Genomic DNA, 140400 nt, shown 5'->3' on the forward strand with positions numbered 1-140400 from the left:
AAAAAGAGTCGTCAGGTGCTAAAAAATAAACTTAAGAACAGGCTTTTCCTCGCAGCACGCCATGTAATAAATACTCACAAAGGAAAATTGCGGCCATTTGAACTTGCATAACACTCGACTCCAGGCACATGACGCCCAGCTGAAAGCACTTCACACAAGTTGAGTTGACTGAGATTCACAGAATTTACTGAAAATGTAATTTTTGTGTAATATATATCGTTGTCGGACGATAAATGTCTTCTATTGGGATATCAGATTTTGGTCATATCGCACAGCCCTATTGCAGAGTAAAAACATGTAATTTTTGATTGTTAAATGTCTTTGTGGTGCACAAATAAACAATTGCTCATATATGCATATTATATACTGCCCAAGCATCCATCTGGGAAACAATGTACACACGTTAGAAAGATTTATGTTTTTAAATTGATTGCTGTGCTTCTGATTGGCAGGTTGTCCGTACCAATCAGTGTGCTGGGGAGTTTGTCATTACCTTCCCCAGAGCCTACCATAGTGGCTTCAATCAGGGATATAACTTTGCAGAAGCTGTCAATTTCTGCACTGCAGATTGGGTATGTGTGTTTACGCTGTCCCAACTTATCATTTCACATTGCTCCTTCAATATTGCACGATCAGTATCACTTTTCTCTGTCTCTTTCAGCTGCCTGCTGGTCGTTCCTGTATTGAGCACTACAGACGTCTTAGGAGATATTGTGTATTCTCCCATGAGGAGCTCACCTGTAAAATGGCTGCTAGCCCAGAGAAGCTAGACCTTAATCTGGCTGCAGCTACACATCGGGAAATGTTTATCATTGTTCAGGAGGAGCGGAAGCTCCGAAAGAGTCTGATGGAAAGGGTGAGACACAGAAGCAAACTTTATTTTACTCACATATAAGTAAATAATGCCTCAGTTGAATAATATTTATGTATTGATGATTATTTATTGTTCATTTAAGAATATGGGAAACTTCGTTTCTTGCAGGGCATTACCGAAGCAGAGCGTGAGGCTTTTGAGCTGCTGCCTGATGATGAGAGACAGTGTGATAAATGTAAGACCACATGCTTCCTTTCTGCCCTGGCCTGCTCAAACTGTCCCGAGCGCCTGGTCTGTCTCTATCACACTCAGGATCTGTGCAACTGCCCCACTGAAAAACTCTACCTCAGGTATTTGTCAGTTGTTGTTGTTGTTGTTGTTTTTTGCTTGCACGTGTAAATACAATTGCCATAAAATAAATACAGTGGTATTTTTCTTTTCTAATACATCTACCATCTGTGTTATTTTCTGTTATCTCTTCACTCTGCAGGTACAGGTACACCCTGGATGAGTTATTAGCCATGTTACATCGATTAAAAGTTCGGTCGGAGTCCTTTGATTCTTGGGCCAACAGAGTAAAAGAGGCACTTGAACAGGAAGAAGGAAACAAAATAGGTGAGGAATCAGCATTAATTACATAAAGCCTTGAAATTTCAGTAAAACATAATCATTTCAAAAGACGATACTAACACCAAAGGCCTGTTGAACTGCAGAAATTGACTACTTGGAGATGCTGAAGATGGAAGCAGCAGAGAAAAAGTTTCCTGACAATGAGCTCCTCAGAAAACTCAACACTGTTCTTAAAGATATAGCACACTGCCAAGAGAAAAGTACAGAGCTCCTTAGCAATTCAACAACTAGGTAAGATAGAATCCAAGCTTAAGTTTTGCACAAAGCGTTAGGTTGTATGCACTGACATAGTTCTGTTTTTTTTTTAGTGAAAACAGGATGACTCTGGACGAGCTGAAGTCCTTGGTTGAGACGATACAAAACCTGCCCTGTGTAATAAACCAGTTGGAGGGGGTCACGGTGAGAATTCAGAATTATTAAGAAGTTAACGTAACATTTCACACAAAACAAATAATCTTCTGGGGTTTTTTTTCTTTTTCATATTTATGTAATTTACAATTAAAACCTCATTCACAAAGGCTTCAGCCCTTGTGATTGTGAATAACTATCTGACAACCGCCATTCATAAGGGAAAAACCTGTATTCCCGGAACAGTTGCAAGTGGTTGCTAGCTAGCTGTCACTATGTGAAAGTGGTATACTACTCCCCAAGCAGTATTGAAACTTAAAGTGTGAGTCAAACTAGAAATTGATAATGATCGCTGTTAAAATAAAAGTTGCAAATTACTACTTGGAAAGTAAATGCCTAGTGTCTTCATGCAAACTACAGGCGACCTCTATTGACTAAAGCAGTTAGCAGTAACGACGTTTGGGCAGCACCCTCTTTGTGACCAGTTTGATCCAGCAACTTGCCAGTCTGGTGGGGAATACACATTTTTTTCTAGTTATCTGTGCTTTTTCAGGGGCTCACAGACTGGTTTTTGTAGCTGTGTGACTGAGATCTAAAGAAAAAAATCTTGTGATGAGTCTCTGTTTAAAAGTGTGAGTGATGTTAGCCTGACCTCGGTACTCTCTCATTCTTCAGACGGTTCTACGGGCAATGGAGGATTTCCAAAGCCGAGCTCAAGTATTGATCAATGACAAAGATTGGAGGAAGGACTCGCCACCCCCTGAGCAGTTGCAAACCTTGTTGGAGGAAGGGGCCAAGCTGCCTGTTTTGGTTCCAGAGTGTAATTTACTCCAGGGGCTAAAGGAACAGGGCCATTGGTTGGCCAAGGTGAGGTGCACCCTTGGGACAGAAGAAGGTGAGAGGCAGGAAGTGACGCTGGATGTGTTGAGGACCCTGATGGAAGCAGGCTGCAATGTGCCCCAAAGTGTGTCTGTGGAGACCGCCATGGCAGAGCTTCAGGAGCTACTCACGATTGCAGAACGTTGGGAAGAGAAGGCACAGATCTGCCTCGAACAAAGGTGAGACGGGCGAATCAGGCCAGAGAATTTACATTCCCTGCCATAGTGAGTGTTATTGTTTTACAAGTGTTTCTGTCTATTCTATCAATGAATTTTTTGGGTTCTGATCTTCCAGGCAAAAGCACCCTCTCTCCACCCTGGAGGCAATAGTAAATGAGGCCCAACTTATCCCAGTCACGTTGCCCAACATTTTGGCTCTACAGGGGTGCCTTACTCGAGCTCGGGCATGGGTAACAGATTTGGAGGAAATTCAGGTGAGGAAAAAAAATATCTATGTTCTTTTAGCTTACCTCCCACTTTAATGGTTTGACTTATACTTGAAATACCTGCAATTATTAAATAATGTTTGTGTTGTTGTAGAATGGGGAGCATTACCCATGTATGGATGATTTGGAGGGCCTGGTAGCTATTGGCAGAGACCTACCAGTCTTCATGGAAGAGCTGAGGCAGCTGGAACTCCAGGTGACCAGCGCACACTCGTGGAGGGACAAGGCCAGCAAGACTTTCCTGAAGAAGAGCAGTCAGCACAGTCTACTAGAGGTCATTTAGAGCTGTCCTATACTGTTTTGTTTTTGTTTTTTTGTTTTTTTGGCATTTATTGTTGAATCGATAAAATAGATGTCTGAATCCCAAAATTGAAAGCAGAATACTTACTAAACAAATAATTATCTGAATAAATTCTTGTGTGTTGAGGTTGTACTAGTTAATTTAATTTTGGTTTGTACAGCGCTGTGACCTCCATGAAATCATTAATTAAACTTGGCGTTCGCCCCCTGCAGGTATTATGTCCATGTGCAAAAAGGAGAGAGAGGCGGGATCAGGCAGGGCCGCCGGATGATCCTTTGGATGACTCTGATACCAACACTCTGGGACTCTCTGCTCAGGACTTGAGGGACCCTGCAGCTATTGTGAGTATTCAGAATATGATTTTGTTTTAGTTTTTTTTTTTTTTTTTTTTTTTTTTTTTTTTTTTTTTTGGGGGGGGGGGGGGGGTTTCAGTGTTTAAGTTCCATCATTATTAATGCTTTTTTATGCTAAACTGGTAAATCTATTTCCATGCCCTGTTTGTAGGTGATGGCTTTCAAAGAAGGGGAACACCAGGAAAAGGATGCGCTATTAAGGTTACAGAAGGTGAACATGCGTAAATCTGGACTTAGCATTGCAGGTTGTAAGGAGGACAAGGAGAATGGGAGCTGGGATGATCCCATGGAGACGGACACATGCGGTCTCTCCAAGAACTCTGTAAAAGAGAATGGTAACAGAAACCACACCCCTTCCCAGTCAGTCTGCGTGTGCTCTGGGCAGCCTCGTGCGCCTCAGTTACGCTGCCATCTCTGTAAGGACTGGTTTCATGGTGGCTGTGTTCCTTTCCCCTCCCTACTACCCTCTTCTGGACCACCAATAAACCCCCTTTGCTGGTGGGACTGGGACTCGCGCTTCTTGTGTCCTCGGTGCCAACGGTCACGGCGCCCGCGCCTAGAAACTATCCTGGCATTACTTGTAGCCCTGCAGAGGCTGCCCGTGCGTCTGCCTGAAGGTGAAGCACTGCAGTGTCTCACGGAGAGGGCCATCACTTGGCAGGGCCGAGCTAAGGAAGCACTGGAGACACCTGAGGTGCAGCAGGTACTTCACAGGCTGCAAGAACTCAAAGAAACTCTTCATCGTGAACCAGAAAAGGAGAAGAGCGTGGAGAAGGAGACAGAAGGGAGTTCGGTTATTGTTTTATCCGACTCGGAGGGAGGTGAAGGAGACGACGGTGTCATTGATTTAACCGAGGAGAATTCACCTAAAAAGAACACAAAGGAAAGCAATGGCACACAGGTAAATTCCTCATATCAACTTCTTGTGTATTTTTATATTAAACCAAATCTGAGCTGTCCAGTAGGGCAAAATCTTTAATATGTTTATGTGCCCGTTTGACAGGGTGGATGTGAAAATGGCATCAAAAAGAAGTCAAATGTTACAGGTGAGGTGGCATGTTAATTTTAATTTAACCAAAAGTCAAGTTGTGCACTGTACTGACTGTGTATCTGCCTTCCTTTCAGGTGTAGGGTCTCTGCTGGCCCTGCTGCCCTTGCTAAAAGGTCAGGTAGTGGAACTTTCCCCTGACACCAGGGTCCGGCTGGAGGAGCTGCAGCTAGAAGGAGATCTGCTGGAGGTTTCCCTAGATCAGATGCATACCATCCACAGAGTCCTGCTAGCTGCCTCTGATCCACCCAGAGAAACACTACACACACTCATACAGGTACTGGAAAATAAAGTGACTGTATAGTTCAATTTTAATCTTCCAAAACTCATTTGGTTTCGATGTGCAACTAGAACCAGGACCAAAGCACAAAAAGACTAACATCATGTATCTCTGGCCCCAAAGAATGTGTGGTGTTGGTCTTCTTTGTGCAATTCCTTATTTGAAATGCATTAAGAAAAGAGTCAAATCTTAGAGTTTGAAACCCTGTAAATTGTCAGGTGTTAAAGTTAATACAGTTTTACAGGCAAAGGTTCAGTTCTGGCTAATCCAAAATATTACATCACTGTATTTACTTGAACTTGTGCTTCCATGTACTTCAAGGGCTTTTGGGATAGACGGGAAAGGCAGGAACATTCAGTCCAGGTCTCTGCATTAGCCTTAGTACATCTAGGTCAAATGCTTAACCCGTCATCAATATTTTTATATTTTACTAAAACGCTTACTTTAATTTTACTACAAAATGTTGCAGTTGAAGCCTCTGTTATCGTCTCTGTTCAGTGACACAATGTTGTGTGTCTGGCATCTACTTACCTGTAGATATGTGGAATAGCGGAAATCTACGCATCTAGAGTGCGACCAAATTGGTCGCACTCTAGATGCGACCACATTTTTCAGTGGTGCGACTATTAAAAAATAAATAAATAAAAAAATAAATAAAAAAATTGGTCGTGTGTGACCAACTGTTCGGGTAACAAAAAAAATAAATAAATCTCTGCAACTCTCCGTGTGGTCAACAACAGACACACATTATGCCCCTATTGTGGACTAAACCAATCAGAGATAGTCAGGGGCGGGACCTCTCTGATTGGCCGTGGTCCAGTTGAAAGTGCAGGTGGAAGAGAGAGGTGAGTAGCTTGAATAAAGCGATATCAATTCATTAACGGATTCCACTCAAAGACGTAAACACAGAGCGGACCCGACACATCAGAATCAGCTTTGTCTTTCTCGGCTTTCTCACCCGACGGCCCGTAGACGGATACGCTGTCGGAGCTTAGCGATTCTGATGCGTCAGGTCCACTCTGTGTTTACGTCTTTTTTGCACTGATTTTGAGCTGCAGGTTTTGTCTCTCTCCAACCAAAATTCGCAGAGCCAGCAGCAAAAGAAGCAGCAAACTGCGCTTCACATTTGATCAATGTCGTCATAAATTCCCTCTGACTTTTGTGGTTTTGCTTCCACCACGATAAAAATTACACTTCATACACAGCTCTCTGTGTACTTCAGGAACAGTTTCCCGTCTCAAATCTGTTTTCTGCATTATTCATTCGCTTATTACCCACCAGTCTAACGTTGTTGTCTTTTTCTTTTTTCACTTAAATGACCTTGGACAAGAAAGCCTAATTTTTGCTGTTCAATACTGAAGAAATGTAAACTTCTTAAAATTATGCAAAATTGCAGAATATTGTAGAATATTTTTAAGGTTATCTGCTATAAAAAGCCAGACCAGGAAAATCTCCTTCATGTTTTTCTGTGTTTTATTCTCAGTTACTTTCACACAAAGGCATGTGCTGTGATGTTCACAATTCTGATGAAGTCTCACATGTATCAGTACTGATAAATGATCAGAATTATATTTCTGACTGTCTGAGGCTAAATTGAATTGAATCAGGACTTTGAGAACCGGAATCGAATGGATTATAGAAATCAGTGATGATACCCAGCCCTAGTGAGCAGCCTACGCCCGACAGAAGTGGATGTACTGTAGCTGTGGGTAATGAGAAAAGATGAAAAGAACGATTGATAACTTTTTTGTTAAGTTAAGGCCTGATCCATCTGAAATTCATAGCCAGTGCTCTGACACAGTGCCATCAATCTTTGAACGCTGAAAAAGCACAGTGTATCCAGAAAACGCATTATATGCTGCAATAAATGCAGTGCCCAAGTGTCCCCTCTCCCCAGTGCCTTTCAGCAACAGACAGCAGCAAACAGATTGTCAGAGGAGGCCAAGATGATGATTAAGCTTAAAATTTTCTACAATATTGACAAAGCACGTTAAGCACAAGTTTGTTAGTTAATCATTTAGAAATGAATATTATCTGTATATTATCTCCCCCCCCCCCAAAAAAGAAAGTGCACATGTAAAACTGCAGTGATAAGCGATGCGGTTGAAAAATTTGAGTGCGCCTAACTTTTGTGCCGGTACGCCTACATTTTTAAAGTTAGGCGTACCGGTGCACCCGTGTCAAAAGGTTAGTCTAGAGCCCTGATGATTATTATTATTATTATTTTTTTACATTTCTTTCATCATCTCTCAGATTGAGCTTGAAGAGCAGAGACGAGCAGGCCGTGGGCGAACCAAGGACTCCAAAAGGAAGAGGAAGAGCCACAGAGGGGGCAGTGGGGACGGAGGACAAAGGTCACTGGATGCCTCGGAGACAAAGAAAACCTGCCCCTTCAGACACACCCCCTCCCCTGTCCAGACCCATCCTGAGGTATCCCCTTTCTAGATTTTTCTTTTTACCTTGAAATGCATAAAGTATCTTAGTGTTAACCTTTATTTATTTTTTTGATAGATTTTGTGATGCAGTCATCGTTGGAGCTTCGTTACAGTCAGTTAGCCTGAAAAACTGAAGGGACAGGGGCTTTCTGTGCCAGAAGACTGTATCAAGTTACAGAGAGATACAGGACCTCCCCTGTGCTCTGCTTTCCTTCTCACCCCTCATTTATGCATTCAGACACTAAGAGTGGTGACTCTTCTACACTCCAGTATCATCCATAACACTGCAGTATCTCATTTGTCCGGATTTTTTATTATTATTATTTTTTTCTTTTTTGTTGTTGTTGTTGTTCAGACTCTGTCTTACCCAAACTTTATTCTCCACCTTCCCTGGACGAATTCTTCCTGTGAACATAATAAGACTGTGCTTGACAGATGTGAGACTTGCCGTAATAGGAGTGTCTTTGGTCTAGAGTTGTCTCTGAGGTCTTTCAGTATGCTATGTTATCCCAACTGTGTTAAAAGCTAGTTTAAGCGAAGCCTGTCACGAGGACCGGCATTTGCAGTTTCTCTTCACTTGAGTCACTTGTTGAAGTTGGATAAGCTATGGGTTTATTTTAGACTGTTGTTTGGGCATGACTCCTGAAGCTGTGCTGCAGTAGAGGATTTTGACTACTGATCTGAGACAACGGCGCCATGGATACACTTTTTTTTTTCTTTTCTTTTTTTTTTTGTAGTTGTTTCAAATCTCGTGTTTGATGCTGTTTTGAGGGGACATGCATTCTAAATAAGTAAATTTTGGGAAGTGTTAAAAACAGGCATTAATGTTTTTGGTGCTACTTTCCCAAAATGTACCTCCACACCTCCTGGCTTCCTCCCTCTCTTCTTCCCTTCTATGCTCTATGCTTTTTTTTTTTTTTCCTCCCATCCTTTTGACTCCCGGTTTTATTCCTCCCTCTGTCATTCTCTCCCTCTTTGCAAGTTAAGGTTAACTTCACTGTAACTCACTTTATCCCAATATATTTTGTTTCCTTTTGTTCAGATTATTATTATATTATTATTATTATTATTATTGATATTGCAGACACACAGATGTCGTGAGTTTGTGTATAAACTTTTCATTTTACTGTTGCCTTTTGTTTCTTTTCACTCTTGTTAGAAAAATAAAAGGTTTAGAATTGTTTAGGAAACATGGACTGATTTTTCACCTTGTCCTTCTATAGTCATAAAAGCGCTATATATAGAGATGGTATTTTGTTTTTGGGAAAAGATTTGCACATAAGTGCCGACCAACAACATTTTCAGTTCTATCTGGAGAGAATTAAGCCTGTTTATTATTATTATTATTATTATTATTATTTTGTAGCTGTAACATATAGATTTCCTATAAATGTAGTTAAACACACTGATTAAGTTATTATTATGGAAGAACTGCTGTAAGGATTCACATTCACTACATGTGTTTTTGTGCTTGTTCAGAAATGTCTGCGAATGAACAAATTATTAGGAGATTGAACCCAGCAGTCATGGGAAGAGAGGCAGGTAACAGAGGAGAAAGACAGATGCTCACATGCACATCTATTGCTAATTAACCATTAACACTAACTGGAGTATCTGGAGAGAGCCTGTGCAGATCTGGGTAGACCATGCAAGTGCCCCGTTTTCAGAAAGGACCCAGGTGGCTGGATTTGAACCTAGAATCTTCTTGCTGTGTGGCAGAGCTGACTACTGCACCACAGTCAGTATATAACACTGACTATTTCTAACTTTCCTTTTGTGAAAACCAATTTGAGTCGAAGACCTTCAGAATGAGCGATGGCTCTGATGGTTTTTCCACTCATACTGTGTTACAGCAGCAGGATAAAGAATAAAAATAGTACATATGCAGTACTGCCACCACTGCATAGTGAGTGCATTATAGTATGAGAAATTTAATATTCAAATTGAAACTTTTCTTTGAAGTGGATCTTCATTGTTATTGCCATTACTAATTGGATCTCCTGAAGGGAGCCCGTCCCCTCCCCTGGTCCTGTCTGATGTTTCTTACTCTTCAAAGTGAGTTTATTCATCCCACTATCACCAGGTGCTTGCTCATGGGAGGTTATGTGACGGGGTTTTTCTAATTCAGCAACAACAGTTTCCTCAAGCCACTTTATGTAAATGCCATAGAATCATCATGTAATATCATTAACCAAAGCACAAACTTGTTTGGTTGAACTGAATGTTATTGAATGTCTTCATATCATATTTGCTCCATATAAGTCTTGTTTCTTCCATAAGAAACAAAGCAAAAATCAAACCTTTAATGGCACCAAATAATTTTGAAATCTCACTCCTCTTCGTGCGTCCCTTTATTGGCTTCCAGTGAAATTTTGAATGCATTTTCAAATGTTATAAATTAACCTCCTAGGACCTGGCATCCACATATGTGGACATCACATTTTGCATTAATAAGACCAAAATACTCAATTTTGCTCTACAAGGGCCTGATATCCACTTACGAGGACATTTTACTGTTACTGTTCTATCGAAATTTTAAACAAATATCCTCATATGTGGCTGAGTTTTCTTACAAACAAAAATTGTGTAGAAAACAAAAAAATCTATCGATCATCCGAATCAGCCCAAATATCAAAGGGAAATTAAAAATGCATGCCGTGGAAGACTTCGGGTCTTAGGAGGCTAAATATAAAACTCTACTTGGCCACACTCCTGTGTGTAGCAGAGCAACTGAGACCTTATTATAGCTTATTCCTTCTCTCCGATCATCTGGTCCGGGTCTATTAACCATGCTTTTCAGGCTTTGTCACCTGAACTTTGGAGCAGGCTTCCTCACTTCATCATTAGTTCATTTAAACAACTGCTAAATACAAATTTTTATAGGTTAGCGTGTCATTATTCATTTACCCTTTATTTTTGCCTATAGTTCAAACATGTGAACTACATACTGCCATATATGTGTGGAAGGGTCCATACTTGAGATGAGTAATATAAGAAAAGGGTCCAGTTTTGAACTACTGAATTAAAACATGAACAGTATGCTGACTATGCTAAAACACATGAGAAAGTTTCGCCTTAATGCTCTAGTTCCATTAACACAATGCTTTGTATTATTATTATTATTATTATAATATTCATTTTAATTTATTTATTGGATGAAAGGTTGTTTAGATGAGGATAAGGATGGACAGACTTCTCAAATGATTAGTAAGATGATCACAGCATTTATTTAGAAAAGCTTTCACTGTAAAATGACAGACACTGGATTTCACAATATTGAACAGACGAGTACACCATGTTTTCTTTTTTCTATGCTAGGATTTTGAGCAAAGTCATAGAAAGACACATCCACAATTACATTATGTTAAAGGCCTTCAATTTTAAAGAACATGAAAAAAAGAACATTTCTGTCTTAATATCAAACATGCATATAAGCCAGATGAAAAATTAGCTTTAGTTTACATAAGTTAGGAAATTAGTCGTCCCATCCTTGGCTATGATTGCAATTCAAGTAGACCAAATTAACAGGAATTTTTTTCAACTTTATTTTGCATTGCAATAGCCTTGATCACAGTCAGCATTAAGATAAACTATACTGCATACTAACCAAAATGTATTGGTCTAGTTTTGCATGAAACGCTATCAAATGATTAATGTGCTTGTATGATACAGTGTTTCTTTTTGGAAAAACGGTAATTAGGCTGCTTTGTGCATCACCGTTTATTTTTTTCCTCTAGATTATTATTTTTTTTTTTTGTATCATTGAAAAATGTGCTATATACAGTCAAGTCTGCCCGAAAGGAAGGCACCGCTCAGCTCCTCATGACCAAGAAGCATCTGTGATCAGCTGAAGATGTTGGCTTTCTTATGACAAAAACAAAGAGGCATTTGTACATGAACACTTCAAGAATGTAGGAAATTGTAACGACATAAACTGGCACAAAATGTTCTTTTGAAGGTGTGCTTAATGAGAAGTCCTCTGTGGACACTAAATGTTCAGTTTTATGGCACAGAAGTGACTTTAACTCATCTTATTTCACAGCTGCATGGCTCTTGGCTTCACTTTTGATTTTTCTGCATTCTTTCGATCATAAAATAGTTTCTAGTTGTTAAACAGCAGGTGGTTCAATCCCTGACAGCAGACATCGTTTTGTTTACTTAATTCTGTGTCTTTTAGGTCTATAGGTCTGCTACAGTGTATTTAAAATGCATTGCATTTGTGGTCTTCGAGTTCATTTCTTCAATGAATGATCATTTCGACAACATTTTTACTGCGTGTTTTTCTAGACACAGAACGTGACAGTTTTCCTTTTGGATTTTGAACTCAGGTGTAAGGTTTTGTAATCATTACAGTCATTTACCATCATGAATTTGTGTTGCTGCATCTCTGCAGATTAACATTTGTGCCATGGTTTACTGAAGCTGCTCATCCTGAAAGTAAAACACTTTGGCACTTTCTTATATTCCTAACTCTCTGCCCTCACTCTCTGATCATTTCTTTCCTCAGACTGTGGTGACAGACAGCAGGGGGTTATAGACTTTCTTCCCATCCGCAGACCTGGTTCCATGAGCCAGTAGCTCCTGTATAGTGATCCAATTGTCCAGGATTTTGCGACTCCGCTTCTTCATGCTCCTGCGGTGACACAACTCCAGGATTGAAGTTGGTTCTTGCTGTTGTTCGGTTCCCTGCTGTCCTCCTCCGCTGCTTCCCTGCTCCCTCTCACGCTCTCTCAGACAGTCGAGGCGGCTCTGCATCATGAACTCTCTGCGCCGCCGCTGCTCTCGGGCCTTCAGCAGCTGCTGCTTGCGTTCTTCTTTGCTCCAATAACGTCCCATTTTCATTTCGCTTACAGCGTCGTCGTCTGTTGTCATGCCGCTGCGCTCTTCTCTGATCTTCATGGCGCGTGCCTTCAGGAGGCGATCCCTCACAGGCCGCTTGGCCACGTAGCGCGTGCCATCGCTGCGAATCTTCACCTTCCACTCCATTCGAGGGGAGGCAGGCAGCAGTGGAGGAGACAGGGGTAAGGATGCAGCACCTGGGGCCTGGGTAACATCTTTGCATGTGCTACCCAAGCTCATTGGGCTTGCATCGCCTCCATTATCTATGATGCCCTCTTTGGGAGCATTTCTTAGTCCACCCAGCTGCTCAGAGGTGGAGGGGGACCTCAGCTGCATGCAGCTCAGGTAGCGTTGAGGCGGCTGTGTTTCAGTCTGACGGCGAGACAAATAAGGGCTGTTTTCTGCACTGCGTCCACCACCCCTGTCAGCCATTCCGTTAGCTTTGGGATTACGTCTCACTCCTCCATCTGAGCCCCTCCTGGTTCCCCCATCTCTGGACAGGGACCTAACCTTTGCACCAGGGCTGGAAGTCTTTGCTTCAGCCCCTCGCCTGTGAGCGTGGGGAGAATAGGGTTGGTTTAAGTTTTCTTGTATTCCGTCCCCTCTGGTTCCTCTCTCTCTCTGCCGAGTGGACGCTGGAGTCTGCATACCTGCTGAGTGAAGACACTCTCCTCCCTCCAGACTCTGTGTGGAATGTGAAGGGTACTGTTCATTGGCAAGAGGGGTACTCCTGCAACTTTCCCCTCCAGTGTTGTAGGCACTCGTGCTATCTTTGTCTGAGCGCTCCCTCTCGGGAAGCTCGTTGATATCTGAAAGAGCATGGTGACAGGATTCCTCGCTGACCAAAGTACCATTAATGTCCAAGCGTCCAGCTCCTGCTCCAGCCCCTACACTTGCCCCATTCTTTTCCTCTAGAGGCCAAGCCTTCAGGCATCGCTCCCTCAGCTGCTGCATTTTCTGTGCCCTCAGGATGTTGCGACACTTGAATTCCAAGTGGCGCAGTTCCTCTTCTAGGAGAGCCATCTCATGCTGTGTCAGACTTTCATTCCTGTTCACATCCAGTGAGACACCCCCTTCCTCTTGTGCTGGCCCCTGACCTCCCAGTAACATTAGAGCATTACTGTTCTTTTCATAGTAACACTTGATTTCCAGCAGCTCTTTGTACCTCTCACACTCCTCCTCAGTCAGCCCAGGCATCATCATCCTCACAGGATCTGCCTTGTAGGGCCTTTCCAAACGTTCCCCCTGTTCCAAGCCGCCTCCATTAACAGATTCCAGACCTAAAAGGGAGTCCGTGCTAAACTGGAGGTCCTGGGAATGTAGCAAGGGTGGAGTTTCCCCTCGGCTGGAGAAAAATTTGCGCATGCTGCCTGGTGTGTTGGTTGCATTCGTATTGGAGGCACTAGTGTGGTCGTCTCCCAGAAGGTCATGCTCTGAAGACTCCTCATAGCGTGTGCTTTCATCTGTACGACCCACCCCACTGTCTAGCTCCTGGCTATTGCTCAGCACTGTCTGAAGCAAACTGGGGGAATCCCTGTTCAGTGAATGACTGTGGCTGGGTAGAACACCTGCAAAACCTCCAGGTCCTGCACCCAGAACAGAAGGGCTGTTCTTCACACTATGACAGCTGGCCAGGTGGACAGCATTGTCTAATGGCTCCAGCTCCAGCTCATCTGGATCCAGCTGGTTGTCATTCTAACAGGTAAAAGGTGTATCCAGCACCAGTTGATGATGGCAGTTGTTCGTTGTTGAAGAGACAAAAAACACAGGAAAATTATTCATTTGGAAGTTGGTCAAATCAAAGAATGGGTATCGTAAAAGTCAATGGTAAGTTTTTACATACAATATGAAATTCAGCAGGTATACGGTCATAATATGTTCATATTTCTTGATGGCAGTTAAAATCTGGGCAATGCCGTTCTGAATCACCTGGTGACTCGGTGACATGAGATCTGACTAAAGAGTATTCCACTAATCAAGTCAGGAAAAAAATGCAGCCTTGTGGAAATCATTAATGGACAAAAATGATATAATGACTGTATAATGGTTTTTACTTGAGCATCAACACAGACCTGTCAAAAATCCCTCCCAGGTTACAAGTAGACAGCTTTACATTTTTGAGACAGAACTGTGGAAATGTTTAGATCAATCACTAATAAATCAAATGTATCATTATTTAACTTCAGAGGGTTTTGAGACAAGCCAGCATTTAACGTTTAATATTAACTATGTCAACTGTATAGTTGAGGTGGGTGATGGTATGGTTATGAACGATCTGACTAAGACAAAGCATGTGTAAAGGAAAGGAATGTCACAATTAAAATGGCATCGATGTAATACAGTAAAAAACAAAGAAAGAAACCCGACTCATGTCTACAAAAGAAAAATAATTTCCCTTTCGGCTGAGACATGTTTTCAGTATTTAAATAACCCAAAAGTCTGATAATAACAGTCTGATCAATGATTTAAGTTTAAATACTGGCCTAAATAAAGCTTACATAACGTCCTGACCAGTTTAGTTTCAGTCCCTTGATCTTAGAAAGAATAACCTTTTGAGAATAGCAAGGGTGTCGATTTGTGTGTATTTTACACAGACAGTGTAAGGTGAGTTTAAAGCAGCTTAACAACATCAAAGGTAGTAGACTGTGAAGGAGGCAGTTGCTTATTTATACGGGTAACAGACACAGGAAAACAAGATCCGTGACTCCAGTTCAGACTTACTCTCCTTTTAATCTGGCCTCCAACCAAAGGTGTACTTCAGCGGCTAAACTTTACTGCCTTTATGAACTTGCTGTTGAATTATTAGCCTTAAAATAGTGTTTTAGAGTTGAAAATACATGAAAAAAAAAAAAGAACCTTGAAAATTTGTGGAATTTTTGTGGAAATTTGGACCAATTTTTATCTTAGCAGTACTGATAAAAGCAGCTTTAATTTCGACTACAGTGGATGTCTGAACTGAGTCCTTTTGTGTCACTAGATGGAGCCAGTGGTCTGTAAGATTTTTACACTCAAAAATACATTTGATTTCCATTTACCAATATGTCTCTACAGAAAACAACAAACAAAAAATCTGAGAGGATTAGGTGCCAAAAAGAAAATAAAAGTGATTTGATGATATGTAAGTATCAGCATTAGTGGATGAGAGTGATCCAGTCTTTAGAAATTAATGAGAATTTAAATTCATAAAGAGGTGTTGTCTTTTCTAATCTGTTTAATTTGCAGACTTGATTGGCACCCCCTCAAAAGCTAATTAGTTATATTTCAAATACTTGGTCTCAAATTAGTAAACAATTCACTCCTCCTCCTCTTTGCCTAATTGGTTTGATTTGAATGTGAACTGCATGCAGACCGTGAGGCGAGCTATTGATTAGGTTCGTCTTCATTCTCATTCTTTGGCAAACCCCTTCAGTTCTCCTTCTTTCTCCCACAGGGCAACAGATCTCTTTAATCTCTGCTTGTGCATTTCCCTCTGATGATTCTCCCTCTCTCACTTGAATCCTAATGTGGGACAATGCCTTAGCAATATAAATCTTGTCAGCCTTTCACAGCCAGTGCTTGTGCTCTAAGACAAGGACGCATTTAAACAGAGGACAGGCTGTTTGTGTGTGTGTTTGGCTTAAACCATTTTAATGAGTGCCTTTTAAATCTGCACTAAAACTCAGACCGCATACAAATTTTTTGCTTTCTCACATATTTTGCCTGCCTCCATATGAAGCGCGTTCTTGTGAAGCTTTGCAATGAAAAATCCATTTGAGCGGGTCGACACGTGTTGTGGTTTTACAAGTAATTTGGCAGAGGTATGTTATTCAGGGCCGTCTGATGTGTGTTACAGTGCCCCCATATCTGCTGGAAGAGTGACCTTGAGTGAAACAAAGTGGTGCCACATTAGCACTGCGAGTACAAGCACTCTCCCTTCATGTTATCTGTGTTCTCATCGTGTTTTTGCACCCCTTTGCTTTTCTGCCTCCTGAAACACTAAAGCACAACGCCAAGTTATTCCTTTTGTTTTCTATCTCTTCTTTTATTTGTTCTTGTGTCTAAATTACCTTTCATTTTTGTAACTAAATGTTAATGTAATGTCTGTAGTATCACCTATATCCAAGCAAACAAATTTGCTGCTGCTCAAAAAGGGAGATAAAGGGAGAACAGTGCATTTTTCCGCTGGGTATTTTGACTGAATTTTGTAGCATTTTCCCCTAAAAACTGCATCTCCAATTTCCTCACCTCTATCTCGGGTCGTGCGAGAAGCAGGGATACATTAGTGCTGTCCTCTCTGGTGAGAATAGCTACCGCCTCCTCTCTGTTCTGGATGTCCACTCCATTTATCTGACAGTGAAAGGAGAGAATAATGTCAGATAATGTAAGGGCCTTAATACCAATGTTAGATTGAATTAAAGTGCACAGTTCAGGAAAATGGGTTTCTTTATTAAGCTACTGAAAAAACCTCTCTGTAGTTTAATAGCATAGGAAATAATATTCAAGAAGAATTCATCTTAAATGTGGCGCTATTAGCAAATTCTTTTGAAATGAGGCACACAGGATGTGGTCCAGGGGGTTATCTAAGACTTCAGATTTAGGCATTAATATTACATAAAGTAATGGCATAGAAAAGGAACCTTAGCTTAGAAAACCTCTACCTGTAGTATTCGATCCCCTTTGCGGATACGACCATCCATTGCAGCTATACTGTTGGGGTTCACCTAAAACGATAACGGCTGGAATTATGAACAAATGGGAACTACTTTTTTGAACTACTGATAAAGTTTTAACATTCATGATACTGTCTTCACCTCGCCTACATAGATCCCAAGGTCCTCCTCCTCATCAGTTCTGTAACACACTGTCAGACCCAGTTTATCCTGCTGTCGAGACTTGTACAACTCCACCTCCTGATGTAGTTAGAAGAAAGTTAACGAATGTCAGACAGGAAGTGGGGATCAGCTTTCTGTACTAGAGTTTTGAGGTAGCTAATAGGCTCTCACCTCATATTCCAGCTCATCCTGCCTGTCCACTTCATGCTGGTTGATGTCGAAGTAGTCTGTGGGGTCATAGTATACAGGCTCTATAAAGCTGAGGATGAGAAAATTCATGAAATATTTGAGTAATTGGGGCAGCTACCGACTTCAAATGTGTGAACAGAATGGCATGGGATAGCACAGCAGGTGAGTTCTGGTCTGATGGTTGGACATGCTGCAGAATCCAATTAAACTGCTCCCACTCACAGTTCATTGAGTAGATATGGTTCCAGGAGTGGAGGCAGAGGAGGGGATGGTGGCGGGTCGGGTGGGGGTGGAGCTCCACAGGGATGCTGGCTGCTCTTGCCCAGAGTCAACATATGCTGGAAGCTGATGTCTGTTTGGGTGCAGCTGTCCACACAGTCGGCCATGCCCATGGTCACTGGCACTTGGCCTCCAGGAGCTCCTGCTAAGCCCGCCCGTCTGCGGGCCCCCCTCCTCAGTATGCTGGATAGCACAGGGTCCCGTATGTCCAGGGTGGGATCCCCCGACAGACGTGTCAACTCCTTCCCATTCACCTGAAAAAAAACAACAACAACAAACATCACAATTCAATAGTGGAAGAGCAAAATGAGAGGAGGAAGAGGAATAAAATAAAATAATTCCAGGAAGAAGAAATAAGCTGTAGATTTTCCACAGCTGCAAAAAATAAACAGCAAGCAGAAATGACCAGAGACGGAATTTTAGTAAAAACCAAACCATAAAGATGCTGATATGAATGACAAGAAGTGGAGGAGAGGAAGATAGCAACTCATATCAGCAGTTAGATTAAATGGGCAAGGTTAGTTCACAGACGGAAATGAAGGAGGGGAAACTACAGCTACAGATACCTAAAATAAAGCAAAACTGACACTAAGTTAGTGAACAGAAAACTCAAAACATACACTTGAGTGTCACAAAGCTAGTAGACTTCATACAGGGACATAGAAGCGTAAAAACAAGTTATATAAAAGGCTTCGACACATCACACCAAGCAACAGAGCAAAAAGCCGAATACTGAGACCTTCAATCGACCATCAGCGTCAAAAGAGCACAGCATGTTGCTTATGTGACCCTTCTGTGGAGAGAAAGAAAGCCATCAGGAAAATGGTGAAGTTAGAAAGTAATTACAACTGTGAATAGATGGAAAATGGAAAGGGGTCACTGAGAACTTTTTTTTTCTTATAATGGAGCGGACCAAAGGTAATGGCAGAGAAAAATCGCATATTAAGCTTCAACACTGACAAATATCAAATGGAGTTTCCTCAGTACGTTAGTCATTCTGGTCTGCAAAACACTTTTATCTTTCGCCTGTGCAAAATAAAGGTGATTCCTCTCTGCATAAATCTTTCAATCTGGAAAACATAGTTTCATTTTCCTTCTTTTTACAGAAGAGTGGGAAATGAAACTGAAAACCTTCGTAACATAATTTTTTGCCAGCAAATTACACTTTCAGAATTTTGATCGGGAAAACATTTATATCTATGTTTCATAGGTATTTCAGATATTTTATTAAGCATACTTTTATGTTCTTAAACAGACCCAAATATACGCCACAGTATACTGCTCCTGCTTGTGTATGTTTTGATTCACTTGTGCTGTTTTAATATCCTTTGGCTTTTGAAACTTCTCCTTTCTGTCCATGTACTGTTCGAACAGCAAAGCGGAGAGAGGGCATTAAAAATGTAAGATTATTGAAAATACAACTGGAGAAAAAATGAAACAGTACAAGGATTTTGCCTTCAAGGTGACTTAAAGCAAAACAATCCTTATCATACCAAGCAGTGCTTTGCACAAACCTAAGGGAGAAAGATTCATTCAGTATTCAGGCTAAACTGGCTTGACTACCACCACAGAATGAAATGTTATGTATTTTATACATTCAGCTTTCCCACAACATGTGATTTCAGTACTCTTTTATTATAACAATAGCCCTAATTTCTTCAATATTTTAGTTGACGAACAACTAATTATAGGTAACATTATACTCAGTGGTTTATTTCTAATTTGCAATTATAGTACTGTGCAAAATTCTTGAGTCACTCCTCATTTCTTTGTTTGGTAGGAAAATTGAAATAGCTGCAGGATTTATTGGAAGATGCTTGTATTAAAATACAGTATATGAGGAAAAACATAATTTGCACAATTCTAATGAGACTGAAAGCCACCATTTAGTCTGACCACTTTTATTCTTCAACACAGACTTAACTCTCTTAAGCAATATTTCATGTATATCTGAGTAAATGTAAGTAGTCTTCAGCAATAGTTCTCCATGCTTCTTCAAAGAGATTCGTTGGATGGAATGCCGTAGTCGTACTCCTTCAGTAATTTTGAGATCCAAGGATAGTGTCCCATTGTGTTTTTCTATCTAAGTGTGCTTTTATTGGTTGGCATTGTGTTTGGGATCATTATCATGATGAAATGATCAATTTAACAAAAATAAACTACAAGAAACTCTGGATCTTTACAAGATAAATATAAATAAAGGTGGCATGGCTCTAGACGTTTGCATGGTATTGCATGCTAGCATGGAAGCTAACAATAGCTTTAAGCTAACTAGCTATTGAAAATTATGTATAAAATATATATTGTATATAAAAGATGGATATAGCTTCAGACTATACTACCGTGAAGTGCATTTCTGCAAGTACTTTAGCTTTACTGTATACTTCTAATATCTAGTAATCTTTTGAAAATGATTAAAAAAACAACAAGGGAGTGTGTCATGTTACCAATTAGCAGAATGCTAGCAATTTATAATGAAAAACCATTTTCCCTGTGAGAAAAACTAAAAGACATAAGTGTATTTCAGTTCTGGCATATTATTACTAGTGCATTTGTGAAAACTAAAAACTACAGGCCCTTTGGTCCAGAAGCAGGACTGAATAATTGTTTTAGGTGTTTAGCTTCATTTTCAGTTTGTGGTCATGATTGCTATTTTTAAGTCTGAATACAGTGATTTTGGTTTTATATATTATGGCCTCAATTAGAGTCAAATGGGAGACTAAAGCTGGGTTTCTGATGAACCTATACTAATTAAGCTAAACAGCAAGCCTCCGCTGGCACTAATAGATTGCTGGTTTATCAGTCAGATCACCCCCTTGCTCATTATGTCGCATTTCAAGACACTCCAAGATGACAAACACAGGATGCTGTAACAGTGGATTTGTTCATCTTTTTTATGCAGTCCGTTAAGGATAAGGATCAGAATATTATCATTGCTTCAACAACTGGGGCCTCATAGAGCCAATGCGTCACACGTTTGTAAATTTCAATCTAAAATACCATTAATTTAAAGACATTTACATCACATGTAGATGAATTTAATTTTCTTGGTGTCATTCCGTATGAGAGACAGCAAAATGAAGATGTGTGCATACCAATGTTACTGAGCCAGACAGCCTTGGTATAATTTCATTCTTGTTGTACACAGTCACTGACCTTGGCTGTCTGCGACTCGCCACATCTTTACCACTCTGCTTCATGTGCCCACTCCCTCTTTCAAATCTTGTCCCCTTCCAGTAATTGCATGTCAAATCAATGTTCCCCTGTGCAGCCAAGCACAAAAACTTTCTTGCCGCACTGGGCTCCTGTTCCCCACACTTTTTTTCTTCCCCACATTGGTTCTCCCACATACTCCTACAGCAACTGCATCTCCATCCCTTGGGGTCTACCTTTCGTGTTTTTCCATAGCATCAAATTCCTTTCTGTTCTCTGCATCTAAAGCCATGTCCTCTCCTGCTTCTTCTCTCTCCAGTTTTCTCCAGGCTCTGCATTTATTTTGCCATGCTGCCTCAGCAGTTCTGTCTGCTCTGTCCCTTCCCTCGAGATAGCAATTCGCACTCCTCTATTTCCATCTATTTCTGCTGGTACACCTTCCTCTCACTAATGTTCCTCCATAAATCTTGCTGCCTTTCTTAATGAGGCTCTTCACTACAAATAAGACACTTCCTCCCTGCATGACCGACTAGTGATGAAGGAATTAACAATCTACAATTTGTGTGTTTTGTATTATGTTTGTTGCAACACTCAACTCATTATCTATTTTTCACTGTAGGACATTTCTATTGTTCCTGTGCTGTATGCCCTTCACGATCAGAGAGAGGCTATTAGAAGTCAGCTCCATGGTCATGAGTGACAGGTATGAATACTGATAGAAAAGGTAAAAGGGGGCTTTCTCATTTATTATCAATGAGAGGTGCTGAGATTGCTTTTAAGATGACTTCATGCGGGGTAAACGTTGTTGTGTGTTAGGCAGCTTTTCAGATCCGACTTGATGGACAATCCATTACACTCTTTCCAAATGCTGTACTCTATTTTCTCTGGGTTACTGGGTCATTATGTACATTTGCGGTTTAGAAGCTAAACTATGCATTCACAAAAAAATAAAATGTAAAAAACAAAAGCTGCTGTTGCTCACCCATCCCCAGGCTCCTTGTGTAGTTTATTTACATTTAAAATTATATTAAAATTCAGAAAAAACAGTCTCCGAGATTCACAGCAGGGGGCTGGCGGTGGTGGTATCTACGGTGGCTGTGAAGTGGAGGGTGGGGATGTTGTGGATAGAGATGAAAGAGAGGCTGAGTTCAAAGTGTAGACGGAGAAAGCAAAGCATACGAGACATAAGGAGCGGAAAGGAGGTGAAGAGAGGTGTAATGATGATGGAGAGATGTAGAAAACAAGCTTTCAAGAATTGGCCGGGTAAATGTAAACAGAGAGAGAGCCTGACACTGCGATCGAGACTTGCATGTAAACACACACACACAATGGAGCTTACGGGGAATTACTAAGTGGTTGATGCATAATTAGTTTTTATCCGAGAGCCCTTTAAAGAGCAAATTAATCCCATGTGCGGTACAACAGGCTGAGATGAAAGAGAAGGGGGAAGGCAATGACTCACTACACAATAATGCACATTATCTCACACATAGTCTTCATTGTAGGTTAAAAAACCCCTACACAAATAAGATCAATCTTAATCTAAAGTGCAGCCTTTAAGCTTTTCTTCTCAGCATCAACAAATGTTTTTCCAAGCTTGTGTTCATTTGCATTTCCATAGTGTTTATGCAGGAGCATGCATGAACGATACCTGCACCAACCACCCCCGACTTATTGAATTCTGACTTGTTTGGTAATTGATTTTTCTCATCCTCCCATGCTTTGAAAGCTGCACCAGTCACCTCAGAAAATCAATTAATCTGGAGACAGAGCTGACCTACTCCAGATATAACCCCGATTGTTTGATATCACCGAGCTAATTTAAGTAGACAAGCCTGGAGTGGTTGTCTTATTATAAAGTGATAACACTGAGAAGATATCGATTTGACAAAGTATTCACACATTGATCATCGCAAGGATAAGCAGAAGAGAATGGATGGATTCACAAATTGCTTTAAATGCTTAGGTAGATACATAGATTGGGCATAGACAAACACACCTTTGGCATTACAGACAGCTGACACTTGAGAAGGTAACAAACAGTCTGTCAGGCAGTCTATTTAACTCCTTTAAATTACCTGTTTGTCTTTTCCTTTTTGCTCCAGTTGATGCTTCAATTATTTCTAACACACTGTTAGGGTTACATAGAAACACAGTCATACTGATGCCAAGAAGGTTATGTGATCGTTCGGTTTATCTGTTAGTTTGCACAATTACTCATGAAAATCTTATCACAGCTGGGACCCAACTTAGAAGTGATTAACTTTTGGAAATGATCCATATCCGAATCTGGATCTGGATTGCCACTGTGAGATAGGCCAAATTGGACATTTTCCACACACCAGTTTCATGATTACTAATACAGAAAATGTGTAACTGTGATATTTAAAAGCTGAAATGCCATCTAATAAATAAATAACATGGAAATGATTCCAGTCATTCATCTATTATTCTGATATTATTCTAAATAACTGAGTGACTGTATGGGTATTGTTAAAGACTGTCTCCTGCAATTGTATTTTGTGTTTAATTGACCAGAAAACACCAGAATTTGACTGATATCATTATTTTCTTTTCTTTTGACATTGCAGTAACATCATTATCACGGTCACTGAACTGATACTGATATTGTCAATCATCGCAGTCCTCATTTCTTGTCATTTTTTCACAAATACATATCAAATTAAAATAAGAAAAATCGAGACACATCATTTTGATTATCTTAAGAAAAAATGACAGGCTTAGAGGGATCCAGTTATTCTTGTTGATCCAGGGACTAAACCCATTCGTGGGAAGGAGGGAACTGACAGTCTTGGCAGAAAAATGCACTCTCCATCTGCTCATTTTGATGTATTTGTCAATATCTTTAGCTCCTCCTGTGAACAGGATGTTGGTGTATAAACATATAACGAATGGCTATATGAGACAACTGAGTTTAAATTGTTTAGGTAGGATTTATAGAAGCAGCACTTCACCTTATATTTGACTACTTTATAATGTGCTGTAAACAATTTCTCGCCAGTTTTAAGATGTTAGATAGAATAAAATAGTATTTTAACCAATTCAATTAAAGTATTTATAGGAAAAGGTGTAAATAAAGAAAAATTATATAATCGGTGAATGATATCATAACTCCAATATGATAGCACTGCAGTACAGCATGCTGTTGAAATACTTCTGTAGTAAATCATGTTACAGTATACTGTCAGATGTGTCTTTATTCTGTCCACATGTGCCAGCATGCGGCTGCCTTTGTCATTCACACACACCGGGGTGCACCGGCTGGGTGTGATTGCCTCTGTGCACTTATCCAGCTTTATCAGCTGGTCATTGGTATGTATCGATTCTGATGTGTTTGCTTCTCGCCAGTGTCAGCATGTTTCTTCTTGTCACCATGAATGAAAGCACATCAGGTCCGTTTAATGACGCGGGTTGCCATGGAAACAGCCTCCTGCTTTACAGTGACGGGAGAGGAAAAGAAGGGAGCGGCTGAAGGGCTCAGAGGGGAGGAATAGGTTTGCTGAGTGTGTGGATCAGGTACTCTGTAAAATGTATGTAAAATAAAATGCTGCTTAAAAAATGGTTGGTAATATTCATATCTGCCTGCAGCTCTGCGATTCATCAAGTGAACCGAAATATTTCTTCTTACTTGTGGCTGTAGGACGCAGTATTGATTAGAAACATGCCAATGGGTGTGTACCAACCACCAGTATGCAGCGTATGTGTAGCAGAGGCCCAATGTATAATGCATGAGTTTTATTCCTTTGGCAAGAGAAGCAAGTGTTTTGATATAGTCAGATTTAACAGGCTGGTTTTAGAGCGCGATGTAGCTGTAAGCTGTTTAACGCTGTATTTATTGTCTAAAGACAGACTCAGTTACTCAGTAGACTGCATCTAATTTGAAGGTATAATTATACATGTTAGTTAAGGAAAACAGCTCAAAGCCGCTTCCCTCTAAAGGGAAAATGAATAGCGTGGAAAGCCAGGAAATGTGGGGTGCAAGTGTAATTATGTTTCTCTTTTATGATGTTTTTTTTAATGATTAAGTGCCGTGTACCTCAATTTTTTGCTTGGCGTGATCTTTGGATTATTCAGCCATCTGCACAGCAAGATTTGCTTTTTCAGTTATCGTTACCGTAAAATAACCTTGATTGAATTTTGTGTAGAGAAGCAGGTTTCTGATCACCTTCCTGTTGCTTTTTTTTGCTTCTTAAGTGTTTTACTTTTTTTTTTTTTTTTTTTTTAGCAGTTTAGCACAAACCAGCTCGTGCTTCTTTTATGAGACTTCTAGTGTTCATAATATTCTGATTGCACTTGTAGCGATCAGCCTCTCTAAGCCAAGGGCTTTGGCTCCGCTTTGATACCCCATCTGCGTTCGCTCTCTTGTCTCTTGTTTTTCATGTTTAATAGACCACACTGTATGTAGTCTTGCTGTCTCACCACCTCAATACTTTTGGGTGCAGAGAAAGCATCTTTCTCTGCAACATGACAAGTCTTCTGCCTGCTCCAAATCATACACCCTATTTTCACGGCTGTCACTCTTCACTCCACTCCTCACCACACCCGTCTGGAAGGCACGTGCAGGTGTCTGATCAAGCTGAATGGACTCTGGGATGACAAACCTTGACAGATGCCTATGTCTGACACAACCCTCGAGTACAGTTGACTTCACAATCACCCGATTAATGAAATTATGTGTTTTCTACTTGCCACAATGCTGACCTGCATGCAGTCAGTGTCGTTATTGCTGACTCTTGTTAGGTAAGGTCACTGATTGTGGAATGATCCACCCATGCTCTGAATTTATGATCACATACCAAACTGTGCACGCTACCTCATCACCCCTCACCCTCCACCCTGGGGATTTGTGAAGTCACTCAAACCTCTATATTCGCCCCTGCTCCCTGAAGTGTTCAAATCAATTACTTTTGACATCTAAGGACAAGCAGCGGGGAGAAAAGACAGTCAGGCTTTCCCAGACGCTTTCATTCACATGCTTGGACTCCCTCTTTGACACATAACTGTGCTTCTGTTTGGGCTCTCTTCCTGTTTTCCTCTCTCTTGGCATTGCCTTTGGCACCAGATGCAACTCAGTTAACTGGCTTACACCCCGACTTCAGCAGGCAATAGAGTTTCAGCTGAGGCTTCTGGTGCCACAGATACTACAAGTGTTGCACTCCATTGGAATAGTCATCTAGTGACAATAATACTGATAATTATGATAATATGTGTGCCGAGCATTTTTCATGCTTAGTAAGCATGGGACCTCTTTTCGGTCACCGCATGCATCACGGCGTTGCGGAGCAGCAGCTTCCTTTAGGCACTGCACAGCCAGATGAGCTTACTCACATTCAGTCTGTGGTCCCAGTTGGCAGGTGGTGCTGAAGCTGTAACCGTGGCAACCCCTCTCTCTCACAACACTTTAGCCCAGTTTAACAACCCATCCATCCTCATGCCTCTGTGGCTCTGCACCACAAGGCTACTTTGTCTGTGCCAGCCTATCTCTCCATCTCATGCAGTGGTACCCTGTTCTCTCAGATCATATCATCGTAATCACTGTGAAGTACCATTATCATAATTATCAGTATTATTGTCACTAGATGACTATTCCAATACATCAATTAGCAGGCTTGTTCAAGAGGTACTAGGCTAATTTATACATGTATAAAAATCCATAAAACGGAGGAGAGAAGAAAAAGCAGGTTATGACTTTGAGTTTGCATCAGTCGGGCTGATTCACGTAATTAACTTTATTTATTGATGTTTATTTGCAACTAGTTTTATTCATTTCTTTATTTGTCAAGGACAAATAGCCTTTTATAGCACATACCATGACTTACAGTGTAACTTCACAACTGTTATCTTGTAATTTTCCTGCATTCAGCTTATCATTTCCAGCACTGAAAAAACTTACAAGTAGGTAAATGAGAAAAGGAGGGTAACAGTTGAAGGTTTTAAACAAATTCTATTTAGAAGTAATGAGTATAATCAGACAATTTTTAAAGAACGTGGGAAAACATATGAGGAAGATACAAATTATACTGCAGGAGGAAAAAAAACTATTTATTAAATACGAGCTGATTTTCATCTGCAGTACCTGGACAGGTAAACACACTTTTTTGGAAAGTTATTAAATAAAAATGCATAGATACAAATCTGTGTAGCTGTATTTTATAACAATTAATTTGAATATACTTACATAGCCTAAAAAGCCCGAATAGGCTCCTGATCTTTCCCCACTCAGAAACACAGAGACATTGTAAGATCTTAATATATTAGGTACACACACACCCTATATTCATTAATCACATTATGACCCGATCAATATAACCAATATAAATCAGGTTGGTGAAGGAAGAAATGGTGATGTGGTGCTAACGTTGTGTTTTGATTTACTAATTAGAGATATTTATTATCCTTTACATTTGCTTCAGTTTAAATAACTGTGGCCAACATGTCATTAACATCTTTCTATGCACATAATTTAGAGCTAATGTCATGAGCTGACTCTATGGATTTTATTTTTGTTGTTTTAATCAGCGTGGCTCATTTATGCAAAATTTATTTGGGATTCAAAACAGTTTTTTGTGTTGTTTTTTTGGGTGTGTAAATGGTTTAGTTAAATTGTTGGCAAGAAATGTTGAGCGTCTGCTGATTTCTGAGAAAGGTGGTTGTGACCTGTGCAGCAGCTTCACTGTAAGGAAAATAACAAGTTGGGAGAGAATAACAAAGAATACTTTGGGGACACACGCAAACACTTCCGCTTGAAGACTCACGAAGAAAGAAATTCAAGAAAGTCAAAGGACAAAGAGAGGAGAGGAGACAGACAGCTCACCTGGAACATGACCCTGTATTGTTCCTCAGGTTTTTGGACCACACACATGTTGCACCCCATCGTGGCTGTGCGGGTCCCACAACTGCCCCAGATGACCAACGCTCACACCAGGATTCTTTGTGCGGTCTTTGTCTATGGCAGTGGGAGAGCCCCACCCTCATTCGCAGGGTTGTCCTCAGAGTAACACACAACACATCCCTGGCTGGGAAGAACACAGTTTAATTGGCTGTGTCACTGTTCGCTTCTCTTCCGTGCTGTTTGCAGCTCAAGTGTTGTAATCCAGAGTAAATTTAAACGTGGAGATAGTTTCAGAGCAGCGAGCCCACGTGTTAGTTTCTGTTTCCATGGCAAGCAGAAATGTGTCTTGTTTAAGTTTGTGTGCTTGTTGTAGATCAGGAAGGATTTTTGGCTGGATCTGTGGAAAAGATGTGCTTCAAGAGTCCTGCTGGTTTGTGTGTCATTCAGTAGATCAGGCATAAAATGTTGTGCTTATCCAGTAACTTTTCAAAAACGATCACACGGAAAGCTTGCTGTAAATTGCTACAGTGGCTTTTTAGTTTGAAAAACTGCACTAAAAGATAAAGTTTTCCCAGAAGAACTCTCGCTGAACTCTCCCACGCTGTTCCTGAGTCTTTTTCACTCAAAGAACTAAACTTCCAAAAAGCACATTTTCAAAAATGCTCTTTGAGCCCGTTAGATGCAAACAATGCAGCTATCAAAGAATTTGCCTCAGTTTTGTTTTTTCCTTCTGCTATCATCGCTGCCACTTGGAGCTTCCCATCTACTACACTCTTTCTCTCTTTCCAGGACTGCTGAGTGTGGCTGCTGAGATAATTTAGCCTCCTCAGTGTCTTTTTAGAACCCTCTTTACCTATTCTGATCCTCCACTTAACGATCAATGCGTGTTTAAAGTAATTTCATAATTTAAATCTATTGAAATGCACAGAGTAGGGAGGTGGGGCAGGTTGGGTGGTGCCCGTTATGCCAGTAGCCTGGATCTCTAAGCCCTTGCTGTGCAGCTAAGATAAGCTGCATGCCACAGACAACAACCTAAAGACAAGCACACCTACAGACACATCAAGACAGGAAACAAGACACGATTCTTTCAACTACAAGCTTTACTGCACGGAGGGAGTGCCAATTTTCCTGTAACTATCAGCAAAACTGTCATTTTTCAGAAAGCTTCTCCAAACAATACAAACAAATAAAACATACAGAAACTGTAAAGTTTGCAGATTGTTACAGCAAATTGCAGCATTTATCTGATCTGTTGTCAGAAGTCATGACCAGTTATTAACCACTCATATTCAGCTAAACCATACTCAGGACTATACCTAACTGCTCATGGGTTGGACCCACTGATTGATTATAATTACTGACACCTCCTATCCAGTCTGTGTTGGGAAATCAATACAAAACTGATTCATTGATCAGCTGGATTTTGTGCTGGGTGGGTTGTTGTTGAGCTCAAGGTTCTTTATGACAAGTACCACCAATGTTCATCCTACATATCCAATTAATTCATTTAGAAAGGCACCTTATTTCTTAGGAATTTGCAGACATGCTCTGCACTGTTACTAATTCTGATGCTTTACTTTTAACTCTTCAAATAAAGCTGTTGTAAACTGTCTCACTGAATTTAAATATGAATTGAAATTCCCGTTTGCTTTAGGATTAGCCTCAGTCTGCCTCCTTCAAAGAAAACTAGAATTAGAATATGCCATATTCCTGTCTCCTCCTTTGCCCTTTAAGTGTCATCATATTACTCAGAGCATTATCATTAATCCTCCAGCAAGAGGTCATAGTTTGAAAGTCTTGTCTCAAAGTACCATCGCGCTGTCTGCTGCCAGTGACAAGGTGTTACAGCTGCTAATCTTTATTCAAGGTCTGCTACACCTGTATTCTTTCCAGAGGCTGTGTAATCCCAAACTCCACACACACACACACACCAAGTGGCATCCTCACTCACACAAGCACAGAGGAAAGCTAAATACACTCAATGAACCGCATGATAACTTGGGAGAAACAACCTGATAGTCGAACTCTCGAGATCAGACGGCCAATCAACCTATAGTGAAGTGCTAGACAGGCTCAGCAGGCAAGCCAGTTCCAACTGTCACCCAGTCTTTCCACCTCCTGCTCAGCATCATCATCTACCTCTACCTGAGTGTCAGTCCTACATGATTGTTGCAGTTGAGTGTTTAGGATGTTTCCCAGCCTGCCATGCTTTCAGAATAAAATATGGCATGGCACGCTGTGACAAACGCAGCCTTTCTGTTAGAGTGGTGGGTGTAAAAATATATGTCCTGTGCTTGTGTCAAAGTTAGTCCATCTTCAGTGTGCTGCAGGAAATTCAAGAACATCAGTCAGTAAGTCCATTTTAATCCTTCTTTTGTCCACTGGTCTTTCCCTTTGAAACATCCACTGGAGGATATTTATTTGTAAGAAAAGAAATAAAAACCATGGCGAGTATTCCGGGTGGTTAGAGTGTTGTGCAGAGTGCAGCGCTAGTCTCAGGTCAGTGATACATCACCGTCAGCAGCCTCACAAGATGAGAGAAATCATTAAAGGCTGATTGGAGGATACTTCTTGGCGTCTCCCCCTGGGCAAGACGATAAATGCACCCCCCCACTGCAGTGGAGGGGGAGAAACAAAAGGCGGTTGTTCCCCAGCGGTGAAGGAGCTTACTGATCTGCACGTCGCACTACTACTAAAACTGCATCTTCTGGTTTTACACTGTATAATCTCTTTCTTCCTCTGTCTCTCCCCCACCCTCTTTCTCTCCATATCCAGGGCTGGGCCACTGCTCTCTTTTCCAGTCCCCCATAATTTTTACCCACACCTCATTTGCTACCCTCTCCCTCCTCCTTACACTCTCCTCTCCCCTGCCTCTCTTGGTCTGCTTGTCTGCAGGCAAGAGAGCAAGCACTAGAAAGTCTATGCGCTCTGTTTCGGCAGGACAGGACAAGATAACGAGCAACGCCACATAAAAGTGAATGAAATATCAAGATTTTCATGCACTGTACTACCAAGATGTGCAAGAAAAGTGTGGAATCGGTTCATTTAAGCAATTCAGTGTCAACCCTTGTTGAGATGTATCAGAAAGAAAAAGGATGATTGCACTTTTTCATTCCAATAAAAATGCCCAGAGCAGGTAGAGAGCTGATGACTGGCTGTGCATTTAGATGAGGTTCTGTGCTGCCACAAAGAAGGAGGGAAGCGAAACAGGGGGGTGGAAAAGAAGAAAAACAAGTGAATAACAGGTGTGACAGGATAAATCGAAAGATATGGAAGAAAGCCAAGATAGAAAATGCAAATGACTGTGTGGGAGATCACTGGTGAAGTGGAGAAGGGGTGGAAACAAGGGGTTTCTGCAGTAATCAAAATGACCTGCTGAGGGGAGGGTGAGGCGGAGGCATATGGAGATGTTTCATTTTAACTATCTGCACAGCCTGGGAGATATTTGTGGGTACAATTCCTTCTCCCTAGTTTTCCCTGTGGAGTTCTGTGCTCACACTCAGAACACCACTTATTTTCTATTTAGAAAGGCTTTAGTGGCACCTTTGCTGCAGCGCCAATGCCAAGTACCACAAGGCTGGAAAAGTGAGACGCTCCATGGGACAAGAATGACATGCTGCCATACTCAGATTAGCCTTTTAATTTTCTGCCTGCCACTTTTCTGTTTTTCCATCTTTATATGTGTGAATCCTCTCTAATACATCACACATAGACCCTTATTAACTGCCATTTAATTAAGACCACCCTTTTGTCAACATCTAGTCCTGTGCCACTTAGTTTGTTTTTATCTGCTGCTCTCTCTCTCCCTCTTTGTGTCTCTCTCACACACATTCAGCCTCCCCTTTGTGTGTGTTATTCGCTGTAAGCCAGTCTGAAACAGGATTTCATGGTGGCTGTGTCTGGTTCAACAGGCTTACATGTATTTTGCTGCATAGCCAGTAATACCGAATGCACCCCACACACTTAGCAGTACTCACAGGAAACACACACACACGCCGATCTCGTCGTCTTGTTATCTGTTGCGCTCATGTGCATCATTCAGCCCCAATCTGTCCGCTTTAGATCTTCATCTCAATACAAAATGTCAGAGTGTTATCTTATTATCCTCTGAAATATCAACTGTCCGTTCCACAAGGAAGAGAAAAGTAGAGAGCATCGCATTTAAACGGACAGATCTGGCTCGCATTATGATCTGTCTCCAGCTTAAATACCAGTGGTTGTCATTTCACATTACCCACCACTGCTTCTTTCATTCCCACCTGAACAAAGGGGACGTAGCCTGCAGGTCGCCGCCCTTCTCTATCTCCACTCAACTTCACCTTTGTCCTGACATTTTTTTAAAAAGGGCATTTTTAAATGGAAAAGCTTAAAAGCATTTAAATCCTTTTTGGTAGTCCTCTATGGGAGCTGCGTTGGCGTAATTTATCAGCATTTAGCATGTAATTCTTTTCCTTTTAAGTTGTCATTTCAATACATAAAAAACTTGGTGGTTCTTAAAGGTGCGGTGAGACAAGATAATGACAATTACTGGTTTAAAAGAAAGGAAAAAAATATACTGCTAAAAGTATTTTTAAATAATGAGTACCTTTGGAGAAATTTAAAAGAAAGGAGATGCAAATTATTTTCTAATGTGAAGTGCTTCACTTTTTTTCTTTTTTGTGTGTTTCTGGCACATTCCGCATTGCTAAAATGAACAAGAGAGATGAATTGGGAGCTTTTGTTTTGCAAAAATGTTAATGGCAAACACTCAGGAATAGCAAGGTAACAACAGCAGTGAATTTCAGACGCAGCAAAGAAGTTTTTTTAAGGGAGAACGAGACATAAAAGAGTAGAGAAAAGGGAATAATCGCAGGGAGATAAAAGAAGAGGGGAACAGAAATATGTAAAAATGAAAGAAAAAAGAGAAATTGCATTCCCACTGAGGCCTTCCTTTTCTTTATCGTGAGGCAAAAGGCAGCAGAGCAATGGAATACTGGCAGAATTTTAACCGTGTTCTCATTATTTATTTACTGCTCTGAGGAGCACAGCACCAGTACACAAGCTGCAAAAGAACCACAGTTTAAGGGTCTTTTGTTTGGGTTTTTGCACATATATATTATATACATATATATATATGTATACGTGTATGTGTGTGTGTGTGTGTGTGTGTGCACATGCATATGTGTTTATGACTCCGCTGTCACATCATAGGACTGTGATTGGTAGGTAGTAAAAAATGACCCTTGCAGCAGCTTCATTCACATTCCACAGAGGTTACTGAGTGTGAAAGCTATTTCACAGAGGAAGCAGTGAGGGCCAGGTGCCACAAAGAAGCATTGCGATGGCATGAGATGGGGGCTTAGATAGACTGTGAGGAGACAGAGAAATGAAAGAATGATGGAAAGGGAAAATGAAAGAAGAGGCTCTGTGTCTAATCTTATTTGAGTGAACGAAACTTTGGCCTTCAGAAACACAGAGAAAGCCATATATACCAGAAACTTTCAGCTCTGCATGTTGTGATTTGAGTTTTACACTGGATGCCCTTCCTGATATGCAATCCTAAAGGGGATTTGTGTTTATGCAAAACCGTGGTGCAGATGTACGCTATGGGGATTCTAATTCCAACAAATATGTTAGGACTGGAGGTGCACTGAGAAAACTATATTGAAAAGCAAAAGAAAACAACCCGCGCCGCCCCTCAAATTCAGGTACGTCAAGAAAATAAATATTATTCATCATATGCGTTTGCTTTTGTTTTTAGTTGTTGTGAATGATATTCTCAATCACAGACTGCATATTTTTTTAAATACTGGCAGCTGCCAATGCTACCCCTCAGACTCCCAGTAGATGGTATGAATTTAAAAATCCTAGGTGACTTCCTTCTTATATTAGTTATCCTATTCACAAGATTTTCAGAAGACTTGACCTCTGACCTTGACTCTGAGGTTGAGGTCACTGGGATTTGAACTCATCCAAGATTTTAACGAGCTACACCTAGGATACCACCTTTCTATGTTCATGTTTATGTCGATATCGGCTACACCTCAAGGCAGGGTTTCTCTCTAATGATGATCTCTGTTCGACCTTTAGACCTTGTTTACAATTTCATTTCTCCAAAGAGAGAAAGCTTTGATGTTTCTATGCAATTCATCATCTTCAGTGAAACTCTAGTGGATAATATAGTATTTGCGAATTTGGCTAGTGTTAAATTTGAAACTTCAAACTGACTAGAGATTTTCTGAATCCTTGTGCTGTCCTTGTGCTATTATTGACTCACTGGTCACCATTTTTCACAGTACCTTTTTAATTCAGTTCAATTTGCCCCAAGTTGCCCCAAGGCACTTTATATTGTAAAGTAAAGACCCTACAATAAAAGAGAGAAAACCCCAACAATCAAACAACTCCTTTTGAGCAAACATTTGATGACAGTGGGAAGGAAAAACTCCCTTTTAACAGGAAGAAACCTCCGGGAGAACCAGGCACAAAGAGGGGCGGCAATCTGCCGCAACCAGTTAAGGGTGAGAGAAGGAAGACGGGACAAAAAGGGATGTGTACCTTTCAGATTGTTACTCAAGAATTTGTTGCTGACATTCAGAAAGTCTCAGTATTCCAGTTTTCATAGTTATCAAGCATCAGAGTTGATGAGATATTTAACAGAGAGTGTCGCTTGAATTAAACAGTTATGATACTGCTGTTTAAGTTAGCCGTAAAAGCTGAGGAACACAGATTTAGAGCATGCCAATACTGGAATAAACTGCAAAACCGTGGTGCAGATGTACGCTATGGGGATTCTAATTCCAACAAAATATTTTTTCATGTCATCTTCAACTGATGAAATAAAAAGGCAAGGCAAGGCAAGGCAAGTTTATTTGTATAGCACAATTCAACAACAAGGTGATTCAAAGTGCTTTACAGAGACATTAGAAACAAGAACAAATAAAAAGCATGATTTAAAATTGATTAAAACAAGCAAATAAACTAACTAACTAATTAACAAACAAACAAACAAACAAACAAACAAACAAAACAGTATATAAAATCAAAACAGATAAAATCAGAACAGTAGATAAAATCAGTAGTTAAATGTAAGTTTTGAAATTTAAGCTTAAAGTGTGGATTTGGTGCTTTATTCAAATGCAGCTGAGAACAGGTGAGTCTTCAACCTGGATTTAAATAAACTGAGTGTTTCAGCTGATCTGAGGCTTTCTGGGAGTTTGTTCCAGATATAAGGAGCATAAAAGCTGAATGCAGCTTCTCCGTGTCTGGTTCTGACTCTGGGAACTGATAAAAGACCGGATCCAGATGACCTGAGGGATCTGGAAGGTTCATACTGGGTCAGGAGGTCATTGATGTATTTTGGTCCTAAACCATTCAGAGCTTTATAGGCCAGCATCAGAACTTTAAAGTCTATCCTCTGACGGACAGGCAGCCAGTGTAAGGACCTCAGAGCTGGACGGCAAGGTTGATCAAGTATTTTGTAATTGTTAATTAAAATCATAAGATATGAATGTGTGGCTTCACTGTTTAAATGTGACTGTTTAGAGGCAACAGCCACAGAGAAAATGTTAAACAAATAATATGAGTTTGTAAAATTAGTAAGTAATACCAGTTCTGAAAGCATGTGTATAGTCAACTCTCAGGTTTCACCATTGGTCGTGTGTGTGTAGTGCCAGCACCAACAAGCCTGGGTACGCCTCACGTCATACCCTGGTATCTGTTTTTGTTGGCAGACTGGATGGACACTACCACCACTGACATCACCTATTAGGTTGTGAAGTCCAGTGTGAAACCTTGTGAAACCTTGTCTCTTTCGCTTTCTTGGTGTTTTGAAACATTTTGTTGTATTCAGAAAGATATGAAACTGCAACTAAAGAAGTTGATCTTTGCCAGCCTTTGGAAAGGAAGCAGGTTTAGAGCATGCTAGCTTTGCAAATATGATCTCAATTTAAATGAAACTTCTTGACAAAAATCAAGGTTAACAAATAATAAATGCAAAAAACTGGAAGTCTTTCAGTGAGGACTTAGCCTTAAGGCTAAAACATTTAAAACTGAGATTCAGCTAAAAAGAGAGATGTAGTAAAACCTAATAAAAATGATGTTTTTTTATGAAAGAGCAGAGGGGCGAGACGGAGACAAGCAGACACACTTGAGGCTTGTTCAGCTTTATAAGGAATTAAATTATCTGCCTATCACAAGGGGCTGGCAATCATGTGGGGCATGTAAGTCCTCTTACACAAATGAATGGCTTTTTGTGGTAGTCAGGGTAACAGGGGCTTATTCCCTAATGTCAACCTTTTCTCAAATCCTCACTCATCGCTACTCCATACCCTCTATTCCCAATTCTCACAGGCTTTGCTATCATGTCACAACAGACTGATTAGGGATGGAGGAGAGGGCAGTAAAGTGGAAGGTAAGGCTGAAGGAAAGAGGAAAGGACTGCAACACTTTAATGTAAAGCTGAGAATACAGTGTATATAATCTGCTTCTGGATCACGTTCCTAAGGTGCAAAGTGCTGCTTGTTGCATGCAGTAACAGAGAGATGAAAGAAAGGAGAAACTGTGAGGGGGTTTGGAGCTGGAGGGAGTGGAGTGAGGGTGTAGGGAGCTTGAGAGTTAGTTTTGTAGAAGTGGAGAAAATAGCCACTAAAGTAGTAGGTGAAGAAACGAGTATTTGAGAGATTTAAGCAAGGAAAAGACAAGAAGAAGTGCAGTAGACATCGACTTGAATTTTCCAAAGAAAAAAGTGATTATCGCGGTCCAAAGGGAGGAAGGAAGGCTTACTCAGAATGGTCTAATTAATTTGAGCGCTAATACAAAGAACACAATATGAAGTCTCCAACTCTTCTCTCCAGATGACTGCTCATGCCAACCACTGTCTCAGCCAGTATTGCAGATAATTTCACATGCAACAGCAGGAGCAGGAATCTGGTATAACATAAGAACAACAGGGAGGAACTGTCGCAGCAGCCAGGTAAGAAATCAAATTAACAAACTGCCAGTGTGGCAATGAATTTCCTAAATTAATGTATTATCTCTTAAATTTTACACCCACTGCCGTCTGTGTGGCCGTTCCAACAGTGAGACTCTTCCCAGAGCATGTTTCTTATTATCATAATCTCTCAATTGACTCTTAGAATCAATAAAGAGCGAGCCATCCATCTAGAAGAGATGTATTTATATTTAATAATCAATATCAGCATCTGTCTTCTGCTTTGGCCAAAGGGGCATGAGTGCATGGGCACATGAACACCAAATTGATGAGAGGAAGATGTAGAAAAAGCCATTAATTTCACCTTCATCCCTCCACTTAGTCCCCCCACTCTTGGGGATCTCACCTAATACGATCCCCAGTGACAGCCCACCATCTAAGTGCTTGCCTTCATAGCCAGAAGATACCATTCTGTTCCAGCTCAGCGATCTTGCTGACATCTATGCTTCCGTTATTCCTGAGTTATTACCCATTTAAAATGTACTTAAAATTTCTCGTTAGGTGCAAGCGCTATATGTATAAACTGTGTTTTATGCCTAAAGATGTTTACAAACTGTGCTTCTGTTCCCCCCAGTATAAGCATGCAATAAACAAAGCGTATCCCACTCAGGTGTTTTAAGACATCTGCAAGCTGTGACTCTTCTCCTCCTCCCACATACTCCTACATATTTGCCCCGGGCCCAGCCAAATCAATATATCATTAGCCAGTCTCTCCACTCACCCCCTGTTTTCCCTCCAGAAAACCTTACCTTCCTCCCACTCCACTCTTACTCTGTCCTCCCCTCACATTTCACACTATTTCATGCTGTTTTTCTCCAAGTGCCTCGCCTTTCATTTTTATTCTTTTGGCCTCCAAACCCCACAATCTCTCTGCAGTTCTGCTTGAGTCCTATGTGTATTTCTCTGCTGATGTGAAGCAAACCGTGAAAGAGGGGTAAAAATGAGAGGGGTGGGGGGTTAAAGGTGCAATGGGTGGAAATTTTGAGCCACATCATGTAGCGATGGAGACGGTGGGCGTCGGCAGAGAGAAAGAGCAAAGCAGGGAAGAAATGGGGAGCACGAGGGGGAGGGGAGCTTGGCTGCTTGACTGTGCGGGTGAAATGAATGTGTATTTGAGTTGTTGTGGCTCAACCCTTGAACAACTGAGTGATGGAGGGAGCGGCAGCCACAAGATCCCCCGGAGAAGGTGGCTGAGCCCGTAGCTGCTGCATTGTCGGCTAAACACAGGGAGTCGTCAGTAGCAGTGTAAAGGTGCCAACAGCACCAGGTAGCAACATGTCCATCGCTCACTGCAAAGTGTCAAAAGCATGGCGTGTGGAATTTATGAGCGTGATTAAGTCAGGAAAGCATGAAGAAAGCATGAAAACTGGTCACTGGATTGATGCAAGGAACCACAAATTCAGCTTCCTCCTCTCTATTTGATGCCCTCTCCTCCATCTTTCCCCATGACAGACCACCCATTCCTATTTACATTTTTAAACATTCGCATCAATCTCCTCTTTATTTTGCCTTCCCCTTCCTCCTTCCAATCACTTAGAGCAAACCGAGCAGGGGTGAAGTAGAGGGTAATTAAAATGGGAGTGCTGTGCGTTGAAATGAAGCCAGTACAAAGACACACCTCAACCCTAAAACAGCAAGCCGTGGAGATGAAGACATGAATGGAATAGGAAGGACTGTGTGTGTCATCAGGAACTATGTTAACAATATATATATTCAGATGTTGTTTTAATCAAACATTTCTTTCATAGAGACTAGACTAGCCTTCTTTGATGACCCACGTACACACCTCTCCCTCGCACACACACACACAGACACACACGCACACAGAGATCAGGAGCAACGCTGCAGAGCTTTGATTGATGTGCTTAGTTCATTGAAACAGGTGAGATGGTGACAGCTCAGAAAAACAAGAGGGGAATCAGATCCTGGTTACTATACCACAGTTACTGCAGAGAGAGGTATTGGCAAGACCAGGGAGGGTGCAGATGGAGGAGTCACCTTGAGGGAAAGGCGGAGGGAAGTGACACAGTGGGAATGCCAATTTATTTATTTTCAGGTCACAAGCTTGTAGATATTGAAGAACACACCTGAGAAGCAATGGATTTGTATGCTCGGCCTGAATAATACAAAAAGGTTATAATATATGGCAACAACATGAGCAAATCCTGAAATCTCTCCAAGTGTTAGCTGTTGGTTCTTGTCTGTTTGTGGTACAAGCAGGTTCAGCAGTGACTAAACGCTGGCTTCAGTGGAACTCTGCTCCCCCCTCTCTCAGTGGAAGTTTGAGTGGAAGTGAAATAATATTGATTTAACTCTCAGGCGCAGCTTTATAGATTGATTGTCATACCAAGCAGCCTTTATCCACAATAGTACTGCCCTCAGGCAGCCTAGATTTTATCACAGCAACAGATTCAGGTTTGAAATCCACAGTGAAATGTTTTAGAATGACTCAGCCAGGACATTGGGGAGGATTGATTATAATGTTAGTTACACATCACTGAGTACGAAGTGAAATGGCGGAATATATTCAAATTATATTTAATAAATATATCGGGCATGGCTGCTGTTTTGGTGCTATTTTAAAATCTCCCCAAAACTGGGCAGGACACAAGTGTGCCACATTACACCACAGTGACATCTATTGGTGAAATGCTGATATTCACCCAGAGAGTGAGACGGGTGGCAGGAGCAAATCCTTTTATTCCAAAGTGCCATGGAGGTTCACTGATATCAGAAGACAATTTATTATCTGTAGCCCTGCCCTATTCCATAAACACACTTGTAAATCCACCAGTGAAAACAGTGCGACAGTTTTTCTTAGGTGAACTTCTTTTAGAGCATTACTGGCTTTTCAATACTGAGAGAAGCATAATCTTTTATCACAAAGCAAAGCAAAGAAACTAGCACGTTTACCACTTCATTTTTCTCCACTCACCACAGGACTGTTTCACAGATGACATTTAGGCGTTTCTTAGTAGAACAGGTGTTACCAATAGTAACATGGCACCATTCTATGTCCCAACAAGCATCATTAATTTAATTAGCACTCATTTAATTATGCTTTTCCTAATTTGTCATTTGATTTCATCATTTCATCTTCATATTCACATAAAGTATATGTATCTAAAAAGCAAATACACCTTATTGGTCACACTTTGCTAATACCAGGTTTGACCCATTTTACCTTTAAAACTACTTTAGTTATTCATAGTGCCACACATTCAATAAGATGCTGGAAACATTCTTCATAGATGGGTTTGTTGGGTGCACATCTGTGATGTGAATCTCCATTCTGTCACGTCCCCAAGGTGCTCTACTGGAATGAGCGCTTGTGACGGTGGAGGCCATTTGAGTACAGTGAAGTCACTGCCATGTTCAAGAAACCAGGTTGAGATTATTTGAGTTTTGTGATAATGGTGCTTTGTTCTGCTAAAAGCAGTCATCAGAAGATGGATACACTATGGTTATTGATTTGTAATTTCTTCATAATGTCTCCTGTAATTTCTTCTTTTAAAATCCGTTTCTGGGAAGCACTTTGTAACACTGGTTTTAAGTAGTGCCATACAAATAAACATTATTATTATTATTATTATTATTATTTATAACAGGATGGACATGGCCAGTAATGACGCTTCGGTAGGCTGTGGCATTTAAATGATGCTCAGTTAATACTAAATAGCTCAAAGTGTCAGAATTACAACACCCCCACCAGCCTGGACTGTTGATACAAGGCAGGATAGAGCCATGCTTTAATGTTTTTTATGATATATTTTGACGCCAAAATCAGAATTTTGCAGCAGACGTTGAGACTCATCAGCGCAGGCGACATTTTTCCAATGTTCTACTGTCCAGTTTTGATGACCTGGTACAAAATTATAGCCTCAGTTTCCTATTCTTGGCTGACAGGTGGCCAACTGCTGCTGTAGCCCATCTATTTTAAGGTTTAATGTGTTGTACGTTCAGAAATGCTCTTCTGCATATCTTGGATTTAACCAGTGGTTATCTGAGTTACTGTTGTCTTCCTATCAGCTTGAAATAGTCTGGCGCGTCTCCTCTGACCTCTGACAGTTACTCAGAGCGACTCATTTCACACCAATAATCATGCCACATTCAAATCACCTGTCTTCTTCTCTCTGATGCTCAGTTTGAACTTCAGCAGGGCGTCTTGACCATATCTACACGACTAAATGCACTGAGCTGCTACCATGTGATTAGATGATTAGATATTTCAATTAACAAGCAGTTGACCAGATGTACCTTATAAATAGTTCACCAATTAATTCCTTGTTTACGCTATTTTAGCAGATGAATACTCCGGAATATGTATACATTGGTGTTACCATTAGAAGAGAAAATACAAAGCCGGCTACCTTAAAATCTGCAGATGAAAATAGTGCCAGACGGCACTCTGTTCTGAGTAACAGTCAGGAAAACACTTGAGCCTACTTGTGTTTTCAGTAAGTGGCAACAATAAGGGGAAGTTGAAAAAAAAGAGACACATTTTTTTAAAACAAAACCAAGGACAAGTCAAATGAGTTTTAGGGGAGATTAATTTTGTTCTTCTGACTGATAATGGGAACGAAATAGCTGAATACAAATGTGTCCTTTGTTCATAGTTACGGGAGCGGAAAGTGGTCGGGAAAGTGCATTAGGCGTGGCACTGTCGGGGAAACGCTAGCCCTTAATTAAATAAATATGTTTTGAAGTGTCCTTGATTGTACGTTAGCGAAACCTTTGTTTAAAGGATCAAGGACCCTCTGCCTCTTCAGTGGTGAAAATTATGCATGTTTTGGGATGTGTATTCTAATGCAGATAACAATTTCAGGTTAAAACCTGTTAGACTGTTTGTCTCATGCCTGCTTTATACCTTCTAATACTACTGAACACAAAGGATTATGTTTTTAAAAACTGGACAAAGCAGTGGTGTTCTTCATACAGCTCAGCTGAATCTAAAATAACACTTAACCATTGAAATAGCAAAATGTATCGATTTTTTTAGTGTGAATTTTTTTGTTATTTAATAGAAATCATTGGTAGTTACCAATATTTTTTTCAGTGTAGATGTGGCCAGGTTAAAAAAAACAAACAAAGAAACCTTCTTTTGGTTTCTTCCTTTAGAGGTCACCAAAGGGAACCCTCTGCTTCCATCTCACCTTATCCCTAACATCCTCTGCATGGCCTCCTTCACTACATCCATGAATCTTTTCTGTGGTCTTACTCTTTTCTGTCCAATATATACACTGACGCTCCTCTCCACATGCCCAAGCCATCTCAGCCTCGCCTCTCTAACTTTGTCTCCAAACCTCTCAACCTGAGCTGTCCCTCTGATGTACTCATCTCCACACCTGTCCATTCTGGTCACTCCCAGTGAAAATCATAATGTTTTCCTCCTCCTAACCTTGTATTTTTATTAGAGTCCCAGTCTCCAAACCACACATTATAACAGGTCTCACTGCCATCTTCAATTTCACTCAAGATTAAAATAATAATATCAATAAAATAATAATATACCAATTTATTTATCCTACATTAGTAGAACATAATAAATAAGACTTAGTCACATATATACAAAATTATAGACGAATTGTTTTTATAGAAATTTTCTAGCAACCGAGTAAAGTCGCTTTTTTTCCAATTAAATTTCCGATTAAATTTATTTAATTTCGAGGAACCATTTCAGCTGACAGGCTAATCAGGCTCACAGATATGAGTGCGGACAGCAGGGGTCCCCAGTTCACTGCTTGCTCGCGGTGTACTCCCTGCCTCGGTAAAACTCTCCTTTTAGTCAGCAGTCTGCCAAAATCGATGCTGGATCAAAACATTAACATAAAACAGAAAAATGTAGGGATTGTTATTTGATGTTTACCTAACATTAACGTAAAACGAGCTGCCCGGCCACCGTAACATCCTCAACAGGGTTGCGCGCGCCTCTTTGCAGCGGAAGTTGACTTTAGTTGTTTCTGATAACTTCCGTAACCCGTGCTAACCACAAAACTCAAACAGTTTTAAAGCAAAAATGATAGTTTGCTGCGTGTCTGGTTGTGAAAAGCGGTATATCCGCAGCAAAAAATTGAAATTTTACAAAATACCGTCTCGGGGCCACCGGAGGCGTTTGTGGCTGCGAGCAATACAAGAAGCGAACGGCAGCACTGCGAGACTCACGGAAGATGATCGCGTTTGTGGCGCTCATTTCATATCAGGTAAGCTAAGATTGGAGCTATGCTAGCACTGTAGACATACTGTAAGAGAAACAAGCGGTTTGTTGATTAAAATTGTCGGATTTAGCACAAAGCTCCCTACATATTTTTATTTTTGTTTTTGTTTTATAGGAGAAGCATCTATGGAGCGTGATAAGCCGGACTTTGTGCCTTCTGTTTTTACCTGCACCAAAAAAAATCAAAGCCCCAAGAAAAAAGTGAGATGGTAAGACATGTAAAGTAGTGTTGGGTCAGGATAAAATCTGTGAGGATCAAAGTTGTTGGATAGCTTTGTGTTTCTCTAATAATATTTTTTTTTCAATTTTTTAAATTAACTTATTATGTTTTAAATTTAATTGTAATATACTTTTTTGTTACTTATTCTGGTCTGTATTGTCATTAGTTTAAAAAAACGCTTAAAAATTAATTAAGGTAAGGGTGTTTTCTGATAGTTTTGCAGCTTCATTGTTTTAAGTGTCCTCTTTAAAATTATATAAAATTAATTTAACTAGGTCCTTACATTTTGATGCTAAACATCTGATAACATGGCTTAATGAATATGGACTGGAGTGTAGCTAAGCTAAGGTCATATAACATGATGGATGCTTGAAGGTTCCAACAGCAGAGTTCACAAATCGCAAGTCGTGCAGGTAAAGGATTGATCTTATTTATAGCACCTCATCTATAGGACACATACTGCCCTTTAAAGCAGTCAAAATTATTCAAATATTTTTACAGATTTTAAAGCTTGAAATTAAAGTTAAGTGCAATATTCCCCAGGTATTACACCATTTACCAAATCCAAATAATTCATATCCAAAATTTGTGATGGTATTCTGTCCCGTTTTTGGTTTCTCAAAGGTTACTTATTTATTTTCAAAGTTTTAAGTAGGGATTTAAAGTTTGCACAATTTTTCTGAAGAACGGTATTTTTCCCAGCAAAATCTGTGGTGGTCATTTGAGAAGTCTTCATGTGATGAGTTTAGATGGACAGAACCTTTAGTGAATTATGTTAATCATGGTGAGGACATACTTTTAATTGTCATCATCAGTTTCAAGTGAATGCATACAATGTGATGTTCATTTTATAAATTATGGTCCTCAGATTGAGGCTTCCCAACAGGAGCACAATAACCTATGGGTGATGTCCCAATGGGCATGTCTATGTAGGCTGCATGCAACAAGGCCTAAATAAAGACTGTTTTGAACTCTAAATCATGCAAATCAGCTCTAGTCCAAGATTAAATGCACGGACTTGGAAATGACAATAGGTTCCTTTTAACCAGTGGAGCGACATTATAAAAGTAAAAGCTACTATAACAGATAAAACCCTACGAGAACCTGTTCATTCAATTAATAGAAGGTTGCAGATGTACATAAATGAAGCCTTTATGGCTCAATGTTACAGGTTTTTATAATGCCCATCACTATAAACATAACATTAACAACATATTGACCCGGTGTGTGATATTTAATGTGTGTGCTGTAGTCAGTGCTCTGCGCTGGGTTCATAGTTGTCATGTCTCTTTGTTTCTGAGCTCTGTGTGTTTGAACAGTGCGAGGACAGAGGGTTGTCTCAAAGCTTGTGGTACTTTAAACAGTACTGGTGTTTTCCGTTCCATTTTTCTTCTCTGACTGATCAAAAGCATTAAAAAACCCATATCATTTTCACTGAGTGGGCGAGAAGCACATTCAGGTCTACTCTGGCCTATAGCTATAGCCAGCCCAGGTCAGGGTTACAAAGGTCATCCCTTGGTATCAGTTTCCATAATAGAACAGGCACAGTAACTGGTAATGAATTAGAAGGGGTGATAAACATTCAGTAAATAAGCTGCATAGTTATCTCCCATCGTATGTGTTCTGTGTACATATTGGGTCACAGACTCTGAACTGTTGAAAATTTGTGCAGCTTTACAGTGTATGACAAAAACAAGGTGTTAATACTAACATTTTCTTTTACACTTTTACTGTAGATATGAGACCCACTTTTATAGATCACTTCATATGTTTGTTTGTGGGGTTTTTTGTGTTTTTTTTAAAGGATTTATGGTCGTAGAAAAAGGCATCGCCGGAAGGCAAGAGGCAGAAGAGAGGAAAATGCAGCTCCACTTCAAGCTGATTCTTCTGTGAATCCCGAGCCGTCTGTTTTGATGCGAACTGAAAGTGAACTTTCAGAAGAAATGCAGACGCCAGCAACCCCCTCAGTGCCAAAGGTAGCAGCCACAACTTGCTCTTTCTGTATATCTTTTCTACTTGGACATTATGCAAAATAGCTATGTTTTTGTTTGTTGTAAAGTAGTTGTTTTGTAAGACACGAGTTGCAAGATTGTCATAAGTATTTTTATTTTCTTCTAATGATAAATTCTTTACAATTCTTTAAATTGTTTTCCTCTGTTTGTGTATTTATGTTTTTCAGGAAGGAGAAACGGTGGCAAAAGTGTCTGAGACTGAAGCAGAAACCCAAATTATCCAGTCTCAAACAATGCTCGACTTAAATAAGACATCACCACCCTTCAAAGGACTACCAGACACCCTAAAACTAGATAAGAGAAGGCCAGTTGTGCTCCTGAAACCTTTAGTTGCATCAGAAGGTGGTTATCGGTGTGAACTGTGCAGTCAGACCTTCACTGATATACCACAGCTGGTAAAACACAAACGGCTGCACGAAGAACAAAGGTCCTTTGTCTGTGAAAATTGTGGAAAAAGCTTCATAACTCAGGCAGATTTCAGTGAGCACCATGCTGTGCACAGGGATGAGCCCCTCTTTCCGTGCAACATGTGTGATCGATCTTTCACCACGATTCACCAACTGAAGCGTCATAAACTGCTCCATGTTAAAGATGGCAGGAAGTGCCTCAGGTGTGGCACGCTGTTCTGTCAGCGTCACAACCACATTTTATTCCTTCCGCAGACAGAGTTTAAAACAGAGTCTGAGCCTGAGGACAGTTCCTCCAGGAGTGAGACAGAAAATGAACTGGAACCAAGCCAGATGACTGAAATACCTGGCAACACTCAGAGCTCAAGGACCGTTACACCTCCACTGTCTACTTCTGCTCCAACTGCTGCTCCTACACCCCCAAATCCTGGATTTCTATCCAAGCCCCCACCTTTGGCTTCATTCAATATATTACCAGAAATCCCCCCACCGGTGTTGCTGAGACCGTGTCCTGTGCCTCGTCGACTCTATCCAGAAGCGAGACACTCAGAAAACCCGGGTTCCTCATTTCACCATGACTTGTTCACCCGAAATACAGAACTTCCATCTTCACTGAAGATCTTTTCACCTCAGTACCTCACCTCAGCCTTCCTAGAGGTTAAAAGAAATTATGAATATATTTTAAGCAAGCCGAAAAAGTGTAGGGTTAAGAATCTGGTGAAGAAGGAACAAAGTGAGGCACCAATAATTTCACCAGAAGAACACACTAAGCCAGAAAAAAAGGAGAGAATAGCTTATGACCTGGAGATTATGCTCTGATCTGAATAATGGATTAGAATGACCTGTTTACTTACCTGACCTTTTTGCCTTACTTAAGATGTTCAACATTAGTGCTCCTATCCTATTAGTGTTTCTGTTCTTTGAGTTAAAAGGCATTTTAACAAAAGCAAGGCTGTGTTCAGTATTAAACCCGTAGTGTTTGGCTTATACTTGCACCACTTTTGCCTCTCTTAGCACACTGATATATTTGTAAGTACTGTGATGCTGTTATAATTTTTTTTTAGTTCTGTAGTTAAAATCTTTCACTTCTTAATCAGTGATGAGGTGCAATTGTTTTTTTTCGACTGCTGTTTGAACTGACCTGTGTTGTAAAACTGCACCAGGTGGGATTTGGGCTTCAGGCTATATTCTGTACTTGGCAATTTGTGCCGTAATAATCACTTTAGTCTGTGGAAAAATGCACCGTGTGCTACAAACGGCATCAATAATATGATCAATCATCTCTAATAACAATTGCCACACAATTTAGTTTTCACATCTGCCTCAGCTAACTGGAAACAGATAGTGGTTGCAGCTTTATATTACTCACATAAACCAATCAGCCGTAACCTTGAAACCGTGAATAACCTTGATTGCACTATTACAATGCTGGCAAACCTTGAGCTCCCAGGAATTCGTGTGGGTGTTACTTTTACGTGCAGCACACGCCTACAAACGGAAAGGCTCGAGGAGCACGACAAAGAGTCCAAGGTGTTGACAGGGCCTCTAAACTCTCAGATCTCAATCCAGAAAAACGGCTGATCCACAGAGGCGGCTACAGCAGAAGACAGCGGTTGCTCCTGGCCACATGCCGAAGAGGACAAATCCAGAGGGTCCAGTATGCGTGCCCTGAGGGATTACAGTTATTTCGTCAGATATCAGGTGCTTTTTATGTTGCTGATCATATGCAGTGTATATGATCAACAACATATGTATGTATGATGTAGCTACAGTTACGTCAACCATTTGTTACATTTTGTGCATTTTTTTTTTTTTAGTTGTCCTCTTTGTTTTGTTTGTTTTTTAATCTGTATATGAGAAGTGGATCTGACTGTGAAACCAATGCTGTTTGTTTTCTAAAATAAATTATGTTTATGGTTAGAGTAAACAACTGCCAGCTTAAAAATGCCTCCATCAAGTGTTTGTCGAATTTTTAAAGTGAACGGTAAAATTCTTTGAGAGCAGAATTAACTACCAACACTCCTTCATTAACTACAATCAATTAAGTTTAGTTTAGAGACTGTTCATAAAAGATGTACATTGGTCACAGGGATGTCATCCATTGATTGCTAATCTCCTTTTTTTTTTTTTAACTCATAAAGGCTCATTTTTCCTCACGATCATATTGGTTACATAAAACCCAATGTGGTCATCCCACATCACTTCTTAGCTGGCTTTTAGTCACTAGTGGATCTTCCACACTGCCGTTGTGTAGCAGAGCCGTTTAATGTATTCATGAACATCTCATATCAATTAACAGTATGTTTTGATCCCATGCTTGACTCCAAAAGTGCCCACGTTCCATCGCTCAGGGTTATGTCACCTGCTGTTTCTACAAGTTGCTGAATTTAATTAACGTTTTGTGGTCTCTTATATGGATTAAGGCACCTTCGGCTTCGCTTTTCTGACTTGTAAGCTATGATATTTGCACTGTTTGCACACAATATGGAGTTTTAATTTCCCATTTGTAAAAAACAACTTTGGACTGATTACGTTTTATTTTTGCTTGTTTGTTTTGTTCTCCTTCAGCTGACCTGTATGTATGTGTACTCAAATGTAGAAATGGCAGAAAACATGGACAAATGGAAAGATTGAACTACACTCTAATAAGTAAAACATTGGTTCAAATAAAAAAAACATGTTAACGTTTTCCACTAGAATTTTTGAGTTAAGCCAACTTCTGGCAGAATAACATTAATTCAAAGCAATATTTTTGAGTATGGTGAAGTAGCTTTTTTGGCCACAATTAAAAACATTCTTAAGTAAAATTAACTTAATAATTTTCGACTAGAACACAAAAATTTAAGTTGATCCAACGTGAATTTTATGTATAGTGAAGTTACTTTTTGGCCACAAAAAAAAACACATTCTGAGTAACATGAACTTAATAATTGTCAACAAATACACAGGAATTCAAGTTGATCCAAGATTATATTTATGTACGGTGAAGTAACTTTTTGATCAAAATAAAACACATTTATAATTAAAATGAACTTAACTGTCGGCATAAATAGTATTTATGTTGGTCAAATATGATATTTTGGTTACAGTGTAGTCATTTTTTGGTCCCACAGGAGATTCTATAAGGCCATTTACCTGTTTCCCAGCAGGCTAATTCGCTCCAAAATACAACCTTGATCATTTGGCTGTGTCTTATAACCATGACTACCGCGTAGGCAGGCTCATGCATGGTGGTGCCTGCCCACAAAGAAGTCAAGGTTCTAAGACCTTAGAAACTTGTCGATCACTTTTTTTCCCAAACGAACGTCAGCCTTAACATGGGCTGTGTGTGCGCTTGTGTCATGACCTTCAGAAAAAAGAAATGGATGTTGTGTGTATTTGTTTGAATGCGGCAGATGTGATACCAAATACCTGGACATCAGCTAAGGGACTCGTACCTGGTGCTCAGAAAGAATAGAAATTCAGACAGATGTATTCAAATGAGTTAGACCCATTTAATTACAATAACAAACATCACAATTCTTTAACGTGCGTGCGAAGTGCAAGATTTGTGGGCTTCAGTTTCCTAGAACACAAATTGCCCACTGAAACTTAAGGAACTGTGTATTAAAATTGTAATAAAACCTACTACTTGAATCCTCTTTTTTTTACTTTAACATGTGACAGTGAATCAAAACAAAAGATGACAGGCTGCTATACATTAAATGCATTAATTTAAACATAAAATGAGCAAAGCTTCTTTCATTCAACTTTGTCAGCACTCTTACAAAGTATTCTTGATTCTCTTCCATATTTGACTTTTCACCCTCAAGATTAAGGCCAGCTAAAGAGGGCATTACACAAACTTTAAAACACACCAATACCCTCAGAACACAGGTCATGGGAGAAATTAAACGCATTCCTTAAAAATGTGCAAATAACAGCATTTAAGACACGGCAAAACATTAACTCAGAAGACTTAAGAACAGCGCTTTAAAATTTAGTAAAACACAATGAAGTAGTGCCAGAAATGCAGGAATAAGGTTTTTGTGAAACTCACTCACGAATGGTCTATCAAGTCTGCTCTAGAAAATACCAAACTTAAGATTCATTACTTTAGAGCTGGCTTTTTGTCCATCAAGCTCAAGGTATAGCTTTTGAAATACCTCAAAGGTAAATTTCAGCTGCTTGGGATAGGTAAGGTTCAGAGCGTAGATTACTCCCATCATCAAAGCACAGGATCTGGCAACATCAATCCTCTCCAGGATCTTGGATCCCTCAACGATGATGGTTGGAGGCCCATCACCAATGATAGCAATCTTCATGATTTGCATTGCAAGGTCTGCGTTGAGCTCCTCCTCATCCTTGTAGGAGAAATTAAATGTTAGGATGTATAAAATACATAGCTCAAGCACTTCAGGATGACGTGCATAAGGGAATGAACTACTACAGGTAGGAAAATAAGCCAAAACAGGTTGTCTTTTGTGTTTTTCAGTGATTTTACTTTGTCATTCTGTAATTTTTAAAAGCTAAATTAAACCATAATCCAACGTTTAAAATAAAAAATGTCTTGTTTTTCACAGTTTTGTTTTTCCACTTTGAAAAGAAAATCTAATAAATCATTTTTAAGGGTTATTCCACTTCTAAGTGAAATTTTATCTATTGCCATATTGCCACAGTTAGAAAGTGAGAAACAAGCCTTTTGTAAACAGCACACTAATTCTCCTGATCCGGAAGCAATCCATTTGCTTTAGCAGAGCACAAACAATGTGTTACGTTTCGGTGTTGTCGGTGTGTTGTTTTTGGCGTGACTGTTATGTGTTTCCTGTTTACTTTGAAAGTCTGTGTTATCTTAGTGTTTTCAGTTTACGTTTCCCTGTCTCGTCAGTTCTAATTTGCCCCAGCTGTGTTTCCCTCCTGTTGTCCATTTTCCTGATTGCTCCCTCTATGTATTTAAACCCTGTGTTTCAGTGTGTCATGGTCGCGATCTCCCCCGTGTTGTAAATAGTTTGGTGTTTTGTTGTAAATAAATAGTTTGTTGTAAATAGCTGTAAATAGATTTGTCGATACTTTCGTTTTGGGATTTTGGTGGTGAGCTTTAGTGGGGGTTTTTTGTGTGTTTTTTTTCTTTATTTTTACTTTTTTTCGTGTTGCACTCCGGTTGCCTAGGCCGGGGTGTAACAAATGGAAGTGAATAGCAGGTGCTAGCATGTTGTGTGCAAAAGTGAAAAAATAAATAAAAAAATGACTAACAAAAATGAAAACAGTAATGAAAACAAATATTTCTTGGGAGCTCAGTAATCATGTTCACGGCAAATGAAAAGTGCAAAAGTAACACGGAAGATTTGCAGAAGCTGATTTAGACTTGAGACTACATTGCAGTTACGACAAACACCGCTGTAAACATCCACTGCATGGTGCATGGATATAACGCAACAGTTGGAAAAGCCTCCAGCTTCCATAAACAAACACACACAGCCACTACTATACAAGCATTGTAAGCTGCAGTAACAATGGATGGGTCTTTGATTTGTTGAAGAAATATTGCACAAATAGCATGTTGGTTTATAGACACTGGTCGGCAGTGGCTTCAACTGCTGTGTTATAACCATGTGGAGGCTTACAGCAGTGCTTTGTCGTAATGTAGTCCAAAGTCTAAATCGGCTCCTGAAAATCCTTCATGTCAATTCATACTTTTCATTTGCAGTCAGCATGATTGTTGAGCTCCCCAGGAATACTTGGTATCATTATTGAGTGATTTTAATCACTTTTGCACACAAAATGCTAGTACCTGCCATTCACATCCATTGTTTATGCTCTGCTAAAGCTGCTGCCAGATCAGGAAAATGACTGCGCTGGCTACAAAATTTTTTATCCTGTGTGTTTATGTTGCACCTTATCACGGAAACAGGTTTCTATTCAGCAAATTATGTTCAATGACAATGGCAATAAACATCTTCGGATTGTAATTCTGAAATGCTTTTTTCTCACTTATACATGGCAATAGACATATCTTCACTTAGGGTTGGAATGTCCCTTAACTCATTCAGTGCCAGCCACTCTCAGATTTCATACCCCCCTCAGTTCCAGAGATATTTAGCTTTTTCACTGATTTTGAAGGCTCACAGAATATTTTGTTCTATGACTATGTGAATTCTGAAACCACCATGACAAAAATGAGTCTCTCTTCTTTCAGCAGCAAAAAAAAAATGTTTCTACCTCTGTTATTTAGAAATCTGCAGTAGAAAAGAGAAACTTTCATGACAAAACACCTGTTTCTGGATCAAAAGCGCTTTGTGTAAATAGGTTTTTCTAGCAGATCAGTGACTTTGATGTAAATATTTCGTGTTTCAATGATTCATGCAACATCTCAACTAAGTTTTACTACTATGAAGTAAAAAAATCACCTGTAAAAATGTACTTTTGGCAGATTATTTTTTGTATAAAAATAGTTGTTTATAGACAATTTCAACATTTGAAAAATATATAAGAAAAAAGCGACTGATTTATGATTCAGAGAGTCTGTGTGTGTGTGTGTGTGTTACTCCCGCATGTGCACAAGTGAGTGCGCGACTTAGTCTGTTCACCCCCCACCCGGCCATCGGTTCGTCTATCAACAATTTCTGTGCGTTTTATGCAGCAAATCGTTCATTATTCTGGTCCCTGCTGCCTTCAGAAGTTTCTAACAGGAGATACTGGTCAGATAAATCCGGTTCATGTTCACTGGAATCGCTAGAAAAACCATGACGTCAGGCTGCAGACACCTCAAGCTCGAAATGACGAGCTGGATCAAAAATCGCGCCACAATACTCGTTCTCAGTAGAGCCGACTGTCACGCTGGTGGGATTTTATCCATGTAATCAACTCCACCACCTTCTCAATTCAATAAAAAGCTCAAGAGGCGTCTATGGCACTGAGCGTTCGGATTCATTTTGACGTCTAAAGACGTCTATGGCACTGAATGACTTAAATACTCAACCCTGAACAGAAAATCCAATGAACAAAACACAAAGACCCAACAGGGACATGCATTCAAAACTAAACAAAAAATTAAAAACCAACTCAAGTACTTACGCTGTATTGTTTGAAAAGATCCTCCTCCTTCTCTCCAAGATAGACTATGAGGCAGCGAACAGCAATTTCTCTGCGCTTTTCAACTGTGTTGTCCTGAATGATAGAAAAAAATAGAAGGTGTTCAAAATACTCTTTTTCAGTGAAAAATGTGCCCACATTACAGAACTGGCAACAGAAACTGAGTATTTCAGAGGTTCCCATTGTTGAGTGAGTTGAGTGTTTCCTTGATATGTGTGATTTTAGGCTACCCCATGACTTAAATGAACAAAAACAATCTAGGTAAGGACATGGCAGAGGCTGTACACTGGGGATATGGCGTAACCTATAATGTTTCATCAGCTCTTCCTTAGTGGAGGTTGCAAATTTACAGATTTTGCAAGGCCAATCCATACTTCATGATTCTGAATTACTCAATTCAAGCTTACTTGTTAAAGCTTACTTCAGAAGGTCCCTTGGTATTCGATACCAGGAGAAGATGATGGTTTGAGCCTTTGTCCTGGCAAGAAACACAGCAAAGTAACTGAATATTTCGGTGAGATTCCCACTTTCTTTAGAAGGCTGACCACGTCTTAACTGGAACCCCTAGATCTGCAACGCCAGGACAGTGTATAACACCAGAAAGTTGTGCCTGCACAAAAATACAAAAGATGGTATTTTCAACTTCACCTGTGAGTCTTCAATACAGTGAATAAGTTTCACCTGTCAAAGCTGTGTGAGCTAGAACCAAACATTCAAAACTACATAGACCTGAATACACTGGGTGCTGGAAAGCCTAACGTGGCTTTCCATAGATCAAATATACATAGAGGTGACATGGACTGGGCCAGTCTGTTGGAGCATGTATCCCCACCGACCGCGATCTTGGAGGGGTCTCCACTCGCCCCCAGTGCATGTATTTCTACTGAGGAATGTGTTAACTCAAAAAAATAAATAAATAAATATAAATATAAATATATATATATATATATATATATATATATATATATATATATATATGTGTATATATATATATATATATATATATATATATATGTGTATATATATGTGTATATATATGTATGTATATATATGTATATATATATATATATATATATATATATATATGTATATATATATATATATATATATATATATATATATATATATATGTATATATATATATATATGTATATATATGTATATGTATATATATATGTATATATATATATATGTATATATATGTATATGTATATATATATATATATACATATGTATATATATATATATATGTATGTATGTATATGTTTTTATCAACAAAAGCAAACATAAGGTGTGGCATGACAGGACAGAATCATTTCTGACAGTAAATACGAAAAAAAACCCAAACTTTTTTATACACAAGCTACAATGTCAATAATCCCACTTGATCTGTTTTCATTTCATTCTCCAAAACCAAATTGGAATCAATGCTGAGTCAGCAGCTATGGTCATTTTTGTGCACCCTAGTGTTGCAAAAACTGGCATACTACTGAAACCATATGTGGGATTATTGACCTTTCTTGCCTTATCTGTTTGGAAAAATATTTAAACATTTTCCTTATTTACCATGGGTGAATACATTCCTCAGTAGAAAAAATGCACTGGTGGCGAATGGGGACCCAACCAAGATGGCGGCCCGCTATTGATTTTTTTCTTACTTTCAACCTTTATTGAGGCATATCAATGTTACAGCCAGTGCCAATGCACGTCGCCTCTACGTCTCTACAAAACACGGAAAGTACCCAAAAATTAGGGACAGCTAACTAGCCTACCATATGCGGCACAGTGCACTTAAGTCTGGTCTTTTACCTGTGAAAATAGGCCGAGCAGCCGGTGAAGAACCGCTCTTAGCGGTCAACAGACACACCGGACTAATGGCGACCACACTTCCTGCGCAGAAGCCAATGGGGTTGAACTTCACCCCGTAACGTTACGAAAATTTAGATGCGTTTCTTAACAATTACTAACATAAAATGCTTCCCTTCAAAAAATAAATTTCACATTTCAAAAATAAAATCACAGTGAACACAACTTAGCTTGGCTAGCTACGTTAGCATAGTAGTTTGCGCCGGGGCTAACAACGTCCGCTATCTTTTAAAAATTATAAGACAATTACAGTGGTCTGCATTAGAGTAACGTCAGTGTTAAATTTTCCAAAAAGAGTCCAACAATTTATGCTATCGCGGAATTAGCTGCTGTGTGTATATTAAAACACACAAACGCGGGGGCAAGCTAAGATGTATGTTATGTATGTTACGTCGTTGTTTTAAAGTAAACTAACAAAATCCAGAGCGACTGCAGATATGTGTAATTTCGCATAAAATTACTCACCGTTCGCGACCAACACAGCTCTTGATAAACCTTGAACACGTGCTGTTGAATATGTCCGTTTGTGTAGAAGAAGGGAACTGTGAGCTGTTTACACGTCATCAAGTTGTATTTTACATCGACAGAACTTAAAATTATATTGTTTTTTGATTAAAAGAAGATTTTAAATTCAGACAAATCACGATTATATATTGAGTAAAGAGGCATAATTTATGTGTCACCCGAACTCAATAAAATACAAATTTTAATTAGGAAGTCTAACAGTATTTATGAACTTGATTTTTCATTTCACAACAACATATATATGTAAGTAATGACTAAAGATCCCATTAATTACTTTTTAGAGTGTACCATGTACCCATTTCCCCCACACCAAGAAGCACCTAACCAGCTATATGTCCAAATGACACATTCTTGGAATAGCATTATCTGTTAAAATAGCTAAAGCTATTTCTCAGCTGGTGATTTGCAGCTGTCTACTGTGTGCCCATTAGATTTGCTCTCACGTGGACACAGGAACAAGAGAAAAAAAAATAAGCTGTATGAAGTGAAATATGCTCTTTACATAATGTAATAAAATTAAATTGCTGTATTATATTTTTTTGACTTTTGTTCGTGCGTAGATTTCACAGAGTTGTAACAGTTTTGAAGGAAAGTTCAAGGTTGTCAGACCAAGTAGTCTCTGTCCTGATGGTGGCTCTAGAGGGATTGTTAAAATGACCCAAAAATGTCTGTCTAACTTTCTTGGACAGTCTTCCTGTCAGTGTGTCACACTGCATTAAAACCACCTGCTTGTTCTGTGAGCTGACTGCACAGAAAACCCCCCGCAGTACAGCAACAATAAGGTGTGTACTAGTTTTCATTGCTTGGAACTTTTCTTGCTATGCAGCTGAATTTTCCAAGGAGGATTTTTACTTTAACTGCTGCATGGATGTGAAGTAAAAAAAATAAAAAAAAAAAGGACCCCATTGCTCTATAATCCAACCTGTCAACCACAGTAAAAGTCCTATTTGGCCATACAGATGTTTTCAGTTAACATTGCGGTTATAAAGCCTTTATGTTATCAACTTCTGGGTCATTAGGTTCAGCTGTATCGATCTGGTGAATGTTTTCGCACTGTCTGCAATTGAGCCGTGACTAATATTTTAATAATTAATCATAATGTGAAAATGCAGACTTGACTCGACTGTTCCGGAGAAAGCTGGCTCCAATGTATAGTGCCCTTGAGCATGAGACTGACAAAGTGTTACATTTTTTAAGATGAAAAACTACTACTTTATATTTAAAAAAAATGTTTATACATTGACAAGTAAACCAGTGAAAAAACAAGTAAAAATTATCTCTAGTAGTGCCTATTAGTATGTTATCTAATTTTCTATTTAATTGACTTCTTTTGTGTGTTTGTCCCCCCCTGTTTAGCTATTTTGTTTTTCATACCTTAATTTATAAGTTTTGTTTTATGTTTTTGCTGCTGGAGGAATTTATTATGTGCTCACTAACACTTATAACTACAAAGCAGCTTGCATTATTAGGAAGCAGAAAACCTATCAATCTTAATAAAAGTAAACAACAACAAAACATTTGATTGATTTATCATCTTTTGAAAGCACAATTTTCAAATTGCTTTGACAGGTAAAAGTAGAATACTTTAAATAAATTGCCAGGCGTTATGGCCACAAATCAAAGAGAATAAAATTAAAAGGAAGTTAAGGCCCAGGAAAATATCGCATAAAAGTGGATGCAGGGGACTTTTTAAATTATTATTTAAAAGCAAAATCCATTAATCCCCATTACATGAGGAAATACAACAGTCAAATGGCCTTTTTGTTGATCGTGTTCTTCTTTTAAACCCAGTATTATGGGTGACTAAATAGAAAGTGAAACAAATATTAAGCATAAACCTACGTTGAAATTATGGAAAAGGACACAGCATATGCGTAAATACGCATGAACACTGTTTGTTTTTAGCCTTTAAATCATCATCAGCTTTATATTTTAGGGTTGCACATCGGTGAGGGATCACTCAAACTAACCACTGTCTTTAAGTTTGCATTTATGAATTACTTTAGACGAAGAAAATGTAGGTTATGTTTAAAATATTTATTTCATGCACAATGGTAACATTGAATTAAAACTGACTTTCTGATTGAATTTGCATATTATCGATGAACTAAATGAATAAAAGATCACGTAGATTAAGGGTACATTGGATTTTTTTGCATACGTTCAGAGAGGGCATTCCTCCGCATCCACAACAGTCCCGTCTTCAGTCCATCTGTACGCTGTCCACGTCTCATTGGTTCGGATGCGCGGGGTTATGCAGGGCGACGATTCTGTTTGGACCTTCCTGCTGTCACATTAGGGTGACGAAAGCGAGGATTGGCTGAGATCCGTTCAGCAGCGGTTTAGATTGGCCGATGTGTCGTCGCGTGGCTTCATAGATGGCAGGTTAGTGGTGCTGATGCTGTGACAATGGGAGTCATCCAGATATGCATCATCTGGCCCGAGTGTGCCTGAAAGACAGCAGCAGGACCCAGGCTTGTTGTTATTTTAAAGGGACGGAAAAGTAGCAGCAGAGACACGAGGATCATCCTGCTGCTCTGAGAGGGTGAGTTTTACGCACGGAAAACAAACTGGCATGCTGGGGGCGGGGGGCCTCATAGCTGTTTTTGGTGTGAAGTGGGGGGGTAGCTCTGAAGTAGGTTGTTAGCAGGACCGCTCACTGCAAGGATCAGTAGCTCCTGCCGGATTTCTCGCATCCATTTACGATGCGTTTGCCTCTCCCTGGACGCACAGCGCTGAGCACGCTGAGGCACTGTTAATGCAGCGGCTGAAGGAAGGCAGCTGTGAGTCAACTCATCCCCTTGGCCGACTGCATTGCGGAGAGAGCATGTCTTGCAGAATAGCATATGTCAAATATTCTCCACATGCCCGAGACCCAGGTCATGGTGTTATTGTGATGAAGTCTTCATATTGTTTTACATCCTGGGATGTATTTCATTGTATCCAGTCTGATGCAACTAAAAATATGTTAAATTACAAGAAGAGCTCTCATCATCTTTAGTGAAACTCTGAACAGCAGCTGTGCTGCATGTGCACTGATCTGTAGTGAATTGCGTTGCATGCTGGGATTTGAAGTTTAATGAAGAGTATTTAGCTATAAGTCACCACTGTTAACACAAATGTTATTTTTGTTGCTGTAAAAATGCATTTTGGCTTCTCTTTGTTTTCTAAGTCTAGTGATGGGAGTGTTCAGCCGACAGAAGTTTTTCCAAGAGCTCGCTCATGGCTGCCTTCTGCCCACAGCTCAGCAGGGCCTGGAGCAGGTATGGCAGCTGCTGGTTATCTGCCTGCTATGTCGACTTATCTGGATGTTCGGTGAGTACAGAGCTTTTGCACCCCAGCCAGTGTTATCAGACCTTCACTTTAATCTCTAATCACATACATTATTCTTTATTTTTATCTGGCTATGTCAGGTCTTCCTTCTTTTGTGAAACACCTGGTCACAGTGGCAGGAGGTTTCTACACGCTCTACCTGTTCTTTGAGCTGCACATGATCTGGGTGGTCCTTCTCAGCCTTCTCTGCTACCTCTTCCTCTTCCTGTGTCGCCATTCTACCATCCGAGGCACCTTTCTCTCCATCACTGTGCTCATTTACCTGCTCCTGGGGTAAGAGAGTCCTCTTGTGTTACTTGACAGTTCAGTATTACACATTAGGTGTAATACTGAACCAAAGAGCTTCTTTAATAATTCATTTTCCCAATGGGGCCACATGAGAAGCTGGAAGTGTTGTGGGGGTTACATAAATAAGCTGAACTCAATCTAAACTGCTATAAGCAATGAAAATGTGAAACAGGCAAAGTGAAAAAAGCCCAAATTTTGTCAAATCACAAAGCTGGTCTTGACAGCTCCATCTCTGGATGTGTAAAGCTTGGTAAGGAAAAAAGTCCTTGTTGCTTTTGCAGCTTCGCTAGCAAAGCTTTAGATGTCCATTTTCAGTCTGCATCAGTCAACTTCTTGTATTTCTCTGTGTGTTTAGTCTCGTAATGATGATTCAAACTGTAATCCTCAAACACAACAATCTGCTCTCTGTAAACTAAGCACAGTTCTATAGATGACTCCAGTAAATAAAAGCTCAGAAGTCAATGTCTTCTTAAAAACTCTGCATTCTACAACAAGATTTCTTTTTTAACGTGAGCTGACATCTGTCAGGGCTAGCAAACACATCTGTCATAAACACTGGTTCCAACACGTTACAACGTGCTTTCACACTGGTTCACATGTACGCATGTAAAACATTTTTAAAAAGCACCTGAATTCAAAATAAAAGCAACAAAGTTTATTGTGATTTCCCCCAATATTTCTTTAAATGTATGATGTATACTTATTCACGCCTAAATCCTAATTTCCAATTGACTTTAAGCTTGTGAATTCGGGAATTTGGCCGATTTGGGAAAACTCAAGGAATGGTCTTTTCTTTTCATTACGACTACCTTTCCTTTTCATTTCATCAGGGAGCTACATATGATGGATACCACTAACTGGCACAAGATGAGAGGTAAGACAGCCATCATTTGTCTCTTAAATGTGATTGCTGTCTGTATACTTTAATATTCCCATTAGTAATGTCTAATTTTGGAATACAACAATCATTTAAATGCTGCTGCTGTCATCCAGGTTCTCAGATGGTGGTTGCAATGAAAGCCATTTCTTTGGCCTTTGATTTGGATAGAGGTGTTGTGACCAGTGTGCCCTCACCCATTGAGTTCATGGGTTATATCTACTTTGTGGGCACAGTCATCTTTGGTCCCTGGATCAGCTTCAACAGCTACAAAGAAGCTTTAGAAGGCCGTAAGCTGGTAGGTGCGATACTATATCTTTTAGATCTGAGTGAGGATTAATTAAAAAAAAAGTGAAAGAACAGCTGATGTTTCCTTCTTCTCCTTAGAGCCTTTCGTGGCTTTTAAAAGTGTCTGTTAGCTGGGTGAAGAGCCAGGTCTGCCTTGTTATTTCCAACTGTGTGGCACCCTACCTCTTCCCTTATTTCATACCTGTTTATGGAGACAAGCTGCTACGAAGGTGAGGAGAACACACACATTCATACTGTAAACAAATGCCTGTGTATTCTTGACTTGGTTTGTGGCTTGCTGTTCTGTTAAGATAATGTGTCTGTCACCTGCTTTGTTTACAGCAAAAAGAGGAGGAAGATCAGGTAATTAATTGCCCACCTCAGTGACTCTGAATAAACCAAACACCGTAGGCATGCATTCCTCATAATCACCATTTGTCCAAAACCTTTGCTTGCATGTATCTACCCACTTCATCCTCCTCCTCCTCTCTGTGCAGTTATATATGTACCAGGAGACCCCTCTCACCCTCTCATTTACCACAACACTTTCACCAGCTTGATGAAGCATAAATCATCACAAGGCAAGTCAATAAACCTTTTTTTGTCACTAACATTGCTCTCTTTATCCTAATGCTACTCAGGGCTACACCAGCTAAGTATGTTTTTTACTCATCTGTAGTAGCCACTCAGTAAAGTCGGACGTTATTTGAAGCTGGATTGTGATATTCATCTATTTCTTCCCATTTTGGTGTCCCTGCATTAGGTGGCTACTGGCGTATGAGAACACACTGTCTTTCCACTTTAGCAATTATTTTGTTGGCTATTTGAGTGAAACTACCACTACTCTGGCTGGGGCAGGCTTCACCGAGGAGAAAGACAACCTCAAATGGTTAGAACTGCAAGCGCACCTGCTAACCTTGAGTGTGTTTCTCTTTATTCACATTTATAACAGGCCACCGCCCATTTACCTTTTACTTTGCAGGGATATGACCGTATCCAAGCCGCTTAATATAGAGTTTCCTCGGTCAATGGTGGAGGTGGTAACATCGTGGAATCTGCCCATGTCTCGCTTTCTGCACACCTGTGAGTTCAAGACAGGCGGCAGCTGTTTTTGCTTTAGTTTGCCATTGTGAGTGTAATGATTATGGCTCATTTAAATAGAAATTCTTATACCAGCTCACAGATGTTTTTGCTCTAATTTCACAGATGTTTTTAAGAGTGTACTGAAATTTGGGACATTCTCTGCTATAATGGTGACATATACAGCCAGTGCCCTTTTGCATGTGAGTCCTATGCAGACTTTTCCTACAATTACTTTTTTAAATGCATTTTTTTTTGTATCAGTAACTGGATTATTTTGACTGAAGCTCTTTTACCTCACAGGGTTTGAGTTTTCATCTAGGTGCAGTCCTAATATCTTTGGGATTCATCACTTATGTTGAGCATGGTAAGCAGAGTTTTGTGGGGGGTTTTCTCTTTTCCACATTAGAACCTTTCCATTTGGAGAAGGTGCTTAGGTTTGCACTAATGGCTAATTGCACTCACTGTGAAACACTGTTTCTGTTTACTGCAGTGCTTGTAATTTTCCTCTTATGCTGGAAAAAACTCATCTATTTGTTTTGTTTTAATGCACTGGTCTTGTTTCGTGTTTTAGTGTTGCGGAAGAGGCTTGCAGCTATTTTTAATGCCTGTATACTGTCAAAGAAATGCCTGCCAAACTGCACTCACCAGAACAAAAAGGTAAAATGCAGCTCCCTCGTATATTTGTTCTTCTTCTTCAAACAAAAAACCTTTCAATTATCAACCGTTCAATTATTATTATTTTTATTAAAAAGAATTGAGTAAGTTGAGTAAATATGATCATTTCATATTTGAAACAGGGACAAGATTGATAGCCTTCATATAGATGCTCATTTTAAGGAAGGAGATTTTTTACAGTGGGACTGAGCAAAAGTTCTCCAGGCTTTCTGAAGGTCATTTTCTATTTTTCACTTATTTTCAGAACAGTTCACATTCCTGTGAAAATGCTTAATACTGACCTGTGAGTCATTCAAGGGTAAAAAAAAAAGACAGATTTTTAAGCATGACAGTGTTGCCACACACACTTCCAATGTAGTAAAAACAGAGAAGAGCTTTATAGAGTGGAACACTATCAGTCATGGATTGACCTTCCCAGAACCCTGGACCTCAACATTAATGAAGCTGTCTGGGGTCATTTAGACAGAAAACTGAACAAAAGGCAGCCATCCAGCCTGGAGTACACTTCCTGAAAACTGCAACAAAGCTTGCATAAGACTGTTTAGCTGTTTGAAGATTAAAGGTGGTCATACTAAATATTGACTTTCAATCTTAGCATGTTTCAATAAATCACCTTTTTGTTTCTAGCAAATTATGAAGAAATGAAGGGTGGCTTAAGACTTTTACTTAGCACCATATATATATATATATATATATATATATATATATATATATATGTATATGTGTGTGTGTGTGTAGGCAGACCTACATATAAAACGCTCATGTAGACTTTTCTTTGTGTACAGGCTGACCTGTGCTCCAGCTGAGATGCATTGCTCTGTGTGGATTTAACAAGATTTATCATGTAGCAATAAAATGTTATATGATGCATCATGGTGGATTTCCAAACGCTACACAGTATGAAGTTAGTATAAAAAGTAGAATTCATTGAGTGAATATAATCAGTATAACCATCATAAATTAAAATTAATGTCAGCTGCTCTGGATTTAACCTGATTTTGACCAGAAAACCACAGCACACTCTGTACCAGTCCATGACAGTTCATTACAGTAATCTTCACCATAATACTACAAAATAATCACTTTATCCTGCTGTAAACCGCCTGGTATTTTTATGCAACCTTTGAATTATATACAGGAGTTATACTTCAAATTATTCAGTAAGAAATTTCTCATTTTGTGGGGGAAATAGCTTCCTTTCATGAAAAAGGAACACTTCATGTATAGATCCAGTATCTGATTAAAGACTAAAAATGAATTACAACATCACAGGTTAGCTCTAAATTTCCAGTTAATCAAATTTCTCTCGCTGAGCAATCCTCACATATCTCCTGTTTTTATTTCCGTCTTTCACCATCTCTATGAGTGTTACACTTAAATATTCCCACTTGTGTTTGGGGATATTTGCTAACCTGTTTGGAAAGCTGCATTTGAATTTACCTCCCACTTACAAACATTCCCCCTTATTTATGTTCACCCCACTTCAGCAGGACAAGTTAGATGCTAAGATAGTGTGACCACAACTTTATTAACTTCTGCACAATTAACAGCTTACACGGCTAATAAGGGGGGGAAAGGGATGTGTTGAGGATGTCATTCATTTTCCTGCTGCTTAATAAATATCTCCATGCCATCAACTGGAAACAAAAACTCAAATGCATCACCTCAATGAAATTTTGCAAAACAAAAAAAAAGCATACAATGAGAATGAAGTGATGACATTTTTGATATTGAAAAGGACAAATGTCTGAGCAGACTTGCAACTAGATTTGTTGGCATTAGAGTTGCAAACAGCTGCAAAGACTGCTTTTCTTCCAGCTGTTTTATTTGTGAAAATTCTCATTGCACAGACATATATGTGACACTTGAGCAGGAGATGCTCTAAATGGACCTACTTTAGCTCCATACAGCACCAGCTATTTTTCCCTGTTTGTTTTCCCCTCAGAGGAATAAAATTATAACAATTTTATTCCTCATCATCTTACATTTTGATTTACTGTAGCCTTCTTTCATTTCTAACAGGATAACAGGATAAGTCATTATGGTGGAAGACACAAGATTATTTACTTAATGTATTACTAAAGAAGTGTGGACATCAGGTTTTATTGCCATCGCATCTGCTGCGGTTATATTAAAGCAGTCCCGAGGGACTGTCTTGTGCCTTAATTTGACACAATTTGAGAGTTTGCTGACAGGATGCCCAGCAAAAATCCCTTTTTAACACACAGCAGAGCACCGGGAAGGGGAACGTAATCATTTATGCCAAGGAAAAACAGCTTGCATAAACCATAGTACATAATTGGGACATTATTACATTGAAGCCCTGAAATCGTGCTTTTAAATCTTAAGTATTTTGCCATGTTATTAAGTGAAATTGGCTAAAAGAAGGCATTAGTTTTTAAGAGTGTAATAAACATTCTTTGATAATCTTCTTCAACAAATCTGTGTAAGGTTCTCAGGACCCTAATATGAAAATCTTGCAGAGGTTACAGATTTGGGGTAGTAATATTGAGTAAGGAACTTGTTTATTCTTACATTATACCTTCTTCCTCCACAGGGGTTATGGGTGTATATGATAAACATAGCATTCAGTGCTTTGGCAATACTGCACTTGACATACCTCGGCTCAGTGTTCAACTCCAGTGTGGACTTTATGGAGGAGGATGAGGTAAGACATGATAAGAGTATGCTAAGCCCCAGAGGAAAGCGCACATTTTGCAGGATAGAACCAGAGAAGAGATTGGAAAAAGAACATTTTAAAATACAGTAAAATGTGAAATCAAGTTAATGGTATTCAAAAGCTTTAGATATTATCGTTGTGTATATGACTAGTTAGGCCAAATGCACGAGTTGTTTTTGAGGAACCTTTACAAATTCAGGATATGTATAGAAGGCTAGCAGTGTGCTATTGACGTAGCATTGTGACATACTGAAGTCCCAGCATGTTTAGAAGATTAAAGGTGTCTATATTTATATGCCCTGCTATAAAAATGTGGAGCTCACTGTGACATATGAACGTGTGAATTGCTGCATAGGAATGTAACCTTAGTTGTGATATTTATTATCAACAGTTAAAGTAATTTATGGTTTTGCTGGATGAAAGGCCTTAGATGAAATTATTTTCAGTCAGTAATGACAAAAAAAAATCACATTTTGTAAAGATCTTTCAGGAAAAGGTTTAAATGATACTATACACTATACTACTACACATTACTGGACTCACTATGTACATCCCCTTACAGGATAATATCACCCATCATACCATTCAGAAGTGGTCAGAGCTGAGCTGGAACAGCCACTGGGTCACATTTGGATGCTGGATATTATACCGCCTTATTCTCTAATAATAAGAAATGAAGAAAGAGTGAAGGAAGTAATAATGAGAGATGGAAAACTGGTTCTGCACTTCTGCACTGTGACTTTATCCTGCATCAGACCGAAGAGAACAGAATCATCCTGTATACAACAACGAACCAACATTCAGTGTTCAGGTTGCACCACAAGTTGGCTGGGTAATCTATTATTCTAACCTGCTGGGGACTAGTTTTGATATCCATGAAATGATAGCTCGCTCCTCATTTCTTTTCTCTGCGTCGCTCCCTTTTTATCTGAGCCGCAGTTATCGAGCCCTCATGTTGTGACAGCGGTTACCGATGTCTCACTGTGAGTCACAATCAATACCTATCAGCATGGTGGATATTGGCCGCTTGTTTCTGTGGACACACGATAAAGCCCATTATCTAGGTTTCAGCGTCGACTGCGGCAGATGGCCTCAGTCGACGTTTCTCTTCCCTTTTTATGTTATAAAATCGTTTCAGTTTAAAGGGTAGGGGTGGCAGTCATCAATGTCTTCTTATAGTGAATAATTTCTATGAAATGACCTAAATCAATAGTGCAATTGTAGATCTCTCAGTATTTTACAGCTTCCTCCAACTGTCTGTCCGTAGTACTCAGCCCTTTCTAAAAAAAATAAAATAAAAAATGCTCAAAAGAATATGAAACAGCTGAGACTGTAATTTTCAGTGAATGTCACTCAAAAAGAAACGACGAGTACATTTGTGAAAATGTATCTCTGCAGTCCACACAGTCGGCATTCCTCTGTCAAAGCTGGTGTTCATCAACCATCATTAACATCGAAGGCTCCACTCTGCACTGGTGCTATGCAGAGCTTTGCAGGTGCACGCCTACTTGATATAGCTATCTCCTGCCACTTGGGGGTAGTATCAAGAACAACTGGAAATGTGGGTTACTTTTTGTGTTTGCTTTGCTGTTGGTCCTTTGCCTTTATCCACAGAGACTGTATATGAAAGACGGCCACCTCAGCCTCCTCTATTGATTTGTGAAGTCCCATTTTAAGCCTCTAATTTAGCTTAATGGCTGAAACCATCTTTTTGTTACTTTGTTTTTTACTCAGAGGGCACCGTATTTTCCTGAGGAGGTGTATTGCTACATTGTGAGCTAGTGCTAGCTTGGTTAGCAGTCTGCATTCATCAAATGCATTCAACAAAAATGCTATAAAATACAACCAATACTTTAGTAATTAGTGCTAAGTGCTTTTAAAATAAACGAATACAGTTTCACTCACTCACACCGCAAATCTTAATTTAGACAAGCTAACTTAGACAGCTAGCATCCTAATCAACACCCACCAGCGATAGAGGCCACAGCTGCTTATTTGTTGGACATTTTAATATTAAGCCAGTGGGGATTGTTTCATCATGGCCATTTGAAGTATCTGGCACCTTTTCCTCTTTATGTGAACGCTGCTGTGGTTGTTCACTTTTTGGTTCAACCAATCAGCATTCAGACTATTCACCGGTATAGGAGCAATGCACCTCTGACCTGTTGGAGGAGAGCATGCAAACATGTCTCCTTAGCACCTTCTTTTGGTTGTGTTTTCCTCATTCTGTCCTCTGGGTAAACACATAGAGCTACACCAGCAGCGGACAATAAATCAGCTTTGACCCAACCACATCAGACATTTTTTAATTGCCTCCTTTGATTGAGGAATTGCCGTTGGTCTTACGCAGAGACCTACTCTTGCCTATTTTCAGTTTATTGTAGTTAACAGCAGAGACAAAACTTTCCTATAGTTTAGTTAGGGTGTTAGCTTTGGTCTTTTCATGGAATTACTATAAGAAAAAAACTGAAAATGACGAGTCTCGTTCTTTAATAGAGCTTGTCTCTTGAGCATGTGTAAGACAATGAGGAATTAATTTTGAATGAAAAGAGCACAGATTATGGTTACAAGGCAGCAATTTTATTGTCAACAGTAATGATTTCCCTTTTAGTGAATTTTAGATAAAGACAAATATTCAGTAAGTCCATGAATTAAAGTTTGTGGTGGAGTTTCCTGGTGTTTGTATTTAGCTTTGTGTTAATTTGTTAATTTCATTTGAACTGAATTATTTCCTCTTGCTTAGAATAGGTTGTATTAGTATTTTTAAAACTCTGTTATTCCTCAGTGCAGAAAAAAAAAAGGTTTAGAATCAGGGTAATTTAAAATGTGATTACACGATATTAAATATTCAATCTTAACTACAGATTTTTAATACACGGCTGCTTTTAATGACACATTTATGTAATTAATGATGATCTGATAAAATAATACAAGTGTCCAGTCTGTCTTTCCTTAATCTAAACTGTCAAAGGAATTGCTTCTTGCCTAGCATGTCGTGTTAGATTAGAGCCTGAAGGTTCGTCTCTGCCCAAGAACAAGTGCTCAGTCTTTGCAGACCTAACATCACTCAGTATTTTAAAACCTGTTCTGATATTTACTTTAGGTCAATGTTTTTTCCCTGTAAATGTGAAGGCACTGATACACCTGTGATATTTTTATAAAATTTGTAATGAAACCTGGAATGTTGTCTTTGTTTGATTCAGTGTCGACATTTCAGAGATTTTGTTTTCTTTTTAAAAAAACAAATGCCATAAAAACATGGACTGCTGTAATAAATAACTGTTTATTTTAGTGATTTACAAAAATAATGTATCAACTGTTACAAAGTCAATCATGGCATTAGGGTGAGTTGAGAAGGACTGCATGATTTTTTTGATTTTATTTTTTGATCTTTAAGCAAAGATCTGGTCAAACCTGGAGTCTATTTCTGAGCATCCAATAAGCTAAAGAGGACAATGTCAGGAAGGTGACAGAAAAAGGTTGAACGACAGATGGTGATGGATGGAGATCAGGTTAAATTTTTTTTTTTTTGCCACTGCCAGGGGTGAGCATATGCTGTATTGCCAGGCCACACAACAGCACAGTCTGCAGGCTCTGGGGAAAAGAGCAAAATGGAGGGAAGGGGAGGTGCGCTCAGCCCTGTCTGCCCCGAGGACCCCCATGTTTACGACGGCAAGACCCAAGCAGTGTCTCCAAAGCCATCTTCACAAATGCCTGGAAGTTATTGCTTCTCTCCCTTCGGCTGTCCTGCGAGGGGGTAAAACACAGACAGATACCTTCACTGGGGACACAGCACTTCATTTCACCCCTATGTGCCACATGTAGGGGATTTCATATGCTGCTCCAATCTGTCAAAATCAAGTCTGCACAAAATAAATGTCTTTTCTAATTATTATTAATATTTTTCTTTAAATAATATAGTTAATATAAATGCTTACCTCCTTGCTTCTTGTTATCATCTCCTTTCTGATCACCTTTCTTCGGCTGCTCTTTAGGACTCTGAGGTTGCTGTGAAATTAAAGTAAAACGAATAAACTCAAGCAGCACAAAATGCAGATTGAGACAAGAGTTAGAATAATAATGACATTCCTACCTTGGTAGTTGACTTCTTGTCCGACTTATTACCTGAAAATGGCACAAATATTCAGATTAGTTTTAAACATTTGGCAGCAAGGCCAACTTTTCTGTAGCTTTTGCTGATTTTATTGGACATGGAGCTCTGGTATGCAAATAAATTAAAATATATTTTTGTATTATTAGGGTTTTTTTGTTGCATGCTACTAACCTTTTGTTCCTGGCATTTTGGCTATCCTCCAGAGTCGATGGTGGGTTTTTTTTGAGAATGCAGTGCTTAATGTGGTGTTCAGCTCGGTCATTTATGGCCCGTGCTTGTGAATGGCTCTGTCACTGGGGCCCCTTCGAGAAAGAGCACCATGAACAAGCAAAGAGCCCCGTCAGCTTAGCAGCACGCCCTACAGCTCTGCAGGTCTTTGCTGAGCCAGGCGAAACCTCGGAGCTGACCTTGTAATACTGCCATTGTGAACCCACTGGAACCATGTGTTCACCTATTGTGCATGGCAAGAAAGTATTTTCATCATATTACAGGCAAAGTGATCATGTTTTTTTTTTTTTATTATTGTTGTTATTTTTCGGCTAAGTCATGGATCACACTTCCTCCCACATTGATAGAAGGTAACACTTTGTCCTTAGAAATTTAAATGTTTCTGCTACATATTGTTACACTGAATTGGCCTCCAGCCTTGTCAGCACTTTAGGAGTGGATGGTTTTGGCAGGGATCATTAAGTTATACTCAGATTTGCAATGCTTTGCATTTTCTGTGTGGACTAGTAAAATATTGCTGATATTAATCAATTGATTATTTTGCTTCTCAGCGGGTCAAAGTGATCACCATAATGCAACCAAACCATGCATAGTTTTTTCCTATAAGTAAACAAATATAAAGCCCTAATATTTTATTGATTTCTGAATAAAAAAAAACCTATAGCCGTGTACTTAATGAGTTAATGGACTGTTAGATCTTTTGCACCTCAGTCGATCCATGGTCGGTTAATTATTTTGAATGTAACGTTAAATGTAAACGCTGTGAATCATCATCCGGATTCAGCAGCTCCACATCAGTGACTGGGCTGGTTACAGTGTGTCACGTGATTTGACAGAAAAAGCAGCGATGGAGAAAAGCTAAGGAAGGTGAGCGATTTCTAGCCGTATTTTACTGAGTTTCTTTGCTCTGTGATCACCAGTCATGTCTTATACGCTGTATTAAATTGTTAGCTCCTAGACTGTGTGTCTAAGCTGAAAATTGAACGGGAAAGTGTTTTTTATGAGCAGTAGTCGCATATGATGTTGTGGCTAACTTGCTAAATGACAGGCTAGCGCTAGTTTAGCTCGTCTGCTTACATTGTTTCGAGAAAATAAAAGCGGAAACCGTTCAGCAGATTATGTCGGTTCTCCTTACGGATTGTTTTCTAGTGTCAAACTCGCATTGCATAACATTTCAGTAACACAACCATTCATTTGCCATTAGAATTTGAATCATTGCTACCTTTGACGCTGAGGATGTGATGGTGGGGGTAATATTTCAGTTTTATCAGCGCATCATTAATACTAGCTTGTCTTTTTTCGACCTCATACAGTTGGTACATGCTATTTTTTTTTTCCGTTAAAGTTGCTAATAATGTGAATTTTGTGTTGTGTCTTGTGACAGGTATCTGCCCTGGTAGTGGCTTCCTTTTTACCCAGAGTGCTTGTGGAATGGCAGCAGTTTGGCAGCAGGTGTTGGCAGTGGACGCAAGGTGAGACTCAGTCAGGCAGCTGGCTTTAATAGTCCAAACTGATGACGAAGCCATTCAGACGTGTAATTGTATATGGATCATTTGTGAGTTATTGCCTGTGCTGTGTCATTTCTTTCCCCTTTTCCAGGTACAATGCTTACCGCACGCCTACCTTCCCACAGTTCCGAACTCAGTACATCCGCCGACGCAGCCAGCTGCTCAGAGAGAACGCCAAGTGTGGCTTTGAGCCAGGGCTGCGCAGGCAGTACCTGAAGCTGCGCAGTCAGCTGCTGGCCCTGCGCTACGGGCCCCTGTCTGAGCAGAGCAGCTTCAGGGCCAGCAGTGTGCGCAGCTCCCGCACCACACTGGACCGAATGGAGGTCAGACCCAAAGAAATAGAAAGGGCAGGAAAAGTAGAACAGGCGAGAGAGTAGGCGGGTGTGGTTGCACTAATTTGGGGGGAAAAGATTTTAAAATAACTTAAAGCTGGAAAGGAAGTTTAGGATATAAGAGCCATCTGGAAGGCTTAATGTGAGTTTTGATCAGTGAGCAACATAGCCAAGCAACACTTTGGTTGCCCGTTCATATTAAACTGAGCAGCTTGGTTGAAATTGCTGGCATTGCCCATGTAAGTGGGCAGTATCAGTAACTTGAAAATGCATGGTAATTTCAACAAGTTTTCAACATTTCGTGGTTGTTTTTGTTTCATGATTGTTTGAGGTCTTGAGTTCTTGCACTCACTCCTTTGAGGTTCTTTCTCTCTCTGCGGCCCCTTCTGCTCTCTGTCAGGACTTTGAGGAGGACCCCCGTGCCCAAGGGGCTCGTGGTCATCGCCGGTCTGTCAGTAGAGGCTCGTACCAGCTACAGGCCCAGATGAACAGAGCCGTCTACGATGAGAGGTACCCAGAAGAGTGCACTCAGAGACCAGCTCACATCCAGCATTTTGTCTCATTGCTTTAAGCAATTAAATTCATTTTTGATTTACTTCTGCTATGAGTAGATGCGTTAGTTTAGATTTACTGGCCGTAATTCTAGTTATGTGGCACTGAGTAATGACTGGATCTCTTATATTGAGTGGTCAGCTGTAGGCAAGGGTTGTGAGGTGTGTTTTATTGATTATGTGCTTACGTGACAGTTTTTATTTGTGACCTCAGGCCTCCGGGCAGTTTGGTGCCCACCTCAGTGGCAGAGGCCAGTCGTGCCATGGCAGGAGACACAACATTGAGTGAAAATTATGCTTTTGCTGGCATGCACCACATATTTGATCAACATGTCGACTCTGCTGGTAGGTAAATGGTTTTGAATTCATTATAATCAATGTGTATACACTGAAAATCTCCATGTATTCCACGCTTCTGTCCTCTTTTTGTTCTTTAAGTTCCACGTTTGCAGTTTGCCAATGATGACAAGCACCTCCTTGCTTGCTGCTCACTGGATGGCACTCTGTCCATTATGACACTCTCACCACCTCCTCCCAGTGTGAAGGTGACCCTAAAAGGTCATGGAGGTCCAGTTACAGACTTTGCCTGGTCTCTGAGCAATGACATCATTGTGTCGACATCGCTGGACGGGACACTCCGTATTTGGAATACAGAGGATGGCCGGTGCATCCGAGAGGTCAGAGACCCAGAATCCAGCGAGTTGCTCTGCTGCACCTTCCAACCCATGAATAATAACCTTACTGTGGTGAGTCCCATATTACATGTGATATAAAAAGATAATACCACAAAACAAAGAAAGTTGAACTGAAATAAAAGTTACTTTTGAAAATCACCTTGAATGAAAGACTAAAATGTGAAAGATGACTAAATAACCGAGGCTAATTGAGTACAGTGAACTCATTATCGTGTTCAAGAAGCCCGTTTGAGAGGATTTGAGTTTTTTAACATGGCGTGTTATCATCAGCTATCAGAAGACGGGTACACTGTTCATAAATGGATGGACATGGTCATCTACAATACTCAGGCTGTGGTGTTTAAACGAAGCTTAACCCTTTAGAACCTACCATAGAACCAAGTCCGCCAGAGCTTATTTTTATATTTTTACATGCTGTAGGGAGCAGTTCAAGTTGCTATACATCAATACAACCATTATAGCCCAAATTTTAATAATATCTATGCATTAAGTCCATAGTAACTACATAAATTGCAAATAAGTGCAATAAACTACAAAAAAAATTGAAAATCATTTTTTTACACATATTTCTAGTTAGAGAAATTTCTAGTTTCTAGTTATATACTGCAGGGAAAACGAAAAAATAAATATTATCATGCAAATTTGCAAAAAAAACAGCATGTGCATTATTATAAACTATTTCCAGCAGTACAATTTGAGTTTTAAGCATCCCAGAAACGATACAGAAAAGCATGAAGTCAAACATAAAAAACACCAGTGTAGGCTTATAAGGCCCTGAAGGTAAAAAACTAAATTTTCACAAAATTGATGCCACTTCCGGTTTCGGGCAGGTATTGGCGGATGTGTGATAGTTCGCGCTGACGTCTATTCCCACGTAGGAAGTGTTATGAACAGCTGATTGGATCAGCAAAGCCTGTTTCTGGAATATTATATTGTTGTTGCTGCAAGTGCTTTTTATGCAATCTTTGCAAAGCTATATGTGGAAGGAAACCTAGGACAAACTGATGGCATAAGTTGTAAGTACAACTCCTCCGGTTTCAAATGCAAAAAAAATTATTGCGCTAGCTTACGTGGTTCCAGTTCATTTAAAAATAGTTACGCAAAATGGAGCATGCCTGCTCCGATTGGTTTTAAAGGGTTAATTGGTGCTAAGTGGATCCAGTGTGGTGCTTCCATAGTTTAGCCTTTCTGATGCTTGGTTTGAACTTTAGCAGGTTGTCTTGACCAAGTCTGTATGCCTAAATACATTGAACTGATGCCATGTGATTTGTCTTAGCAAACAGTTGAAAAAGTGTGCCTAATAAAGTGGTTGCTGAGCATATATCCTTGGTTGCAGAGGATATAATTGATGTATTTTATTTTGCATTATTTTGCTTTAATGTGTATTGTTTGAAAGGATTAAAGGGATTAGTTGCTGAAAATATTACAATAAATGATGGCTTTCTTTGAAATTCCTAAAGGATCTTAAAGCAAGGTGGATGAATGACAGTCAATAATGTGTGAGTGTGTAGACTGGATGCATGTTCTCTTATTGGGTGATAAATATAACATTTAAAATTGAAATTCAAAATTTCAGGGGCTCGGACTTTAGTTGCAGGCTTCACATTGAATGTGCGTGCTAGTTTTTAGTTGTTGTTAAGATATGTTAAGACGAGACACTAGTTAAACCTGAACAATAACTGTGTAGTCCGTCACCAGATGTCTGCTTACACCTTTACTGTTTTCCGCATGCTTAAAGTCACACTTCAGTTATCCGACACTTTTGGTAAAGGCTGAAAGAAATTACCTTTCTGAGTAACCTCAAGGGACATTTACAGCTTTTATTTCCTTCAAACTTCATAGCGCGCTCTGAAATTAATTCATTGTCACATTTATTCCAGATGTTTCCCCTTTTGTGAGTAAAGTCTAAATTAAGCCTTTCATGCTGAGGCAATAACCTCCAAAGAGAACCCTTTTATCCCAGTCTCAATAACTAAATGAATACTTCCACTGTGCAGACATTGATTAAAATTTTAGAATGAAATGTCAGCCTTTGTGAAGTGGTAAATGTGACGGATAATTTGGATTTCACTTAGCTGTTTGATGACAAATACTTTAACGGATGTACAGAATGTAAGCTGAAAGACGTGTTGTCACAGCAGTGTCCATTTATGCCTCATTAAATATAACATGAGAAAGATAAATTTGGGTTTCGCAGGTTAAATTACAACAGAAAGAAATGGTGCACACTGTCAGTTTCTCCGTGTAGCGCTGTGGAATTATTAAAGGTCTTCATTCCCGGATCTGTGTTCCAGGTGGGAAACAGCAAGCACCACCTGCAGGTGGTGAACATCTCCACTGGGAAGAAGGTGAAGGGGGGCTCCAGTAAGCTGACAGGCCGCGTGCTGTCTCTCTCCTTTGATGCTCCAGGGAAGATCCTTTGGGCCGGTGATGACAGGGGGAGCATCTTCTCTTTCCTCTTTGACATGGCCACAGGTACACCTACCACATTTACATTTGGAAAAGGGCCACATTAGAAATTATAATGAGTTTTTCTCTGAAGAGTATGTCTGCTCTGGAGGGTCAGCAGCTGATCTGTTTCTGTCGGTCTTTGCTGGTTTTGTTCCTCCCGACCCAACCACAGGGAAGCTTACTAAAGCCAAGCGTCTGGTGGTGAGTGAAGGCAGCTCTATCTGCAGCATATCCGCTCGTTCCTGGATTAGCCGAGAGGCCAGAGACCCCTCGCTGCTGGTTAACGCCTGTGTCAATAAGCTTCTGCTGTACAGGTCAGTCTGCAAGATCAAGTCACTGTTAATTAATAAGCAGCTTTGTTTCCACTGTGCAGATTTTAAAGCTGTAACATGTTTACTTGTAATATCTGTTTGTGATTATGCTGTTACGCTTAATTTGACCAGTTATGACACCTTCACATTGGCAGGGTGGTAGACAACGAGGGAACACTACAGCTGAAGAGAAGCTTCCCCATCCAGCATGGATCCCAGCTCGTTCATAGCATCTTCTGCCCCCTCATGTCTTTCAGACAGGGGGCCTGTGTGGGTAAGAAGTCTCCCAGTGTTCCTGCTGTAATATTTGAATACAAAATTAGACCATAGTTTATATCCTGCTGCAGGCAATTCAGTGTAAAACACTGACCAAAATAGCATACCACTGCCTCTGGAATAAAACAACAAAAAAAAAAAAGACAATTTTTGAGAGAGAGAGTACTTTTCCTATGAAGTAAATTGCTAACATGAGACCAGCACGGTTGCAGTGAACCTGTTATGCTTTTATTTATTTTCTTAATTTTCCTTAATTTTAGATTTATGGAAGTTTATAGCAAAAATGAGCCGAGTTTAAAATATGCATGTCCAACCTCTGAAAGCCAGAAGCTCAGGCTATTTCATGTCTTAAAATAGATACTTTCACACATTTATTTAGAAGGTGCTTGCCAGCATTTAAGAGTTCAGTAGAATTTACCCATAAAATATGTGACAACATGAAAGAACTATCTGTGTTTTTGCTGTTTTTCCTGTTTTCAAGAAAAGCATGCAAAACACAGATAGTTCTGTAAATAAATGAAAATGAGTTCTAGTGCTAATCCTCCAGGGAAGTTGGTTTGTCAAGTCATTTGAGATTAGAATCAAAGGTATAATCAGTATTCAAGGAATATTCCAATATTTCCCTTGTGATGATCAACTAATATTTCTGCTCATCCTCACTCAGGCTTCATACTGCTCTAAATGCTTGGTTTAGTCAGGAGAAGAGCTCAAATGGCCTCAGAAAGTGGATGAACTGAGATTATTTTAAACTGTGACTCATCTAAAGCTACTCTGGTCATGTAAAGTCCAAGGACAGAAATATGGAGCCTGTGTGTGGATCCCCTTTTATAAACTATAATGCTGCTCAACCTCAAAGTCTGTCCTTGCTAGATTTAATGGTTTATTTTCTATCTATCAATCATTTTTAAGACTTGTTTTTATTATTAGGTTTGTGTCTCCAGGCAAACTACTGTTAGTTAACCTAATGATTCTTATTGTCCTGTTATTCTTATTATTTGTTGTTGTATATAGAAAAAGAAGATGGAAAGTATAAAGAGACTCTTAAAGATATAAAAGAAATGTTTGAATAAGTTCAGTTAAAATCAGTTGTGTTTATATAGCACCAAATGAGAGAACAGAGAAAACATCAACCATCAGACAATTCCCTTTGAGCAAGCACTTGGTGACAGTGGGAAGGAAAAACTCCCTTTTAACAGGAAGGAACCTCCAGCAGAACAAGGCTCAGGGAGTATAATTTTATTTTCAGGTGGTCATGCAACATCTGTCTGTTTAAATCTGTCAGCAAGCTAAGTCATCAACATTTATGAATAAGCTCAACCTTCATTAAGCGCTCTCCTTCGTGTATAGCCTGTGTTACTTTCTCTTCATGCTGGAAGTGGAAAATAAACAAGCTGTGTGTCTCCGTCCTCTTGTCAGGCGCAGTGTGTGACCACCTGTGCATTTCTGATTTCGCCCAGTATGCATTAGAGTGTGCAGATAATTCTGTGTTGATTCTACTTTCTGCTGGAAAGAGAAAAAAATATATAATATACATCCTGTTGTTGTCACAGTAATTAGTGTGCACCTTGCCTAGAGACAATCCCAAATTAAATCTTCTCAAGCTGTCCTTGTAATGTCTCCACGCCATTTCTTTTTGTGTTTCTCCCTCTGCTGCAGTGACTGGCAGCGAGGATGGCTGCGTCTACTTCTTCGATGTCGAGCGCAACACCAAGGCGATAGTAAACAAGCTGCAGGGTCATGGGGGTCCAGTGTTGGATGTCAGCTTCAACTGCGACGAGAGTTTACTTGCATCTGCTGATTCCACCGGCATGGTCATCATCTGGAGGCGTGAGCAAAAGTGACTGATCCACTAATGAAAAAAACCATGTTAAAAATTAAAAAAAGCTTCCATCCACTGCATATAAAAAGCCTGCTGCTCCTTAACCGTCCAATAACAAGTCTTTAGATTTTCACTGGAATGTAACAGGCTGCGTCAAATGTTTAATGTAATGATACTCAAGTGCAATCAGAACGCCATGCTGTGTAGGTAGGGATGTCTTAGAAATTCATGGTGTGGGAGGTGGGCTGTGTGTGTCAGTGCTCCTACAGCTGCAGCTGAGAAATGGCTTTTTCTTTTTTTTTCTTTGGTTTGTAAAGAATGAACGAGCACTAATACCATGCATGTGTCATGGCTGACCTCAAGTTGGGTGGATACGACCTACTTCATGTGAAGAGAACACATAATTTTCCAAAAAAAACAAAACAAAAAACACTTTATATCACACTGACAGTCCCTCTGGCATAGATCTAGTTCACTATTTATGTAACTGTTATTCAATCAGTGTAATCAAGTGTAGTAAAATGGCCTTATTTGCTTTCAGTTGCTGTTTTGCATTTGAGACCATGTGCATGAAACTGAAATCCGGATCAGGCATATCAAATCATGACAAAAAAGATTAAAGGGTGTTTGTACTTAACCTGTATGTGTGTGCGTGTATACTCGGGTCAAGCTGGTTGCTGATTCATTTAATTTATTTCACAAATCCACAATAAACTATTGTAAATGTCAGTTGCCTTTGCTGCCTTTTTCATGGCATACATGGATCTCGGTATAATTGGAAACGGAAATGTGCATACCAGAGGTGCTCAGAGTAGTAAAGTGGTCAAACCTACAGTGTAGGAGAATATTAGTCATAGTGTGGGTCTTCAAGATCTACACTGGAACAGTCATTTCTGGTGTTCAGAGATGGTTTATTGTATATGGAGAGTAGGGCTGCCACGATTAGTCGACTAGTCACGATTACGTCGACTATCAAAATCGTCGACGACTGATTTAATAGTCGACGCGTCGTTTGAAGCTTTGTAAGATCCTGAAAAACGCAGGAATAAGTAGCAGGATTTAAGAGTGTAATAACGGACTGAAACAGAAGATGGCAGCACTGCATGTACAAGGATACCAGCTGCCGTTAAACCCCGAAGAAGAAGAAGAAGCAGCGTCCCAGAATTCATAGCGCAGCCCAGCGCAGTTTCCAACAATGGTGGCAGCTAGTTAGTTTTAATATTGCTCTTATTATTCTTTCTGGGTCACAAAATAAACATTTAACATATTTTCAGGCGAGAATGTAGCTGTGTAAACCTCAAATATCTGCTCAGTTTATCAAGACACCGCATATTTTCAAAAGCGCTCCGACGTTTTCGGAGACGTCTGTTACCCACTAGCTCGATAGCTAGCCGGGGGCTAGGCTAACTAGAGCCGTGAGAACACCGGACTCCCGGCAAATCTTTTTCAAACCCACCGCCGTCTTTCGCTACTCAGGTTAAACATGATATATGAGTCACTTAGATAACTTAAAAATGTAATTGTTTGGCTTTTTTTAGTATTTCATTTGTTCCTGAGTAAATCGGTTTGGCTGAGATTAAAGTTATAGTTTTTACACAGCTGAATAAACGTCAAGCAGACAGCTGATCATCAGAAGTGTGAGATGCTCAAGAATTTACTCCGGTGTCTTGTTATATTTTAGATAGCAAGGGGTTTATTAAACTTCACCGAAACAATCTGCAAATTTCATTAAAATTTAATAAACTATCATCTTGTCTTTATTTTTAGTTAGCACATACCTTAAACAGTTAAAGCTGTAAGCTAATGATAGTTATATAAGAGCAGATGCTGCTGGTGCAATAAGCTGTACGTTTTACCTCCAATGGATGATGATCTGATTAGTCGACTAATCGCAAAAATAATCAGTGACTAGTTGACTATCAAAATAACCGTTTGTGGCAGCCCTAATGGAGAGCGGTAAATTCTTCTCTGGGTATAAAGGTCATCCTACCAACATGGTCTTAAAGACTAAAATATAACATAGTTCATCAATCTGGTGGCAAAATGCACTGGATAGATTGCTATTCAGTAAAAAGGACTAGATGTTACAGTCCCTGATAATGCATGGGGACTGTAACATCTAGTCCTTTTTACTGAATAGCAATCTATCCAGTGATCTTGACTTTTCTGATCTTGGTTGATTTTGCATTCTGCCTTAATGCTGAGTGAAATCGATCCCAGCAGGTGGCTGTCCCTCCCTGAGGGACGGCTGGTTCTGCCAGAGGTTTCTTCCTGTTAAAAGGGATTTTTTTCCCTTCTCACTGTCGCCAAGTGCTTGCTCCAACGGTGTTCTTTTCATTGTTGGGGTTTTCTGTTTTCTTTGTATTATTGTGGGGACTGTACTTTACAATATGAAGTGCCTTGAGGCGACTGGTGTTGTGATTTGACACAAATAAAACTGGATATTGAATTGAAATATCTCAAAAATCTCTATACCTTAAATATTTTGTATCACTTGTGGATGACTTTCACTTTGGTGATTGCCCTCTTTCTTTTGCTAATCTAATAAGAAATGTAATCAGATTCTTGATAACCATGGTTCCATATTTATAAGCCAATCCATTACATACACCTGGGCAACTAATTGTTAATGCAAATCTCTAACCAGCCAATCACAGGGCAGTAACACTTAGACACAGTCAAGCTGACATGCTGAAGTTCAAAACGTGTAACAAAATGGGGAAGAAAGATGATTCAAGCGACTTTGGACGTAATGTGGTTTTTTGTCCCAGATGGGTTGGTCTGGGTATTTCAGAAACTGCTGATCTGCTGGGTTTTTCCCACACAGCCATCTTTTATAGACAATCATGTGAGAAAGAGAAAATATCCAGTGAATGGCAGTTCTCTGGGTGAAAAAACCTGCTTTGAGTTGATAAAGGCAACAGTAACTCAAATAACAACACGTTACAACTGAGGTATGTAGAAGAGCACTGCTGAACACACACTACTTCTAACCTTGAAGTAGATGGCCTAGATAGCAGAAGACCACACTGGGTGGCACTCCTGTCAGCTCAGAATGGGAAACTGAGGCTACAATTTGCATAGCATTAACAAAATTGAGTAACAGAAGATTGCTAAAACATTGCCTGGTCTGATGAATCTCAATTGCTGTTGCAACTGGGGTCAGAACTGGGTGTAAACGGCATGAAAACATGGATCCACCCTGCCTTGTGTCAGTGGTTCAGGCTGCTGCAGGTGGTGGTCTGGTGTGGGGAATATTTTCTTGGCACACTTTGGGCCTCTTAGCAACAACTGAGCATTGTTTAAACAACACAGCGTGACAACACCGAGTTTTGCTGCTGTACTCATCTTCTGACGACTGCTTCCAGCAGCATAAAGCGCCATGTCACGAAGCTCAAACTGTCATAAACTGGTTTCACAGTCACCAGATCTCAATCCAATAGAGGACATCTGCCATGTAGTGGAACAGGAGATTCACACCATGGATGCACAGCTGACAAATCTACACTGTGATGCTATCATGTCAACGTGGACCAAAGTCTCTGAGGAAAGCTTCCAGCATCTCGTTGAATCTGTGCTACAAAGAATTAAGGCAGTTCTATAAGCAAACAAGTGGCCAGTGAGTGTATCTTGTTCCAGTTTGGCATCAAATTAAACACTAGAACTGCTGTCACTTTTTAATCTGATCACCATGTTAGCATGTTGATATTAGCAGTGAATTTGAAGCACTGCTGAGTACTGTTATTAGGGAAGTTCCTTTATGTAAGTTGTCACAAATTGCTCACATTATCAATATAGTGCTTTTGTCAATACTTCCTCTTTCTTTCTGATCCTTTAACTGATGTTATTCTTCTGAGCATCCTGTGAAACATTTATCACACTGATCCGTATCCCAAATACTTTTTTTTTAGTCACTCACTCACGACGGCTATATTTGGTGTGGGACATAATTATTTGATCCCCTGATGAATTTGTAAATTTGCTCACTTACAAAGAAATGAACTCCAGTTTTCATGGTAGCTTGATTTTGATTTTGATTTTTGGGGGGAGTCACAAGAAATCAACCAAAAATCCTCATTATGGAAAAAGTTCTAAACTGAATTTTTGGTTGATGTTCTGTTTCACTCCATTAAAATGAAACAACCATATAATTAGAGTCTGTTCATTTCTTTGTAAGTGAGCAAACTTACAAATTCAACACGAGATTAAATAATAATTTCCCCCTCTTTAGATGTACAACTTGAAGACTCATAATATTTAAGCTCCACTGAAAACAGTGTTTAGTGGAGTTAACTCGTCTTTTCTGAGGAAGTGTAGCAACACTTACAGGCCTTTGTTGGTTGTGTGAGGTCAGAGGACTGGTTAGAATGGCCTCACTGGCCATGGTGGTGTCACGCTTGTTGATTATTTTTGTGTGGCTAGTTTAACTAAACATTAGTTGCTTTTATTTTAATTTAGATAATGTTTCTAAAATTTAAATGGGTGGAAAATATTATAGAATTTGCAGTAAAAAGAACTATTAGAAAAAATAATATTAAAATGACTGCACACCCCTGCATTGGAAATCACTGCGCTCACAAATTGTGACTGCAGTTTGCATTGCAGTCTCTACACAGTGCAGAGAAAAGAAAGAAATTACCAAGTGAAAAAGAGATTGAATTAAAGTAATTGAAAAGCACAGCGTTCAAAGGAACCTGTAGTTTCAAAATTTCCAGCACAGCACTTTCACACGATTACATTCTTCTCAAGGTTGGTAAGGAGTTTGCGACATGCAAGTTTGGATACACTGCAAGGAAGGAACGCCGGCTTTGTTTGAAGCAGCCATGATAGGTGCTGATCAAAAACAAACAAACAAAAAAAAAGAGAATTGTCTATGAGGTCAACACAAAACTTCACCCGCGTGACCACATGTTTTCTGATAGGACAGTGCAACAAGGCCTATGCAGCACTCTGCATCCTCAGAACGTACAGCGGGCGGGGGTGAGCTTTCACAAATGAGTAATACCGCCTATGTTGTTGTGAATCTTGGAGAGAAGTGGGAATAAAACTAAAAATAAGCGCTTAGATGAATCTTCAGCATCAGTTCTGGGGAGACAGAGAGGCACAGTTGGATGCAACCTGTTAAACCTGGACTATTTAGAGGGCGTTCACACAATTGATGCTGCTCACTATAGAACCATCCTTTTCATCAGCTTGAGCACAGCAATTAAGACAAAGGAAATTATCTCTCATTCAAATTTAAAATATAGGCTAATTGTTTATCAAGACATTACATAACCACACAGTGACTGGATTTCAATCATGTCCTAATTACAACAATGAAGTATTTTTCTTCCAAGCCATCCATTTTCTTTTAACGTGTCAGAAGCACTTCTGTTGCATAAGGCTTGCTGTACATGTGGAATCTGTATGAGCTGGGGGTTTTTTTACACTACATTGATGTTTCTTATCCTGCAGAGGAGTTAACCATAAAGTATATCCAAAATTATTTTCTATGATCGTATGTCTACTATTCGTTTAGGATCCTGATACTTGTAGAGATATTGATCCAAATATCTTAACATGAGCACTAATTCTGCCTATTTTAAAATATAAAATCTTTTGAGGGATTAGATACCCCTTAAAACCCTTTCTGCAGTTTGCACAAAAGATTCAACAGCTGCCACTTGAAAACGGTAGGTGAAAGAAAAAGCTACTTTTAATTTACATAATTTATACAGCGGCCGTTTTTTCAGTTTTCTGCTGTATTAATTGTTATCTCTTAGAATACACCATACAATCTAACCAATACAGAAATACTAATGATTATGAAATTACTGCAACCCATCATATCCAGAGGTTACTCCTGTGCATGACCATTAGTATAAAAGAAAATAACACAGTATTCCACTTTCAAATGGATCCATTTCATTCATTCAGTTGAGTACACTTTGAACCTTAAAGATTAGCTTCGTCTGGTATAAACAATAGTTTATTGTGACCTTATGAACATCCTAGAGTTGCATAACGTGACCTTTGGTTTTATTGCAGGAATGTTTCATTATATTCAAAAAGGCCAGTTAGGTTTTTCCTTATTTTCTGCATTTATGCACTGTTACAATAGAAGACGCTCATATTAGCGTCAAAGATAGGGGTAGCATATTTGCAAGTAATGTCTGTGATCCAAAAGCTCAGGCTTCAACTGATCTAAATGCTCTCTTTCTTACATTTCTGCTACCTTTGGCTCTCTGTGATGTCACCAAGATGATGAACCAAGTATAAGATAAATAGGGATTATTTCTAACACTAAATCATTCAAAGCTTCTCCAGAAGCGGCTTTGAATAAACATATGGAGGTGGAAATGAGCATTTAAGCTGCCTTTTTATGAAGCATCATCCACATCATCATTCACTGATGCACTTTATGGGCCTATCAGGTGTTTTCAGTCCCATTTTGAGTTACAAACCCTCTCTGGCATTAAAACTGTGCACCAGGAGCTTCATGGTTTTTGGTTTTCGTGGCTGAGAAGCTCCTGCAGGTGTGACGTGTAGGTGGGCTGGTACTTTTGTCCATATATTTTATGTTTTCAGTTCTTTTTTTTGTGTGACACCTGTCTCCACAGGTCTGAAATGCTACTGGAGAAGAAAATCACAAAATTTTTTGACTGTATAGTGATTGTTGATCAGTGCTCAGTGGAGGGGATGACTTTTTCATTTCATCCAGTGAAGTGTACAATGATAGACCGATGTGTCATAAATTCAGCTTTTTTGTATGTGTTCGAGAACAACAATGGACACAGGGTACAATTTGTGCTGCACAAACTGTTAAGTGGCCTATTTTGTGTAAAGTGCTGTCCACTGGGCCCGTGTCGCAATCGAGACAGGTCATAAATCAGAATGCATCAAAAGTAGAGTCTTTATTGATGAGTGGGCAAAAGAACCAACTCAGTTAAACTGTACAGTTACAGAATATCATCTCGCGAGGGAATGCCAGACGTAAAAATTATGGACCTCTGTTCACTTTTCACTTTTTCTTTCCATAACAACATCTGTACAAGTTGTAATCCCCAGTTTTGAATCTATGAAATGCAGTGGAATGCATGCTTAGTACAGTATGCTGTGCAAGTGTCCACATTTAAAAAAAATTGACTGCACGTGTATATCTATGCCTAACATATCGTAGGTCAGACATTTGTGTCACATGAATTGTAATTTGGAGAGACAATTCATTGTATTCATTGCCAGTTTTCATACACCACACAGATTGGGGGTCGTATACAACCTGAAGATGTTTGGATTTTGAACATACTGTGATCCAGACACTCAAGTGCTGGCTTTAATGTTCGGGGGTGGGGGGGGATATAAGATGGCACGGTAACATTCAAGTTTCATTCAAATTAAGTGCCACTTCATTTTCTCTTTTTTTTTGTATTCTGGTGAGAGCAAAACAGCACTTTAAAACATTCCCAAGATCGTCATTTGCAAATAAATGTACACTTCCTAATGGTTTTTTTTTTTTTTTTCCAAATAACGTAATATACATCATCATTCAAGTCATTAAATCCTATGGCCTGTTTTCAATGTACAACTGTTGTTTTCTAATTATTATGTCTCCCTTTTTTTCATTATCCATCTGTATTTCACAATTGCTTGCACATTAGCATTAAAAATCCAGCTTAAAAATCCATTTGAAGGATAAATTTCCATATGATGAGATTGCTCAATTTTCCATGATTTTGAGACCACAAGATGAGGCTGCTTTCATATTGACTCAGTGTTACTGGAACCTTTTCTATCATCATTATTTCTTTCTGTCTCCTTCCACTTCCCTCTGCATTTTTTTTTCTTTCTGCCTTTTTTTTTTCTTTTTCACACACATACACACAAATGCTCTATAAAAACACACAAACAGGAATATAGATTCCTGTACGGTCTATACAATATGAAATCAAGTCATATTTCAAAATAGTGTCATCTGCTTAACATGTATTGTTTACAAATAAAGGAAAACAGGCAATTTTTTTTTTATGATACAAAGAAACCTGACACGCCCTAAATCAAGTCCAAAAAAATCAAGCATGTTAGGGGCTTCTGGGATCACAACAGCTATTTAAATGTATCCAAGGTTATTGAGTCCACTTGATATTCTGCAGTCTCTTTTTGAAATACATGAAAAGGCGTCCAGGGTGGTCTATCAATCCATTTAGACCCTTTGAGTTCCTTGATGTGTTTCAGAGTTAGTAACGCTCTGATCAACACTTTCTATTCACAGTCCACGGCACATTTCTTCAAGGATTTCAAGCCTCTCTGTGTCTGTTTTGTGCCTTATGTGACACAGAAACGCATTCTCAGCTGAAAGCTCTGGGGCGTGTCCCTCTGAAATAAGGCAACGTTATTTTAAAATGGCATCTGACACACTTAGCTGGAGCGGTGATTGTTGTGATCTTTCCAATTTATTAATTATATAGTCCGTCATCAGCGGTGCACACCCTTAAAGTGTTACCAGGGCGTTTCTACTGCCCTATCCAAACCTTTGCAACTCACACATTTTTTCACATATAAACATTCTTCAGATATCGGCACTGTGCCTGCATTTGTTAGCAAAATTTGGATTTTGTTGTGCAAAACAACAAAACAGACACTGACACTTAAGCAAGGTGCATTGCAACCCTTCTGCTCTCCAAATTCCCCCTTAAAACGTGAAACATCCCCCTCTTTAGGCTCATTTTTAATCTCACATGATGCAGTAGGCCTCATCCTGGGGCAGGTGTTGTTTAGTCCTCCAGTAAGTAGGCAGATGAGCTCTCAGCACTTTCCTCAGGTCCTCGTTCAGCAGGAGGCAGAAGATGGGGTTCACTCCGGCCTGGGCGAAGCTCATCCACACTGTGATGGAAAGGTACCTATGAGGGATGGTGCAGGACTTTACGAACACCCTCCAGAAGCACGCCACGATGTACGGTGCCCAGAGGACCAGAAAGAGCAGGGTGATGGTGTAGAACATCCTGCCCAGCCTCCTCTCTGATCGCACCTCCTCCATCCCGAGCAGCCGCCGGTGCTGATTGTGTAAATTTTGCCTGATGCCCAACAGAGTAGGTGGCATGGGACCACGACCGAACCCTGCGATCCAGTTAGCTGCAGCTTGACCTGTGGCCCCGGGACCGTGGAAGGTCCAGTTCTGGCTGATAGCGGGCACCAGCTGGACAGGTTTCATCTTGCGGTGCCTGTATTCAAACAGCAGCAGCTTGGCGTAGAAGCCATGAGTAGCCAGGACCACCACAGCCAGCATGAGCATGAAACCCAGGGTGTCGTTGGTCTTCAGGTAGCGGTGTTCAAAAATGCACTGATCCTCATCACGAATGAACTTATAAGTCCCCACGTCAAAGACGGGTGGGAACGCCATGGCGACTGCCAGAGTCCACACCATGCATATGATGGCGGCACAGGTCCAGATGGTCATGCGTTTGGCGTAAAATCGGTGGTGGGCAATGGCAAGGTAGCGAGTGACAGCCACACAAAACAGCATGAAGGCAGCGTGAAAGCAAAACAGCACAGCCATAAAAGCCACAACTTTACAACTCAAGGCACTGTAAGTCCAGGCCGAGCTGTTGTGGACGGAAACCAGCACAAAGGGGAAGCAGGCAGCAGAGCGAACTGCATCGGCCAGGCACAGGTCCAGAAGAAAGAAATAGGGAGCCTTGTGAAGCGTCCTGTCTCGCAGGACCAGCAGGGAGACCAAGAGGTTGCCTACAAGACTGACACAGATGATCAACCCCAAGAAGACCAGCTTAAAGTAGGCAGACACATCTGTGGCAGAGATTCCTCCATTGTTGTTGCTGCTGTCACTGCTGCTGCCGCCCCTTGCTAGTCCACTCTGAGAGGCCAGCACAGCCAGCAAACTGCCAGGGCCGTCGATGGCAAAGCTCTGGTTAGCCATTCTTTCCCCTTCCACAAGAGCCTGCCTGGTTTGGGCCCCTTTAAAAACAGTACAGATCCTCCTACAGCCGTCGTCTCCCACGGCTCTCTCGTCTTTACAAGGAGAGGCCGAAAGGATCTTTTCTACAAGACAGAATCATCTTTCCTCTTTGTCCACAACCTCGCCACCTGCGAACAGAGACACACACACATTTTGAGGAACGAAAAACAGCACGTCTGACCTGCTCGTTAGGTCGAACACGCTCGCCACTAAATTGAAGCAAAGCTTACATTTAAACACAGTGAATATAGAAGTGCTGTGTTGGGCAACACAGTGGAAATATCTGCCTTCCTGTTTCTCTAAGGCTGGGATCAGATCAGCAGCTCTACAGCATGCCAGCTCCTTGGCTCTCTCAGTAATTACCTTGCTCGTTGCTAAGATACAACAGCTCACATACTTTGTGCAAGTGTGGGTGTTTGAGTGAATGCATGGGGGTGTACGGTGGGGGGTGGGCTGGAGCAGACACAGTACAACCGACACTGGGCATGTCCAACAAACAGGGATGTTGTAAATGAGCAAAGAACATTTTCTGCTTTCTCTCTGCATGCGTGTATGCGTGACAGTCGGTTAAAGAGCAGAGGGTGTAATCAGTATCATTCAAAGCACATAACAAATATAATGGCAGAGCACGGAGCCATTTGGGTTTTTACCGAAGGCCTGTGTGTGTGTGTGTGTGTGTGTGTGTGTGTGTGTGTGTGTGTGTGTGTGAAATGTGTTATGTTACTCAACAGGGTGATAAAACCACTGTTGCCATCACCACGGGCAGACATCAGTGTTGAAGCAAGGAAACGTAAACCTTATTCTGGGAATGAAAAATCAAATATAAACCAAATCTGAGACCTGCAAACTCATTTGTGGGTAGAGGATGATAACAATACTCAGTCGTGCTGCTTGTATGGGTGGGCCTTGTCTATGTAGGCCATGACACCCAATACGATTTGCCATAACTGTAAGCTTGTTTTCTTTTCTTTATTCTTTTTTCAATCATAGCAGCTCTCTGCCACCTTGACAAATATCATTTCACCTGATTAAATGGCTGCCATGGCAGCTAGGCCTGAAACACAGGGTGGAGTGAAAAACACATGAACAGGTGTCAAAATCACCATCATTTTTTTTTTATTGTGTGTGTGTGGGTGTATGTGTGTGTGTGACTGAGAGAGAGAGAGCGATAAAGAGATGGAAAGAGAGGGGGAGAGAGATAATAACCTACCTTTCATCCCTTCATTTTTGCATCCTTTCTTTCCTCACGGTAAAAAAAAAACAAAAAAAAACAAAAAACAAAAAAGGGATCCCAGTCGCTTTGCTTCAGTGTTCGTTAAATGGAGAGAAAAGCACATAATAAAGCTGCATAGTCTTGCTGTGTGATCTCAGGCTCAAACAACACCTGTTATGCATAAATCCATCGCGAGGAAAGCGAACTGAGCAACATTTAATAAACATAAGACGGGCAGAGGCTACCTAATAATCAACAGCTGATCAAAAAAAAAAAATCCAGGATGAGGACTGATGTAAAGCCACATTTAAAAGATATGCATACAAAAAACACTCTCACACACACACACAAAAAAAATCCACCGCCACCCTTTTACATTTTCATGGAGAAGAAGGTGCTCATTTGGTGTCTGAATATCATCCGAGAAAACAGATTTTATGTTGCATCACGTCGAGGATGGGTTTCCAGAAGCCTAGAAACACACGCGGTGGAAAAATAACATATCTTGCTCTGTTCATATATCCAAATGATGTCAGATTTTCAATGCTTATAATAACCCACCCACAAACGTTAGAGAGGAAAAAAAGATCGCGCATCCCCTAAATGAATCGTCTTGGCGTTTATATTGACTAGTGGCACCAGGACAATTAGTCCACACAGACAACAGCCGCGATACGTCTCTTTTCCCCATCTTTCGGCGTAAAAGGCGATGTATTTACCCTGAACTGTTATTATGCAGTCTTTGTTTTGCTGTCCAGCGAAGGTGGACTACATCTTAATGGTCCAAAATAAAAGCCTCCGTGGCAGAACAAATACATGATTTTTGGACAAATCCAGCGACGGCACAGAGGGCTTCACATCGCAGACGCTGCCGAAATCAAATGAAAAAAAAAATAGGAAAAACAAAAACAAAAACAGCACGGCTGGATTAGGCGAATTATTCCTGAATAATCCCAATTATGGCTGCTTGCAAGGAGGCAGCTCGCACATTCGCGGAAACCGTCGGTTTTATTCGGAGAGAGAGAGAGCGGGAGGGAGAGAGAGAGAGGGGGAGGGAGGCAGGGAGGCAAGGAGGGAGGGAGACAGAGGCGGACCTGTGCAGTACTGTGGGCCCAATAACTTGAAAGTGATGTTCTCTGAATGACGTGCCAGTTTTGTCCAGTATGGGTGCACTGAGGAGCTCCACCTGTCAACTAGCTACGTCTTACACTGGTGCTCCTGTCCTCGGTGACAAACTGGGTTGACTGGAACACATGGGCCTGACGGGGTCCAAGGAATTCTGGGGGCTCTGGAAGAATATTGGGCCTCCTTTTTGAAAGTGGAAAAACATCTCATTTAAAGTTCTGCAAGAACCTAAAAACATCACCAGAACGAGCACACACAATTGATTCGAGGTGCCTTATATTTTAAGGCAAAAATCCTACAATAATACAAAATAAACAGATGAAACTCCAGCAATCATATGACCCCCTTTGAGCAAGCACTTTGGCGACAGTGGGAAGGAAAAACTCCCTTTTAATAAGAAGAAACCTCCAGCAGAACGAGACTCAGGGAGGGACAGCCATCTGCCATCTGGGGTGAAAACAATGGACACCAGGGGCATAATTTCCAGGGGGGTTAGGGGGGTTAGGATCCCCCCAATAATCAGACCCAATCAAAATAAGCCCCCCCCCACCCCACCCCCCCATGAAATTATGAATTATTCTGCATAAATAGGCTGTTGATTTTCTTTACTCATTTCAGGTATTACCAGCAAAATAGTTTCATGTTTAATCATCTGGGAATTTACCCAGATTTATTTATTTATTTAGACAGAGATCTTGACCCCCCCCCCCCCCCCCCCCCCCCCCAATGTTCAGCACAAAGTTACGCTGATGCTGGTAGGTGTACAATATGTGAATGAACAAGACTGTGTTATGTGACCCATGATGCTGCACAAGACTGTAAATATAATTTTGTGTTTGATAATTTCTTTTATCAAAGTGGGGGGAAAAGACTTTAGACTTTTTATTAAATAAATGCTGCAATCCTACTTAAGTAGGTTATAGCGTGCAAGCTTTTTAATCAAAATATATATATATTCTAAATACTGAGTAGGCTAAAGTAAGCATACTCACTATGATCACTATTATTGATCCATGTATGTGTGTACATATATTTCTCTTTAATGTTCCAGCTGTTGATTATTTTCAATACTTATATATTGCAGGGTAGGTTGATCTATAATAATGCAGTTAATCTGCAGAATAATTCTAAACTAAAGATTTAATACTTTACATTAAACCTACACCTTAGTAAAGTACTTGAGGAAATGAATTTAGTTACATTTCTACTGTTCCTATCCATGCGCTCATCCAGTGGTGATGTAAGATTAGCAGTAACTAGTACTATGTTTCAAGGCAAATTATATTTCAGCTCATCCACCCCATGCTCCCGCCCCTCACATATCTGTTAACTAATAATAATAATAGATTGGATTTATATAGCGCTTTTCAAGGCACCCAAAGCACTTTACAATGCCACTATTCATTCACACACTGGTGGAGGCAAGCTACGGTTGTAGCCACAGCTGCCCTGGGGCAGACTGACAGAAACGAGGCTGCCATATCGCGCCATCGGCCCCTCTGGCCCACACCAGTAGGCAGCAGGGTAAAGTGTCTTGCCCAAGAACACAACGACCAGGGCAGAGAGCCTGGGATCGAACCGGCGACCTTCCGGTTACAGATACGCTTCCCAAACCCCTGAGCCACAGTCGCCCCTGTTTAGTAATTAAAGCCATTTTAATGCATTTTCCTCCATTTACAATGGACCAAAAGTAATTAGACAAATTATCATAATTTTAAATACAAGGACTGTTTTAATAATTGATGGAAAATAATTTCCAGTCAAGAACTGTCTGAAGTACAGAATCCATGAATATCACCTAATGCATCATATCCTCCTGGATCTGCCAGGCTTTTACTGCGGTTTCTGGTTGTTTGCGCTCCTAGTTTTATTTTTAGGAGCTGAAAATCATGCTCTATTGTATGGAAGCTTGAAATTGCCACTCATGAGTTAAAATTTTGGCTGTTATGTCAAAATTTTGAGTCAGGTATTGCAAAAGTTCAACTTACTAACTCAAATGTCTGAGAAAGGTTTTAAACTGAAGTTTCAGTCATAGCTGGTGCCACCCCATACCCCCTTCTGGATACACCTCTGTTTACGAAATATCTGCAGTTAAAAATATATGCTCGACTACGGCTGGGAAAAAACACGTTTCACCATTATTTATTTATTTTTTATTATTAACAAGAGTTCTCACTCTGGGATGCACAGTTTAACATGTTAGTTAGTTTTACTAATGTATATTCTGCTTTTTTGTTTCTACATCATTCATGGTAATGATGAGCTACTTAGGTTTAAGTTTTAAAAAAAGAGTTTTACATGTTACTGCATGAAATCTAATTATCTGTCTTTAGGACCTTGTTAGCATTACTGTTTGAATATAAATATACAAATAAATAATTTGATTATCATTAATACAACAATTTGAGTTTTTAGCCTCACAATGAGTGCCCCAGATTTTATTGTGAAATCAACTGCCCTTTGAAAATGGTAACACGCTAACCAGCCAAACTATGTAAGCTGATTATACTAAATGTGAAATACATGTCAAATATTTTTGACATAAAACCTTTAATTTATATTACTTTATTTAGTTGTATTACAAAACAAACAAAATCAACAGGTTAAAACCATGTGAAATACCCCAGTGTTTAAAGAAAAGTGCATCAGCTAAAACAAAATAGGAATTAAATTATGAAGGCAAAGCTAGCTAATATTATAATGAGCTTTAATCTAACGCAGCATGTAGATGAATGTAATCAGAAGCTTCAGTTTGTCATTTCAAACATATAAACAGAACTAAATGTTCACCAGGCACAAACAGTGCTTAGTTGAACATTGACAGCAGCGCAATGCTGAGGTTAGATATTTAACTGATAGTTTGTGTTTCCAAACGTAAAACATTAAGGCCACCTGAAGGTCACAAAAGGCCTTCTGTTTCTTTCTGGCAATGGCAGATGAAATACCTCTGTTCAAACAAGCTGAGGGTGACGCCACACCCTGGGTGGAAAACGATGCCCTTCTATCTGCTGTTTCTTAATATTGCCACAGCGCTCGCAGATCTCCTTTTGAAATCACTGCTTAACATGGACTACCTGAAAAAAACAGTAATTATTCCAAAGGGTGGGTCTTATAAAATTCACACCAGTTATCCTGCTTGGGACAGCTTTCAGATTGCCTAAATTTTTAATGTTTTCCACCCTGCATGTGTATGACCACCACACAAATTAGTCACTCCTGCTATTTTCCCTGCAAAAGTCTGCAAAATACAAATGTGCTTGGATGAATACGTCTGTTTTAAGGCTAATGCGTAATCTGCATATAATCCACAGAGTGCCTAACATCCAAGGATCAAAAGTTTAAAGTTATTAAAGCTTTATTTGGCCAAAAATGAAGATAAAATATTAAGACTAAGTCCTAAATATAAGAAGAGGTAGACCTGACGAGAGGTGCCGTCTTATCGTATAACATCCGAGGAGATTTCCAGAGAATTTTCAGCCTTCAAACACTGAGCTCATCTTAAGCTGCCATGACTTCAGTGCAATGCCTGACCTTTGGCTTCTATCCGCAGCTCATGTTGCTGTCTGTGTATTTCCACTTCAAGCAAAGCTGAACACGCTCGAGTTGTGGAGGCGCTGAAGGCTCTGATGTTATTTTAAAGGTGTGTCAGTGCCTTCAATGCGATCTGTTCTGCACCGCAGTGTCATTACTGTGCATAAAGCTGTCGTGTTGTTCGTGTTTGTTCTGCAGACTGCATGAAAAGAAAAACACAGATAAGCAAAGACACAAAGTGGTACAGGATATGAGACCATGTTTAATGGCAATACACTGCAAAAACTTTCACCACTCCAAACGTATCAATCAGTGCCTCCGTCTGTCTGTGAGATTGTCTATTATGTTACGAGCTGAGTGCTGCGCTACAACAAGAATAATATGCATTTACGAGCAAGAAGGAAGACCTGTGAAATGAAAAGTGCCACGGTAAGGTGAACAGTTTTCCACTTGTTTTGCTGTCGCTCAAGCGGCTACCATTTCCGTCTTGTTTTCACTAAGTATTAAGGCAAAAACACACACACATGACCATGTTTTTCTTTTGCATTTTGTAAACAAAATCCCATTTTTATAGTAAGTCTCTTATATTTACCACTAGGGTAATCTTTCTGTTGTTCTTTTGTTTCGTTTTTGAAGCGATAACGACTTGAAATTCACAAAAGTCAAAGTCCTTAAACAACAGGCTTTGCTACATTGACAACAGTGAAAGTGCATTGTGATAGTGACTAAATAAACTAGAACATAACACCACAGAGACTCTCCACATGACAAGAAAAGGTTAGTGATTAGTGATCACTTACAAAACAGCTCTAATACTACACTGTGCTTTAATACTAGGTTCACAATGTTGTACAAATGGGGTGATTATTATTATATCTATAGAAAACACAATGTGTACGAAAATATCGCCATAATTACTTTCTCCTTCTATTTGACTTTGCATAAAATAAGCATAACTTCAAGAGGACTTTGTGTGCATGTTGCTTAGCTTGATGGCTTATTTTAAAACCATGAAAAGGCACTTAGCTTGACAGAAGATTTGGGGCAAAATCACAAACGGCACAAAACGAAAATTAGTCCAATTAGGAAGAGGGCAGTGGGTTCCTGCAACACTATCGAGAGGGAGACAACTCCACTCAGAAATATGACAGATGGCAGAAGATTCCTGTTTCTGTTATGCTCAGACTGGGGCTCGGAAAACTCTGACGCTGTGCTTGGTTCATTCTCTAATGACGTATCGGGGGAAATATGTGCAGCTTCTTCCTTCTCTTCCAAGGCTGAGACAGACTGAGTTACGTTTTCACTCACCTCAGTGACACCTGTACTCACTGAGGTGTTCTCTGGAAGCTCGGGTGATGGTAGAGCTTCACCTTCTGCTTTCAGAGATGTCTGAGTCTCAGCCACGGGAGACAAAAGTGCAAGCGTACTGGCTTCATGATTTGCTGCAGACCTGCTGGAACTTTCTGATAATCCTTCAACAGGTTCGCTCATTCCCACAGCAACGTCTCGCTCAAAGCCCTGTGTCACACTGGGAGTACAGGCACGCTCAGCAGGCAGTTCAAGGCAAGGATGACTGGCTGGTTTTTCTCCAGCTCCATCCTCTCCTGTTGTTGTCTCTGTGGCAGGAAGACACATGCAAGATGCTTCTAAAGGGATTTCCTCTCTGCCAGTCTGGGAGATGTCTGATCTGGGTTTGGAGTCTCGTTGCAGAAAAGGATGTGAGGCAGGCGGCGGCGTAGAGGGACTACTGTCTACGCGCTCCTCAGACGTCTGGTTGCCTAATTCACAGTGGAGTCTGGGTAAAGGCTGTGACTTATTTGGCTGGACTGATTCGCTGGCACAGAGTACAAAGGATGAATTAGTTTGATGTGTGGTTTGGGAAGACATAGAAGGAAACTGTTCACCTGGGAATACAGTGTGAGCGGACAGCGTGCCATCGTCAGATGGAAGCTCTTGGTTGGGTGGGACAAAGGGACCAGACGGGTGAGCTGCAATCTGCTGAAGTAAAACAGCAAGACAACAGTGATAGCTAGGAGACAAAGGAGGAACATTTGTATTCCACATTAACATTGCACGCTGAGGGAAGAAAAGCATTATACTGCATACTAATGCTTTTCTGTGAAAAGGAACTCATGCTGAAGTTTTAGCTGTGAGGAAATGCAAACAATTCATGAGCAGTATGAAGAGGTGGACAGGAATCTTTTTTTAAAATTATGGGGGAAAAAATCTCCTTCCCTCAAATTTCCCTCCCAGGAGGGCAAAACAACGAATGTAGTTTAAATATTCCTTCCTTTAAGTGAACTCCACACGGCACAAGTGAATCCAAAGGAGAAGAAAATTGGATCGGTGCAATTTTCTTAATTATTTTCTCCTCAAGTTTTCCCACGTTTACACATACTGAAGTGAGGGTGGCTGTTTGAACAGCAGGGACTGGACCAAATGTAATGCCTAAAAATACTTATTTACATTTTAACAGGATTTTATTCAAAAAAGGAAAATAGCCATTAGCAAATAATGGAAAAGGAGTTTTCCCTGCTATGAGGCTGCCCTGACAAACATTCAAGGTCATATTGAGATGAAATCATTGCAATATAAAACCAAAAGACAGACAAGAAAAACAGCACCAAGAAGAACATATGCAAAAGCTGGACACATAAAATATGAAAACGGTAACAGCTGAGATAGGGCAGGTGGGTTTTAGTCAGCAGAAAGTAGCTAGATTCTTCTATTTCACAAAAATCATATAATTGTGTATAATGCAATATTTGTTCAGTTAATCCAAAAAATGGATTCTACTTTCCAAGAAGGTTTTTAATTTGACTTAAAAGAATTTTATTGTTGATTTTTTGTAAAATGTGCAGCTGAATCATTTAAGATCACTTTGTAGACCAACAATCTATGACTAAAAAGCTTCAGGGAAACCATCAATTCAAATAAAGGAGTGCTAATGAGATCAGTGTTTTAATGCCTTTGTGTAACTTTAATGTATTATACAAAAGTTGGGGTATGAGTTTGTTGGGAATTATAAAGCCCAGATTCTCAAAACCTACGGAATGATACAAGGAATGATGGGAAATGATGTTCACCTTTATTTATTTGTGGGTTTTTTTTAATGTTCTGCTAAAAGGAAAAAGCATGCATGTGATCACTGAGGTGAAACGTGAGAATGAGCCAGGACAGCGTAACAGACACTTTTGTAGTATTGTGAGATATTAATATCAGATCACACGTTATCATGTTATTCTGTTAGGAGGTGGAGTGTGAGAATTTTTTTATGTTATGCAGAACTAATTAAACTTTCCCTTCTAAAATACACAGTTATTATGGAAGCTGGTATATCGATTTCCACAGAAGCATTTTTGCTCCATTGCCATGTTTTCAGTCTTCATGCTAATTGTGCAGCAAGTCAGATGAATATATACCCACTGACCACTTTATTAGGTATACCTCCTTTTGCCTTTAGAACTACCCTAATTCTTCATGCCATATATTCAAAAAGGTGCTGGAAACATTCCTCGGAAATTTTCATCCATATTGACACGATAGCATCACAGATCCATTACATGAATCTTGCTGTTCCACCACATCCCAAAGGTGCTCTGCTGGACTGTTGACTATTACAGTACAGTGAACTCGTTGTTGTGTTCAAGAAACCAGTTGTGGCTGTGGTGTAGAAAAGATGCATAATTGGTGTCAAAGGACCCAAGACAATGTTCCCCACAACACTGCAGGACCATCACCACCAGCTGAGCTGATGATACAGGGCAGGATGCTTTCATGTTGTTTATGGCACATTTTGGCATAAACAACAACAGTAGACCTGACAACATTTGTCCAGGTTTCTCTCAGTTTCCTGTTTCTGTCATTGTTAGCTGACATATGCGGCACCTGGTGCGGTCTTCTGCTGCTGTAGACCATCTGCTTCAAGATTCAATGCACTGTCCATTCAGGTGTTTTGTGCATGCCTTGGTTGTAAAGAGTGGTTATTTGCATTATCACTGGATAGTTTCTCTTTTTCTGATCAATCTCTAAAATCCCTAGAAATGGTTATGTTGGAAAATCCATGAAAATCAGCAGTTCTCTGAAATACCATCAACAACCATGCTACATTCAGAGTGGCTCCCCCCTCCCCATTCTGATGCTTAAGCAGAACATCTTGACCATCTTGTGTACATGCCTAAGTTGTGTTGCTGCTATGTGATTAACTGATTAGATATTTGCAGAAAGTATACCTCATAAAGCGGGTTTTAATGATAAGATACTTGAAGATTTCATGAACATGTTTAAAAACTCCAAGCAATGAAATAAAACACATTTTTGTATCATCCATATTGGTTCCGTATTCAGACTTAAAGGCACAGGAGCACTACAATCTCAGAAGAATGACTTCCCACTGGGGGAAATCTTTTTTATTATTATTATCCCACATGAATGCGCAATATACACAATATGCTTTTCTTTATATTCCTGAATTTTCTTTATTTTATTTTATTTTTTAATCGCTTCCTTTGAAGATATCAGCATGGTTACAGTGGTTCAGTTTTCAGTGGTTCAGTTTTCCTTTTTTGTGCACCACTGTGTGCAATCTAGCACAAATATTAGCACCATTTCCACATAAAGAAAGCTAACAATACATCGCAGCACAACAGTGGACATCAGTACTGTTTCAAACAATGGAAGCATAGAAGATATTAGATGTGATCACATGTGGGTAAAAAAAATATTAGTGTCCTGAGTTACGTAAAAGTACAAGAGATGTGAATTCAAATTAAAGTGTGCACAAACTTGAACAGCATGCGTCATGAATGTGATGAGAAACTGAAAAAGAGACATACAGCAGTAAGAAGCGAGACGTTACCTAAGTTGTTGCTGAAGCTTCAATGAGCTGTGAACAACACAAATAACCAAGCCAATGGTGATAAGGTTCAAAAGTTGATCAAACATGTTTGTTATGTTTTATTAGATACATGGCTTGTCTAGAGGGATAAAGCACTTAGCCTGGTAACCTGTTAAATGTGAATTTGTCAAAAATTGCATGCAGATAAAGATCATTTTAACCAGTCCAACAAGGGGCAGGGATAGCTCAGTAGGTAAAGTGGTCGCCCCATGATCGGAAGGTCGGCGGTTCGAATCCACTTAACGGCTACCCTGAGGTACCCCTGAGCAAGGTACCGTCCCTACACACTGCTGCTCCCCGGGCGCCTGCTTAGTGGGCTGCCCACTGCTTCACTGAGTGAATGGGTCAAATGCAGAGAAAAACAAGTAATTTCCCCATGGGGATCAATAAAGTATCCATTATTATTATTAATTTACTGAATGTGTGTCCTCTCTTGGCAGGTGAGCCAACATAGGAGCAAGTTCCAATCAAAACGGATTGTTTTAAACTTTTGAAGGATGAATCAGTACTCCTCCTGGTGGCTTACAATCCCCATTCTTTTACTTTACTCTTACCTCTACATCAATCTCCGGCTTTACAATGATGGGACACACAGGCGTAGGCCGCAGAAGTCCCGGACGAGCCTCAGAGGTCCCTGCTTCTTCTGTAATTGTAAACCAGATGAAGAAGTTATGAGAATGTGTTTAGTAAGTTATGTTAATCAAAAAATAAAATATGTATTTTTTTAGCCTGGGTAAATACCTCTGTGACTCTTGGGTAAGTCTACCTGGCGGTAGGAATATTTACCTAATAATGATATATGTTGCCACTGAGCTGGATTGTGGCAAATGTGACTTTTTCCTCTGCTCTCTAGTGCAATTTATATTATAGTGTGCCCACTTATATAATCAATAATCTAAGGGAATTAAATGAAACTCATCTTCAGAACGTTATGTGTGAAAATCACAATAGAAGGGTCTGTTTCTGAATCTTCCTCCCCTCACACCCAACCAGTCATAGCAGATGGCTGCCCCTCACCGAGCCTGGTTCATTCAGTTTCGTTCTGTTTAAAGGGGAGGTTTTCCTTCCCACTGCCGCCAAATATTTGCACATAGGGAGTCATCTGATTGTTGGTGCTTTCTCTGTATTATTGCGGGGCTTTAACCTTACAATAATAAGTGCCGTGAGGCAACTGTTGTTGGGATTTGGCACAATAAAAATAATAACTGAACTGAACTGAACAGTCTCATGCTTGTGACAGCATGGAAACATTGATGGTGTCCCAAGTGTTAACTAGCTGCACACTTCTATTGATTGGTGGATTTAGACTGTTGAAAGAAAATATTTCTGGCATGAAACTGCTCACAAAAGGTTTGTGGATTCAATTTCATTTTTTTGTAGCAGAAAGCATTTTCCCTTTAGTCCTATTTTATCTAAGAGAAGGTAAACATTTTATCAACCCATATCTCCAAATGTGGGCAATAACTGCCAAAGCAATCTATATAAATAAACAGTTCAAATCTGAGCTGGAGTGAACTTGTGATATCCCCACTATGAAACAGGATAGTCTTATATCCATTTTAACCCATTTTAATAGTCCTTGCGCCCTTCTGTACCTTCTTCCTTTTCCAGTTCATCCTCTGAATCATTGTTCATACTGAAAGAGATGAGAGAAATTTGGGTTATAAGAAACACATGAAGATGTGACAAAACCATTGAGTAGTGCACACTTTAGATGCAAATGTAAATGTGTTTATTATTGTATACACGCACAAAGCGACACTGCACAGAGGCTTTGTCTGCCAAGACACAAACAACGTAATTGTACATAGTAAAAATATGTAGTGTAAGAAGGAGTATGCAGTCATTTTTATTCTGACTGAAGCCTGAGTAGATTCCATATGGTGGGTCAGGACTTACTATTTTTGTGTTATTAATATTTAAAGATCATTTTGAAAAAAAAAACAAAAAAAAAAAAACAGTGTTATGAGCAAAAATAAGGAAAATATTTCCCTTTAATCTTTCCATTATCCCTTTTCAAGATTTGAGAAGTAACTCTGAGAGATTCATCTGGCCCAAGAAGACACCTCAGTCACGTGTCTAGTCCAAACCCCGATCTTAACCTAACAGAATAAATAGTGCTTGATCTTTTTGTGTGGGTAGGTGTTGTACATTAAAGACTTATGTAGATAAAGTAATAGAGCTGATTCTGTTAGCACTACTTAAGGGCCGATCTTCAGATATGACATTTTTTGACTCGGGTCAAGACGAAAGCTCGACTAATTCAGCCCCAAAACTCAAGTAAAACTCGAGCAAAACTCAGCAACTCGTAGTGCTCAAGGCAGATGACACTGAATCAAAAGGACATCACTACTCCACACAGGTGTTTAATATTTGATATCTGTTACTTCAAGTGGAAATGTTTTGGCTAAATGTAGTTAATTTCAATAGTATGTAATAAATTTGCATGTCTAGACTTGTTTTATCCCATAATAACCTTTCATCTTACTGGCTGCCTTGTTAATATGTTAAAAATCCAATTATCAGCTGACTTCAAAGCACTTAATCAACCTGTAGTGGCTGTTATGGTGGGAGATTGATACAGATTCTGCTCCCAAACCAACTTCTTTTCAATCAGTGACTCATCCATCCCTAACAACCCATCTGGTGCCTTCCTTCCTCCCTCCAAACAGCTGCAGTGGATACCTACATGCTACATCACTTTATATTCAGCTTACTGCTTTTACACGTCCTCACAAGCTTGGGCAACACAAGCAACTATTGCTTGTGCTGCCCAAGCTTGAACATTGTGAGATTTATCACAAACTTTCATGTTGATATTACAGTAAATCAGGGGATTAGCTGAGTTTAATGGAGTAGCGAATGAAGCAAAAAGGGTCTGTGTGCCAGCCTTTAATTACAAAAAGGAGAGGAGCCAATCCGTTCCTTTGAAATGGTTTTGCTCCCCTGATGACTCCAATAGAAAAGGTCAGAGGTAAATTTTAGTGCAGGGAAACGCCACGGCTGAAAACGACACCTGCCCTTTTCCTATTCTGAATGCCTCAGACACCGCTGGGTGATTGATACACTGAGCAGGGAGTGTTCTTCCAAAAATCTCTTCCTGTACCTTGCTACAGGCTGTAATTGTAAAAGGTAAAACTAGTAATGGGAAAACTTTGTGAACTCATCTAGGTAGCTTTCCTGTTGTCCTTGTACTTTGATTATGCAACAGACCGAACCACTTTTCTTATGAACAGCCTGCTCTGTTTGAGTTCTTTCTGGGCTAGATGCACTCTCTGGGCAGAACCACTACATTGAGCTGAATACTCATTCCAGGCATAAACCTCTCAGTGAATTAGTAAGCAGGTATAGTTTTGTAGCTGTTGCACAGCCCCTACCTTTGTGGCATCCGTATCTCTTTTTATAATTACATAACTAATATAGAAATTATCCCTTTTTTTCAGTAAAACCTTTTTGGTCTATGAGCCTCCGCATTTCTCTTCTGATTAATAGGATGGACAGCTTTTGAGGACCTTAAACTGACTGAGGCTTGATGGTGACCTTATAATTCTGTGGATGTTTCGGATAAAAGGCATGGGAGGCAGAGACTGGGCAAAATATTACACAAATACCCTTCTAAGTCTTTGTCCTCTGGGGTGTCTAACTGACAAGTGTGACAGGAAATGTACCTGTAAGCTTTTGGAGGTTTCAGGATACTTTTCATTTCCTGTGTGTTGATGTTTGTATGAGCTGAATCATCTTCATAGGTCAGGAGCAGAGTCACCACATAGTTCATAGAGGAGTTATTAGCCCAGTAATCACCATCAGAGGTTTCATAGCGTACAACGAGCTCAATGCGAGAGCCATGTGTGGTATAAGGTGGCGCAAAAGACAGCTTGAAGGAGAACTTGTCAGTTTCTCCATCGTGAGATCCCGGGACATACTCTGCTGGGTGATCAAAGTAAGTGGCCCAATTGTCCATTGTCGATCTGACATAAACTGCTTTGTGGAAGGAAATGTTCAGCACTCGTATTACCCCTGTGAAGGCGAGAGGATCGTTCTCAGCTGGAGACATCTGCTCAACCTCCACTTTATTGGTGCGCACAGCCTGCAGCAGAGCATTACCGGTGGGTGCATGAAACTCTGGGAGCACATGATAGATCGGCTCTAGCTCAGGCTTCCGATACTTTGCCTCCTCTTCGTCCCACTTTGCAATAGAGTCTTCATCGTCCGAATCAAAGGCAACAAATTCCTTCACATCCACCAAATCCCCACCTGTTGTGTCGGCAAATGACACTCTCTTCCCGGCGGACAGCGCCAAGTGGATCCGCATATACTCAGCGGTCTCATCGAAAATTGACGCACCTCGCTTTCTGGGCACCGGGGAGCATCTTGGGATGAAGCGGACGTCCTCGGTGTCATCATCATCATCGTCGTCATCATTCTGGTTATCTTCGGCGACCATTGGTGACCTACTATCTGCGTCCTCGCCTGATTTGCCTGTTTTTATCGTTTTAAAAAGACCCTCTTGGCTTGGTATAGTCAAAAAAGACATTTTTTTAAAATTATTTTTACAGACGTAAAAACTCAAAGGAGCCGAAGACTACATATGGCGTCTCTAAAGAGCTACCAAACACTCATGATTTGCGCAGCTGTGGTCAGTGATGATCCAGCGCTGTCGCTGCGTAACGCACAGTGCCTCTTCAGTCAACGTGTGGCGGTAAATGTCACCCATGGAAACCTTATCTTTACTGCCAGCCCTTGTGATAGTGTATCCCCTGGTTTTACATGACTTTATGCACGGCAGTTTGACTGCTGTCGTTGAAGCACCAGCCCCTAATTTTAGCACTGACCTACCGGGTTTCCATGCCCTAAATTTGTTGATAAGTTGGTATAATCCTGCGGCTCCCCCTTGTTCTATTTGGTTCGGCCTGGCTCTGCGCCTGCTGCTGGAAATAGCATATTAATGTCATAAATGCCAGCGTTGGAAAGACAGGCTGCATGCGTATTTATTGAAACATCTTTAGAGACAATCAGGTGGGAATTATTATTTCAAGATGGCGTCTCCAAATTCCCTCTCTCCAAGCCTGAATTCATCGAAGACTCAGTCTGTGATACATTATGTTCGTTAGAGTTTAGGCCATTTTAATTCCACCACACTGGGGAAAGTTTTGCCATTCAGTATGAACAGCTGTCAGTGTAATTTAATACCAGTCCAGTTGTAGCAGTGGTTGAGATGGTAAGAAAATCTAAAGTATAACCCATTGTGATAAAAATATGAAATTATGCAAAGATTATTGATTGGACTTCATAATACCGCCCGTATTTTATTGTACAGGCCGTGAAATACGGAGCCTAAGTAAGTAAGATTTGAGAGCTTGCCAAGAACAAAATTCTCAAAGTGCAAGGGTATCTAGGGGGGTGATATATTTACCTAGGAACACTTTGTAGTTGATACAATTCAGGTTTTCACAGGAAAAAAATTACACTGCCAATAATTTTAAGAAATGTATTATTTCCAGGTATTTTAGCAGAAAAACACTAATTTTCCAGCTTACACTCTAAAATCACTGCACTTTTTGTGGCTTAACTTGGTAATGCAAGGTATAAATTTCAATTATACCTTGTATTGGCGTGCATATAGCAGAAACAACAAACACCAGCACGCAATGCAGACTATGGCCTCTGTAATGATAAGACCGTATGGACCTGTGCCCTGTGATATTTGCCGGTGTAGCAAAGGGAGAACAGTCCTTATCACATTTTATATATAATACAAATGGAGAACTCAATAGTGGAGCATCCATGATGAACATTATGGCATGCTATATTTATAGTGTAAGATGGGAAACTTTGGGGGGGGGGGGGGGGGGGGGGGTTCTGCTATAATACCTGGAAGCTGAGCATTATTATTACTTTTAATTGCTTCTTCTCTGTAAAAACTTGAATTGTTACCTCCTTATTTTAATACATCTACTGCCAAGTATTGCTAGGTAATTGTAATTACATTGTAATTCAGATAAAATACATAGCAATCTCATTTAATTCTAGTGTAATCACACCGTTAGTTGTGGGCTGCATTATGAAATGCTACAAGATAATCTTATAATTCCGAATCTTTTTTTGCGGGGGGTTGCCCTGGCTGTAGATGACTCTTGCTTGGATTTGATTATCTTGGATCAGATGACCTCTGGTTTGTGATTCTTCTGTATAACCTTCAGCAACTTGACGAGGGGGAGAAGCTACGCAACCTATATACAGAATAGGCTATGATGCATGGCTATATGTGTGAAATCGTCTCTTGGAATAGGCCCAAGCTGCATCCGTTCTGCAATACTCAGTTAACCACCACACAAGCCACTGTGGGCACCGCAGATGATTTCATATGCAAACAAAGCCAAGTCCTTGCTTACATCTGGCGGGTTTTTTGTGGGCTAATATGCATATTTTCATTTTAACATAATTTGTTCAGCGTGGTGTAAAGTGTCTCTTTTTACTGCTGTCGTGTAAACACTTAAATATGTTTCCCAGTATTGTCGCAATGATTTTCGAGACCCTGCGCTTGCTGCGCAGTAAACCCGCGGCGGCTCCGCTACAGATTACCGTGTAAACACACCCTTGTATGTGATTGGTCGAGACATTTTAGCGCGACATACCACAGCCAATCACAGGATTGTTTTTCTATCACGTCGGTGCACGGATAGTAAGCTAACGGATAATGCAAAAACAAACTATTATAAAGAAGGCGGATTGCGGCTTAACGGCGATATAGCGTGGCAGGGCTTGATTATCTGGAACGAGTGTTTCTTGTTAGGATTTTATTTGTGAGCATGTGGTACGGCCGTGACTGCGAGGACGCAAGAATTGGGTAAGCCGAGCTAACCAGCTTTAGCAGCAGCGTGCTAATTTTCAGCGTTCCGCAAGGCCGCAGAGAAATACGAGCACTGCTTCCTGTTGTTGCTTTATTGAGAATGTAGGCTGAGCTACGATCACAACGTCAACCCCAAAAGTGTTATCTCGGAAACGAGCGCAGTCGTGCAGTTATTTGCACTTCAGTTTATTTTATACGAGCTTGCGAGCTACCTAGCTTGTTAGCTAGCTAGCATGAGTGAAGTGATGGACTGCAAACAGTCCGCTGACTCTGCATCGAGGAAACGGTGTCCATCACCCGATAAGGATGAAGGCAGCCTGATTCCCAGCAAGTCCGCAAAACTTAGTGACCAGCCAGATGAAACGAGGGTTAGTTCTGAAAGTTGCAAAGACAGTGAAGCCGAGAGTAAAGAAGCAGCCGGGAGCGAGGGCCAGTCGAAAGATGGCAAAGAGGAACAAGCCGCTGTGAAAGCAGATCAGGGTTCAGAGGGCGCTGGTGGCACCAGTTCACAGCCTGTCAACAGCTCCAGCGCTGACAGCCACCACACCAGCAGTAGCACCGACAAGCCGCAGTCCTCGGATCAGCAGGAGTCGGCTCATGCAAAAGACAAAGCAGAGAAAACAGTAGAAACAGAGCGGCGTCCCACAGCTCCTCTGGACAAATCCGACTCAGCTGCCATAGCAGCTGCTGAAGCGCTGGCCAGTCTCACAGGGGGGGACGGAGAAGACAGCCAAGAGACTCCTTGTTCATCTGAAAAGGCCAAGCAGGTGAAACAAGGGAGTAAATTTAAACAGCGCGGGGGACACCAGTCCTCAAAAGTTGGCTCCAAAACACAAGCAGCGGCAGCAGATAGCTCCACATCTGTGCATAGCACTGACAGAGAGGATACAGATGATGTGCCTGAAGCAGATGAGGGCGATGAATCGGTATCTGGCTCTTCCTCCACACCGAGCTCCTCTTTCCCATCAGAGAATGAGGAAAACGATGATGGCGAATGTGCCATTGTGTCTGTAAAGATGGCTCCAGAGTTGAGGCAGTCGGTGGCTCTCCTGGCACAAGTACAGATGAGGCTGGAAGCCCTTGAGAAGAAAAGTGCCCGGCTTCACCAGAGGCTGGAGTTGAAGATTAGTCGTCAGCGGCGCCCGCATCTGGATCAGAGAAGTTCTATCACGAAAACGATCCCTGGGTTTTGGGTGACAGCTGTATCCTTAAAATATGAAAGTGTAACGCTCGACCGATTGCCATGCTGTGTTTGAGTATTTAAAGTGAATTTGTCATGTTGTTTTTTCGTAACTTCGATGTGCCAGCTGTTGAACCATCCTCATCTCTCAGCTCACATTGATGAGACCGATGAAGACGCTCTTAGTTACATGACTGATCTTGAGGTAGGACATTTTATTCTCACAATCTCAGCTGATGCATATTTGTCGAATGGAAGAAAACACGTTTTCCTACCTTTTTCCTCAGATTGAGTCTTTCAAGAATAACAAATTGGGCTACAGAATTCGCTTCCACTTCAGACGAAACCCTTACTTTCAGAACAACATCATCATGAAAGAGCTGCACCTCGGAATGGGAGGTAAAAAATAAACATGTGATTATAAAATCAAGTGATATTAGGTAAAGCATAGTGTAGCCTCAAAATTATATCAGTCTTTTGGAGAATACAGTAATACGATTTTTGACAGTGCACAAAAAAACACAAAACATTTTTTTAGTGGTTGCTGCTTGCAGGCTGCAGCATTTATTAGTGTGATCAAAATGAAGGGCATTTTTCATCCCACATAAGTCAAATGTTTTCTCCAAAAAAGCATAAAATAACTGCCACACTTTAGTTGGACAGCTACTACTTAACCATATGCACAGTATTGTCACATAATAAAATATAATTAAAACACATTTTCAACCTGGGATGTTGTATATTGGGTCGACCTTTTTAACCGACTGCTTAAAGCCCTCTTTTTACCACCGTGCAACTACATGAGTAATTTTGCATCCACCATTTGATTTTCCTATCACATAGGAACTTATGATAGGAAAGGGTTACTCCCTAGTTGCATTATGTGCAGCTAGGAAGTGCTCCTGCAGTGCTTACGTGAGGCATTTGTTTACTTTAGGTCACACATCACCAGCTCCTAGTATCTCCTCCTCATGTGCCTTAATAGCCTGTTTGTGTAGAACGGTGTGTTTTTGCGTCAACTGGTGGAACAAGTTTGTCGTTTCCACCTTTACTGGGATCAATTTTCTTGCATGTTTTGGAAAGCACTGTGCTTTGTCGGAGCTTGATATGGTAGCTCCCTTATTAGGTACAAAGTGGTTAATAGAGGCTAACATGCAGTTCTTGCTCTCAGATGTGTCTGGGCTTGAGTCATTGTAGTGTGTGCTAAGGAAAGTAAATGCATGCCATTGGTGTGTCAATAATATATTGATATGACATTTTAATATCATTTAAAAATTTACACTGGTATTGTGAAAAATGAGGTTCAGTACAGCCCTAGCATATAAGGATAATCTTAAAAAGTAGAGTTATCAATTTTGCTTTTTTCCCCCCCAATTCGGTCATATTTTGGAAGGGAAAATGACAACTAAATGGGAAATTTTCATTAACAGCTGCCTAGGGCTGTTCGATATAACGATATATATCGGATGATGATATAAAAACATCTATCGTTTCATTTTACGCTATCGTTTGTTTCGTGGTGTCGCAAAATAAACTGTTTACGGCAATATTTTTTTGATCGTTTTGATGGTCCCTGTAGTGGCTATATTAATTTCTTAAAGTTCTTTCTTTCTCTTATATTTAATATAACCACACTATGGACAGACAAGCGACTGTTTTTATGCATTGTCGTTAGCAACAACGACGGTAAAATCATCGCGCGTCTGCTTGTTTATTTTCCACATAAACCTTTCACGATAAAGCTCAAGATCCTGTTGAAACTTTTCAAAATAAACTGAATCGCATGAAAGAGTGTGCAGTATTTACGGATGAGAAGCAAAAAAGAGCCGCCAGGTGCTAAAAAAAAATACACCTTAGACTCAAACATTAGAACAGGCTTTTCCCCGCAGCACGCCGTGTAATAAATACTCACAAAGAAAACGGCAGCCGTGACAACTTATGTCTAAAAATGTATCGTTTCATGCATCTGTTAAAACACTCGACTCCAGGTACACGACGCCCAGCTGGAAACGCTTCCCGCAATTCGAGCTGCCCGAGATTCACAGAATTTACAGAAAATGTTACATTTTTGTGATTTATATCGTTATTGGGATGATAGAATTCTTATATCGGGATATGAGGTTTTGGTCATATCGCACAGCCCTACAGCTGCCTATAAAATATATGGGAATGAGAAGTTGCAAGTAAACCAAACAACTTGACAAATTTGTCAGTGTCACATTGTGAAGCATTATTATTATATTATTGTTTATTTATCCAGGTGAAAGTCTCATTGAGATTTAAATCTCATTTCCAGGAGCGACCTGGCCAAAAGGGCAGCAGAAGTTACAACAAATGTGTTTTTTGTTGTTTGTTTTACCACAATCTTACCAGTGATTCTGTACATTCAGGTTTTATGTTTTTAAATTGAAAGTTAATTTAAATCAGTGGTTTTCAAACTATAGGATACAGGTTCACTGCAGGTGAGCCAGGTGGAATAAACTAAATGAAACTAAGGTCAATGTTTGTTAATGTTTTTCTTCCTAACTTTGGGATAAGTAAAGTATTGTGTTTCTTATCTTTATGGTTTGCTGATGTTATTGCACCTTTAAGTAATACATTTCAGTTTGGGTTCCTTTTTACTGTTTGATTTAAAAAAAAAAAAAAAAAAGGAATGCGAGAGTGAACTTCAGCTTCTGGGGCACTCAAGATAAAGTGAGGACCACTGATTTAGGGGACTCATGTAAATAAAAGCCCAGTTACAATACGGCTGGTGAGTGGCGAAACTTGCTTTTAGAAGGGCACACACCGTATTCAGACAGCACAGTTGCATTATGAAATGGAGGATTGGCTGAGATTACTTTAACTGTTTTACTCTTTGTCGTCATGCACATGAATAGAAAGAATCATTTGTGATGTCAAGCAGGAAGCTTATATCCTCAGTATCATGTTCTAATCCTGGCTGCTCATGTTTTCAGGATCTCCCATGTCGTTCTCCAACCCCATTCTATGGCATCGTGGACACAACCTGACAGCCCACAGTGAACCCAGGAAGTCTTCACGTGGTGTTTATGAGACGTTTTTCAGTTGGTTCAGTGACCACAGCAGCCCAGGACAAGATGATGTAGCACAGGTACAAAAGAGTACACCCACATATTGGATTGTAGCGAAAATAAATCGATAAGTATAATTTTATTTATTTGTTTATAAGGACAACACATTGATCAACATTTGTGTGAGTATGGCAGCGTTAGTCAGCTGGCTAATTTTCAAGTGCAGTTCTTTGGCAAGATGTTTTTAAAAATGATTCAAATAATAGAATAAACACAATAATTGGACAGACAATTACACTCACTATTCAAGACAAGAGGAAAGAGCAAAAAATGTACTCCTAATATAATATAAAGACAAGCGGCAGCCACCACAAACATTTAATACAATAATACAACAGAAACAGTAAGCAGCAACAAATAATAGAAACAGTAACCTTGCCTGGTAAAGAATTTCAGGCAGGTTAGATCGAAACAGAAAAATAAAAACAGATTTACTAGAATTTACTGTGCAGATTTTAACATGTTTGTGTCTGATCAACCTGGATCAAGACCTGGAGACTTAGTAACGGTGTTGTAGGAGCTCCAGTTTCTGTTTTCACTTGGTAAAACATTTTCTATTTGAAGCTTTGATTAACAGGATCTCCTGGTTTTAAATGTGTGTTGCTGTATTCGAAAGCTTTCAGACCCACTAGGCTGCAACAGTTTCAGAGGTATTTTGTTAACCTATTATTAGATTTTGCTAGACAATCATTATTTGCAAGCATGGTGTGCCAGCTGTGTGCTGAAAGGGTCAGAGTTCAAATGCTTGAAGCAATTATGTCACATTTAGTTAACATGATTACAGTCAGACTTTGGAAAAATGGCGACTTTATTACCCTTTAAAAATAGAAGAAATTCCTCTTTCAGTTACCGTAATTGCATTTTTGAACTAGATAAATGTGAAGTGAACTGAAGCTTCCACAGTCTGGTTGAGAGTAAAGTTGGACTTTAAGGATGGAGCACAAGTAAAGAAAAGAGAGGGGTAAAATGAGAATGTGACACAGTTTAATCTTGATTTCCAAAATTGAGGTTGAAAATAAATGTTAAATAATTGCGCAGCCCCAATAAGGACACTTCCTTTTTTGTTTTGGTTTGTTTTTAACAGATATAAAAATCAGGGTGTCTATCAAGTGGACCACCACTGGGCAAATGTGTGCGTTCATTTATTTATTTATTTTTATACAAAAGCTTCAATGGTAAATTAACAGTTTAAAAAGACTATAAAGACATTTTAAAAATAAATAAAGAGCCAACCCATACGTTATAGCTAAATACTCTTTTACCTGTTTAGTTGATGAGGTCACTAAAGCCCCTTTTCCATTAATACCTACTCTGGTCGGCTTGCCACGGTTTTCAGGGTTTTCCATCAAGGGGTTCCAAGCAACCCAAGGTAATTTCAACAGACTGCATGCCACCGATTGGCTGGTAAGTGGCATCAATCAATGAGCTATGAGAGGGTCTCGTTCGCGAAAATCAAACCAACATTTTTAAAACCCCGAAAACAAGGAAATGGCTACAAAAACAACACGGTGGTCTCAGAGTCTGATGAAAAGCCTCAGACCGCTCGACGTCCACCTTGATTGTAGCGTTCATGTCGCATACTAATTACATCGCTGGAAGTTCAGCCACGTTGCTATGACAACGATCTCGCACATTGGGTGGTACTCAATTGTAACAGAAAACCCGTCGATCCAAGTAGGTACTAATGGAAAGGGGCCTTATGGGCACAGTGGACCATCTACAAATCTGAAGCTCTGTGGTTTGATTCCCACCATGTCAAAGTGTCCTTGAGCAACCCCAAATTTAATCTGAAGCATCAATCAGCTTGTGAGTGTGACAGATTAAGCTTCTTTTGGCTGCTCCGTTATTCACATGGGGTCGCCACAGCGGATGGCGCCAGGATATTTGCCAGATTTTGAAGCCGGATGCCTTGTATCTCCTCTCGGTCTTAAACACCGGCTTTTTCACATGTTCTACAAATGTATAAGCCACTGTAAGTATGGAGCAGAAGCGGATCAATATATTGATCTGCCATTACTGGCGATTTGAGGGTTTTTAACTATTGAGAGATGAACGATTATTAATAAATGTTTTGCATGCCAAGCACAACTGGCAGCTGATCCGATCCAAGTGACGTGTTGTGAAAAAGTGCTTTCAGAGCTCAGTAAGAGTAGAAATCACTGTAAAAATACCAGTCGATTTACCATTTCTAAGTCCATATTTGTTCACTTATGGCTGGCTCAGGCTTTGCCCTTTGTTAGTGATGTGCTTCAGTGGGCTTTCGCTGGTATAAGCTGTAAATTGGGAAATGAATGCCCTGTTGTTTTTCTCTCTCTCTCATCACCCGCTGTGTGTGCAGGGACGCATTGAGGCCCAAATGCTGCTCCCTCTTCAGTTAATAGTTAATGCGTTTTTTTTCTCTGCCTCAAAAGATTGAATTAATAGTTCCATATTAATTGAGCGCGACATTAAATTGCCCACCTGACCAAAGCCGCCAGGGTTACATTTTCTGATGGAAGCCCTATAATAGGAAAATTCTTAAACAATGCCATCAGGAAAACGTGTTTGTGTGTGTCTGTGGGGGTGCATTGTGTGTTTTCTATTCAAACATTTGCCTCTGGCAGGAATGCACATGGTGTGTGAAACTGAACATGTGCATCTCAACATATTGAAATGTACTGAAATGAAATTTGTGCTGTTCTTCAGATTCTTAAGGACGACCTGTACCGAGACCCTCTGAGATACTACCTCACTCCTCTCTGGGAACCGAGGGAGAACGGCAGGTAAAATAAACTTACAGATCCTACCAACTAACAGTCAGTGGGAGAAACACACATCGTAAGCCGTAAAATACAGAAGTATTCTCAGTAGCTGAGTGGGCTGCACATCAAAACAAAGAGCGTGTTTACTGTTAATGTGAAGGTTTATTTTTTTAAATTTTGCAGTAGTGGCACGGGGGCTAGAACGGCTGACAACGGCAACGGAGACGACTGTGTTGTGATCTCTGACTCGGATGATGAACCCGGTGAGGAGGCTGGTGAAGCTGAACAAGGCAACAGTAGGGATGAGGAAGAGGAGGAGGAGGAGGAAGGCGAAGAAGAGGAGGAAAGAGGGCAAAGTGCAGGTCAGTGCCAAGACGGGATGGATAAAACGGTTCAAATCCCGCATTATACAGAAGCTCATTCTCACTTCTAGCTTATTTTGAAAATGGATGTCTGCGTCCATTTAGTGTTGAGCTCGCTGGGCTGTGTTGTAGCTGAAATTTAAATGTATGAGTAATGCGGGTTAAACTGAATAGACAAGAAATATCTCCTCCTCAGATGAGAGCCCAGGGGAGGAGGAGGATGGTGGAGAGATTGTGATCGACGGTAAGACATCACTCTTAACAGCAGCGCTACAAATTCACCATTGTCACAAATAATCAGTGGGAGGCTGTTGAATCTGCGGGTGGCATTTCAGTCTGCGTATCCTTCATTCTTTGATTTATTTAAGCTGAATCAGAAAAGCAACGAAAACATCTTGTTTTATTTGAGTTTTTAAACCATGACTGAAAAAATATTTGTATTTACTTTGTTATAGTGTTATAATGAAAATAAGAGCGCAATTTCAACACAATTCAGTTTTTCTCAGTTTTTTTCCACTGTAACTTTCATCTCAAGGCACTTTATATTGTGATGTCAAGACTCTACAGTAATATGATGTGAGCAAGGACGGTGACAGTGGGGAGGATGAACTCCCTTTTAGTCTCCAGCAAAACCAGGCTCAGGAAGAGTGCAGGCATCCACAGATGGAGAAGATAGAAAAGAGGAGCATAGGGATATGATGAACAGCAGGTGGTACAAGAAACTACAGGACACATTATTGACTTGAGTAGTGGGTTATAAACACATGGGGAGTGGAGAATTTGGGAAGTCCCCCAACAGCCTGAGCCTATAGGAGAATAACTAAGGGAAAATTCAGGGTCCTCTGATCCAGCCGTAACTGTAAGTTTTATCAAACCGCAACAGTTTAAGCCTTATCTAGAAAGCAGGAAGGGTGTCTGTCTCCTAAACCCAAACTGGGAGCTGGATCCACAGGAAAGGGGCCTGAGAGCTGAAGGCTCTGTCTCCCATCCTACTTTTGGAAACCACAAGCGATGGGATAATAAGGCAATATAAGGTCTATTTCAGTGTTATAAAACATTCTTGAGCCATACCAGCTGTGATTTTCTTAAGTGCTTTCCCAATTTTAAAAGGCTCATTAATACATTTCTCATAGGATTTAATTAGAGCCATAATTACTACAGCAAAACTAAATCTTTTTCACTGCATGCTTACCTGCGGGTTTTTTTGTTTGTTTTTTTTTTTAAGTAAAAATAAAAAAACATCACTATTTCTTTCCTTTCAATTTAGGTTTCAAAACAGAAAAGAAACAAAATAAGAAAATTCATTTTCCCCAAATCTATATTTAAAACCAAACACAAATAAATCAAAGAATGAACAATACATGGATTCAATTCATAATCTTTTTCCTCTTTCCTACTCTTTTAAATTATGGTATTTTTTTTAATTTTTATTCACCTTTTTTATTTTAAAGTTTGCTTTGTGGGATAATTAAAGTGACCCATTGAAACGATAGACGTCTGATTTTTGTCCTGTAGGCTCCGATGACAGCGATCAGGAGGAAGAAGAGGAAGAGGGAGCATAAGAAGAAGAAGACGTGAGCTTGAAGGAGTCACCGCAGGGACCAGAGACCGAGAGGATGAAGAGAATGCTTGGTTTGTGAAGACTAACAGCAAACATTAAACCCTTCTTCCTGATGTTAGTCATTTTTATGCACAGAATATCCAGTTTTGTTTTGTTTTTTTATAACAAATAAACACACAGAAGCATTTTAAATCAGGTTTAACTGTAACAACAAAGCCAAGGCAGCGCGTTTCCCCTCTGTTTTATACAGTTGGTACTGTGTCTTCTGATGTACTCTGATACACTTTTTGCAGTTGTTTTTTTTTTTTTTTTTTCTAAGCAGATTCTTGGGCATATTATGCCTCCTGGTTCTTCTACTGTTTTTCGATTTAAAGAGCATTGTACTACAACCTGTACGCGTGTAGGTGAGTTTTCTGATTGCCCCTATTTGGTGGCATAAAACTTTGCATTGCATATTCTTCAAATAACAGTGAAGCCTTCAGAGGCTTTATTAGCAATCTTGTCACATTTGGGCTTTTCTTTTGTTTGTTTGTTTTCTGGGCTTTTTAGGAATCGACATGTGACAAAGCAAATATGTCATAGTTTAAATTTGATATAGTTACAGTACATTTTAGATGCACTGAGTACTGAACCAAAATTTGTTCTCAGGGATGATCATGGCGGTAGTCGCGTTGAAAGAACCGTGCTGACTTTTCAGACATTTACACACTCTGGTTATTGTCGGTTGTGTATAAAGAAACGTGTACTCTACTGTAGTAAGTAGGAACAATTATTGTTTTAATAGACTACCTGTGTTTTGTTTCGGGTTTTTCTTTCTCCCCTACTCTACGTGTCCTGTCTTGCTACACACCAGCCTCCATCAGCAGTCTGTAAACCATCTCTGGTGTTTAAAATCATTGCGTAGTTTGACGTTTTTGTGGATTTTTGTAAAGCACTCCTTGAGTAAAAAGAGTTTTGATATTTGATTTTCTTTTAGATTTTAACTTAATTTGAAATTTACTTTCTAAATCATTGAAGGTTTAATCTAATGTAACGTGTTTAAGGTTTGTGTTATCTGCTTAAAATGATGGTATTTATTACTTTGTTTTTCTACAAATCCAAATTATGGCATGCCTGTGAGCACGAAATATAAGATGAAGTGATTATATTCCTTACAAGGCCGTGTGGGGGGGGGGAGTAATTTTCTGCGCACAGTGTTAGTAAATGTTAAATTCACAGCAACAGATGGGGTGCACTGTAACAAAGCTAGTATTTGTATTGCTTACTTTTCTTAGCAAGGAACCTGTAAATAATACTTCTGCGTTGTCTTTTGGATAAGGCAAAACATGTTTAATCCATGGATAAATTTATCAAATAATCTGGAGGGTTTTTCATAAACATGATCAGAAGGTTATATTTTGTGTGCTGTGTTTTATAGAACACTGTAGTTACAGATACCTACTTGTTTGTTGTTTTGGGTAATTTTTTTTCTTTTTTTGTTTTAAAGATAAATGTCAAGTTTTTGCTCAGACCTAATAAAATAGACAGTTGTTTCACTTTGTCTGTGTGGTTGACATATGCTAGATCCCCAGTCCCCAACACCCGGGCCACGGACCAGTACCGATGTGTGAGTCGTTTGGTACCGGGCCGCGAGAGTTGAGGCTCGGGTGTGACATGGATGGTTTTCAGGGGTTTTATTGGTTTTTATCGTTATTTTTCATTGTTTTTATCATTAACTCTGTTTCCCTGGGTCTTTTTCCGTGTGTTATGAATAAATCATCTTTTTTTTTGGTACCGGTACCGGTTTTATTTTGTTGTATTTTCCTGCAACACCTTAAAGCAGGTGTCTCCAACTCCAGGCCTCGAGGGCCGATGTCCTGCAGGTTTTAGATTTGTCCTTGATCCAACACAGCTGATTCAAATGGCTAAATTACCTCCTCAATATGTCTTGTAGTTCTCCAGAGGCCTGGTAATGAACTAATCATTTGATTCAGGTGTGTTGACCCAGGGTGATATCTAAAATCTTCAGGACACCAGCCCTCGAGGCCTGGAGTTGGAGATCCCTGCCTTAAAGGAAAGTCTGTGAAAATATTGTCGGACATAAACCGGTCCGTGGCGCAAAAACGGTTGGGGACCGCTGTGCTAGAGAAAATTTTTGTTATCTATTGTGGAGTTTATGCCCAAATATACACTCACTGGCCACTTCTTTAGGTATACCTGGTTAGTACCCGGTTTTACCCCTGTTTGCATTAAAAGCTGGCTTAATTCTTCATGCACAGATTCAATAAGGTGCAGGAAAGATTTCCCAGAGGTTTTGATTTGTATCGACACGATAGCATCACACGGTTGCTGTGGATTTATCGGCTGCACATCGTGATCTGAATCTGCCGTTCCACCACATTCCATAGGTGCTCTTTATGGCTTCAGATCTGTCGACTCTGGAGGACGTTTGAGTACATTGAGCTCTTTATCGTGTTCAAGATCCCAGTTTGAGATCTTTTTACTTGGTGCGACTCATCAGAAGATGGGTACACTTTGGTCAAAATGGGATGGACTTTTTCAGCAAAAATATCCTGGTATGCTGTGGTGTTTACACAGTATTCGGTTGTTACTAAGGGGCTCAAAGTCTGGCAAGAAAACACCCCTCACATCATGACACTACCACCACTAGCCTGAGCCTCTGATATAAGGCGGGGTGAATGTTGTTTACTCCAAATTTTGACCCCACCGTCCAAATGTTGCAGCAGAAATTGAGGCTCATGAGACCAGGCAACATTTTCTAGTCTTCTATTCAGCAATTTATGGTGAACCTCTGTGTGAATTGTAGCACTTGTAGCACCCACTTCTCTGTTTCTGCTGACAGGAGTTGCACTTATCTCAAATTAGTTTAGCCATTCTTGTCTGACCAGTTTTTCACCAGTGGAAGATGCCACTCACTGGATCGTTTCTCTTTTTCAGACCATTCTTTGTAAACCCTAGAGATGGTTGTGTGGGAAACTCCCAGTTGATGTGCAATTTCAGATATCAGACCAGCCCGTCTGCCACTAACAACTCACTTGAATCACTTAACCCTTGTGTGGTGTTCGTATTTTTGTTACTCAGCCAGTGTTCATGGGTCTGGTGGACCCGCTAGAGTTTTGGCTTTCCAAATTAACACTATCAAACAATTTTATGTTAAATTACTCAACAGATGTTTACTTCATCCCAATTACAAGACATATGAACAGCAAACATGGTTAATTTTTTCCCTTTACCTTTGTTAGATCACATTTATGAATTAATGTGCTTCTCGTTTTTCTTTTATATAAAATGTTATAAATAAATCAGTTATAATCAAGTGGAGTGAGTGGAAAGACACAACACATTTACACGTGAAAAAATAATTAATTGTTTGATTTTTCTTTTGAAGAAAAATGAACACGGGTCTCACAGACCCGAACACCATACAAGGGTTAAATCACCATTCTGATCCTCGTCTTGATCATATCTATATACCTAAATGTATTTAATTGCTGCTATGTGTTTGGCTTCTTAAATATTTTCTTACCCCTCACTTACCTGTTCCTCTTCACTGCCCCACTACGCAATAAAAAAAATCTTAAAAACATAAATATGTAATATTTACAACATCTAGTCACTGGATATCTCTCTTCCTCTTATTCACATCGAGCCTGGAACATCTGGGTTCAGATCCTCTGATGCATACAAATGCACTCGGTGACACACTTGCACCTGCTTTTAATTCTGACCATGTATAATGTGTTTCTTTGTGTTTGTGTGCCTGTATTGTTGTGCAAGTACACTTCTGAGAAAAAGATTTAAATTGCCCTCTTTGCATTTTGCCAAGAAAATGTGCAAATGTACATGCAAATACAGTACAAAAAGGAAAATTCTCCCAAAGCTCTTCCTTGGATGTTAGCTGGCTTGTCTTTTGTTTTCAGTCTGATTCCACACTATTTCGATACTGGCTCTAGGGAGGCCAATCCACGACTGAAGCCACTGACACTTTCCCAATAAGTACTTTTCTGTATTTATAATTCCATCAAGTTTGAAGAGATCCTCAACACTACTGGCTGAAATGCAGCCCCAAACCATGACGGAGCCTCCACCATGTTTACAGATTGATGGAGACATTCACTGTTGTTTCTCCCTCTTGATCTCTTCTGTACATAGTGAACCAAAAATATCTCATTTGGATTCATCATTGATTTGATCGCTTGTCCAGTTTCCTCAAGTGTTCAGCTAACAGCTCTTTGAGAAACACCTTGGTGGTGCAAAATACTATTAAAGAAAAACTGTGAGAGACCTTCAGAAATTGTGGTGTTATTGCTCAAGGCCAACTTAGAAATGACAAGCACGCCTGGCTGCTTAGAAACAAAGTGTAAAGAAATGATGAGTGGTCCAAAACTTTTGCACATTACTGAGGTTATTGTATATCAGTCTGCCTTTAAAAAAAGGTTCCAGATCTCAATAAGACTGTTTAGCTCTTCTTTCCATAAAGACAACATTTGATCACCTCTCCTGTACCTTTAAAGATGAGCTTTTACAACTCCGTATTCATTAATAAAAAAGTGGTTTTATAACCATTAGAATAGGTTCTGGGTTTTTCCAAGAGTAGTCCCAATAAACTGCATAGACAGGGATCACCCTCACTACCTTCTGATGCACACTCAGCCTCTTTGTTCTTTAAGTAGCATTAAAACAAGACAGAAATCACTCAGTTCATAGAAACAAGGCTTGCCCTCTAGTAAGTTTCCAAGGTGGAAAGAGTTAAACAAAGGATTTCATAATGATAATAAAATAGCCACAAGATGGCAGTGTGGTTAAGCCAATCTATTGTTAGAATAGCTGTCAATTTTTTTGTTTTTAATGAGTGAATCTAATATCTCATAAACAGCCAAATTTGACAGCAGCATTTAGGCTATTAGGTGTGTAGAAATGAGAAATGATTAAGTCTTCCCTCAGCTGTCTCACACGAACACGAACCGCTTCTAATAAGTTATAGATGTGTGACTTATTAAAGTGATCTCAGATATGTTTGGCTGCAGCACTTGCATCTTGACGGGAAGAATCAAAGAAGACCCGCTGAGATACAGCTGTTCTTTATTGTATTCCAACTTTGATTTGACGGCAGTGTTTGTTATCACTGACATTTCAAATGTAGCACTGCAAATAGCCACGGGCAAGACATTTTTGGACAGGCCCAGACAAAGGACCAGCAGTGCTGTTGCAATGGTACACTTAAACCCCTGATTCCACTTTTAATGCACAGCTATAAATATTCCACTAGCGAAAACCTGTCCTGTTGTAGCAGCACCCGGGGTATGCGGTCTAGGATGGGCCTATACTATTAATACTGATGATGAAACACATTATGGCCACATGAAGTGATCCCATGTGAAACAGTGTTTGTCTCATCTTTGAAGTAGTTTTTTTTTGGCCTATCTCAGAGCACCACATGTTTTCATGACTATGAATTAATAATGAGGTTGGTTCCTACAATATTGATTGTGACAAACTAAGTACAGATTGCTGGGAGGGTAAAACCATCCTCAGGCTGCTTTGTGGTCTGAGGGTAGTCTGTGAAGCCTTTGTTATGTGTGGGGTGGCAAAATCCTAAATGGATTCTCCGGCGTAAACTACACTACCCTGGGTTGAGCTCTTGTTGATACTGTACACAAATCATCTTGTCATGCTGCTTCATGTTCTTCGCTTTTTTTTTCAGTGCATCTTAAGAATCTCAGGCCGATTAACGGTGACAAAAAAAATGAAAGAACAACACACGGGAGCTAATTCCTCATCTGTGATTAAAGTGGGGGAGGTTATTTTTTCTCCTGCAATGTGTACAAAAAAGGGGCATGAGCTGCTCTCTGAGGCTCATCAATAGTGGATAATCTGACGGTGTGAGATAGGCCTCCTTGAATAACAACTACCTGTGTGTGAGTGTGTGTCTGCAAATGTAGGTCTTGTAGTGCTGTTTGCGAAGCTTGCGTTCGATGTGCACGCTTCGGGGTGCACGCACGCTTGCAGGAGCCGCGCGTCACATAAACACGCCTTCGGGTTTTTAACGCGAGCGGGATCCACTGCTCGTCAGATAATCAAGATGAAGCACAGCATTTCAGTAGTGCAGCAGAGAGAACAGCTAAAATGAGAAGAGAATGGAGTGAGTATGACTGAGGGAAATGGATGAGTGCAGTGATAAGCAGGGCTGCCCGGGCCCTGACAGATACACACAGCAGATGGATGACTCTTATCTGGGAGATCACAGAGTGCATACTCACGCCTAGGCCCAGTTACAGAGCCACGATCACACCAGACAGATGAATAGGCCTATCCCCAACCAATCACACTGCACGTACTGTAGACACACACACACAAGTGCACGCGCACACCTACACACACACAACTTCTTGACAGAATGAACAGATTGCAGCTTCTGCGTTACCTTTTGTGTCTTTGACATTGAAATTCACCTGGAGTCTGGTGTCTCAAGGATATGTGCGAAGAGAGCAGGGAGCAAGGGTGTGGACGGAGATAAGAGAAATCAATTTAATTTCAATTCGAGCAGCAGACGCGAACGCGCGCGAGTTTGTGTCTCCGTGCCGACATGCACACACTGTATGCATGTGCGCCGGCATACAAATTTATCTGTCAAAGAAAGACCCGCATGCACTGTATTCTCACTTTGTTCAGCTTGCCACATTTTTCACTAATTCTCTTAGCGCAAACAATGTCTGTGGCACAGGTTAAGATAGAGCTCGAGTCATAAATACTCAAAACAAATAACATTTTGAACTGTTTTTCTCCCACTGGGACACTTAACCATTAACCAGCTATTACCAAAGACTTTTCAAAGAGTGCTGACAGGTCTACCTTTTAAGACACGGGGACTGTGCTTGCACTCATCTGCTTACATCCTCACTATCCTCTTTTGAAATACAGCTACCCTCCCTGCCAACCACACACGCACGCACGCACGCACATACCCCTTGTTATTTGGAAAGAGCTCTTCTTCAGCAGCTGTTGAATCTCCCAGCTGCGTTTTATTACAAGGGAAAGTGCCAGTCTTGTCTTCAAGGCAGATGGCGGGCTGGCTGGCCCTGTAGACACGTGGCATGTTGGACGACTGCAGACGGTGCTCCATCTCAAAGAAGCCGAAGCTACATTATGTTTGTAGAGTGTTTGCACTAAAAGTCTGCACTCACCTCATTCCCAATCCGCTGTGTGGTGAGCAGGCTGTGTCTGGAATGTGCGCCACGTATGCACCCTTCATGTCAAAGATGTTTTCCAAAGTTGTTCTCCTTTGATAATCACTGGTGTGTGAAGTTCGTGAGTGTCGCACAGCACCTGCTCTCTTTTCATCCATTGTGATGTTTACATTTTTTCGGACCTGTAAGATAATAATTGCAAGGCTTGTTAATCTGCGTGGAAAGCTTTGTCACTGAACACAGGGCAAACAATTCTTGTGAATGTCTTATAGTCTTATTTTCTCTACCCTATAATTTCTTCTTAAGGTGATTTCATGTAATGGTGATGCCCTGGACATGCCCCAGAGCCGCTGGCATGTTCAGACACTCTTCAGTTCATCAATACACTGCATGAAAACCCATCAGGGGGTTAAAATAATAGGTTGTCTTTCCTTGCGGGGACAATACCCTGGCTCTGGAAATGATTGATGGGTCTGAGGTCCCAGGATTCACCAGGAGTTTTTGGTTGGCCTACAGGGATCAATGTCTACCTCACATTTCACATTACCTATCCATTAGGGAAGAAGAGCCACTTGAGGGGGGGCTTTTTGTGGACCAGAAAACCAGCCAATGTTGTTTCCTAATCCTACAGTCTGTCTCCAACAAAATCATCCATCATGCTGGAGTTAACAGGGATAGACTCACGTACACAGAGCAAAAATACCAACCGCAACACTCAGTGAGGGGCTGTTGCTATGACTTTAGCAAGTTGAGGCAGCAGTGTATGAATGCTGGGGAGATAAGAACACAGGATGATGCAGTGAAAGATACTGTACAAATGACGTTAATGAGTGCTTGTGAAGGGTGGAGCTGGTCAGTTTATTGGTGTCCATGGCCAAAGTTGAGAGCACATGGAAACTTGAACCCGGCACACAGTCATGAGTCATTTCCGCAACTGGAAACAGAAGGATGCCTCCAGTGGGGCAGGAAACAAAGGCGCTCTCCTGGATACATTTTGACACACTTTGCCGCCTGTAGATCACATGTGGCTGATACCCAGCTTCTGATAAGGTCAGTGATTTCACATACTCTGCTGGTGTGATGAGGAATCAAACCAGAAAACGTGCATTAAAGATAGATTTAAGCGTTGAAGATTAGAGTGTTCTGAGGCTTTGCCAAGAACTGCCCCCACCATGTGACCTTTTACACACTGGCACACCACATCACCTCATGGGTTTATTTTATTTTACTGTCTTACAGGGCTGTTGCTCAGAATACACTCACTGTCTGCTTTTGTGTCTTTAGTGCGCCACACTGCGTCAGGGCTCTCCATAAAGCCGGCAATGATGAGAGGCGCCCTAAAAGCTGTTTTAATTTCAAGCTCAAGGCTCCGTTAAAAGGATGGATGTCCTTTACATTCAGTCCTCCCCCCCCCCCTTTCTGGTTGCTTTGTCACTGTTGTCATGAGCGCTGGAGCCAGCCAGAGAGGAATCCCTGGAATCTTTTTTGGCTGACCTGGCTCTGAAAAGTAATGGTGACATTGTCCTAGTAGCAGACCCGACTCCTAGATGCTTAATAGTAAATTTCAGTCCCTGCATCATGTGTAAGAATAGTCTGTGGCCCTTCTGGTGCCTCAAAGAAACTAAAAATGAAAAAGAAAAAAACATTCAACAGTGACTGTATGCCCTTCACAGTTTCCATAAAATACGCAATAATTTAAGCATTCTAAAATAATTAGACTGATATAGATTAGTTGCAGTTTACAGCAGAGTGGAGCAGTGAGTTTAACTCAGCAGCAGTGATAGGGTTAACATACCCATATGGTGTACCAAGAGGTTTGGTCCAATGCTGCTGTGGGCCAACAGGAGAGCGAAGGCTGGGTGGGGAAAGAACAGAAGGGAGAGGACAGCGGGGCATACACTCTCCCAACACCTGCACCTGGTCACTTGAATCTCACTCAGTCACCTCCAAACTCACTTTTACGGATCAGCGGACCAACATCTCGATCACATCACGGTGATGGTTGTTGCCATCCAGGTTTAAACTTTTCTCTCTCTCTCTCTTTTTTTTTTTTTTTTTTTGGAAAGAGTGGAAAAGGCGTTAAAGGATTAGTTGTTTCCCCCTCCTCCTTCTCCTCCTCCTTTTTTAAAAAAATATGTTGAGTGAATGCCTTTGGTCAATGGCGACCGATTAGCCTTCGGTTTTTCCTCAGAAGAGGAATTAGCAAACCTATCGGATTGTTTTATGCCTGCGCAGAGCTGCTGACAGAGATTTTCCAGCTCAGCTCCGAGGCGCAAAACGCGAGGAGTGCAGCGGTAACATCCCGCAAGTTTGGGATCTGAAAGCCCGGTATCAAAGGTAGGACATTTAACTTCTCTCTGGTTTAACTTTTAACTCAGGTTTGGTTACTCTGTAGCGTGGTCTGGATGGCAGATGACTGGAGTGCACGCATTTGTAGCCCACGGCTCCTATTTCTGGATGTTGAGTTCACAGGTAAGCGCGCACTCCTCCCGAAAAAAGAACAAGGTTATAGAAATCCTGTAATTATTATTATTTTTCTTTAAATGGAAACCATATAATAACACAGCAGAACTTTAATCTCTACTGCTGATCCCACCCAAGCACAGAAAACCAGCAGGAGTGCCGCCACTTGTACAAATACCACGAAAATCAGGCCATCTCGAACATGTAGTCCCTCGGGCTCAATATAATGGTTTAGTAACACCCACTAATTGCATTTGTAACGATATTTTTAAGGCATTTCAAGTAGACTCACCCTTTAATTATTTTTTCCATCTTCATCTAAATATTGGTAGGTTAAATGTAGCCTTCAGAGTCAGCAGGTCATAGCCATTATGTATTCAAATTAGGGTCAAATATGTTTTCTAATTATTTGTCAGTATCAGTTTATTATTAATATTTTGTATATCATGTTTTTATTTATAAAGTCATAATGTTAATGTTACATGGGCTGACTACAAAAAAAAATCTCACACCATTGTATTTTCATTGGTCTCTACCTCATTTCAAATATCTCACGGTGCATGAGGTTTGATAAAAGCGAATAGGAATCAAGCTCCCATGGTGCGTAAATATAGCAATTGTGTGAATATGCCAAGAAGACTGTGAGGTATTCCCAGCAGCTTCTGTTTTAAATTTCTAAATTCTTACCATGTCAGTCATTTCAGTTTCATCAGCTTTTTTATGGCTGCATATTTTTTTGTATTATGTGTGTCAGATAAATGAGTGGCTTATTGTGAAAAAAAAAAACAACAAAACCTTTTGTGAAATCCCACCCCATTTTTGACCATGAATAACTCATTTCCAGGCTTGTACCATGTGCACTGGAGGCCTCGGCTACACATATGTCATAAGGAGGGGGTGAAAAAGCCCGAGGGATAGCTTATAGCCCGAGCAAGGCACACCTTCAGGGAGACAATTTAATGGATGTTATGGACTCAGCTTTTAGTATTCATAATTTATATGGGATCCTCTCAAAGCAAAGTGCAGATGCATAATAAATGTCTGAGTTAAGATCTAACAGTTAGGCTACGTTTCAACACCCCTAAACTGTCAGAAATTGTTTCGGCCAGGACTACCTGTGTCTTTGAACTGTCATATATTTCATTTCTCAGCTCCTGAAAGTACACTGACATGCTTTGTTGAAAAGACTGAGGGAAAACCAGAGGGACTCATTGATGGGCATCTTCATCATCTTTTTGATACAGTTTTCTAAAAGAAACATGGGCAAAATTTATGCAAAACAAACTGTAATGTGTACAAGATGAAGACCACAAGGCATTAGTCTTCTTTTTCCAACTGACTGTATACTTACAAGTATTATTATACAGTCTTGACACATAACTCACTACGCTTAAACTTTAAATAAATAATAGGCCTGTCATATTTTCCAGCGCAGGTGCGAAGATTTGGACGTTGTTCTCTCCTGCCAAACGAGACGTCTTGCCTTGGAAGGCTGCAGGCCAAACTTCTGATCAGAGAGATCAGAGAAAGTGAGAGAGACTAGCTTGCCTGTCCTCCCTTCTTTCTTTTTATGTCTCCCATTTCTCATGGGGCACTCTATAATAATAGTTCATTCGTCTTTCTTCTTTTCGTCCAGATTTAGATCTCTGTGGGCTACCTGCGTGACTGTTACCATGACAGCATCTGGAGCCCAGCTCCTCCTTTTGGCCCTCTGTGTTTGCAGAAGCTTGGGCGTGCAGCAGTCTGCTCCTCGGGTTCGCCTCTCCTTTAAAGGTGAGTTCGTTCAGATTAACTAGAACTCTTCTGTCAGCGGGGATTATCGTAATAGTTTATTGTACTTTTTTGGTTTCTCCCGCAAAGCCACTCGCTTGCGCAAAAACTCATACACCCACGCGCGCATCCGAACTAGCGGTTCTATTTCCTTTTCATGCATATGTAAAGAACGTATTTCCTGCCACACGTCAAACTGTGCAACGCTGAAAACAAAAGGTGGATATTACGTGTGGATACTGGTAGTGCCCTTCAACAATTTGTCCCCACACCCTGAAATCCACACGCACTACAGTGTGGCCTGTCAGTTCTTTGTTTTTTGACGTCTGACGGTCTGACACAAGAAGGAAACAGCTGAAATTTGATCATGACCTTTTTGAAAGCCAGAGTAGATTTGAGATGGGGCAGATAGTGTTTTCTTTGAAGCTTTTTTTCGCAGGTGTTTGGGATTTTCCCGTGTTGTCTGTTCCCTGTCGTCATTAACTATAATAGCAGAGATTCGTGTTACAAATATGTGGAAGACACCTTTGATCCAAACAATGTCGGATGATTACAGGTATTTTCTGCATCCCTATCATGTTGTCACTTAAACTCGCAGAAAGACACACAAACACACACATGCGGGCATCACACCTGAACTTCGTGTAAGTGAGAATTAGAGGTGTGAGTGAGATTTATAACGTTCCCGAGCGCTTTCATGTGGAGTTGAGTCAGAACCTTCTGTTTGCAGGTCAGGTCTAGGCAGTGCTGACATGCTTGCTTCATTACGTTCTTCTAGTGCAGCGATTTAATGGGAAACATTTATGATTTGGTACAATTTCAAGAAAAGCCACCTGAGGCAGATTCGAGGTGAACTAATCACGGGATCTGTGCTTTATAGCCAGTGCTGTTTTGAATTCAGCTGATTTTGTAACACCAAAGACACGCTGTTGACAGCTCTTGCATACGGAGACACTTTCCATTTGGGGCTCGAGAAAGTAATTGCTGTGCATTTTTGCGTGACTTTTAACGCTAATCCCCTTTTGGTAAACAGCTTATACATACCAGTGAGTTTTTGCAGCAGTTTGAACAAAGTAGAAGTCTGACCAGTTGCGCAAGCTCGGTCTTGAACTTGATCGTGTTCCTCTCAGAAAAAGGAATTCACATCTGTCAGGAGCTGTCCTTGACAATTTCACTTTCAGGAGGATGTTTGTAGGAGCTGAAAGGTGAACGCTAGATTGTTCGTAAGAGTACGTTCGCAGACTTAAGTCACCCTTCCCCCTAATACCAAACAAAAAAAGGAAAAGAAAAAAGTTGGATTTACTCTGCAATTCTTTTCTGCGACTCCAAGGATTTATTGTTCATTGTTTGTGACAGCGAGTCTCTTTGTTCCCTTGAGGCGCCTGTGGAGGAGGTTTTTGAGGAGGCTGGAGGACATGTGACTCTTCTGAACGAATGAGCCGGGCTGAGTGACACTCTGGGGGTACAGGAGGCCTGGAGAGGAAAGGAACACTACACTGACTTCCCTGCTGCTGGGAAGTTGTATCAGTCATAAGCGCCGAAATGGGAATAACTGTAAATCGGTTGAATTAGTGTTGCTAGAGAGCAGAATCGGCAGTGTAACTGAAGCCATGTTTTAGAATCTTATGCCCTCGCAGTGCTGTCAGCAGTTAGCTAATACTCGAGAGACGTCTGGGACTACAGTAAATGGCAGCAGTCATTAGTGCCTTAGTGACAATATGTTGTCAAGCTGTAACACGAGAGCTCATAGTGGCCCAGCTGTGGCTTCATACTTGAATTGTGTGTCCTTCCCAGTGTTTCCCTGTCAGTGTCAGAATGTTGTCAGGGGGTAAGTGTTTGCTGAATGTTTACCAGATGATGGCAGTACATTGTTTGCTATTTTTGGAGAATGGAGACATGTATAGGGGTGTGGTGTTTCTACATTTAGCCTGTTCAGTGAATCCACTATGACCCAGTGATGTGGCGCTTGTCCAGAAGCTTGTTATCCTGTGTTCACCTCTTGGGAACAGAACCAGACCTCATCCCACCTCTGAGACTCCATCCCATGTTGCCCGGAGATCCGATTGCATAGCTTATTTTTGTTGCACCTTGACTGCATCCTGTTAACACGGGCCTCAAAAGGAAAATGGAAGGTGCTTTGATGTAAATAGAGATTGTGCTTCCTCTTGATTCCCTGTAAGCCCACTTCTAAGGGTCTCTGTGAACATTTGTCAATATATAATCCTGCTGTCTTTACCATGAGTGTGCCATGTCACAGTGTGCACATATGGTGGTCAGAATTTTGCACATGACACAGATGTATGAGCGAGTCTTACTTTGTATGTGTTTAAACTAGTTGTTAGATGAAAGAATGGAAACTTTCAGAAGTAAAGTCCTCCACAGTAGAGTCCATTTGTCTTGCAGCAGATGAAAATAGCCTAATCGGGGTTTTCAGGAGAACAAAAAAGGGGGAAACATTTTTCACTGCATGTCTTAACAGGTTACGCTCTGCTGAACACAAATCTGATCTTAAGAATTAGCCGTGAGTTCCACTGACCGTGTTTCCTAAGGGACTCGCTTTTTCGTCTAACTCCACAGGGCACGCGGTGCCTTAAACTCAATCAGACAGCCAGGACGCATAAAATATTAAGATCTTAAAAGCGAAAATGTTTCCTAAAATGCTCTAAGTTGAGTTATATTTAATCTGTGACACACATTTTCCTGCACACAAGTGAGAAGTATGCTGTTTAAGGGACCATAAGTTCATCCAAGTCTGTAATGAAACATGGTAAAAGCATAAAAGGAATAATATGACTGGATTTTCTCCACATGACGCTGGTTTTTCCGAGTGGCGAAGTTGTAATTATTTTTTAACAAACTGGCAACACTTTCCAAACAGAACTGATGGACACAAGAGCGGCACGACCCTTCAGCTTCACCTTCAATACCAGCGATTACCGTGTACTTCTGATGGATCAGGACCAGGGACGTCTGTACTTGGGCAGCCGGGAGTACCTGGTGGCTCTGGACATGCACAATGTTAACAAGGAGCCACTCATAGTGTGTATAAATTCCTTTCTTCCTAAATCCGCTCTGCCATTTGGTATGTGGTATTTAGTCTCAGAGTGCATTGATCCTTAATAATTCACTGTTTGGGGCTATTTGTGCTTTTGGAACAACAGATCCACTGGCCAGCATCTGCTAAGAGAAAGGGAGAATGTCAGATGACAGGAAAGGGAAAACAGGTAGCGTCAAGTATTTACATCCTGTTCTTTCAAAAAAGTTGGAGGCTCCTGCTTTCAAGATACAGTGTTTGGATTCCATTTGTCTTACTCTCCTTTGTCAGGGTGAATGTGCCAACTTTGTGCGGTTGATAGAGCCGTGGAACCGCACCCACCTCTACACTTGTGGAACAGGAGCGTACCAACCCATCTGCACATTCATCAACAGAGGCTGGAGGGCAGAGGTGAACAAGACGATTACCGTTCCCTTAGAGGCATTTACAGCAAAACCCCTCCAGCTTTGTCCTCGCTAAATATTTCACAGCTACCACCCGGGGCGCTGATTTGTTTATGATTTCCAATGCTCCCTTGTGATGTCTTAGCGGTCTATTTTCATGCATACTGACTATCTAATCTGCCTCTGCAGGACTACCTGTTTAGGCTGGTCCCTGGGTATGTGGATTCGGGGAAGGGAAAATGTTCCTATGATCCCAAACAGGAGAATGTTGCAGTTTTGATCAGTAAGACATGACTGATTTATAGCCAGAAAAAAACCCACTAAATTCCTTCTCAAACTCCTTAAGCTACTGTTTTACCACCCTGTTTTTTTACTGTCCCACCTGTGCAGATGGTAATCTATATGCAGGGGTACATATCGACTTCATGAGTACAGATGCTGCTGTGTTTAGGACCATGGGAGGAAGAACGGCAATCAGGACAGAGCAGTATGACTCCAGATGGCTCAACGGTGAGTAAGTGTGGGTCTGAGTAGGTAAATATTACTGATTACAGGTTATTGCTCCGTTCATTTTTTTGACAACCACTTGCCTCAATCCTCTCTCTGCTTATCTGTTTTTATCCTCCAGAGCCTGTGTTTATTCGAATCCAGCAGATCCCTGACAGTGCAGAAAAGAATGACGACAAACTGTACTTCTTTTTCCGAGAGAAGAGTCTAGACTCCAGCGGCGGGGCGAGTCCCACTGTTTTAGCCAGGGTGGGAAGAGTGTGTCTGGTGAGCCAAAGCACACTGCGCAAGTTGTGAAACTATAAGCAGCTCACCTTTTTAATATAAAATGCATTGACCTAATTTCTTTCCTGTCTAGAATGACGAAGGAGGACAGAAGTCCCTGGTGAACCGCTGGACGACGTTCCTGAAGGCTCGTCTTATCTGTTCGGTGATAGGAGAAGACGGAGTGGAGACACGATTTGACGAACTACGTAAAGTCATAATAAAATAAGCACTGTGTTTAAACTGGTTGCATTATAACTTGCCTATAGCGTTATTGATTTGCATGTCATTCTTTTAATAGGGGATGTGTTTATACAGCCAACGCAGGATGAACGAAACCCTATGGTGTACGTTCTCTTCACTACAGCAGGGTGAGACATATTTGGAGACTCGCCCAATGAATTCACTTCTCATTCAATCTCATTAACTCAGTTTTTATTTTCACACATTTTTGTGGACATAACTTAATTTCATGGGTAGGGTGCAAGCTGTCTCCTACCTCTACTTATTACCTTAATTGTCTGTTTGTGCTCAAGCTCTGTGTTCAAGGGATCAGCAGTCTGTGTTTACTCGATGGCTGATATCCGCAACGTATTCAACGGACCGTTTGCCCACAAACATGGCCATAATTATCAATGGACAGAGTACACTGGCAAGATTCCCTACCCAAGGCCTGGAACGGTAGGTTTCTGTCACGTAATGTCCAAAATGACACAATGGAATAAAACCCAGATGCTGAAATTTAAATCAAAAGGAAGTCACCAGATGATGCACACGAAATCTCCCCTCCTTTTTTTTTCCACCCAGTGTCCGGGAGGAACCTTCACTCCTGGTATCCGATCCTCAAAGAACTTTTCAGATGAGGCTGTGAATTTCATCAGAGCCCATCCCCTCATGTTTCATTCAGTTTACCCTATCCATCGCCGCCCCCTGGTGGTGAGAACTGGTGTGGACTATAGGTACACTGCCCTGGTGGTGGATCAGGTGGATGCTGTTGATGGGCGCTATGAAGTGCTCTTCCTGGGGACAGGTGAGACAACTTCAGGGATGATTGCACATGCTCGGTTGAAGTTGATTTCTTTCTTTTTTTTCATGCAAATGTTGTTTTTGATCATAATTCATTCATACTTCTAGATCGAGGCACTGTGCAAAAGGTAATAGTTTTGCCTAAGGACCCAACAAGCATGGAGGAGTTGACACTAGAGGAAGTGGAGGTTTTTCGGGTATGTCTAAATGTGTGGTCCTAAAAAGTACACAGTGCAGTGTGTTCTAAGAAAAGGGGTCATTTATTTTTACATTTTTCTTTTTTTAATACGTTTTTAGACCAGAGCACCAGTCAAGACTATGAAAATATCATCTAAAAGAGTAAGACAAATCTAACCTGGTCATATACATTTCTTTGCATGTATTAAAACAAATGCCCCACAGACACTTGCTGAGTTTTTTGTTTGTTTTTTTTGCTTGTGTTGCCACAGCAACAGCTGTACGTGTCATCAGACGCAGGGCTGACCCAAGTGTCGCTTCACCGCTGCGGGGTGTACGGCAGGGCCTGCTCTGACTGCTGTCTGGCTCGGGACCCCTACTGTGCCTGGGATGGAGAGAGTTGCTCTGCTTTCACGCCATCAACCAAAAGGTTAGGGACGTCTCACAAACCTCTATACTATAAAGTAAGGATGTGACAATATAACGTCAAATTTCAATGAATTTGAATTTGAATTCTGTCTCAGGAGAAGCAGAAGACAGGACGTTAAACACGGCGACCCGCTGAGGCAGTGCAGAGGCTTTAACGCCAAAGGTGTGGCAATTTTATGTGTTTTTAAAATGATGTAAACTTCAAAATTTAGCATTTTTTTTAACTTAATTTTTTTTTACCATTTAAATGTCCAGTTGAGAAACGTCTGAGAGAGACAGTGCAGTTTGGAGTAGAGGGCAGCAGCACCTTCTTGGAGTGTCATCCTCGTTCTCCCCAGGCCACAGTAAAGTGGCTCTTCCAGAGAGAAGGAAAGAGGAAAGTGGTGAGGAAGAGCAATCTTTTTTCTTTTTCCTTTTTTTTTTAAAGATGCAAAAGGAATCACTTCACTTTTTGGTAACTATCTTTATTGCTTTTATTGCTGAGAGTTTATTTTTTTCCAGTAAGTATCGAGGTTTGTGATCACTGGCAACAAAGAAAAAAAGTCCCTTCTTCCAGCTTAGAAATAGCCACACAATGCTGTAAGCAACAGCAGACCCTGTGTATATAAAGCAAAATAATTTTACATATTAAAATAAGAACACGTGCATTTTGCTACCTTTTATATAAGAGGCTGTTTCTGTGTTTCCACAGGACAATTATTTGCCCTATTATTTAAAATTATTATTTAAACTTGTTCCCTTTCTTTGACTTATCTGCTGTTTCACCCTTTTTCCTTCAGCTCAACCGTGCCGGAGGGGTTGTTAAGACCAACCACGGCATCCTTCTGAAGTCTCTCAACCAAACAGACGCTGGGCTCTACCACTGCCTCGCCACTGAAAACAACTTTAAACACACGGTGACCCGCATTGCGCTGCGCATCCTTGACCGAGACATCGTTTTAGCTCTCACCGCTCAAGACGAGGACGAAGAGCCAAAAACCCATCAGACACGGCCATACTCGCAGTCCTCCCTCGCCTCTACACCATTCCCGCCTGAGATTAGACTGATCAACCAGTACTGTCAGTCCTACTGGGAACAAATCAGTCCCAAACAGCAGCAGCAGCGTAAGCGCACCAGCCGCAGGCACACAGAAAGCCAGGACCAAGGGCTCGGCTAGGAGACGGGACCAACACTGTCCGGCACTGGCCTGTATAGACTTTATGGTGGACTTTCATTTGACACATCTTTGGGTGTCACTTCTATTCATTAGGCAGGCGATGCTGTCTTTCTGTCCTTAACGTGTATTGGTGGTTTTGCAAACGCCAGCCCAGTAAATACATATGAAATATATTTTACACTACTGATGACCACATTCTAAGTTGTAGCATACATTTCTATTCTCCAAAACACAGCTGTATTACCAATGTGGTTAAAAAAAATGAATGAATAACAGACTGCACATTGGGGTTGATCACATATTTCACACACACTTTGGTGTTGATTTGGACAAAGAATGACTGTGATGTAAAGTATATGTAAGATATAGCTAACGGGCTCCAACACGCAAAAACACAAGTATGTTCTCTTTTAAGTATCTTGAAACAGAAATGTAATATATTGATTGTGAATATAATATATAAGGTCGTGATGCAGTCATTGGATTGCTCTTGCATAACGATGACAAGAATGCATATTTTGCATGCGTACTGTTGTTGTTTGTTGCAAGTTGTACATTTAACTGTTCTGTTTTCTGGTGTGTTACGATGTTTGTAAGGTGTATTGTTTTATGTTAAGCTAATTCCATTGGATTTTGTCATACAATGACTCCCTTACTGTCCTGTGCATTAGTGACCTACAGTATGTGAGTATTGAGGCTATGTATAGCGTACAGTGTTCTTCCAGTCATGCACTTTGTAGGTGGTGGTATTTGAGGGAACTGGGGATTTTTGCACAGATGTTTGAGAATATGATACAGGAACCTACTTTTTTTTTATGTATAGTATGTTATAAAAATGGGAACGAAACTGGCTCAGATTTAGTATTGTTGGTGTTCTGTCATAAGCTGTAGTCACAGGTTGGTTTTTGGGTTTGTGTCTTTTTTAAATGGCTCTTTAAGCATATTTTCCACTCGGAGCCGCTTTTCACCTCTGCTATGTGTTGTGATGCTGATGAATCCTACACTGGAAGTGTTAGAAAAAAATATAAGCATTTCAGAATTCTCATCAATTTGTTCCTTTCGATCTTTCATATTGAAATATTTCTTTCATTTTATTTCATTTTTTTAACGAATCCCCTACAAACAGTACTTTATCACATATCCAAGCTATACTCCAGTTTGCAGTTAACAAATCTGTAACAGATCATCGCATATAACAGTGTAACAGTTCATGGGGTTAAAACAAACATCAGAACTCAAGCAAGTGGAAAATTCACAAAAAACAAGAACAGCTAGATCAGTCATCCCATTCATCGTCATCATCATCGTCATCCCCACCGTCATCTTCACTTTCATCTGAAAGACAGAACAAATATAAAGTGTTTGTAGCTCTGATGGTTTAACTCATGCATGCATACACTCACGCACCACTTTATTAGGTACACCTAGCTCGCACTGGTTTGGACCCCCTTTTTCCTTCAGAACTGCTTTAGTTTTTCAGCAAGTTACTGGAAAGATTTCACAGAGATTTTGATCCATATTTGCATGATAGCATCATACAGTTCCTGCAGATTTGTCAGCTTCACATCCATGACGCAAATCTCCTGTTCCACCACATTACAAAGGTGAGCTATTGGAATGAGATCAGAGCTTGGGAAGTGACGCCTAGTGTGGTCTTCTGCTGCTGCAGCTCATCTTCTTCAAGATTGGAGTTTGGATGTGTTCAGAGATGCTCCTACCTTGATTGCAGCTAGTGAGTATTTCTGTTACTGCTGCCTTCCTAACAGCTCAAAGCAGTCTGGCCATTCTCCTCTAACTTTAACGAGACATGTTTGCCCCAGAGGTTTGCTCCTGCTACCCAGCAGTTCATCCAAATAACTTCCTGATATTTTGTACGTGAACCAGAGATGATTGTGCAGGAAAACATCAGTATATCAGCGGTTTATGCAACACTCTGACCAGCCCATTCGGCACCAACACCAAAACATGTCATATCCGCTTACTTAAATCACCTTTCTTCATTATCCTGATGCTCAGTTTGAGCTTCAGTAGGTGGTCTTGCCTACATGCCTAAATGTACTGATTTAGTGCTATGAGATTGGATGATTAGATATTTGCATTAATAAGCAGCTGAACAGGTGTACCTAATAAAGAGACCAGAGTGTACATAAAAAGATGTTACTGGTAGTGTAATATTTACCAGAGGAATGGATGACTTTGCTTCTCTTCTGCATGACCATCATGAGAGCACCGACAATGCCTTCACCTGACTCTGCTGATGCAGGTGGAGCTGGATTAGGGTCGTCTGTTACCTGTAATACACAACACCACAGGAGGACAAAATGTAAACGTCAGTACGCTCTACAAATATCTCGGCATGTTGCAGCATGAAAATCAAGACGTTTGACTTATGTAACAGATGTTCTTGAGAAAGCAGAGTTTCTTTACATTTCTCAGTTTTTTCCCGAGTCGGATCTGATCCAGCAAAGCTCCTCTGCTGTCTCCTCCACCAATGGAGGCGGAAGTAGGTCGTGGTGCACCGCCAGATATGGGAGGAGGAGGAGGGAAATCTGAAGAAACTGAAGTTTGGGGAGGTGGCGGTGGTGGTGGTGGAGGAGGAGGAGGTGGGCCCCCTCCCCCTCCTCCTCCTCCTCCTCCTCCACCACCAACCCCTCTGCTGGGTGTAGACGGGACAGGAGGAGGTGGAAAACCTGCGGAGCGCTGGCTTGGTGGTGGAGGAGGAGGAGCGCCGTGGGAAGACATGGGAGGTGGGGCATGAGGAGACCTTGAAGATGGAGGAGGTGGAGCATGTGATGGCGGGGGTGGCGGAGGGCCGCTTCGGCTTGATGGAGGAGGGGGTGGTAAAGATCCACGAGAAGGAGGTGGCTGGGGAGGCGGGCCTGCTCGCTGTGAATGACCTGGAATGGGAGGCAGGGGGCCAGAACGGCCTCGCTGGGGTGGAGGGGTTGGAGCAGAGGGGCTAGAGCCTGGTAGCGGAGGGAGGGGCCCCTGTCTGCCAGGTGGAGGAGGTGGAGGTCCTGTAGCTACAATTGAGTGGAAGAAGGTATAAACATATATTACAACTCATCCACGGTTTAACAACGAGATCAGCCTGTTTGGAACAGTGAGATAGTTAACTGAGTCAAAAACGAGGCAGTGAGAGTCTAACCTGATCTGTTCGCCTCCCTTTTGACTGCCTCCATCCCTCCTGACTGTTCAATTACATTATAGATGAGCTGAGAGGTTCTTTCATCCCTCATTTCAGCTTCACTAATGCCAGCTTGAGACAGCAGCCGCATCAGGTCAGGGTCCAGGTTGTTAGGGTCCCACCCCACATGACTTACATGCCTGACGGAAGGAAAGAAGAAGGAAACAGTTTATTGAAGTTAAATTTAAACAACAAAATATGAACATTGCTCTAAAACCTCTGATAAAACTTCATTTTCAGCGAGTCATACACTTACTTAAATCCACTAGGTGCTCCTATGTCTGCTTTGGAGAGCTTGGGGCCTTTTTTCTGCTTCTTCTTCTTGTCCTTCTTTCCTTTGCCTGTCGCAGCAGAGGCAGCAGCAGGTGTAGGCACCGAGCGATAGCGTGAAGACTGGATATCTGGGTTTTGAATGTCCACTGTGGCCATGTGAAAAGAAGGAGGGCCACTAGGTCCTGTTTTTGGAAGACGTCCAGATTAGCACACTGGTTAATATGTTCCTAGTATGTTTCATTTTATGTATCAATAGTAAAAGGTACACAGCAAAGACAGCAGTTGCACACCTTTTTCAGGTGGGAGTGGAGGCAGGGAACTTCTGTCTGCAGTGAAAGAAAACAGAAAATTATATGTAGCACTACAGTTTGCCACGTTTACACAGCATACTGTTTTGAAGTTTTTGCCATCTTACCACTAGTGTGCGGGGGGCGCTGTTTCTTATCTGTGAGAGAGGTGAGAGAAACCATTTTGCATAAACCCCACACACAGCCGTTGAAACAAATGAACGACTTGTTTCATATATAACCACGTATCAGCCTGGAAGCGATTTTTTTCTAAGAGTACTAGAATAGGGTACTTGATAAAAATAAAAAAAAACTTCCTCATTTAGTGTGATTTTAATGTTTGTTTGTTTTTCCCCCACAGTGCTTTCTCAAACATATATATTAATCTCAAACCATCTATACACAAATAAATTGTGAGTAAGTGGTAACCATAATATTTCAAATGTATTCTTTGCTTTCCCATTCTAAAATGAGACATCAAAGCAGTGAAAGGCTGTGGCCTCACTGACCTTGACGGGTGTTTCTTTGGTTGATTTTTTCCTGAACAGCAGTTTGGAATAGGTCTGCTTCCTGCAGATCACAGAAGTTCAGTCCGACCTGGCAGTCCTACAGTGTATAACAAACGCACACAGAATCAAGATTGATGATTTTTGACCCATAGTGATGATTACACCAGAAGTAATTGCACCACATCACATCATAATTACAGCTTTAAGATGAGCTAAAACAAGGGGCGTGCTTACATCAGCAGGAAAGGTATGAAAGAATGGCTTTGGGGCTGAGTACACAATTTGGTTGTAGAGCTCCTGCTCCCAAACCACACTCCCGACCTGTAAAAAGAGTGAATTAATATGTCGGTCTTGTGAGATTAGAAACTTAATCTAAGCTATCTAATACGGGACCCATTATGTAGGGGGTTACCTTTAAATCAAACATCCGTATGAAATAGGAGCGCTGAGGGTTGTCTTTGACGAAACAGGCCACCCCAGTGTGCTGCAAGCTCCACATGGATGAACTGTTAGGTAGAGCCATGAACAGCTGTGCGACTGCGGTGGCCATGGACTGAACACATAGACAAGACAGACAATGAAAAGAGCTCAGAGCTGATAGGAAACTTGAGAGCTCTTTATTACAGTTCATATGTAAATTTGCAGCTTTGCAGTGAGAATAAACTTCCTCATCTGCTTTCATTTGTTCAGATAAGGCTTAAAGTTTGTGATGCTCCTAGTTTTTCAATGCAGCCTTCTACGTAATTAAAATGTGTAGCTTGTGCACATCTAGTGTTTTGTTATTATGGCGGGGTCACAACTGTAAACGCTATTGTTTACCTCAGAGGCCAAAAGCAAGAACTGAACAAGGCCAAAGCTGAGCATAGTGACTAATTCTGACAGCAGAGGAAGAATTGGTTCAGCCACCATTTCCTGTTACAGCTACCTACTTTTTGATGACCTAATGTCAGCAAATAATGCTTGAATTCACAAAAACTATCAATAGATTTCAAAAATATAGAGTAAAATAAGACAGGCCTTCAAATGGACCAAAAATAAAGCGACTAAAAGCATTAAGAAAATAATCTGCCAAAAGAGAGTTGAGAAAATGATGGTACAACAATGCTGTGTTAAAAGTATAACAGTCCCCAACCCATTGTTAAACTGTGCATCAATTAGAATGATGTGTACTCCAGTGTACGCCGCCTTCTTTTAAGGTAAACGCTTTTAACGAAAAGGATACAAGTCAAGACAGATAAAGCAGAGCGACATTCTTTCAGTTGGTAATCCCCTCCCGGGTCAGCTAAGAACTTACAGCACACCTTCTGCCCAGCAGCTCCTCCAGCTTGTCATTCTCCTGTGGGCTCAGCAGAAAGCTTTGAGTGCTCTCTGTTTTAGTTTTAGATCCACGACTCATAGTCCTGTGATAAAACCGGTTATCCTAAACTACTGTATGCACAGCATTTGAACAAGCGCCCTTGCAACAGAATACTCTCTATAGTTAGCTCTACAGTCAAGGAAGTTTCTCTTCTCCCTTCTTTGCACACATCAACTCAAAGCCGGAAATGAACGACCACATTTTTTCTTCTCTCGCTCAGACCCAGAGCACAAACGTGTTACTTCCATTTTCAGAAGGAGGAAGTGCAATGTTATATCTCTCCTCCTCAAGTAACGTTCTTTTAGATACGCTGAGTTTATGCGACCTCTTATACAAATTTTTTAAAAAAGAGACGATTATGTACAAATAAAACACATTTTATTGACAGTTAACAACATTCAAATTAATTTAAAAATGTACAGGATGAATTACAATGTTAACAGGTCTCTTAGTCACATTTTAAAAACAAAAAAAGGACTTCACTAATTCTTGCTTAAAGAGGACCCACTGTGCTTCGTATTTTGAGTATTTCAGTCTATTAGAACAGCTTTGCATGCTTCATTTGAAATAATGCTTAGTGGACTTTACTGCAAGCCCTCAGATGGTCCAGAGCACCCAAAGTCCTTTCAACAGACTTCTTTCTGACCAACTGTCCTTTGCAAACAGAGGTTTTGAACAGCAGATGGTTCAAACAGCAAATAAAGATCTTATGCAGCAGCAGCTAAAAACTGTCACAAATAAGGAAATGAGCATTTAGAGCAGTCTGAAGTCTGAGCTTTCTGCTCTCAGGATTACTTGGACTTGCTAACCTCAGTACTTCAAACTTGTTTAAGATGAGCACACCCCTTGTAAGAGTTATGTATATGACTGAGATAAAAACAGTGAAAGCATAACAGGTCCACTTTGAAGCCATTATTGAACACAATGAAAAGTTTCTGGTACTGATTAAACATACGCAGCATTTATAACACTGGATGAATTCATGTACAACTTTAACTGGTCTTTGCCAAGCATGTTAAAAAAAAGAAAGAAAAAGAAACACTTTCACAATGTGACATAATAAATAGATTCTTTGGTTTTCAATTATGGATGTTCAGGCTCACATAAAAACTTTGTTTCGGTTTTCACAAACCTCTCACACATGACTGTCTGTTTGACCTTCATGAACAGCAGCAAAAAACAAAAAAAGAAATCCCATAAATTGCACCGTATTTTGCCAGGTCACTGGGAAACTTCACGATGACCATAATTGTGACAGTAATTTTTTTTTAAATGGATGAAATATCACATTAAACGCATTGATTAGAATCCATGTTAAATTCACTGAAAACATTTTTGATCATAAGCAGTTGTTTGTGTGGAACTGCAGACTAACCCTCGAAGGCCATAATTAGCTGAAACGGTAAAGTTTGGGGAAATGGCAGATTTGTCAGTCATAAAAGTAAAAGTAAACCATAGCTGACAAATGTCTCAGGCAAAGAAAATATTGCCTTACAAAACTAATACATGTAAGTTCTGTAAAATCTGACATGGTAGGGAAGTAGATTTGTGAAATGTAGACATTGACTGAGCAATTCCAAGGAACTGTCCACATCCAAAAACGGAATTTCCACTTTTTTTCTCATTCAAAGCATTTGCTGCAAATCTATATATGACCCCAAACAAAATCCTTAGTTTGAGCTGTGACAGGACTGATCGAGGCAGAACACTTTGCTTTGTATTTTCATACATTTGTGTTCTCTCCTCCGGTACAGGACATATCGCCTGCTCCATCACATGTAAAAACACTTTCCTGTTTTTTTTGATGTAGGCGAAGGCTCTTCACGTTATCCTTCATCTTGTGTAGTCAAACTTTCTAGTTTGGCTTTGGATGAGAAGATGGGGCTAATTTAATGAAAAAGAGGGCTTTGGTTGACGTTCTGTGTGCAGTACCTCTGTTCAGTTATAGCAGCTAGTGCCCACCTACACTTTGACTCTCTCCAGTCACCCAGTCAATGATAATAAATGACAAACTCATGACCATGAAGACAAATCCCAATGCAGCGAAGCATATGGCCTGCAGTAATAAAGGATAAGAAAACAACATGTGTATTAAGAACAGATAAAAGCTAATATATGGAGATTAACATGACCAAGAACAGTTAATACCATCTTTGATAGAGGAAGGATATACCTGAATCTTAGATCTTGACCGCAGGGGTTCCTGGTCTTCAGGAACAATTCGGATATAGAAAATTGCGGGTAGGATGAAAATGAGGCTGGGGGCAGATGTGGCTCCTGTAGATGATAGCACAGAATAAATAAGTGAGTTTATTTATTACACAGCAAAATCTCCAGTGTTAAATTAACACTAGAGAGTGTCTATATGGGTCCACACCTCTGAGTGTTAAATACAACACTGTTTTAAATTAACACTTTTGACAGTGTTATATGTTTAAAAGTAACCTAGTCAGTTTTGAAGATTAACAAAGACTAACACTCAGCAGTGCTGATTTTCTAACACTGGAATATTTCTAACATTTTGAGTTATTTTCCAGTGTTAGAAAATCAGCACTGCTCAGTGTTAGTCTTTGTTAATCTTCAAAACTGACTAGGTTACTTTTAAACATATAACACTGTCAAAAGTGTTAATTTAACACTCAACAGTGTTGTATTTAACACTCAGAGGTGTGGACCCATATAGACACTCTCCAGTGTTAATTTAACACTGGAGATTTTGCTGTGTAGAAATAATTCATAGCATGATTTACAGATGATCTAGTCAGTATAATAAAAATATTTTACTAAACCTTTTTATACTCAACCATAAAACACATTTTTGTTCATAAAACAGCCAAGAATAAAAGGAAAATGACATCTGTTACAGTTATATGAAAAAGTCAGTTTGAATGTAGACTATGAAGTCCTGTAAAAAAAAAAAATTATACTCTATGTACACTATGTTGTTTAATTTCACTGAGGTTAGTAGGCATTTATTTATGCATCCATATTTTAGATGGGTTGAGGTCTGCATTTTGACTGGGCCATTTTAGTTATTTCGGCTGTAGATTTCCTGGTGTGTTTGGAATCACTGTCGTGTTGCATGAGCCAATTTGGGCCAAGCCTTATTTGTCAGACAGATGGCCTCATATTTGATTCCAGAATTCTCTGGCATACAGAGAAGTTCATGGTTGGCCCAAATCATCACCCCTCCACCACCATGCTTGATAGTTGGTATGAGGTATTTGTGCTAATATGCTGTGTTTTTTTTTTGTTTTTCAAATACGGCACTGTGCATTATGGCCAGATAGCTCCATTTTAATCTCATCCATCCAAAGGACATTGTTCCAGGAGTCATTTGTTCCGACGCATGTCATGTTGTTATGTTCTTTAGAAAGAAGAAGCTTTCTTCTCGCAATTCTTCCAAATGATCAATA

At 40.4% G+C, this 140400-nt stretch overlaps 11 protein-coding genes across 22 annotated transcripts in view; 6 read left to right on the plus strand and 5 right to left on the minus strand.

Annotated features, from left to right (window-relative positions):
- Positions 1-8545, plus strand: part of kdm5c (lysine demethylase 5C) — a 22299-nt gene extending 13754 nt beyond the window's left edge. For all 3 annotated transcript variants that reach the window (XM_085345645.1, XM_085345644.1, XM_085345646.1), the window contains 15 exons: positions 453-572; positions 662-856; positions 983-1164; positions 1305-1429; positions 1528-1675; positions 1753-1843; positions 2468-2850; positions 2966-3104; positions 3211-3390; positions 3630-3758; positions 3922-4671; positions 4774-4816; positions 4896-5095; positions 7352-7528; positions 7610-8545. In XM_085345645.1, the coding sequence (XP_085201771.1) occupies positions 453-572; positions 662-856; positions 983-1164; positions 1305-1429; positions 1528-1675; positions 1753-1843; positions 2468-2850; positions 2966-3104; positions 3211-3390; positions 3630-3758; positions 3922-4671; positions 4774-4816; positions 4896-5095; positions 7352-7528; positions 7610-7618 (2871 nt within the window). In that variant the 3' untranslated portion in view covers positions 7619-8545. The remainder of the gene's footprint in view (positions 1-452; positions 573-661; positions 857-982; positions 1165-1304; positions 1430-1527; positions 1676-1752; positions 1844-2467; positions 2851-2965; positions 3105-3210; positions 3391-3629; positions 3759-3921; positions 4672-4773; positions 4817-4895; positions 5096-7351; positions 7529-7609) is intronic.
- Positions 8546-12036: 3491 nt separating this feature from the next.
- On the minus strand, positions 12037-27699 carry LOC146610889 (PDZ domain-containing protein 4-like). Of its 2 annotated transcripts, XM_085344359.1 has the most exons (8): positions 27640-27699; positions 18391-18444; positions 17595-17905; positions 17355-17442; positions 17163-17261; positions 17010-17072; positions 16597-16698; positions 12037-14067 (listed from the first exon to the last, which is right to left on the minus strand). In XM_085344359.1, the coding sequence occupies exons 1-8, from the start codon at positions 27697-27699 to the stop codon at positions 12037-12039; spliced, it is 2808 nt and encodes a 935-aa protein (XP_085200485.1). The 2 variants fall into 2 exon arrangements, with proteins under 2 accessions (XP_085200485.1, XP_085200486.1); XM_085344360.1 differs by lacking the exon at positions 18391-18444.
- A 14931-nt stretch (positions 27700-42630) lies between these two features.
- LOC146610890 (uncharacterized) lies at positions 42631-46329 on the plus strand. Its single transcript, XM_085345187.1, has 4 exons — positions 42631-42825; positions 42955-43048; positions 44864-45035; positions 45239-46329. The coding sequence occupies exons 1-4, from the start codon at positions 42642-42644 to the stop codon at positions 46295-46297; spliced, it is 1509 nt and encodes a 502-aa protein (XP_085201313.1). The 5' UTR covers positions 42631-42641; the 3' UTR covers positions 46298-46329.
- An 11790-nt stretch (positions 46330-58119) lies between these two features.
- LOC146610891 (protein-serine O-palmitoleoyltransferase porcupine-like) lies at positions 58120-64828 on the plus strand. 2 transcript variants are annotated; one of them, XM_085344852.1, is made up of 14 exons: positions 58120-58255; positions 58354-58546; positions 59392-59435; positions 59555-59736; positions 59826-59956; positions 60069-60089; positions 60368-60382; positions 60490-60615; positions 60709-60809; positions 60933-61009; positions 61110-61173; positions 61381-61466; positions 64042-64152; positions 64727-64828. In XM_085344852.1, exons 1-14 carry the CDS (start codon positions 58120-58122, stop codon positions 64826-64828), a joined length of 1389 nt encoding a protein of 462 aa, XP_085200978.1. The 2 variants fall into 2 exon arrangements, with proteins under 2 accessions (XP_085200978.1, XP_085200979.1); XM_085344853.1 differs by lacking the exons at positions 60069-60089; positions 60368-60382.
- Positions 64829-69329: 4501 nt separating this feature from the next.
- Positions 69330-78076, plus strand: wdr13 (WD repeat domain 13). Its single transcript, XM_085344857.1, has 10 exons — positions 69330-69373; positions 69891-69978; positions 70106-70337; positions 70747-70856; positions 71112-71242; positions 71336-71643; positions 73887-74067; positions 74216-74357; positions 74510-74628; positions 76287-78076. Exons 2-10 carry the CDS (start codon positions 69938-69940, stop codon positions 76469-76471), a joined length of 1449 nt encoding a protein of 482 aa, XP_085200983.1. The 5' UTR covers positions 69330-69373; positions 69891-69937; the 3' UTR covers positions 76472-78076.
- A 6442-nt stretch (positions 78077-84518) lies between these two features.
- LOC146610893 (putative G protein-coupled receptor 173) lies at positions 84519-87650 on the minus strand. The gene is made up of 2 exons (XM_085344361.1): positions 87612-87650; positions 84519-86529 (listed from the first exon to the last, which is right to left on the minus strand). The coding sequence occupies exon 2, from the start codon at positions 86360-86362 to the stop codon at positions 85163-85165; it is 1200 nt and encodes a 399-aa protein (XP_085200487.1). The 5' UTR covers positions 86363-86529; positions 87612-87650; the 3' UTR covers positions 84519-85162.
- Positions 87651-92186: 4536 nt separating this feature from the next.
- On the minus strand, positions 92187-101950 carry LOC146610894 (uncharacterized). Of its 3 annotated transcripts, XM_085344673.1 has the most exons (5): positions 100836-101950; positions 98763-98803; positions 97722-97810; positions 94175-94268; positions 92187-94048 (listed from the first exon to the last, which is right to left on the minus strand). In XM_085344673.1, the coding sequence occupies exons 1-5, from the start codon at positions 101699-101701 to the stop codon at positions 93321-93323; spliced, it is 1818 nt and encodes a 605-aa protein (XP_085200799.1). In that variant the 5' UTR covers positions 101702-101950; the 3' UTR covers positions 92187-93320. The 3 variants fall into 3 exon arrangements, with proteins under 3 accessions (XP_085200799.1, XP_085200797.1, XP_085200796.1); XM_085344671.1 differs by having other exon boundaries at positions 92188-94265; positions 100836-101949; XM_085344670.1 differs by having other exon boundaries at positions 92188-94268; positions 100836-101949.
- A 1823-nt stretch (positions 101951-103773) lies between these two features.
- On the plus strand, positions 103774-114333 carry tspy (testis specific protein Y-linked). 3 transcript variants are annotated; one of them, XM_085345010.1, is made up of 8 exons: positions 103774-105219; positions 105325-105402; positions 105485-105596; positions 108155-108309; positions 110975-111051; positions 111214-111392; positions 111589-111636; positions 112908-114333. In XM_085345010.1, the coding sequence occupies exons 1-8, from the start codon at positions 104251-104253 to the stop codon at positions 112952-112954; spliced, it is 1665 nt and encodes a 554-aa protein (XP_085201136.1). In that variant the 5' UTR covers positions 103774-104250; the 3' UTR covers positions 112955-114333. The 3 variants fall into 3 exon arrangements, with proteins under 3 accessions (XP_085201136.1, XP_085201137.1, XP_085201135.1); XM_085345011.1 differs by lacking the exon at positions 111589-111636; XM_085345009.1 differs by lacking the exon at positions 112908-114333 and having other exon boundaries at positions 111589-111752.
- A 9912-nt stretch (positions 114334-124245) lies between these two features.
- LOC146610896 (semaphorin-3F-like) lies at positions 124246-131386 on the plus strand. Its single transcript, XM_085345429.1, has 17 exons — positions 124246-124376; positions 127252-127412; positions 127535-127597; positions 127699-127818; positions 128001-128094; positions 128202-128321; positions 128440-128585; positions 128677-128791; positions 128884-128953; positions 129119-129263; positions 129390-129612; positions 129717-129805; positions 129906-129947; positions 130058-130215; positions 130310-130377; positions 130470-130597; positions 130994-131386. The coding sequence occupies exons 1-17, from the start codon at positions 124277-124279 to the stop codon at positions 131369-131371; spliced, it is 2220 nt and encodes a 739-aa protein (XP_085201555.1). The 5' UTR covers positions 124246-124276; the 3' UTR covers positions 131372-131386.
- Positions 131387-132647: 1261 nt separating this feature from the next.
- On the minus strand, positions 132648-137023 carry LOC146610897 (actin nucleation-promoting factor WAS-like). 3 transcript variants are annotated; one of them, XM_085345432.1, is made up of 11 exons: positions 136922-137023; positions 136040-136180; positions 135862-135948; positions 135628-135724; positions 135250-135276; positions 135122-135157; positions 134815-135013; positions 134520-134698; positions 133799-134388; positions 133551-133662; positions 132648-132706 (listed from the first exon to the last, which is right to left on the minus strand). In XM_085345432.1, the coding sequence occupies exons 1-11, from the start codon at positions 137021-137023 to the stop codon at positions 132648-132650; spliced, it is 1629 nt and encodes a 542-aa protein (XP_085201558.1). The 3 variants fall into 3 exon arrangements, with proteins under 3 accessions (XP_085201558.1, XP_085201557.1, XP_085201556.1); XM_085345431.1 differs by having other exon boundaries at positions 135247-135276; XM_085345430.1 differs by having other exon boundaries at positions 133799-134394; positions 135247-135276.
- A 339-nt stretch (positions 137024-137362) lies between these two features.
- Positions 137363-140400, minus strand: part of LOC146610898 (sodium-coupled neutral amino acid transporter 3-like) — a 13017-nt gene continuing 9979 nt past the window's right edge. For both annotated transcript variants that reach the window (XM_085343812.1, XM_085343811.1), the window contains exons 15-16: positions 139158-139261; positions 137363-139040 (exon numbers count right to left, since the gene is read on the minus strand). In XM_085343812.1, the coding sequence (XP_085199938.1) occupies positions 138936-139040; positions 139158-139261 (209 nt within the window). In that variant the 3' untranslated portion in view covers positions 137363-138935. The remainder of the gene's footprint in view (positions 139041-139157; positions 139262-140400) is intronic.

The sequence above is a fragment of the Diplotaxodon limnothrissa genome, linkage group LG20, assembly GCF_057381915.1.
Source record: "Diplotaxodon limnothrissa isolate DT_005_m linkage group LG20, D_limnothrissa_male_GT1.1, whole genome shotgun sequence".
NCBI classification, from domain to species: domain Eukaryota; kingdom Metazoa; phylum Chordata; class Actinopteri; order Cichliformes; family Cichlidae; genus Diplotaxodon; species Diplotaxodon limnothrissa.

What these genes read in the sequence shown, in the direction of transcription:
- LOC146610889 (XM_085344359.1), bottom strand. Translation starts at nt 27,699, where the DNA reads ATGGGGTGCAACATGTGTGTGGTCCAAAAACCTGAGGAACAATACAGG. An exon ending in CCATATCTACTCAATGAACT is followed by an intron (nt 17,443 to 17,594) that starts GTGAGTGGGAGC and finishes TCTCATCCTCAG; the next exon opens with CTTTATAGAGCCTGTATACT. An exon ending in TTGGGATCTATGTAGGCGAG is followed by an intron (nt 17,073 to 17,162) that starts GTGAAGACAGTA and finishes TTATCGTTTTAG; the next exon opens with GTGAACCCCAACAGTATAGC.
- LOC146610890 (XM_085345187.1), top strand. Translation starts at nt 42,642, where the DNA reads ATGATAGTTTGCTGCGTGTCTGGTTGTGAAAAGCGGTATATCCGCAGC. An exon ending in TGGCGCTCATTTCATATCAG is followed by an intron (nt 42,826 to 42,954) that starts GTAAGCTAAGAT and finishes TTTGTTTTATAG; the next exon opens with GAGAAGCATCTATGGAGCGT. An exon ending in CCCAAGAAAAAAGTGAGATG is followed by an intron (nt 43,049 to 44,863) that starts GTAAGACATGTA and finishes TTTTTTTTAAAG; the next exon opens with GATTTATGGTCGTAGAAAAA.
- tspy (XM_085345009.1), top strand. Translation starts at nt 104,251, where the DNA reads ATGAGTGAAGTGATGGACTGCAAACAGTCCGCTGACTCTGCATCGAGG. An exon ending in GTTACATGACTGATCTTGAG is followed by an intron (nt 105,403 to 105,484) that starts GTAGGACATTTT and finishes CTTTTTCCTCAG; the next exon opens with ATTGAGTCTTTCAAGAATAA. An exon ending in GAACCGAGGGAGAACGGCAG is followed by an intron (nt 111,052 to 111,213) that starts GTAAAATAAACT and finishes TAAATTTTGCAG; the next exon opens with TAGTGGCACGGGGGCTAGAA.
- LOC146610894 (XM_085344670.1), bottom strand. Translation starts at nt 101,701, where the DNA reads ATGTCTTTTTTGACTATACCAAGCCAAGAGGGTCTTTTTAAAACGATA. An exon ending in AAACCTCCAAAAGCTTACAG is followed by an intron (nt 98,804 to 100,835) that starts GTACATTTCCTG and finishes CATCTCTTTCAG; the next exon opens with TATGAACAATGATTCAGAGG. An exon ending in AGCCGGAGATTGATGTAGAG is followed by an intron (nt 94,269 to 97,721) that starts GTAAGAGTAAAG and finishes GTTTTACTTCAG; the next exon opens with CAGATTGCAGCTCACCCGTC.
- LOC146610896 (XM_085345429.1), top strand. Translation starts at nt 124,277, where the DNA reads ATGACAGCATCTGGAGCCCAGCTCCTCCTTTTGGCCCTCTGTGTTTGC. An exon ending in TTAACAAGGAGCCACTCATA is followed by an intron (nt 127,413 to 127,534) that starts GTGTGTATAAAT and finishes TTGGAACAACAG; the next exon opens with ATCCACTGGCCAGCATCTGC. An exon ending in TGACTCCAGATGGCTCAACG is followed by an intron (nt 128,322 to 128,439) that starts GTGAGTAAGTGT and finishes TTTATCCTCCAG; the next exon opens with AGCCTGTGTTTATTCGAATC.
- wdr13 (XM_085344857.1), top strand. Translation starts at nt 69,938, where the DNA reads ATGGCAGCAGTTTGGCAGCAGGTGTTGGCAGTGGACGCAAG. An exon ending in CCACACTGGACCGAATGGAG is followed by an intron (nt 70,338 to 70,746) that starts GTCAGACCCAAA and finishes GCTCTCTGTCAG; the next exon opens with GACTTTGAGGAGGACCCCCG. An exon ending in CAGACAGGGGGCCTGTGTGG is followed by an intron (nt 74,629 to 76,286) that starts GTAAGAAGTCTC and finishes CCTCTGCTGCAG; the next exon opens with TGACTGGCAGCGAGGATGGC.
- LOC146610891 (XM_085344852.1), top strand. Translation starts at nt 58,120, where the DNA reads ATGGGAGTGTTCAGCCGACAGAAGTTTTTCCAAGAGCTCGCTCATGGC. An exon ending in CATCACTTATGTTGAGCATG is followed by an intron (nt 61,174 to 61,380) that starts GTAAGCAGAGTT and finishes TTCGTGTTTTAG; the next exon opens with TGTTGCGGAAGAGGCTTGCA. An exon ending in GCACTCACCAGAACAAAAAG is followed by an intron (nt 61,467 to 64,041) that starts GTAAAATGCAGC and finishes CTTCCTCCACAG; the next exon opens with GGGTTATGGGTGTATATGAT.
- LOC146610893 (XM_085344361.1), bottom strand. Translation starts at nt 86,362, where the DNA reads ATGGCTAACCAGAGCTTTGCCATCGACGGCCCTGGCAGTTTGCTGGCT.
- LOC146610897 (XM_085345430.1), bottom strand. Translation starts at nt 137,023, where the DNA reads ATGAGTCGTGGATCTAAAACTAAAACAGAGAGCACTCAAAGCTTTCTG. An exon ending in TTCATACCTTTCCTGCTGAT is followed by an intron (nt 135,725 to 135,861) that starts GTAAGCACGCCC and finishes TATACACTGTAG; the next exon opens with GACTGCCAGGTCGGACTGAA. An exon ending in TCGGGAAAAAACTGAGAAAT is followed by an intron (nt 133,663 to 133,798) that starts GTAAAGAAACTC and finishes TGTGTATTACAG; the next exon opens with GTAACAGACGACCCTAATCC.